At 42.9% G+C, this 144,179-nt stretch overlaps 1 protein-coding gene across 1 annotated transcript; it reads left to right on the top strand.

Annotated features, from left to right (window-relative positions):
* Positions 1-48,008: 48,008 nt before the first annotated feature.
* LOC143348782 (uncharacterized) lies at positions 48,009-129,245 on the top strand. Its single transcript, XM_076779378.1, has 3 exons — positions 48,009-48,414; positions 122,495-123,579; positions 129,192-129,245. Exons 1-3 carry the CDS (start codon positions 48,009-48,011, stop codon positions 129,243-129,245), a joined length of 1,545 nt encoding a protein of 514 aa, XP_076635493.1.
* The last annotated feature ends 14,934 nt before the right edge of the window (positions 129,246-144,179 follow it).

Genomic DNA, 144,179 nt, shown 5'->3' with positions numbered 1-144,179 from the left:
GTTTTCTGGTTTGGATCACGTAGTAATGTGGTTCCACACTGCAACAGAGAGGTAAACCTGGGTACAATCTATATTTTAGAGGGTAACACCGGTTAGGTTTGGCTTAGGTCTGGTATTTGCCATCATCTGGCTCAAGCTTTCGCATTTTTCGCATACTTTTTGGCCAGATACTTAGCGTTTTCTGGGTTGGAACACGTAGTAATGCGCACCACACCCAAACAGTGAGAGAAACCTGGATTCAATCTATATATTAGGGGGTAACACCGGTTAGGTCAGGGTTAGGTCTGGTATTTGCCATCACCTGGCCAATGCTTTCGCATTTTTCGCATACTTGATGGCCAGATCCTGGGCGTTTTCTGGTTTGGATTACGGAGTAGTGTGGTACCGCACTGAAACTGTGAGTTAAACCTGGAGTCAATCCATATTTTGGAGGATAACACCGGTTAGGTTAGGGTTAGGTCTGGCATTTGCCATCATCTGGCTTATACTTTCGCATTTTTCGCATACCTGTTGGCCAGATCGTGAGCGTTTTCTGGGTTGGATCAGGTAGTAGTGTGGTACCACACTGCAACAGTGAGTTAAACCTGGATTCAATCTATATTTTAGAGGATAACACCGGTTAGGTCAGGGTTAGGTCTGGTATTTGCCATCATCTGGCTCATACTTTCGCTTTTTTCGCATACTTGTTGGCCAGATCCTGGGCGTTTTCTGGGTTGAATCATGTAGTAGTGTGGTACCGCACTGCAAGAGTGAGTTAAACCTGGATTCAATCTATATTTTAGAGGATAACATCGGTTTGGTCAGGGTTAGGTCTGGTATTTGCCATCATCTGGCTTATACTTTCGCATTTTTCGCATACTTGTTGGCCAGAACCTGGGCGTTTTCTGGGTTGGATCTGGTAGTAGTGTGGTACCACACTGCAACAGTGAGTTAAACCTGGGTACAATCTATATTTTAGAGGGTAACACCGGTTAGGTTTGGCTTAGGTCTGGTATTTGCCATCATCTGGCTCATGCTTTCGCATTATTCGCATACTTTTTGGCCAGAACCTGGGCGTTTTCTGGTTTGCATCACGCAGTAATGTTGTACCACACTGAAACAGTGAGTTTATCTTAGATTCAATCTATATTTTAGAGGATAACACCGGCTTGGTCAGGGTTAGGTCTGGTATTGGCCATCATCTGGCTCATACTTTCGCATTTTTCACCTACTTGTTGGCCAGATACTGGGCGTTTTCTGGGTTGGAACACGTAGTAATGCGCACCACACCCAAACAGTGAGTTAAACCTGGATTCAATCTATATTTTAGAGGATAGCACCGGTTAGGTCAGGGTTAGGTCTGGTCTTTGCCACCATCTGGCTCATACTTTCGCATTTTTCACCTACTTCTTGGCCAGATACTGGGCGTTTTCAGGGTTGGAACACGTAGTAATGCGCACCACACCCAAACAGTCAGTTAAACCTGGATTCAATCTATATTTTGGAGGATAACACCGGCTAGGTCAGGGTTAGGTCTGGTATTTGCCATCATCTGGCTCATAGTTTCGCATTATTCGCATACTTATTGGCCAGATCCTGGGCGTTTTCTGGGTTGGGGTCACGTAGTAATGTGGAACCACACTGCTACAGTGAGTTAAACCTGGATTCAATCTATATTTTAGAGGATAACACCGGTTAGGTCAGGGTTAGGTCTGGTATTTGCCATCATCTGGCTCATACTTTCGCATTTTTCGCATACTTGTAGGCCAGATCCTGGGCGTTTTCTGGGTTGGATCAGGTAGTAGTGTGGTACCGCACTGCAACAGTGAGTTAAACCTGGGTTCAGTCTATACTTTAGAGGATAACACCGGTTAGGTCAGGGTTAGGTCTGGTATTTGCCATCATCTGGCTCATGCTTTGGCATTTTTCGCATAGTTGATGGCCAGGTCCTGGGCATTTTCTGGTTTGGAACACGTAGTAATATGGTACCACACTGAAACAGTGAGTTAATCCTGGATTCAATCTATATTTTAGAGGATAACATCGGTTTGGTCAGGGTTAGGTCTGGTATTTGCCATCATCTGGCTTATACTTTCGCATTTTTCGCATACTTGTTGGCCAGATCCTGGGAGTTTTCTGGTTTGGATCACGGAGTATTGTGGTACCGCACAGAAACTGTCAGTTAAACCTGGATTCCATCTATATTTTACAGGATAACACCGGTTAGGTCAGGGTTAGGTCTGGTATTTGCCACCATCTGGCTCATACTTTCGCGTTTTTCGCATACTTGTTGGCCAGATCGTGGGCGTTTTCTGGTTTGGATCACGCAGTAATGTGGTACCGCACTGAAACTGTGAGTTAAACCTGGATTCAATCCATATTTTGGAGGATAACACCGGTTAGGTTAGGGTTAGGTCTGGTATTTGCCTTCACCTGGCCAATGCTTTCGCATTTTTCGCATACTTGATGGCCAGATCCTGGGCGTTTTCTGGTTTGGATCACGGAGTAGTGTGGTACCGCACTGAAACTGTGAGTTAAACCTGGATTCAATCCATATTTTGGAGGATAACACCGGTTAGGTTAGGGTTGGGACGGGTATTTGCCATCATCTGGCTTATACTTTCGCATTTTTCGCATACCAGTTGGCCAGATCGTGAGCGTTTTCTGGGTTGGATCAGGTAGTAGTGTGGTACCACACTGCAACAGTGAGTTAAACCTGGATTCAATCTATATTTTAGAGGATAACACCGGTTAGGTCAGGGTTAGGTCTGGTATTTGCCATCATCTGGCTCATACTTTCGCATTTTTCGCATACTTGTTGGCCAGATCCTGGGCGTTTTCTGGGTTGAATCATGTAGTAGTGTGGTACCGCACTGCAAGAGTGAGATAAACCTGGATTCAATCTATATTTTAGAGGATAACACCGGTTCGGTCAGGGTTAGGTCTGGTATTTGCCATCATCTGGCTCATACTTTCGCATTTTTCGCATACTTGTTGCCCAGATCCTGGGCGTTTTCTGGGTTGGATCACGGAGTAGTGTGGTACCGCACTGAAACTGTGAGTTAAACCTGGATTCAATCCATATTCTAGAGGATAACACCGGTTAGGTCAGGGTTAGGTCTGGTATTTGCCATCACCTGGCTCATACTTTCGCATTATTCGCATACTTATTTGCCAGATCCTGGGCGTTTTCTGGTTTGGATCACGCAGTAATGTGGTACCACACTGCAACAGTGAGTTAAACCTGGATTCAATCTATATTTTAGGTGATAACACCGGTTAGGTCAGGGTTATGTCTGGTATTTGCCATCATCTGGCTCATACTTTCGCATTTTTCGCATACTTGTTGGCCAGATCCTGGGCGTTTTCTGGTTTGGATCACGGAGTAGTGTGGTACCGCACTGAAACTGTGAGTTAAACCTGGATTCAATCCATATTCTAGAGGATAACACCGGTTAGGTCAGGGTTAGGTCTGGTATTTGCCATCACCTGGCTCATACTTTCGCATTTTTTGCATACTTGTTGGCCAGATCGTGAGCGTTTTCTGGGTTGGATCAGGTAGTAGTGTGGTACCACACTGCAACAGTGAGTTAAACCTGGATTCGATCTATATATTAGGGGGTAACACCGGTTAGGTTTGGGTTAGGTCTGGTATTTGCCATCATCTGGCTCATGCTTTCGCATTATTCGCATACTTATTTGCCAGATCCTGGGCGTTTTCTGGTTTGGATCACGTAGTAATGTGGTTCCACACTGCAACAGAGTGGTAAACCTGGGTACAATCTATATTTTAGAGGGTAACACCGGTTAGGTTTGGCTTAGGTCTGGTATTTGCCATCATCTGGCTCATGCTTTCGCATTATTCGCATACTTTTTGGCCAGAGCCTGGGCGTTTTCTGGTTTGCATCACGCAGTAATGTGGTACCACACTGCAACAGTGAGTTAAACCTGGATTCAATCTATATTTTAGGTGATAACACCGGTTAGGTCAGGGTTAGGTCTGGTATTTGCCATCATCTGGCTCATACTTTCGCATTTTTCGCATACTTGTTGGCCAGATCCTGGGCGTTTTCTGGTTTGGGTCGCGTAGTAGTGTGGTACCACACTGCAACAGTGAGTTAAACCTCGATTCAATCTATATTTTAGATGATAACACCGGTTAGGTCAGGGTTATGTCTGGTATTTGCCATCATCTGGCTCATACTTTCGCATTTTTCGCATACTTGTTGGCCAGATCCTGGGCGTTTTCTGGTTTGGATCACGGAGTAGTGTGGTACCGCACTGAAACTGTGAGTTAAACCTGGATTCAATCCATATTCTAGAGGATAACACCGGTTAGGTCAGGGTTAGGTCTGGTATTTGCCATCACCTGGCTCATACTTTCGCATTTTTTGCATACTTGTTGGCCAGATCCTGGGCGTTTTCTGGGTTGCATCAGGTAGTAGTGTGGTACCGCACTGCAATAGTGAGTTAAACCTGGATTCAATCTATACTTTAGAGGATAACACCGGTTAGGTCAGGGTTAGGTCTGGTATTTGGCATCATCTGGCTCATGCTTTGGCATTTTTCGCATACTTGACGGGCAGATCCTGGGCGTTTCCTGGTTTGGATCACGTAGTAATGTGGTCCCACACTGCAACAGTGAGTTAAACCAGGATTCAATCTATATTTTAAAGGATAACAGCGGTTATGTCAGGGTCAGGTCTGGTATTTGCCATAATCCGGCTTATATTTTCGCATTTTTCGCATACTTGTTGGCCAGATCCTGAGCGTTTTCTGGTTTGGATCACGTAGTAATGTGGTTCCACACTGCAACAGAGAGGTAAACCTGGATACAATCTATATTTTAGAGGGTAACACCGGTTAGGTTTGGCTTAGGTCTGGTATTTGCCATCATCTGGCTCAAGCTTTCGCATTTTTCGCATACTTTTTGGCCAGAACCTGGGCGTTTTCTGGTTTGCATCACGCAGTAATGTTGTACCACACTGAAACAGTGAGTTTATCTTAGATTCAATCCATATTTTGGAGGATAACACCGGTTAGGTTAGGGTTAGGTCTGGCATTTGCCATCATCTGGCTTATACTTTCGCATTTTTCGCATACCTGTTGGCCAGATCGTGAGCGTTTTCTGGGTTGGATCACGTAGTAATGTGGTACCACACTGAAACAGTGAGCTAATCCTGGATTCGATCTTAGCTCACTGTTTCAGTGTGGTACCACTGGATTCGATCTATATATTAGAGGGCAACACCGGTTACGTTTGGGTTAGGTCTGGTATTTGCCATCATCCGGCTCATACTTTCGCATTATTCGCATACTTATTTGCCAGATCCTGGGCGTTTTCTTGTTTGGATCACGTAGTAATGTGGTTCCACACTGCAACAGAGTGGTAAACCTGGGTACAATCTATATTTTAGAGGGTAACACCGGTTAGGTTTGGCTTAGGTCTGGTATTTGCCATCATCTGGCTCATGCTTTCGCATTATTCGCATACTTTTTGGCCAGAACCTGGGCGTTTTCTGGTTTGCATCACGCAGTAATGTTGTACCACACTGAAACAGTGAGTTTATCTTAGATTCAATCTATATTTTAGAGGATAACACCTGTTAGGTCAGGGTTAGGTCTGGTATTTGCCATCATCTGGCTCATACTTTCGGATTTTTCGCATACTTGTTGCCCAGATCCTGGGCGTTTTCTGGGTTCGATCAGGTAGTAGTGTGGTACCGCACTGAAACAGTGAAGTAATCCTGGATTCGATCTATATATTAGGCGGTAACACCGGTTAAGTTTGGGTTTGGTCTGGTATTTGCCATGATCTGGCTCATACTTTCGCATTTTTCGCATACTTGTCGGCCAGATCCTGGGCGTTTTCTGGGTTGGGGTCACGTAGTAATGTGGTACCACACTGCAGCAGTGAGTTAAACCTGGATTCAATCTATATTTTAGAGGATAACTCCGGTTAGGTCAGGGTTAGGTCTTGTATTTGCCATCATCTGGCTCATACTTTCGCATTTTTCGCATACTTGTTGGCCAGATCCTGGGCGTTTTCTGGGTTGGGGTCACGTAGTAATGTGGTACCACACTGCAACAGTGAGTTAAACCTGGATTCAATCTATATTTTAGAGGATAACACCGGTTAGGTCAGGGTTAGGTCTGGTATTTGCCATCATCTGGCTCATACTTTCGCATTTTTCGCATACTTGTTGGCCAGATCCTGGGCGTTTTCTGGGTTGGATCAGGTAGTAGTTTGGTACCGCACTGCAACAGTGAGTTAAGCCTGGATTCAATCTATATTTTAGAGGATAACACCGGTTGGGTCAGGGTTAGGTCTGGTATTTGCCATCATCTGGCTCATACTTTCGCATTTTTCGCATACTTGTTGCCCAGATCCTGGGCGTTTTCTTGGTTGGATCAGGTAGTAGTGTGGTACCGCAGTGAAACAGTGAAGTAATCCTGGATTCAATCTATATTTTAGAGGATAACACCGGTTAGGTCAGGGTTAGGTCTGGTATTTGCCATCATCTGGCTCATAGTTTCGCATTATTCGCATACTTATTGGCCAGATCCTGGGCGTTTTCTGGTTTGCATCACGCAGTAATGTGGTACCACACTGAAACAGTGAGTTTATCTTAGATTCAATGTATATTTTAGAGGATAACACCGGTTAGGTCAGGGTTAGGTCTGGTATTTGCCATCATCTGGCTCATACTTCCGCATTTTTCGCATACTTGTTGGCCAGATCCTGGGCGTCTTCTGGGTTGGATCAGGTAGTAGTATGGTACCGCATTGCAACAGTGAGTTAAACCCGGATTCAATCTATATCATAGAGGATAACACCGGGTAGGTCAGGGTTAGGTCTGGTATTTGCCATCATCTGGCTCATACTTTCGCATTTTTCGCATACTTGTTGGCCAGATCCTGGGCGTTTTCTGGGTTCGATCAGGTAGTAGTGTGGTTCCGCACTGAAACAGTGAAGTAATCCTGGATTCGATCTATATATTAGGCGGTAACACCGGTTAAGTTTGGGTTAGGTCTGGTATTTGCCATGATCTGGCTCATACTTCCGCATTTTTCGCATACTTGTCGGCCAGATCCTGGGCGTTTTCTGGGTTGGGGTCACGTAGTAATGTGGTACCACACTGCAGCAGTGAGTTAAACCTGGATTCAATCTATATTATAGAGGATAACTCCGGTTAGGTCAGGGTTAGGTCTGGTATTTGCCATCATCTGGCTCATACTTCCGCATTTTTCGCATACTTGTCGGCCAGATCCTGGGCGTTTTCTGGGTTGGATCAGGTAGTAGTTTGGTACCGCACTGCAACAGTGAGCTAAGCCTGGATTCAATCTATATTTTAGAGGATAACACCAGTTGGGTCAGGGTTAGGTCTGGTATTTGCCATCATCTGGCTCATACTTTCGCATTTTTCGCATACTTGTTGGCCAGATCCTGGGCGTTTTCTGGGTTGGGGTCACGTAGTAATGTGGTACCACACTGCAGCAGTGAGTTAAACCTGGATTCAATCTATATTTTAGAGGATAACACCGGTTAGGTCAGTGTTAGGTCTGGTATTTGCCATCATCTGGCTCATACTTTCGCATTTTTCGCATACTTGTTGGCCAGATCCTGGGCGTTTTCTGGGTTCCATCAGGTAGTAGTGTGGTACCGCACTGATACAGTGAAGTAATCCTGGATTCGATCTATATATTAGGCGGTAACACCGGTTAAGTTTGGGTTAGGTCTGGTATTTGCCATGATCTGGCTCATACTTTCGCATTATTCGCATACTTATTTGCCAGACCCTGGGATTTTTCTGGGTTGGGGTCACGTAGTAATGTGGTACCACACTGCAACAGTGAGTTAAACCTGGATTCAATCTATATTTTAGCGGATGACACCGGTTAAGTTTGGGTTAGGTCTGGTATTTGCCATCATCTGGCTCATAGTTTCGCATTATTGGCATACTTATTGACCAGATCCTGGACGTTTTCTGGTTTGGAACACGTAGTAATGTGGTTCCACGCTGCAACAGTGAGTTAAACCTGGATACAATCTATATTTTAGAGGATAACATCGGTTAGGTCCGGGTTAGGTCTGGTATTTGCCATCATCTGGCTCATACTTTCGCATATTTCGCATACTTTTTGGCCAGATCCTGGGCGTTTACTGGTTTGGATCACGTAGTAATGTGGTTCCACACTGCACCAGTGAGTTAAACCCGGATACAATCTATATTTTAGAGGATAACACTGTCTAGGTCAGGGTTAGGTCTGGTATTTGCCATCATCTGGCTCATACTTTCGCATTTTTCGCATACTTGTTGGCCAGATCCTGGGCGTTTTCTGGGTTGGGGTCACGTAGTAATGTGGTACCACACTGCAACAGTGAGTTAAACCTGGATTCAATCTATATTTTAGAGGATAACACCGGTTAGGTCAGGGTTAGGTCTGGTATTTGCCATCATCTGGCTCATACTTTCGCATTTTTCGCATACTTGTTGGCCAGATCCTGGGCGTTTTCTGGGTTGGATCAGGTAGTAGTTTGGTACCGCACTGCAACAGTGAGTTAAGCCTGGATTCAATCTATATTTTAGAGGATAACACCAGTTGGGTCAGGGTTAGGTCTGGTATTTGCCATCATCTGGCTCATACTTTCGCATTTTTCGCATACTTGTTGGCCAGATCCTGGGCGTTTTCTGGTTTGGATCACGTAGTAATGTGGTACCACACTGAAACTGTGAGTTAATCCTATATTCGATCTATATATTAGAGGGTAACACAGGTTAGGTCAGGGTTAGGTCTGGTATTTGTCATCATCCGGCTCACTCTTTCGCATTTTTCACCTACTTGTAGGCCAGATCCAGCGCGTTTTCTGGTTTGGATCACGTAGTAATGTGGTACCACACTGAAACATTGAGTTAATCCTGGATTCGATCTATATATTAGAGGGTAACACCGGGTGTAGGTTTGGGTTAGATATGGTATTTGCCATCATCTGGCTCATACTTTCGCATTTTTCGCATACATATTGGCCAGATCCTGGGCGTCTTCTGGTTTGGATAACGTAGTAATATGGTACCACACTGAAACAGTGAGTTAATCCTGGATTCAATCTATATTTGAGAGGATAACAGCGGTGAGGTCAGGGTTAGGTCTGGTATTTGCCATCATCTGGCTCATGCTTTCGCATTTGTCGCATACTTGTTGGCCAGATACTGGGCGTTTTCTGGGTTGGATCACGTAGTAATGTGGTACCACACTGAAACTGTGAGTTAATCCTGTATTCGATCTATATATTACAGGGTAACACCGGTTAGGTCAGGGTTAGGTCTGGTATTTGGCATCATCCGACTCATACTTTCGCATTTTTCACCTACTTGTTGGCCAGATCCAGCGCGTTTTCTGGTTTGGATCACGTAGTAATGTGGCACCACACACAAACTGTGAGTTAAACCTGGATTCATTCTATATTTTAGAGGATAACACCGGTTATGCCAGGGTTAGGTCTGGTATTTGCCATCATCCGGCTCATACTTTCGCATTTTTCGCATACTTGTTGGCCAGATCCTGGGCGTTTTCCGGTTTGGATCACGCAGTAATGTAGAACCAGTCTGAAACAGTGAGCTAAACCTGGATACAATCTATATTTTGGAGGATAACACCGGCTAGGTCAGGGTTAGGTCTGGTATTTGCCATCATCCGGCTCATACTTTCGCATTTTTCGCATACTTGTTGGCCAGATCCTGGGCGTTTTCTGGTTTGGATCACGCAGTAATGTAGAACCACACTGAAACAGTGAGCTAAACCTGGATACAATCTATATTTTGGAGGATAACACCGGCTAGGTCAGGGTTAGGTCTGGTATTTGCCACCATCTGGCTCATACTTTCGCATTTTTCACCTACTTGTTGGCCAGATACTGGGCGTTTTCTGGGTTAGATTACGTAGTAATGTGGTACCACACTCAAACAGTGAGTTAAACCTGGATTCAATCTATATTTTAGAGGATAACACCGGTTAGGTCAGTGTTAGGTCTGGTAATTGCCATCGCCTGCCTCATACTTTCACATTTTTCGCACACTTGTTGGCCAGATCCAGGGCGTTTTCTGGTTTGGATGTCGTTGTAATGTGGTACCACACTGAAACAGTGAGTTAATCCTGGATTCAATCTATATTTGAGAGGATAACAGCGGTGAGGTCAGGGTTAGGTCTGGTATTTGCCATCATCCGGCTCATACTTTCGCATATTTCGCACACTTGTTGGCCAGATCCTGGGCGTTTTCTGGTTTGGATCACGTAGTAATGTGGTACCACACTGAAACGGGGTGTTAATGCTGGATGCGAACGATATATTAGAGGGTAACACCGGTTCGGTTTGGGTTATGTCTGGTATTTGCCATCATCTGGCTCATGCTTTCGCATTTTTCGCATACTTGTTAGCAGGATCCTGGGCGTTTTCTGGTTTGGATCACGTAGTAATGTGGTATCACACTGATACAGTGAGTTAATCTTGGACTCAATCTATATTTTAGAGGATAATACCGGTTAGGTCAGGGTTAGGTCTGGTATTTGCCATCATCAGGCTCATACTTTCGCATTTTCCGCATACTTGTTGGCCAGATCCTGGGCGTTTTCTGGATTGTATCACGTGGTAATGTAGAACCACCCTGAAACAGTGAGTTAAACCTGGATTCAATCTATATTTTAGAAGATAACACCGGTTAGGTCAGGGTTAGGTCTCGTATTTGCCATTATCTCTCTCATGCTTACGCATTTTTCACCTACTGGTTGGCCAGATCCTGGGCGTCTTCTGGTTAGGATCACGTAGTAATATGGTACCACACTGAAACAGTGAGTTAATCCTGTATTCGATCTATATATTAGAGGATAGCACCGGTTAGATCAGGGTTAGGTCTGGTATTAGCCATCATCTGCCTCATGCTTTCGCATTCTTCACCTACTTGTTGGCCATATCCTGGGCGTTTGCTGGGTCGGATCACGTAGTAATGTGGCACCACTCTCAAACAGTGAGCTAAACCTGGATTCAATCTATATTTTAGAGGATAACACCGGTTAGGTTTGGGCTAGGTCTGGTATTTGCCACCCCCTGCCTCATACTTTCGCATTTTTCGCATACTTGTTGGCCTGATCCAGGGCGTTTTCTGGTTTGGATCACGTAGTAATCTGGTACCACACTGAAACAGTGAGTTAATCCTGGATTCGATCTATATATTAGAGGGTAACACCGGTTAGTTTTGGGTTAGGTCTGGTATTTGCCATCATCTAGCTCATACTTTCGCATTTTTCGCATACTTGTTGGCCAGATCTAGGGCGTCTTCTGGTTTGGAACACGTAGTAATGTGGTACCACACTGAAACTGTGACTTAATCCTGTATTCGATCTATATATTAGAGGATAGCACCGGTTAGATCAGGGTTAGGTCTGGTATTAGCCATCATCTGCCTCATGCTTTCGCATTCTTCACCTACTTGTTGGCCATATCCTGGGCGTTTGCTGGGTCGGATCACGTAGTAATGTGGCACCACTCTCAAACAGTGAGCTAAACCTGGATTCAATCTATATTTTAGAGGATAACACCGGTTAGGTTTGGGTTAGGTCTGGTATTTGCCACCCCCTGCCTCATACTTTCGCATTTTTCGCATACTTGTTGGCCTGATCCAGGGCGTTTTCTGGTTTGGATCACGTAGTAATCTGGTACCACACTGAAACAGTGAGTTAATCCTGGATTCGATCTATATATTAGAGGGTAACACCGGTTAGTTTTGGGTTAGGTCTGGTATTTGCCATCATCTAGCTCATACTTTCGCATTTTTCGCATACTTGTTGGCCAGATCTAGGGCGTCTTCTGGTTTGGAACACGTAGTAATGTGGTACCACACTGAAACTGTGACTTAATCCTGTATTCGATCTATATATTACAGGGTAACACCGGTTAGGTCAGGGTTAGGTCTGGTATTTGTCATCATCCGGCTCATTCTTTCGCATTTTTCACCTACTTGTTGGCCAGATCCAGCGCGTTTTCTGGTTTGGATCACGTAGTAATGTGGCACCACACACAAACTGTGAGTTAAACCTGGATTCATTCTATATTTTAGAGGATAACACCGGTTATGCCAGGGTTAGGTCTGGTATTTGCCATCATCCGGCTCATACTTTCGCATTTTTCGCATACTTGTTAGCCAGATCCTGGGCGTTTTCCGGTTTGGATCACGCAGTAATGTAGAACCAGTCTGAAACAGTGAGCTAAACCTGGATACAATCTATATTTTGGAGGATAACACCGGCTAGGTCAGGGTTAGGTGTGGTATTTGCCATCATCCGGCTCATACTTTCGCATTTTTCGCATACTTGTTGGCCAGATCCTGGGCGTTTTCTGGTTTGGATCACGCAGTAATGTAGAACCACACTGAAACAGTGAGCTAAACCTGGATACAATCTATATTTTGGAGGATAACACCGGCTAGGTCAGGGTTAGGTCTGGTATTTGCCATCATCTGGCTCATACTTTCGCATTTTTCACCTACTTGTTGGCCAGATCCTGGGAGTTTTCTGGGTCGTATCACGTAGTAATGTGGCACCACACTCAAACAGTGAGCTAAACCTGGATTCAATTTATATTTTAGAGGATAACACCGGTTAGGTCAGGGTTAGGTCTGGTATTTGCCACCCCCTGCCTCATACTTTCGCATTTTTCGCATACTTGTTGGCCTGATTCAGGGCGTTTTCTGGTTTGGATCACGTAGTAATGTGGTACCACACTGAAACAGTGAGTTAATCCTGGATTCGATCTATATATTAGAGGGTAACAGCGGTGAGGTCAGGGTTAGGTCTGGTATTTGTCATCATCCGGCTAATTCTTTCGCATTTTTCGCATACTTGTTGGCCAGATCCTGGGCGTTTTCTGGGTTGGATCAGGTAGTAGCGTGGTACGGCACTGAAACGGTGAAGTAATCCTGGATTCGATCTATATATTAGAGTGTAACACCGGTTAGGTTTGGGTTAGGTCTGGTATTTGCCATCATCTGGCTCATGCTTTCGCAGTTTTCGCATACTTGTTAGCCAGATCCTGGCCTTTTCTGGTTTGGATCACGTAGTAATGTGGTACCACACTGAAACAGCGAGTTAATCCTGGATTCAATCTATATTTTAGAGGATAACAGCGGTGAGGTCAGGGTTGGGTCTGGTATTTGCCACCGCCTGCCTCATACTTTCGCATTTTTCGCATACTTGTTGGCCAGATCCAGGGCGTTTTCTGGGTTGGATCACGCAGTAATGTAGAACCACTCTGAAACAGTGAGCTAAACCTGGATACAATCTATATTTTGGAGGATAACACCGGTTTGGTCAGGGTTAGGTCTGGTATTTGCCATCATCCGGCTCATACTTTTGCATTTTTCGCATACTTGTTGGCCAGATCGTGGGCATTTTCTGGTTTGGATCACGTAGTAATGTGGCACCACACTCAAACAGTGAGTTAAACCTGGAATCAATCTATATTTTAGAGGATAACACCGGTTAGGTCAGTGTTAGGTCTGGTATTTGCCATCGCCTGCCTCATACTTTCGCATTTTTCGCATACTTGTTGGCCAGATCCAGGGCGTTTTCTGGTTTGGATCACGTGGTAATGTGGTACCGCACTGAAACAGTGAAGTAATCCTATGTTCGATCTATATATTAGAGGGTAACACCGGTTAGGTTTGGGTTAGGTCTGGTATTTGCCATCATCCGGCTCATACTTTCGCATTTTTGGCATACTTGTTGACCAGATCCTGGGCGTTTTCTGGGTTGGATCACGCAGTAATGTAGAACCACTCTGAAACAGTGAGCTAAACCTGGATACAATCTATATTTTGGAGGATAACACCGGTTTGGTCAGGGTTAGGTCTGGTATTTGCCATCATCTGGCTCATGCTTTCGCATTTGTCGCATACTTGTTGGGCAGATCCAGGGCGTTTTCTGGTTTGGATCACGTGGTAATGTGGTACCGCACTGAAACAGTGAAGTAATCCTATGTTCGATCTATATATTAGAGGGTAACACCGGTTATGTCAGGGTTAGGTCTGATATTTGCCATAATCCGGCTCATACTTTCGCATTTTTCGCATACTTGTTGGCCAGATCCTGGGCGTTTTCTGGTTTGGATCACGCAGTAATGTAGAACCACTCTGAAACAGTGAGCTAAACCTGGATAGAATCTATGTTTTGGAGGATAACACCGGTTTGGTCAGGGTTAGGTCTGATATTTGCCATAATCCGGCTCATACTTTCGCATTTTTCGCATACTTGTTGGCCAGATCCTGGGCGTCTTCTGGTTTGGATCAGGTAGTAATGTGGTACCACACTGAAACAGTGAGTTAATCCTGGATTCGATCTATATATTAGAGGGTAACACCAGTTAGGTTTGGGTTAGGTCTGGTATTTGCCACCGCCTGTCTCATACTTTCGCATTTTTCGCATACTTGTTGGCCAGATCCAGGGCGTTTTCTGGTTTGGATCACGTAGTAATGTGGTACCACACTGAAACTGTGAGTTAGTCCAGTATTCGATCTATATATTAGATTGTAACACCGGTTAGGTCAGTGTTAGTTCTGGTATTAGCCATCATCCGGCTCATACTTTCGCATTTGTCGCATACTTGTTGGCCAGATCCTGGGCGTTTTCTGGGTTGGATCACGCAGTAATGTAGAACCACTCTGAAACAGTGAGCTAAACCTGGATAGAATCTATGTTTTGGAGGATAACACCGGTTTGGTCAGGGTTAGGTCTGATATTTGCCATAATCCGGCTCATACTTTCGCATTTTTCGCATACTTGTTGGCCAGATCCTGGGCGTCTTCTGGTTTGGATCAGGTAGTAATGTGGTACCACACTGAAACAGTGAGTTAATCCTGGATTCGATCTATATATTAGAGGGTAACACCAGTTAGGTTTGGGTTAGGTCTGGTATTTGCCACCGCCTGTCTCATACTTTCGCATTTTTCGCATACTTGTTGGCCAGATCCAGGGCGTTTTCTGGTTTGGATCACGTAGTAATGTGGTACCACACTGAAACAGTGAGTTAAACCTGGAATCAATATATATTTTAGAGGATAACACCGGTTAGGTCAGTGTTAGGTCTGGTATTTGCCATCGCCTGCCTCATACTTTCGCATTTTTCGCATACTTGATGGCCAGATCCAGGGCGTTTTCTGGTTTGGATCACGTAGTAATGTGGTACCACACTGAAAGAGTGAGTTAATCCTGGATTCGATCTATATATTAGACGGTAACACCGGTTAGGTTTGGGTTAGGTCTGGTATTTGCCATCATCTGGCACATACTTCCGCATTTTTCGCATACTTGTTGGCCAGATCCTGGGCGTTTTCTGGGTTGGATCAGGTAGTAGCGTGGTACGGCACTGAAACAGTGAAGTAATCCTGGATTCGATCTATATATTAGAGGGTAACACCGGTTAGGTTTGGGTTAGTTCTGGTATTTGCCATCATCCGGCTCATACTTTCGCATTTGTCGCATACTTGTTGGCCAGATCCTGGGCGTTTTCTGGTTTGGATCACGTAGTAATGTGGTACCACGCTGAAACAGTGAGTTAATCCTGGATTCAATCTATATTTTAGAGGATAACAGCGGTGAGGTCAGGGTTAGGTCTGGTATTTGCCATCATCCAGCTCATACTTTCGCATTTTTCGCATACTTGTTGGCCAGATCCAGGGCGTTTTCAGGTTTGGATCTCGTATTAATGTGGTACCACACTGAAACAGCGAGTTAATCCTGGATTCGATCTATATATTAGAAGGTAACACCGGTTAGGTCAGGGTTAGGTCTGGTATTTGCCATCATCCGGCTCATACTTTCGCATATTTCGCATACTCGGTCGCCAGATCCTGGGCGTCTTCTGGTTTGGATCACGTAGTAATCTGGTACCACACTGAAACAGTGAGTTAATCCTGGATTCGATCTATATATTAGAGGGTAACACCGGTTAGGTTTGGGTTAGGTCTGGTATTTGCAATCATCTGGCTCATGCTTTCGCATTTGTCGCATACTTGTTGGCCAGATCCTGGGCGTCTTCTGGTTTGGATCACGTAGTAATGTGGTACCACACTGAAACTGAGAGTTAATCCTGTATTCGATCTATATATTAGAGGGTAACACCGGTTAGGTCAGGGTTAGGTCTGGTATTTGCCATCATCCGGCTCATACTTTCGCATTTGTCGCATACTTGTTGGCCAGATCCAGGGCGTTTTCTGGTTTGGATCACGTAGTAATGTGGTACCACACTGAAACTGAGAGTTAATCCTGTATTCGATCTATATATTAGAGGGTAACACCGGTTAGGTCAGGGTTAGGTCTGGTATTTGCCATCATCCGGCTCATACTTTCGCATTTGTCGCATACTTGTTGGCCAGATCCTGGGCGTCTTCTGCTTTGGATCAGGTAGTAATGTGATACCACACTGAAACAGTGAGTTAATCCTTGATTCGATCGATATATTAGAGGATAACACCGGTTATGTCAGGGTTAGGTCTGATATTTGCCATAATCCGGCTCATACTTTCGCATTTTTCGCATACTTGTTGGCCAGATCCTGGGCGTTTTCTGGGTTGGATCACGCAGTAATGTAGAACCACTCTGAAACAGTGAGCTAAACCTGGATACAATCTATATTTTGGAGGATAACACCGGTTTGGTCAGGGTTAGGTCTGATATTTGCCATAATCCGGCTCATACTTTCGCATTTTTCGCATATTTGTTGGCCAGATCCTGGGCGTCTTCTGGTTTGGATCAGGTAGTAATGTGGAACCACACTGAAACAGTGAGTTAATCTTGGATTCGATCTATATATTAGAGGGTAACACCAGTTAGGTTTGGGTTAGGTCTGGTATTTGCCACCGCCTGTCTCATACTTTCGCATTTTTCGCATACTTGTTGGCCAGATCCAGGGCGTTTTCTGGTTTGGATCACGTAGTAATGTGGCACCACACTCAAACAGTGAGTTAAACCTGGAATCAATCTATATTTTAGAGGATAACACCGGTTAGGTCAGTGTTAGGTCTGGTATTTGCCATCGCCTGCCTCATACTTTCGCATTTTTCGCATACTTGTTGGCCAGATCCAGGTCGTTTTCTGGTTTGGATCACGTGGTAATGTGGTACCGCACTGAAACAGTGAAGTAATCCTATGTTCGATCTATATATTAGAGGGTAACACCGGTTAGGTTTGGGTTAGTTCTGGTATTTGCCATCATCTGGCTCATGCTTTCGCATTTGTCGCATACTTGTTGGCCAGATCCTGGGCGTCTTCTGGTTTGGATCAGGTAGTAATGTGGTACCACACTGAAACAGTGAGTTAATCCTGGATTCGATCTATATATTAGAGGGTAACACCGGTTAGGTTTGGGTTAGGTCTGGTATTTACCACCGCCTGCCTCATACTTTCGCATTTGTCGCATACTTGTTGGCCAGATCCAGGGCGTTTTCTGGTTTGGATCACGTAGTAATGTGGTACCACACCGAAAGTGTGAGTTAATCCTGGATTCGATCTATATATTAGAGGGTAACACCGGTTAGGTTTGGGTTAGGTCTGGTATTTGCCATCATCTGGCTCATACTTTCGCATTTTTCGCATACTTGTTGGCCAGATCCTGGGCGTTTTCTGGGTTGGATCAGGTAGTAGCGTGGTACGGCACTGAAACAGTGAAGTAATCCTGGATTCGATCTATATATTAGAGGGTAACACCGGTTAGGTTTGGGTTAGTTCTGGTATTTGCCATCATCTGGCTCATGCTTTCGCATTTGTCGCATACTTGTTGGCCAGATCCTGGGCGTTTTCTGGTTTGGATCACGTAGTAATGTGGTACCACGCTGAAACAGTGAGTTAATCCTGGATTCAATCTATATTTTAGAGGATAACAGCGGTGAGGTCAGGGTTAGGTCTGGTATTTGCCATCATCCAGCTCATACTTTCGCATTTTTCGCATACTTGTTGGCCAGATCCAGGGCGATTTCAGGTTTGGATCACGTATTAATGTGGTACCACACTGAACCAGCGAGTTAATCCTGGATTCGATCTATATATTAGAAGGTAACACCGGTTAGGTCAGGGTTAGGTCTGGTATTTGCCATCATTCGGCTCATACTTTCGCATGTTTCGCATACTCGGTCGCCAGATCCTGGGCGTCTTCTGGTTTGGATCACGTAGTAATCTGGTACCACACTGAAACAGTGAGTTAATCCTGGATTCGATCTATATATTAGAGGGTAACACCGGTTAGGTTTGGGTTAGGTCTGGTATTTGCCATCATCTGGCTCATGCTTTCGCATTTGTCGCATACTTGTTGGCCAGATCCTGGGCGTCTTCTGCTTTGGATCAGGTAGTAATGTGATACCACACTGAAACAGTGAGTTAATCCTGGATTCGATCTATATATTAGAGGGTAACACCGGTTAGGTTAGGGTTAGGTCTGGTATTTGCCATCATCTGGCTCATACTTTCGCATTTTTCGCATCCTTGTTGGCCAGATCCAGGGCGTTTTCTGGTTTGGATCACGTGGTAATGTGGCCCCACACTCCAACAGTGAGTTAATCCTGGATTCAATCTATATTTTAGAGGGTAACACCGGTTAGGTTTGGGTTAGGTCTGGTATTTGCCATCATCTGGCTCATGCTTTCGCATTTGTCGCATACTTGTTGGCCAGATCCTGGGCGTCTTCTGGTTTGGATCAGGTAGTAATGTGGCCCCACACTCCAAAAGTGAGTTAATCCTGGATTCAATCTATATTTTAGAGGGTAACACCGGTTAGGTTTGGGTTAGGGCTGGTATTTGCCATCATCTGGCTCATGCTTTCGCATTTGTCGCATACTTGTTGGCCAGATACTGGGCGTTTTCTGGTTTGGATCACGTAGTAATGTGGTACCACACTGAAACTGTGAGTTAATCCAGTATTCGATGTATATATTAGAGGGTAACACCGGTTAGGTTTGGGTTAGGTCTGGTATTTGCCATCATCTGGCTCATACTTTCGCATTTTTCGCATTCTTGTTGGCCAGATCCAAGGCATTTTCTGGTTTGGATCACGTGGTAATGTGGTACCGCACTGAAACAGTGAAGTAATCGTAGATTCGATCTATATATTAGAGGGTAACACCGGTTAGGTTTGGGTTAGGGCTGGTATTTGCCATCATCTGGCTCATGCTTTCGCATTTGTCGCATACTTGTTGGCCAGATACTGGGCGTTTTCTGGTTTGGATCACGTAGTAATGTGGTACCACACTGAAACTGTGAGCTAAACCTGGATTCAATCTATATATTAGAAGAATAACAACAGTTAGGTCAGCGTTAGGTCTGGTATTTGCCATCAACTGGCTCATACTTTCGCATTTTTCGCATATTTGTTGGCCAGATCCTGGGCGCTTTCTGGTTTGGATCACGTAGTAATGCCGCACCACTCTGAAACAGTGAGTTAAACCCGGATTCAATCTATATTTTAGAGGATAACACCGGTTAGGTCAGGGTTAGGTCTGGTTTGCCATCATCTGGCTCATACTTTCGCATTTTTCTCCTACCTGTTGGCCAGATCCTGGGCGTTTTCTGGGTCGGATCACGTAGTAATGTAGCACCACACTCAAACAATGAGTTACACCTGGATTCAATCTATACTTTAGAGGATAACACCGGTTATGTCAGGGTTAGGTCTGATATTTGCCATAATCCGGCTCATACTTTCGCATTTTTCGCATACTTGTTGGCCAGATCCTGGGCGTTTTCTGGTTTGGATCACGTAGTAATGTGGTACCACACTGAAACTGTGAGTTAATCCAGTATTCGATGTATATATTAGAGGGTAACACCGGTTAGGTTTGGGTTAGGTCTGGTATTTGCCATCATCTGGCTCATACTTTCGCATTTTTCGCATACTTGTTGGCCAGATACTGGGCGTTTTCTGGGTTGGATCACGTGGTAATGTGGTACCGCACGGAATCAGTGAGTTTATCCTGGATTCAATCTATATTTTAGAGGATAACACCGGTTTGGTCAGGGTTAGGTCTGGTATTTGCCATCATCCGGCTCATACTTTTGCATTTTTCGCATACTTGTTGGCCAGATCCTGGGCGTTTTCTGGTTTGGATCACGTAGTAATGTGGTACCACACTGAAACAGTGAGTTAATCCTGGATTCAATCTATATTTTAGAGGATAACAGCGGTGAGGTCAGGGTTAGGTCTGGTATTTGCCACCGCCTGCATCATACTTTGGCATGTTTCGCATACTTGTAGACCAGATCCAGGGCGTCTTCTGGTTTGGATCACGTAGTAATGTGGTACCACACTGAAACTGTGAGTTAATCCAGTATTCGATGTATATATTAGAGGGTAACACCGGTTAGGTTTGGGTTAGGTCTGGTATTTGCCATCATCTGGCTCATGCTTTCGCATTTGTCGCATACTTGTTTGCCAGATCCTGGGCATCTTCTGGTTTGGATCAGGTAGTAATGTGGTACCACACTGAAACAGTGAGTTAATCCTGGATTCGATGTGTATATTAGAGGGTAACACCGGTTAGGTCAGGGTTAGGTCCGGTATTTGCCATCATCTGGCTCATACTTTCGCATTTTTCACCTACTTGTTGGCCAGATACTGGGCGTTTTCTGGTTTGGATCACATAGCAATGTGGTATCACACTTAAACTGTGAGTTAAACCTGGATTCAATCTATATTTTAGAGGATAACAGCGGTGAGGTCAGGGTTTGGTCTGGTAATTGCCACCGCCTGCCTCATGCGTACGCATTTTTCGCATACTTGTTGGCCAGATCCTGGGCGTTTTCTGGGTTGGATCACGCAGTAATGTAGAACCACTCTTAAACTGTGAGCTAAACCTGGATACAATCTATATTTTGGAGGATAACACCGGTTTGGTCAGGGTTAGGTCTGGTATTTGCCATCATCTGGCCCATACTTTCGCCATTTTCGCATACTTGTTGGCCAGATCCTGGGCGTTTTCTGGGTTGGATCACGTGGTAATGTGGTACCGCACGGAATCAGTGAGTTTATCCTGGATTCGATCTATATATTAGAGGGTAACACCGGTTAGGTTTGCGTTAGGTCTGGTATTTGCCATCATCTGGCCCATACTTTCGCCATTTTCGCATACTTGTTGGCCAGATCCTGGGCGTTTTCTGGTTTGGATCACATAGCAATGTGGTATCACACTTAAACTGTGAGTTAAACCTGGATTCATTCTAAATTTTAGAGGATAACACCGGTTAGGTCTGGGTTAGGTCAGGTATTTGACATCATCCGACTCATACTTTCGCATTTTTGGCATACTTATTGGCCAGATACTGGGCGTCCTCTGGTTTGGAGCACGTAGTAATACCACACTGAAACAGTGTGTAAAACCTGGATTCATTCTATATTTTAGAGGATAACACCGGTTATGCCAGGGTTAGGTCTGGTATTTGCCATCATCCGGCTCATACTTTCGCATTTTTCGCATACTTGTTAGCCAGATCCTGGGCGTTTTCCGGTTTGGATCACGCAGTAATGTAGAACCAGTCTGAAACAGTGAGCTAAACCTGGATACAATCTATATTTTGGAGGATAACACCGGCTAGGTCAGGGTTAGGTGTGGTATTTGCCATCATCCGGCTCATACTTTCGCATTTTTCGCATACTTGTTGGCCAGATCCTGGGCGTTTTCTGGTTTGGATCACGCAGTAATGTAGAACCACACTGAAACAGTGAGCTAAACCTGGATACAATCTATATTTTGGAGGATAACACCGGCTAGGTCAGGGTTAGGTCTGGTATTTGCCATCATCTGGCTCATACTTTCGCATTTTTCACCTACTTGTTGGCCAGATCCTGCGAGTTTTCTGGGTCGTATCACGTAGTAATGTGGCACCACACTCAAACAGTGAGCTAAACCTGGATTCAATCTATATTTTAGAGGATAACACCGGTTAGGTCAGGGTTAGGTCTGGTATTTGCCATCATCCGGCACATACTTTCGCATTTTTCGCATACTTGTTGGCCAGATCCAGGGCGTTTTCTGGTTTGGATCACGTAGTAATGTGGTACCACACAGACACATGAGTTAAACCTGGATTCAATCTATACTTTGGAGGGTAACACCGGTTAGGTCAGGGTTAGGTCTGGTATTTGCCATCATCTGTCTCATACTTTCGCATTTTTCACCCTACTTGTTGGCCAGATCCTGGGAGTTTTCTGGGTCGTATCACGTAGTTATGTGGCACCACACTCAAACAGTGAGCTAAACCTGGATTCAATCTATATTTTAGAGGATAACACCGGTTAGGTCAGGGTTAGGTCTGGTATTTGCCACCCCCTGCCTCATACTTTCGCATTTTTCGCATACTTGTTGGCCTGATCCAGGGCGTTTTCTGGTTTGGATCACGTAGTAATGTGGTACCACACTCAAACAGTGAGCTAAACCTGGATTCAATCTATATTTTAGAGGATAACACCGGTTAGGTCAGGGTTAGGTCTGGTATTTGCCACCCCCTGCCTCATACTTTCGCATTTTTCGCATACTTGTTGGCCTGATCCAGGGCGTTTTCTGGTTTGGATCACGTAGTAATGTGGTACCACACTGAAACAGTGAGTTAATCCTGGATTCGATCTATATATTAGAGGGTAACACCGGTTATGTTTGGGTTAGGTCTGGTATTTGCCATCGTCTGCCTCATACTTTCGCATTTTTCGCATACTTGTTGGCCAGATCTAGGGCGTCTTCTGGTTTGGAACACGTAGTAATGTGGTACCACACTGAAACAGTGAGTTAATCCTGGATTCGATCTATATATTAGAGGGTAACAACGGTTATGTTTGGGTTAGGTCTGGTATTTGCCATCATCTGGCTCATACTTTCGCGTTTTTCGCATACTTGTTGGCCAGATCCAGGGCGTCTTCTGGTTTGGATCAGGTAGTAATGTGGTACCACACTGAAACAGTGAGTTAATCCTGGATTCGATCTATATATTAGAGGGTAACACCGGTTAGGTTAGGGTTAGGTCTGGTATTTGCCACCTCCTGCCTCATACTTTCGCATTTTTCGCATACTTGTTGGCCAGATCCAGGGCGTTTTCTGGTTTGGATCACGTAGTAATGTGGTACCACACAGACACATGAGTTAAACCTGGATTCAATCTATACTTTGGAGGGTAACACCGGTTAGGTCAGGGTTAGGTCTGGTATTTGCCATCATCTGTCTCATACTTTCGCATTTTTCACCCTACTTGTTGGCCAGATCCTGGGAGTTTTCTGGGTCGTATCACGTAGTAATGTGGCACCACACTCAAACAGTGAGCTAAACCTGGATTCAATCTATATTTTAGAGGATAACACCGGTTAGGTCAGGGTTAGGTCTGGTATTTGCCATCATCTGGCGCATGCTTTCGCATTTGTCGCATACTTGTTGGCCAGATCCTGGGCGTCTTCTGGTTTGGATCAGGTAGTAATGTGGTACCACACTGAAACAGTGAGTTAATCCTGGATTCGATCTATATATTAGAGGGTAACACCGGTTAGGTTAGGGTTAGGTCTGGTATTTGCCACCTCCTGCCTCATACTTTCGCATTTTTCGCATACTTGTTGGCCAGATCCAGGGCGTTTTCTGGTTTGGATCACGTAGTAATGTGGTACCACACTGAAACTGAGAGTTAATCCTGTATTCGATCTATATATTAGAGGGTAACACCGGTTAGGTCAGGGTTAGGTCTGGTATTTGTCATCATCCGGCTAATTCTTTCGCATTTTTCGCATACTTGTTGGCCAGATCCTGGGCGTTTTCTGGGTTGGATCAGGTAGTAGCGTGGTACGGCACTGAAACAGTGAAGTAATCCTGGATTCGATCTATATATTAGAGGGTAACACCGGTTAGGTTTGGGTTAGGTCTGGTATTTGCCATCATCTGGCTCATGCTTTCGCAGTTTTCGCATACTTGTTAGCCAGATCCTGGCCTTTTCTGGTTTGGATCACGTAGTAATTTGGTACCACACTGAAACAGCGAGTTAATCCTGGATTCAATCTATATTTTAGAGGATAACAGCGGTGAGGTCAGGGTTGGGTCTGGTATTTGCCACCGCCTGCCTCATACTTTCGCATTTTTCGCATACTTGTTGGCCAGATACAGGGCGTTTTCTGGGTTGGATCACGCAGTAATGTAGAACCACTCTGAAACAGTGAGCTAAACCTGGATACAATCTATATTTTGGAGGATAACACCGGTTTGGTCAGGGTTAGGTCTGGTATTTGCCATCATCCGGCTCATACTTTCGCATTTTTCGCATACTTGTTGGCCAGATCCAGGGCGTTTTCTGGGTTGGATCACGTAGTAATGTGGTACCACACTGAAACAGCGAGTTAATCCTGGATTCAATCTATATTTTAGAGGATAACAGCGGTGAGGTCAGGGTGGGTCTGGTATTTGCCACCGCCTGCCTCATACTTTCGCATTTTTCGCATACTTGTTGGCCAGATCCAGGGCGTTTTCTGGTTTGGATCACGTAGTAATGTGGTACCACACTGAAACTGTGAGTTAGTCCACAATTCGATCTATATATTAGAGGGTAACACCGGTTAGGTCAGGGTTAGTTCTGGTATTTGGCATCATCCGGCTCATACTTTCGCATTTGTCGCATACTTGTTGGCCAGATCCTGGGCGTTTTCTGGTTTGGATCACGTAGTAGAGTGGTACCACGCTGAAACAGTGAGTTAATCCTGGATTCAATCTGTATTTTAGAGGAAAACACCGGTTAGGTTAGGGTTAGGTCTGGTATTTGCCATCATCTGGCTCATACTTTCGCATTTTTCGCATTCTTGTTGGCCAGATCCAAGGCATTTTCTGGTTTGGATCACGTGGTAATGTGGTACGGCACTGAAACAGTGAAGTAATCGTAGATTCGATCTATATATTAGAGGGTAACACCGGTTAGGTTTGGGTTAGGGCTGGTATTTGCCATCATCTGGCTCATGCTTTCGCATTTGTCGCATACTTGTTGGCCAGATCCTGGGCGTCTTCTGCTTTGGATCAGGTAGTAATGTGATACCACACTGAAACAGTGAGTTAATCCTGGATTCGATCTATATATTAGAGGGTAACACCGGTTAGGTCAGGGTTGGGTCTGGTATTTGCCACCGCCTGCCTCATACTTTCGCATTTTTCGCATACTTGTTGGCCAGATACAGGGCGTTTTCTGGGTTGGATCACGCAGTAATGTAGAACCACTCTGAAACAGTGAGCTAAACCTGGATACAATCTATATTTTGGAGGATAACACCGGTTTGGTCAGGGTTAGGTCTGGTATTTGCCATCATCCGGCTCATACTTTCGCATTTTTGGCATACTTGTTGACCAGATCCTGGGCGTTTTCTGGGTTGGATCACGCAGTAATGTAGAACCACTCTGAAACAGTGAGCTAAACCTGGATACAATCTATATTTTGGAGGATAACACCGGTTTGGTCAGGGTTAGGTCTGGTATTTGCCATCATCCGGCTCATACTTTCGCATTTTTCGCATACTTGTTGGCCAGATCCAGGGCGTTTTCTGGGTTGGATCACGTAGTAATGTGGTACCACACTGAAACAGCGAGTTAATCCTGGATTCAATCTATATTTTAGAGGATAACAGCGGTGAGGTCAGGGTGGGTCTGGTATTTGCCACCGCCTGCCTCATACTTTCGCATTTTTCGCATACTTGTTGGCCAGATCCAGGGCGTTTTCTGGTTTGGATCACGTAGTAATGTGGTACCACACTGAAACTGTGAGTTAGTCCACAATTCGATCTATATATTAGAGGGTAACACCGGTTAGGTCAGGGTTAGTTCTGGTATTTGGCATCATCCGGCTCATACTTTCGCATTTGTCGCATACTTGTTGGCCAGATCCTGGGCGTTTTCTGGTTTGGATCACGTAGTAATGTGGTACCACGCTGAAACAGTGAGTTAATCCTGGATTCAATCTGTATTTTAGAGGAAAACACCGGTTAGGTTAGGGTTAGGTCTGGTATTTGCCATCATCTGGCTCATACTTTCGCATTTTTCGCATTCTTGTTGGCCAGATCCAAGGCATTTTCTGGTTTGGATCACGTGGTAATGTGGTACGGCACTGAAACAGTGAAGTAATCGTAGATTCGATCTATATATTAGAGGGTAACACCGGTTAGGTTTGGGTTAGGGCTGGTATTTGCCATCATCTGGCTCATGCTTTCGCATTTGTCGCATACTTGTTGGCCAGATCCTGGGCGTCTTCTGCTTTGGATCAGGTAGTAATGTGATACCACACTGAAACAGTGAGTTAATCCTGGATTCGATCTATATATTAGAGGGTAACACCGGTTAGGTTAGGGTTAGGTCTGGTATTTGCCATCATCTGGCTCATACTTTCGCATTTTTCGCATCCTTGTTGGCCAGATCCAGGGCGTTTTCTGGTTTGGATCACGTAGTAATGTGGTACCACACTGAAACTGTGAGTTAGTCCACAATTCGATCTATATATTAGAGGGTAACACCGGTTAGGTCAGGGTTAGGTCTGATATTTGCCATAATCCGGCTCATACTTTCGCATTTTTCGCATACTTGTTGGCCAGATCCTGGGCATTTTCTGGTTTGGATCACGTAGTAATGTGGCACCACACTCAAACAGTGAAGTCATCCTATGTTCGATCTATATATTAGAGGGTAACACCGGTTAGGTTTGGGTTAGGTCTGGTATTTGCCATCATCTGGCTCATGCTTTCGCATTTGTCGCATACTTGTTGGCCAGATCCTGGGCGTCTTCTGGTTTGGATCAGGTAGTAATGTGGTACCACACTGAAACAGTGAGTTAATCCTGGATCCGATCTATATATTAGAGGGTAACACCGGTTAGGTTTGGGTTAGGTCTGGTATTTGCCACCGCCTGCCTCATGCTTTCGCATTTTTCGCATACTTGTTGGGCAGGTCCAGGGCGTTTTCTGGTTTGGATCACGTAGTACTGTGGTACCACGCTGAAACAGTGAGTTAATGCTGGATTCAATCTATATTTTAGAGGATAACAGCGATGAGGTCAGGGTTAGGTCTGGTATTTGCTACCGCCTGCCTCATACTTTCGCATTTTTCGCATACTTGTTGGCCAGATCCAGGGCGTTTTCTGGTTTGGATCACGTAGTAATGTGGTACCACGCTGAAACAGTGAGTTAATCCTCGATTCAATCTATATTTTAGAGGATAACAGCGGTGAGGTCAGGGTTAGGTCTGTAATTTGCCATCATCCAGCTCATACTTTCGCATTTTTCGCATACTTGTTGGCCAGATCCAGGGCGTTTTCTGGTTTGGATCACGTAGTAATGCGGTACCACACTGAAACAGCGAGTTAATCCTGGATTCGATCTATATATTAGAAGGTAACACCGGTTAGGTCAGGGTTAGGTCTGGTATTTGCCATCATCCGGCTCATACTTTCGCATTTTTCGCATACTTGTTGGCCAGATCCAGGGCGCTTTCTGGTTTGCATCACGTAGTAATGTGGTACCACGCTGAAACAGTGAGTTAATCCAGTATTCGATCTATATATTAGAGGGTAACACCGGTTAGGTCAGGGTTAGTTCTGGTATTTGCCATCATCCGGCTCATACTTTCGCATTTGTCGCATACTTGTTGGCCAGATCCTGGGCGTTTTCGGGTTTGGATCACGTAGTAATGTGGTACCACACTGAAACAGTGAGTTAATCCTGGATTCCATCTATATTTTAGAGGATAACAGCGGTGAGGTCAGGGTTTGGTCTGGTAATTGCCACCGCCTGCCTCATGCGTACGCATTTTTCGCCTACTTGTTGGCCAGATCCTGGGCGTTTTCTGGGTTGGATCACGCAGTAATGTAGAACCACTCTGAAACAGTGAGCTAAACCTGGATACAATCTATATTTTGGAGGATAACGCCGGTTTGGTCAGGGTTAGGTCTGGTATTTGCCATCATCTGGCTCATGCTTTCGCATTTTTCGCATACTTGTTGGCCAGATCCTGGGCGTCTTCTGGTTTGGATCAGGTAGTAATGTGGTACCACGCTGAAACAGTGAGTTAATCCAGTATTCGATCTATATATTAGAGGGTAACACCGGTTAGGTCAGGGTTAGTTCTGGTATTTGCCATCATCCGGCTCATACTTTCGCATTTGTCGCATACTTGTTGGCCAGATCCTGGGCGTCTTCTGGTTTGGATCAGGTAGTAATGTGGCCCCACACTCCAAAAGTGAGTTAATCCTGGATTCAATCTATATTTTAGAGGGTAACACCGGTTAGGTTTGGGTTAGGTCTGGTATTTGCCATCATCCGGCTCATACTTTTGCATTTTTCGCATACTTGTTGGCCAGATCCAGGGCGTTTTCTGGTTTGGATCACGTGGTAATGTGGTACCGCACTGAAACAGTGAAGTAATCCTATGTTCGATGTATATATTAGAGGGTAACACCGGTTAGGTTTGGGTTAGGTCTGGTATTTGCCATCATCTGGCTCATACTTTCGCATTTTTCACCTACTTGTTGGCCAGATACTGGGTGTTTTCTGGGTTGGATCACGTGGTAATGTGGTACCGCACGGAAACAGTGAGTTTATCCTGGATTCGATCTATATATTAGAGGGTAACACCGGTTAGGTTTGCGTTAGGTCTGGTATTTGCCATCATCTGGCCCATACTTTCGCCATTTTCGCATACTTGTTGGCCAGATCCTGGGCGTTTTCTGGTTTGGATCACATAGCAATGTGGTATCACACTTAAACAGTGAGTTAAACCTGGATTCATTCTAAATTTTAGAGGATAACACCGGTTAGGTCAGGGTTAGGTCTGGTATTTGCCATCCCCTGCCTCATACTTGCTCATTTTTCGCATACTTGTTGGCCAGATCCAGGGCGTTTTCTGGTTTGGATCACGTAGTAATGTGGTACCACACTGAAACAGTGAGTTAATCCTGGAGTCCATCTATATATTAGAGGGTAACACCGGTTATGTTTGAGTTAGGTCTGGTATTTGCCATCATCTGGCTCATACTTTCGCATTTTTCACCTACTTGTTGGCCAGATACTGGGCGTTTTCTGGGTTGAATCACGTGGTAATGTGGTACCGCACGGAAACAGTGAAGTAATCCTGGATTCGATCTGTATATTAGAGGGTAGCACCGGTTAGGTTTGGGTTAGGTCTGGTATTTGCCATCATCTGGCTCATACTTCCGCATTTCTCGCATACTTGTTGGCCAGATCCTGGGCGTTTTCTGGTTTGGATCACGCAGTAATGTGGTACCACACTGCCACATGTGTTTAACCCGGATTCAATCTATATTTTAGAGGATATCACCGGTTAGGTTAGGGTTAGGTCTGGTATTTGCCATCATCTGGCTCATACTTTCGCATTTTTCACCTACTTGTTGGCCAGACACTGGGCGTTTTCTGGGTTAGATTACGTAGTAATGTGGTACCACATTCAAACAGTGAGTTAAACCTGGATTCAATCTATATTTTAGAGGATAACACCGGTTAGGTCAGGGTTAGATACGGTATTTGCCATCGTCTGCCTCATACTTTCGCATTTTTCGCATACTTGTTGGCCAGATCCAGGGCGTTTTCTGGATTGGATCACGTAGTAATGTGGTACCACACTGAAACAGTGAGTTAATCCTGGATTCGATCTATATATTAGAGGGTAACACCGGTTAGGTTTGGGTTAGGTCTGGTATTTGCCATCATCTGGCTCATACTTTCGCATTTTTCGCATACTTGTTGGCCAGATACTGGGCGTTTTCTGGGTAAGATTACGTAGTAATGTGGTACCACACTCAAACAGTGAGTTAAACCTGGATTCATTCTAAATTTTAGAGGATAACACCGGTTAGGTCAGGCTTAGGTCTGGTATTTGCCATCATCCGGCTCATACTTTCGCATTTTTCGCATACTTGTTGGCCAGATCCAGGGCGTTTTCTGGTTTGGATCACATAGTGATGTGGTACCACACTGAAACAGCGAGTTAATCCTGGATTCGATCTCTTTATTAGAAGGTAACACCGGTTAGGTCAGGGTTAGGTCTGGTATTTGCCATCATCCGGCTCATACTTTCGCATATTTCGCATACTCGGTGGCCAGATCCATGGCGTTTTCTGGTTTGGATCGCGTAGTAATGCGGTACCACACTGAAACAGCGAGTTAATCCTGGATTCAATCTATATTTTGGAGGATAACGGCGGTGAGGTCAGGGTTGGGTCTGGTATTTGCCATCGCCTGCCTCATACTTTCGCATTTTTCGCATACTTGTTGGTCAGATCCATGGCGTTTTCTGGTTTGGATCACGTAGTAAAGTGGTACCACACTGAAACTGTGAGCGACTCCTGTATTCGATCTATATATTAGAGGGTAACACCGGTTAGGTCATGGTTAGGTCTGGTATTTGCCATCATCTGGCTCATACTTTCGCATTTTTCACCTACTTGTTGGCCAGATACTGGGCGTTTTCTGGGTTGGATCACGTGGTAATGTGGTACCGCACGGAAACAGTGAGTTAATCCTGGATTCGATCTATATATTAGAGGGTAACACCGGTTAGGATTGCGTTAGATCTGGTATTTGCCATCATCCGACTCATACTTTCGCATTTTTCGCATACTTATTGGCCAGATACTGCCCGTCCTCTGGTTTGGAACACGTAGTAATACCACACTGAAACAGTGTGTAAAACCTGGATTCAATCTATATTTAAGAGGATAACACCGGTTAGGTCAGGGTTAGGTCAGGTATTTGACATCATCCGACTCATACTTTCGCATTTTTGGCATACTTATTGGCCAGATACTGCCCGTCCTCTGGTTTGGAACACGTAGTAATACCACACTGAAACAGTGTGTAAAACCTGGATTCAATCTATATTTTAGAGGATAACACCGGTTAGGTTAGGGTTAGGTCTGATATTTGCCATCCCCTGCCTCATACTTGCTCATTTTTCGCATACTTGTTTGCCAGATCCAGGGCGTTTTCTGGTTTGGATCACGTAGTAATGTGGTACCACACTGAAACAGTGAGTTAATCCTGGAGTCGATCTATATATTAGAGGGTAACACCGGTTATGTTTGAGTTAGGTCTGGTATTTGCCATCATCTGGCTCATACTTCCGCATTTCTCGCATACTTGTTGGCCAGATCCTGGGCGTTTTCTGGTTTGGATCACGCAGTAATGTGGTACCACACTGCCACATGTGTTTAACCCGGATTCAATCTATATTTTAGAGGATATCACCGGTTAGGTTAGGGTTAGGTCTGGTATTTGCCATCATCTGGCTCATACTTTCGCATTTTTCACCTACTTGTTGGCCAGACACTGGGCGTTTTCTGGGTTAGATTACGTAGTAATGTGGTACCACATTCAAACAGTGAGTTAAACCTGGATTCAATCTATATTTTAGAGGATAACACCGGTTAGGTCAGGGTTAGATACGGTATTTGCCATCGTCTGCCTCATACTTTCGCATTTTTCGCATACTTGTTGGCCAGATCCAGGGCGTTTTCTGGATTGGATCACGTAGTAATGTGGTACCACACTGAAACAGTGAGTTAATCCTGGATTCGATCTATATATTAGAGGGTAACACCGGTTAGGTTTGGGTTAGGTCTGGTATTTGCCATCATCTGGCTCATACTTTCGCATTTTTCGCATACTTGTTGGCCAGATACTGGGCGTTTTCTGGGTTAGATTACGTAGTAATGTGGTACCACACTCAAACAGTGAGTTAAACCTGGATTCAATCTATATTTTAGAGGATAACACCGATTAGGTCAGGGTTAGATACGGTATTTGCCATCGTCTGCCTCATATTTTCGCATTTTTCGCATACTTGTTGGCCAGATCCTGGGCGTTTTCTGGTTTGGATCACGTAGTAATGTGGTTCCACACTGCAACAGTGAGTTAAACCTGGATTCAATCTATATTTAAGAGGATAACACCGGTTAGGTCAGGGTTAGGTCTGGTATTTGCCATCATCCGGCTCATACTTTCGCATTTTTCGCATACTTGTTGGCCAGATCCTGGGCGTTTTCTGGTTTGGATCACGCAGTAATGTAGAACCACTCTGAAACAGTGAGCTAAACCTGGATACAATCTATATTTTGGAGGTTAACAACGGTTAGGTCAGGGTTAGGTATGGTATTTGCCATCATCCGGCTCATACTTTTGCATTTTTCGCATACTTGTTGGCCAGATCCAGGGCGTTTTCTGGTTCGGATCACGCAGTAATGTTGGTACCACACTGCTACATGAGTTTAACCTGGATTCAATCTATATTTTAGAGGATAACACCGGTTCGGTTAGGGTTAGTTCTGGTATTTGCCATCATCTGGCTCATACTTTCGCATTTTTCACCTACTTGTTGGCCAGATACTGGGCGTTTTCTGGGTTAGATAACGTAGTAATGTGGTACCACACTCAAACAGCGAGTTAAACCTGGATTCAATCTATATTTTAGAGGATAACACCGGTTAGGTCAGTGTTAGGTCTGGTATTTGCCATCGCCTGCCTCATACTTTCGCATTTTTCGCATACTTGTTGGCCAGATCCTGGGCGTTTTCTGGTTTGGATCACGTAGTAATGTGGTTCCACACTGCAACAGTGAGTTAAACCTGGATTCAATCTATATTTTAGAGGATAACACCGGTTAGGTCAGGGTTAGGTCTGGTTTTTGCCATCATCCGGCTCATACTTCCGCATTTCTCGCATACTTGTTGGCCAGATCCTGGGCGTTTTCTGGTTTGGATCACGCAGTAATGTGGTACCACACTCCAACAGTGAGTTAAACCTGGATTCAATCTATATTTTAGAGGATAACACCGGTTATGTCAGGGTTAGGCCTGGTATTTGCCATCATCCGGCTCATACTTTCGCATTTTTCGCATACTTGTTGGCCAGATCCTGGGCGTTTTCTGGTTTGGATCACGCAGTAATGTAGAACCACTCTGAAACAGTGAGCTAAACCTGGATTCAATCTATATTTTAGAGGATAACACCGGTTAGGTCAGGGTTAGATATGGTATTTGCCATCGTCTGCCTCATACTTTCGCATTTTTCGCATACTTGTTGGCCAGATCCAGGGCGTTTTCTGGATTGGATCACGTAGTAATGTGGTACCACACTGAAACAGTGAGTTAATCCTGGATTCGATCTATATATTAGAGGGTAACACCGGTTAGGTTTGGGTTAGCTCTGGTATTTGCCTTCATCTGGCTCATACTTTCGCATTTTTCGCATACTTGTTGGCCAGATCCAGGGCGTTTTCTGGTTTGGATCACGTAGTAATGTGGTACCACACAGCCACATGAGTTAAACCTGGATTCAATCTATATTTTAGAGGATAACACCGGTTAGGTCAGGGTTAGGTCTGGTATTAGCCATCGTCTGCCCCATACTTTCGCATTTTTCACCTACTTGTTGGCCAGATCCTGGGCGTTTTCTGGGTCGGATCACGTAATAATGTGGCACCACACTCAAACAGTGAGTAAAACCTGGATTCAATCTATATTTTAAAGGATAACACCGGTTAGGTCAGGGTTAGGTCTGGTATTTGCCATCCCCAGCCTTATACTTTCTCATTTTTCGCATACTTGTTGGCCAGATCCAAGGCGTTTTCTGGTTTGGGTCACGTAGTAATGTGGTACCACACTGAAACAGTGAGTTAATCCTGGATTCGATCTATATATTAGAGGGTAACACCGGTTATGTTTGAGTTAGGTCTGGTATTTGCCATCATCTGGCTCATACTTTCGCTTTTTTCGCATACTTGTTGGCCAGATACTGGGCGTTTTCTGGTTTGGGTCACGTAGTAATGTGGTACCACACTGAAACAGCGAGTTAATCCTGGATTCGATCTATATATTAGAGGGTAACACCGGTTAGGTTAGGGTTAGGTCTGGTATTTGCCATCATCTGGCTCATACTTTCGCATTTTTCACCTACTTGTTGGCCAGATCCTGGGCGTTCTCTGGTTTGGATCACGTAGTAATGTAGAACCTCTCTGAAACTGTGAGTTAAACCTGATGGCAATCTATATTTTAGAGGATAACACCGGTTAGGTCAGGGTAAGGTCTGGTATTTGCCATCATCTGGCTCATACTTTCGCTTTTTTCGCATACTTGTTGGCCAGATACTGGGCGTTTTCTGGTATGGGTCACGTAGTAATGTGGTACCACACTGAAACAGTGAGTTAATCCTGGATTCGATCTATATATTAGAGGGTAACACCGGTTATGTTTGAGTTAGGTCTGGTATTTGCCATCATCTGGCTCATACTTTCGCTTTTTTCGCATACTTGTTGGCCAGATCCTGGGCGTTTTCTGGTTTGGATCACGTAGTAATGTGGTTCCACACTGCAACAGTGAGTTAAACCTGGATTCAATCTATATTTTAGAGGATAACACCGGTTAGGTCAGGGTTAGGTCTGGTTTTTGCCATCATCCGGCTCATACTTTCGCTTTTTTCGCATACTTGTTGGCCAGATCCTGGGCGTTTTCTGGTTTGGATCACGTAGTAATGTGGTTCCACACTGCAACAGTGAGTTAAACCTGGATTCAATCTATATTTTAGAGGATAACACCGGTTAGGTCAGGGTTAGGTCTGGTTTTTGCCATCATCCGGCTCATACTTTCGCATTTTTCGCATACTTGTTGGCCAGATCCTGGGCGTTTTCTGGTTTGGATCACGCAGTAATGTAGAACCACTCTGAAACAGTGAGTTAATCCTGGATTCGATCTATATATTAGAGGGTAACACCGGTTATGTTTGAGTTAGGTCTGGTATTTGCCATCATCTGGCTCATACTTTCGCTTTTTTCGCATACTTGTTGGCCAGATACTGGGCGTTTTCTGGATTGGATCACGTAGTAATGTGGTACCACACTGAAACAGTGAGTTAATCCTGGATTCGATCTATATATTAGAGGGTAACACCGGTTAGGTTTGGGTTAGCTCTGGTATTTGCCTTCATCTGGCTCATACTTTCGCATTTTTCGCATACTTGTTGGCCAGATCCTGGGCGTTTTCTGGTTTGGATCACGTAGTAATGTGGTTCCACACTGCAACAGTGAGTTAAACCTGGATTCAATCTATATTTTAGAGGATAACACCGGTTAGGTCAGGGTTAGGTCTGGTTTTTGCCATCATCCGGCTCATACTTTCGCATTTTTCGCATACTTGTTGGCCAGATCCTGGGCGTTTTCTGGTTTGGATCACGCAGTAATGTAGAACCACTCTGAAACAGTGAGTTAATCCTGGATTCGATCTATATATTAGAGGGTAACACCGGTTATGTTTGAGTTAGGTCTGGTATTTGCCATCATCTGGCTCATACTTTCGCTTTTTTCGCATACTTGTTGGCCAGATCCTGGGCGTTTTCTGGTTTGGATCACGTAGTAATATGGTACCACACTGCAACAGTGTGTAAAACCTGGATTCAATCTATGTTTTAGAGGATAACACCGGTTAGGTCAGGGTTAGGTCTGGTATTTGCCATCATCTGGCTCATACTTTCGCATTTTTCACCTACTTGTTGGCAAGATACTGGGCGTTTTCTGGGTTAGATTACGTAGTAATGTGGTACCACACTCAAACAGTGAGTTAAACCTGGATTCAATCTATATTTTAGAGGATAACACCGTTTAGGTCAGTGTTAGGTCTGGTATTTGCCTTCGCCTGCCTCATACTTTCGCATTTTTCGCATACTTGTTTGTCAGATCCTGGGCGTTTTCTGGTTTGGATCACGTAGTAATGTGGAACCACAATGCCACATGAGTTAAACCTGGATTCAATCTATATTTTAGAGGATAACACCGGTTAGGTCAGGGTTAGGTCTGGTATTTGCCATCATCCGGCTCATTCTTTCGCATATTTCGCATACTTGGTGGCCAGATCCTGGGCGTTTTCTGGTTTGGATCACGCAGTAATGTGGTACCACACTGCCACATGTGTTTAACCCGGATTCAATCTATATTTTAGAGGATATCACCGGTTAGGTTAGGGTTAGGTCTGGTATTTGCCATCATCTGGCTCATACTTTCGCATTTTTCACCTACTTGTTGGCCAGATCCTGGGCGTTTTCTGGTTTGGATCACATAGAAATGTGGTATCACACTTAAACAGTGAGTTAAACCTGGATTCAATCTATATTTTAGAGGATAACACCGGTTAGGTCAGGGTTAGATACGGTATTTGCCATCGTCTGCCTCATACTTTCGCATTTTTCGCATACTTGTTGGCCAGATCCAGGGCGTTTTCTGGATTGGATCACGTAGTAATGTGGTACCACACTGAAACAGTGAGTTAATCCTGGATTCGATCTATATATTAGAGGGTAACACCGGTTAGGTTTGGGTTAGGTCTGGTATTTGCCATCATCTGGCTCATACTTTCGCATTTTTCGCATACTTGTTGGCCAGATACTGGGCGTTTTCTGGGTTAGATTACGTAGTAATGTGGTACCACACTCAAACAGTGAGTTAAACCTGGATTCATTCTAAATTTTAGAGGATAACACCGGTTAGGTCAGGGTTAGGTCTGGTATTTGCCATCCCCTGCCTCATACTTTCTCATTTTTCGCATACTTGTTGGCCAGATCCAGGGCGTTTTCTGGTTTGGATCACGTAGTAATGTGGTACCACACTGAAACAGTGAGTTAATCCTGGATTCGATCTATATATTAGAGGGTAACACCGGTTATGTTTGAGTTAGGTCTGGTATTTGCCATCATCTGGCTCATACTTTCGCATTTTTCGCATACTTGTTGGCCAGATCCAGGGCGTTTCCTGGTTTGGATCACGTAGTAATGTGGTACCACACAGCCACATGAGTTAAACCTGGATTCAATCTATATTTTTGAGGATAACACCGGTTAGGTCAGGGTTGGGTCTGGTATTTGCCATCATCTGGCTCATACTTTCGCATTTTTCACCTACTTGTTGGCCAGATACTGGGCGTTTTCTGGGTTGGATCACGTGGTAATGTGGTACCGCACGGAAACAGTGAAGTAATCCTGGATTCGATCTGTATATTAGAGGGTAGCACCGGTTAGGTTTGGGTTAGGTCTGGTATTTGCCATCATCTGACTCATATTTTCGCATTTTTCGCATACTTGTTGGCCAGACCCAGGGCGTTTTCTGGGTTGGATCACGTAGTAATGTGGCCCCACACTCCAACAGTGAGTTAAACCTGGATTCAATCTATATATTAGAGGGTAACACCGGTTATGTTTGAGTTAGGTCTGGTATTTGCCATCATCTGGCTCATACTTTCGCTTTTTTCGCATACTTGTTGGCCAGATACTGGGCGTTTTCTGGTTTGGATCACGTAGTAATGTAGAACCACTCTGAAACTGTGAGTTAAACCTGAAGTCAATCTATATTTTAGAGGAGAACACCGGTTAGGTCAGGGTTAGGTCTGGTATTTGCCATCATCTGCCTCATGCTTTCGCATTTTTCACCTACTTGTTGGCCAGATCCTGGGCGTTTTCTGGGTGGGATAACGTGGTAATGTGGTACCACACTGAAACAGTAAGTTAATCCTCGATTCAATCTATATTTTAGAGGATAACAGCGGTGAGATCTGGGTTGGGTCTGGTATTTGCCATCGCCTGCCTCACACTTTCGCTTTTTTCGCATACTTGTTGGCCAGATCCAGGGCGTTTTCTGGTTTGGATCACGTAGTAATGTGGTACCACACAGCCACATGAGTTAAACCTGGATTCATTCTATATTTTAGAGGATAACACCGGTTAGGTCAGGGTTAGGTCTGGTATTTGCCATCATCTGGCGCATAATTTCGCAACTTTCGCATACTTGTTGGCCAGATCCAGGGCGTTTTCTGGTTTGGATCACGTAGTAATGTGGTACCACACAGCCACACGAGTTAAACCTGGATTCATTCTATATTTTAGAGGATAACACCGGTTAGGTCAGGGTTAGGTCTGGTATTTGCCATCATCTGGCTCATACTATCGCAATTTTCGCATACTTGTTGGCCAGATCCAGGGCGTTTTCTGGATTGGATCACGTAGTACTGTGGTACCACACTGAAACAGTGAGTTAATCCTGGATTCGATATATATATTAGAGGGTAACACCGGTTAGGTTTGTGTTAGGTCTGGTATTTGCCATCATCTGGCGCATAATTTCGCAACTTTCGCATACTTGTTGGCCAGATCCTGGGCGTTTTCTGGTTTGGATCACGTAGTGATGTAGAACCACTCTGAAACAGTGTGCTAAGCATAGAATCAATCTATATTTTAGAGGATAACACCGGTTAGGTCAGGGTTAGGTCTGGTGTTTGCCATCGTCCGCCTCATACTTTCGCACTTTTCGCATACTTGTTGGCCAGATCCTGGGCGTTTTCTGGGTTGGATCAGGTAGTAGTGTGGTAACCCACTAAAACAGTGAAGTAATCCTGGATTCGATCTATATATTAGAGGGTAACACCGGTTAGGTTTGGGTTAGGTCTGGTATTTGCCATCATCTGGCTCATGCTTCCGCATTTTTCGCATACTTGTTGGCCAGATCCTGGGCGTTTTCTAGGTTGGATCAGGTAGTAGTGTGGTACCGCACTGAAACAGTGAAGTAATCCTGGATTGGATCTATATATTAGAGGGTAACACCGTTTAGGTTAGGGTTAGATGTGGAATTTGCCATCATCTGGCTCATGCTTCCGCATTTTTCGCATACTTGGTGGCCAGATCCAGGGCATTTTCTGGTTTGGATCACGCAGTAATGTGGTACCACACTGAAGCAGTGAGTTTATCTTGCATTCAATCTATATTTTGGAGGATGACACCGGTTAGGTCAGGGTTAGGTCTGGTATTTGCCATCATCTGGCTCATACTTTCGCATTTTTCGCATACTTATTGGCCAGATCCTGGGCGTTTTGTGGTTTGGATCACACACTAATGTGGTATCACACTGAAACAGTGAGTTAATCTTGGATTCAATCTATATTTTAGAGGATAACACCGGTTAGGTCAGGGTTAGGTCTGGTATTAGCCATCATCTGGCCCATACTTTCGCATTTTTCGCATACTTGTTGGCTAGATACTGGGCGTTTTCTGGTTCGGATTACGTAGTAATGTAGAACCACTCTGATACAGTGAGGTAAACCTGGATTCAGTCTATATTTTGGAGGATAACACCGGTTAGGTCAGGGTTAGGTCTGGTATTTGCCATCATCTGGCTCATACTTTCGCATTTTTCGCATACTTGTTGGCCAGATCCTGGGCGTCTTCTGGTTTGGATCACGCAGTAATATAGAGCCACCCTAAAACAGTGAGTTAAACCTGGATTCAATCTATATTTTAGAGGATAACACTGGTTAGGTCAGGGTTAGGTCTGGTATTTGCCATCGTCTGCCTCATACTTTCGCATTTTTCGCATACTTGTTGGCCAGATCCTGGGCTGTTTTCTGGTTTGGGTCACGTGGTAATGTGGTGCCACACTGCAACAGTGAGTTAAACCTGTATTCAATCTATATTTTAGAGGGTAACACCGGTTAGGTTTGGGTTAGGTCTGGTATTTGCCATCATCCGGCTCATACTTTCGCGTTTTTCGCATACTGGTTGGCCAGATCCAGGGCGTTTTCTGGTTTGGATCACGTAGTCATGTGGTACCACACTGAAACAGTGAGTTAATCCTGGATTCGATCTAATTTTAGAGGATAACACCGGTTAGGCCAGGGTTAGGTCTGGTATTTGCCATCATCTGGCTCATACTTTCGCATTTTTCGCATACTTTTTGGCCAGATCCTGGGCCTTTTCTGGGTTGGATCACGTAGTAGTGTGATGCCACACTGAAACAGTGAATTAATCCTCTATTCGATCTATATATTAGAGAGTAACACCGGTTAGGTTTGGGTTAGTTCTGCTATTTGCTATTACCTGGCCCATACTTTGTCATATTTCGTATAAATGTTGGCCAGATCCTGGGCTTTTTCTGGTTTGGATCACGTAGTAATGTGGTACCGCACTGAAACAGTGAGTTAATCCTGGATTCGATCTATGTATTAGAGGGTAACACCGGTTAGGTTTGGGTTAGGTCTGGTGTTTGCCATCATCTGTGCTCATACTTTTTTTTTTTTTTTTTTTTTTTTTTTGTCGTGGGGAAAATCTTCGAAAGACTCCCTCCCACCTCCTTGGGGAGAGGTGGGAGGGGTGTGTGGGATTCCCCGCGCCCGTACAACGACAGGCGCGGGACCTACCCACTAAAAACCCCACGGTGACCCTTCGGCACGCTTTGGGAGGATACCGGGAATCGCTCGAAGCATTCTTCCGGTATCCTCCCCGTGCCCGCGCTTTCGCGCCCATCCCCCGGGGGGACAATCGGTCCCCCCAGTAGACACACTGCCTCATAGCGGCGGGACGGGGCCACTCCATCCCGCCGCTATCCGTCCTGGGGCCGCGTTTAGTGGCGGCTGCGAGCCCCAACTCGCAACCGCCCGCGACCCCGTTTCCAGCCCTCGGCGGCCGGGCGTTCATGGCCGCACCAGACCGCCGAGGGTGCCTCCCCTTGCGTCGGACCGGTAGGGGGAGGCACTCCTACGCCCAACCGGTCCGACCCGGCGCCGCCTGGCGGGAGGAGGGTCCCCTCAGGACCCCCCTCCCAGCCTAGGTCATCCGCCACGCCGAGGCAGCCGTCCGCGACGCCTCGCGACCGGGCGACGACCTCGGGCCACCGCACGAGCGCGAGCTTCAGCGCGCCGCTGAAGCTCGCGCTCCCTCCCCGCGGCCTCCTTCTGCAACATTACGTTCTCGCAGAAGGAGGCCACGGCCCTCCACTTCTCCTCGCTGCCGAGCATGGCGCGCACCACGCCCGGCAGCGAGACATCCCGCCCGACGACGCCGACCAGGACACGGCGCTCCCCCTCCCACGCGGGGCATACCTCCAGGGTATGATCCGCCGTGTCCTGCTCAGCGTCGCAGTGGCAGCAACGCGCCGTCGGCTCCTTCCCTATCCGGCACAGGTATCTTCCGAAGCTACCATGCCCGGAAAATACCTGTGCCAACCGGTAGGTGAGGCTGCCATGGCCTCTGTCCAGCCACTCCTTCAGGAGTGGCCGAACAGCGCCGACAGTCCGGTGCCCCGCGGTTGGCAGAGCCAGCCGCTCCTGCCACGCGAGCAACACGGACTGCCGGGCCTGGCGCTTCAAATCGCCCCAAGCAGGTTCCTGCCCGCCCGGGACCGCCCCCACCCCCGCGCGACGGTCGACGCGGTGCCGGTACATCACCGCGTGCGACCGCGCGAGCAGGTCCATGGGCGGCATCCCCGCTAGAACCGTCGCCGCCTCATGTGACATGGTCCGATACCCGCGGACGACCCTGAGCGCCATGCGCCTCTGCACCCGACGCAGCATAGTCATGCTGCGCCGGGAGGCAGCCAGGTCATCCGCCCAGACGGGGGCCCCGTATAGGGCCACCGACTGGACCATTGCCACATAGAGGCGACGAACTCGGCCCGCCGGGCCCCCCAAGTTGGGCAGAATCCGGCCCAGAGCCGCAACCATCCTTTCCAACCGGGGGACCAGGCAGCGGAAATGCTCCTCGAAACGCCAGTGGCTATCGAGGATCAGCCCCAGATACCTGATCTGGGGCTCCACCTCGATGTCAGCCCCACCCACCCGGATCAGAGGGGGTGACGGATCCTGCCGAGGTGAATGAAACGCAATCACCTCCGTCTTATGGACCGCCACCGTCATCCCCATCCCCCTGATCCGGTCGACGACGCGTTGCGACCCCTCCTCCGCGCGACGCATGGCCGTCCCCCAGTGCGCCCCGACGGCCAGCACCAGTGTGTCATCCGCATAACACACCGTGCTGACGCCGTCGGGGAGGCCGGCCCGCAACACCGAGTCGTACGCGATGTTCCACAGGAGTGGCCCGAGGACCGACCCCTGCGGAACACCGCAGTACACCTCCCTCCGCATATCACCATCCCGGCCCGGATACTCGATCCACCTGCCGCGGAGATAATCCCCGACGACCGCCCTGAGACAAGGGGGGACTCGATGATATTCGAGTCCCCTCCTTATCTCTTCCCAGGGGAGGGCGTTAAAGGCATTGGCAATATCCAAGGATATTGCCAATGCCACCCCTCCCCGGGAAACGGCCGCCTCCGAGAAGGCCCTCACACGACCTATCGCGTCGATAGTCGATCGGCCCCCCCGGAAACCGAACTGGCAGTCGGCCAGACCGGGATCACCCCGCGACAGGTGCTCGACGAGGCGGGCAGCAATCACACGCTCGAAGAGCTTGCCCACCTCGTCGAGGAGACAAATGGGCCGGTATGCGGAGGGAGACTCCGCGGGCCGACCCTCCTTCCGGAGGAGGACCATCCTCGCCACCTTCCAACTGGGGGGGAATCGCCCGTCCCTCAGGCAGCGGTCGAACAACCGCCTGAGGTCGGCCCCAAGGACGCCCTGGGTCAAGACCCAAACCCGGCCGGGCACACCATCCGGACCCGGGGCCGTGTTACGAACCCCGAGCCGTCTGATGGCCGCTGCCAGCTCCTCCTGCGTGACCCCCAGCTCGGCCGTCCACTCCACTGGGACAGCCGCCGCCGCCGGAGGACGCGGTCCCCTCTCCCCAATTGGGAAGAGTGTATTGACCACGTCCTCCAGCAGCCGGGGGTCAAGACCCTCGGTGACGGGGGGCGCCCACGGGCGGAGCTTATTCAGCACCACCTTATATGGGCGCCCCCATGGATCGTCATCAAGGGTCTGGAGGAGCTCCTTCCATGCCTGGGTCTTGGCCCGTTTGATGGCGACCTGCAGAGCAACCCGCGCCACGCGGTATGCTCCATACAGGTCATCAGCTGCCCTCGCTCGCGCCACGCCGTCGCCTGTACGTTGACGACGGCGCGCGCGGGTGTACTGGCGTCGGGCGCGGACAGTCGCGACTCGCAACTCCGCGATCGCGTCCGACCACCAGTACACCGCCCGGCGAGGAGAAGCCCGCCCGACCCGAGGCATCGCCGCGTCGCAAATACCCGCGACCAATGCTCCGAGCCGGGCGACCTCCTCCTCTATGCTCGGCAACTCGGCCGCTCCCTGCGGCCAAGTTGCAGCGAGGGCAGCTGCCATCAGGGCGTCCTTGTCCAGGCGCCGAAGCGCCCAGCGGCGTGGTGGGGTGCCACGCAGGCGGCCGTGTCGGGATGCACTCGCGGCGGCAGAGACCTCCATCCGGATGTACCGGTGATCGGAGAGTGTCTCTGCCCCCGCGACCACGTGCCAACCCGACACCATGCGCACGGCGTTGGGGGTCGCGAATCCAACATCCACGATGGACCCCCCATATCGCCGCACGCATGTGTGCTCCGACCCCCGGTTCAATACCCGGAGGTCGAGCCCCGCCGCCCAATCGCCCAGGATCCCGCCGCGAACGGAGGCCCTGGGGGATCCCCAAGCCACCGACTTGGCATTAAAATCCCCCAGGACCAGCACCGGCCGGGCCGCGTAGCGCTGCACGCATGCCGCGACCTCGGCCAAGTACAGCTCGAACGCAGCGTGACCGCTACGGGGCGAAATGTAGCACCCCACCACAGCGACTCCCCCCCGTGTCCACGGCGACGAATCCCCGACCGCGCTCGAACAAGGAGAACGGTGGGGACCCGTCGCCCGCTCCCCATACCGTCGCCACCAAGCCGTCCGCGTCGCCCACCCAATGAGGGTGATCAGGGACGCGGTACGGCTCGGCGGCGACCGCCAGGCCAACCCCCCACTCCGCGAGGACTTGGGACATCAAGTCCTGTGCCGCGCGGCAGTGGTTGAGGTTGGCCTGGAGGAGGAGGCGGAGCGACATTAATTAATGGCCGCGCCAGCCTCCTCCCGGCCGTCCGTCCCCGTAGCACCGTCCACCTCCATGGAGGACGATGCCCCCGCCCTCGGCACCGGAGCCGGTGCAGCCCGCCTCTTCCTCTCCTTCCGGGAGGGGGGGAGCACTTCTTGCTCCCCACCCTGTGATCGGCTGGCCTCCCCATGTCCGCACACAGCGGACAGTGGGGGGCCGCCGAGCACTGGCTCGCACGGTGCTCTTTGGCACCGCAGCGGTAACACTGACCGCTGCGGTCCACCGGTGAGGTGCACCACTGCCTCACGTGCCCCAATTCGAGGCAGCGGTGACACTGGACCCACCCCACCAACACCCTCCCGGATTCCGCCACCTTACGGGCGGCGGAGAGGGGGCACCGAGCCCACACCGACCCGAGGCCGGAGGGCGACCTGCGGATCTCTCCGATCCGCAGGTCCTCCACAGGACAGTCCCCCGCCCTCGCAAGGGCACGGGACACATCCTGTGCGCTGACCGAGTCGTCCAGCCCACAAACGCGCATCTCCGTGCGCTTCGTGGGCCAGGCGACCCGGACACCTCGCTCGCCCAGCTGCTCCCGGAGCCTCTGGGCGAGACGATCCGCCTTCGCGCCGCCTTCTGCACCGGGGATCTCCAGCAAGAGACCCCCGGTCACGGCCCTCTTCGCCCTCACGGAGGCGATGCCCAGCTCTTCCAGGGAGATATTCTCCCTGGCGAGCCGCATCGCCTCCGCGAGGGTCAGGTCGCCCCCCTGCGCAACGGTCAGCGTCACCGCTGCCGTTTTTGGGGGACGACCTGGTCGTGCCTTCCCGACCTTCGCGGCCTTTACCTTGGCCGCTGGCGGCGGAGGCGGAGGCTGCGGTTGCGAGGCCTTCCTCGACGCCCGCTTCGCCTTCCGCCCCACCACCTCACTCCACGCCACCCCCCCTTGGGAGGGTGCCGTGGAGGACGCGACCACCGCGACCACGGGTACACCGCCCCCCTTGGGGGTCGCGACCCGGGGCCCTGGTGCCGCAACGCTGGGCGGAGCCTTCACTCCGCCCTTCTTTGCCTTCCCCGACTGTACAGGAACAGGTCGGGGAGGCACCGCCTTCCTGCTGACCGCTCTTCCGGCGAGGAGCTCCTCCCGGAAGGCGGCCAGCTTGCCATCAATCATGTCCCCAATCCTCCTCAGAAGATCGTCTTCTGAGGAGGACGGGGACTTCTTCACGGGCGGAGTGCGGGTGGAGGGGCCCGCGGTGCCCCGCACCACTGCCGCCGCACTCCGCTTATTTACCTCCGCCGAGGGACGCGGCGGTGGAGGAGGAGGGAGGATGGGAGGGAGGGCCGCGCTGTTCCACAGCGCCTCTGCCCTCCTCCTCCCCTGTCGCTCCTCCTCCAACAGGAGCTGCAGACGGGCGTTCCGCCCTCTGAGCTCCCGCGCCTGCCTCCCTCATTTCCTCCGCCGCGGCCTTCAGGGCCTCCGCGCCACCGCTTTTTTGCCCCTTAAAGGCGCAGGCAGCGGCGACTTTCTCCACCCGCCTCAGGGACGAGGAGATCCTCTCCGATATCTCCTCGGTCACCTCGTCCCTGAGGCAACTCAGCCTCACCGACGGGCTCATCGCCCCGCCCACCTCGACGACGGCCTGCCCCGTCCTCTTCCTCTTAGAGCCTATGAGGCTCCTGGTGGAGGAGAAGGACGAGACTGACGCAGTCTCGTCGTCCTCCTCCACCTTCCACGAAGCCGGGCCAGGCGCTGGAGGCGGCGCGAGCGCCGTCACTCCAGTCCCAACACCGCCTTCGTCCTCCCCCTCTGACTTACCCCGTCCCATCCCCGTTTTAATATTGAACTCCATAACATTCCCACGAGCAGGTCGGAAGAAAAGGTCCGCCCGGGCAGAGCCGCCTTACCCGGGTAAGCCTATATATTCCGGGGGTTCGGCAGGTTCCCCGGAGGTGGTCGCTTGGGATTGGGCCTTCTCCCCCAACCATGCATCCCATCGCCGCGCACCATAGCTTAGGATTGGAGGGCGATTTTATAGAGTCGCCATACTCGTGGCCCAGGCGGTTAAGCCAAGACCCCCGTTCCTCCTGCCGTCACGTACCATTCACAAAACCAATAGGGAATTGTGAATGGGTCGTTGTGACGACCAACAGGAGGCTTACGGTGTGTGTATGACTCGGGTACCCCGGGTTCGTTAAGCCCGTACTGCAGCTGAAAGGCTGGCAGCCCCTGAGGGAATCTGTGCTCATACTTTCGCATTTTTCGCATACTTGTTGGCCAGATCCAGGGCGTTTTCTGGTTTGGATCACGTAGTAATGTGGTACCACACTGCCACATGAGTTAAACCTGGATTCAATCTATATTTTAGAGGATAACACCGGTTAGGTCAGGGTTAGGTCTGGTATTTGCCTCCCTCAGGGGCTGTGTCCGGCCAGGTGTCCGGCGCAGTACGGGGCGTAGCGACCCCGAGGTACCTGATGCTAATCACACCGTAAGCCTCCTGTTGGTCGTCGCAACGACCCATTCGCAACTCCATTTTTGGTTTTGTGAATGGTACGTGACGGCAGGAGGACCGGGGGCCTTGGCTTAACTGCCTGGGCCGCGAGTATGGTGACTCTATAAAATCGCCCTCTAATCCTAAGTTATGGTGCGCGGCGATGGGATGCATGGTTGGGAGAGGAGGCCCAATCCCTAGCGACCACCTCCGGGGGCACCTGCCGAACCCCCGGAGTATTAGGCTTCCCCAGGTATGGCGGCTCTGCCTGGGGTGACCTTCTTTCCGACCCTACTCGTGGGATGACTAATGGATCCAAACAATAAAACCAAAATGGGGGGTATGGGGAATGAAGGTGGGAGGAAAAAGGGAGGTAGCGCGGGATCGCGAATCGCGGCCGCTGCTGCCTCACAGCGTGAGGAGAGTGGTGTGAAGTCTCGTGTAGCGGCTTCGACGAGGAGGAAGCGCCAGGCTGACCCGGTAGAGGCGGGTATTGTCTCACCCTGCTACTCGGCCGAATCGTCAGAGGAGTGGCACGCGGTGGCCGGGAAGCGAAAAAAGAAGTGGAGGGACGTCTTGGGGGAGAAGCTCCGCGCCCAGATGAAGAGAAAGGAGGAGGAGGCGCTCCATACGGAGATCCTCGACGAGACGGAGAAGGTCCTCGAGGTGGCCGAGAAGTCTGCTAATCTTAAAGGAACCGCGGTGAGGGACTTGAAGTTCGCGGCAGAATTTATCCGGGTGGCAGCGACCGAGCTACAGACGCGTCATTCGGTCGTCTCCACCCAAAAGTCACAAGAGCTGAAGCTGGAAGTGGAGCTGCAGGAGGCGCGACGGGAACTGGCGGCTCTGAAGGGTCAGGGTGGAGATGAACCCCCGCCACCCTTGGAAATGCAGAGAACATCGGCCGCGCCCGTTTTAACGGATGGCATCGCGGAAGACACCCCAATTCCGGATTCGGATCCTTATCCCGAAACCTCCCCGCCCATAGCAGGCGATGCAGGCGAGGTTGTGGGAGTGCTGGCGGAGAAGCGAGGGGAGATTGCAGCCCCTACCTTGTCTGTTGTGTCTGCCTCCTCGGCAGACGTGGAAGCCCTGGTGAGGGGCGTGGAAGCGGTGATAGAGGGGCGATTTCGGGCGCTGCGGGAGGAGATTATTCTCTCCCTTGCACGCCCGGCCGTCCCTTCTTCAGCTCCTAGGGCGCGGCCACGGGACACTAGATCGGCAGCTATGCCCCGACTCGAGTATCGGGCGCCGACGTCGCCCCAGATGATAACGAGGGGTGGAACCGCTGCCAACAGGAGGACGAGGAAGAGGAGGGAGCAGAGGGCCAGGCAGAGACTAAGACTGGCCGCCCTCTGTCCTACCTCTTCCTCGTCCAAACCCCCGGAATCTGGAGCGGCTACGAGCACCTGTAAAGGTCTGGAAACCCGCCCCCATCATCGACGCCTCACCCAACCAACTACCAATCCTTCGTCACTACCACCATCCACACCCATGGTTCCGGGAAAGAGGGCGGTTGGACATACGTGGGCTGACACGGTGAGGCGTGACGGGCCAAGCATCATCCCGTCCAGGCCGCCGTAACTGCCGCCCAGGTCCGCCCAACGACCACCCAGGCCTCCTCCTCTTTAGTGCAGTTGGGCGGAAAAGGCCCCCATCCCCAAACTAGGGGGGCAACTAGATCGACCCCGATGGCCAGCCGTCCGCCAAAAACGGCGGCGGTGGCCATCGATGCGGTGGAGGGCTCGGCTGCCGTCTTGGCCGAGGCAATGTCGAGGGCGCGGGCGAACATCAAGCTCGCGGATCTCGGCATCGCTGAGGTCAAGACGAAGCGGGCTATTACGGGGGGACTCTTGCTCGAGATTCCCGGGCCCGAGGGGGAGGCCAAGGCAGACGCCTTGGCCGCCAAGCTGAAGGAGACCCTAACCGGGATGGCGGTTAGGGTGGCCCGCCCAACCAAGCGGGCCGAGCTGAGGGTGAGTGGCTTGGACGACGCCGCCACTCCAGCAGAGGTCCGCTTTGCCATAGCGGCCCTGGGAGAGTGCCCAGAGGAGGGGGTCCAAGTGGGCGATATTCGTAGGACCCTCAGGACCCTGGGTACCGTGTGGGTTAGGTGCTCCTTAACAGCCGCCATTAAAATTGCGGCGGCTAGAAAAGTCAAGGTGGGTTGGACCTCCGCGAAAGTGGACGTCCTTCCGCTGCGCCCTATGCAGTGCTACCGCTGTCTCGAGACAGGCCATGTCAGGCAGCGGTGCACAGCTTCTGTGGATCGGAGTGACCGCTGCTACAAGTGCGGTTCCTCCGGCCACCGCGCCAGACAGTGTGGCGCGGCGTCTCCGGTGTGTCCATTATGTGTGGACATACCGGGGAGACCCACAAGGCACCGGTTGGGGGGGCCGGGTTGTGCCCCCCCCTCCTAGGCAGGGCCGCCGAGCACGGGCCAAGGAGGTAGTAAAGGGACCGAAGGCAGCCGTTCACGCTCTCCCGTTGGGAAAGGTCAGTAATGCCTCTTCCACTACGACGAGCAAGGAGGCAGAACAGGGGGCTATGGCCTCTCCATCGATGGAGGTAGATCAAGTCGACGGGGGGGATGGGCCCCTCCTGACATCAGAGTCGAAGGGGGAGTGTGAGCACCCCTCCCCAACTAAGAGTAAAGGCCTGGAGGAGGCCGTGAAGTCCTGAAATTCACGCTGCTTCTTCAAGCCAATTTGGCGAGGGCTCGCAGGGCACAGGACATGTTTGTCCACGCCCTGCGGGCCCAAAGGGTAGGCCTGGCCATCGCCGCCGAGCCGTACATGGTTCCCGACCAGCCCAATTGGGTTGGGAGCCTGTGCGGACTGGTAGCGATGGTCTGGGCGTGGCCGCCAGACTCCCCTCCCGTTACCATCCTGCATCGGGGGAGGGGGTTTCTGGCGGTCCAATGGGGGACAATCGCGGTGGTGGGCTGCTACGTGTCGCCCAACTGCGACCTCGCCACATATGCGGCATACCTGGACGGGGTGGGCGGTTGTATCAGGAGATGCCTACCCCGCCCGGTACTGGTCCTGGGGGATTTCAATGCTCATGCAGCTGCATGGAGCAACCCCAGGACCAACCGCCGTGGCGAAGCGCTGTTGGGGTGGGCGGCTGAGCACGACCTCCGGCTGGTGAACCAGGGCTCCGAAGCCACTTTCGTAGGGCCGCAGGGAACGTCCGTCATCGATTTGACGTGGGCAACCCCTGCGGCCCTGCGACTCGTGTCGGGGTGGCGAGTGGCTGTAGAGGTGGCCACACTTAGTGACCACCTCTACATCACCATGTCGGTGAGGGCCACCCCGGCACGAAGGGAGCCCCTGAGACGGAGGCGTGCGGCGGATGCCGGGGCCCAACCGCGATGGTCCCTCAAGAGGGTGAGTTGGGAGATGGCAGAGGCAGCCGCAACGGTGGCAGCCTGGTCCCATCCAGAGGATGGACCCGTCGAGGACGTCGAGCGAGAGGCCGAGTGGTTCCGGGGCGCGTTCAAGGAGGTGTGCGATGCCTCCATGCCCCGGACCAGGCCTCCCAGAGGACAGGGCGCGGCGTATTGGTGGTCGCCGCACATCGAGCAGTGCAACGCTCGGTGTGCGCGCGCCCGCCGTAGATACACCCGCGCCCGACGGTCACGTCGTCGACGCCCGGCCGCGGAGCAGATGGCGCTCATATACGAGGAGTTCGCCAGGGAGCGGCGAACCCTCCAGCGCGCTATCCGAGATGCCAAGGCACAGGCATGGAAGGGCCTCCTCGGGGAGCTGAACAGAGATCCGTGGGGGCGCCCGTATAAGTTTGTAATGGACAAGCTTCGTCCATGGGCGCCCCCGCTGACAGAGACTCTCGACCTCCAGTTTTTAAAGGAGGTGGTATCAACCCTGTTCCCGGGGTCTAACCGGGACGGGGTACCACCTTCTCGAGAACCCTGGGACCCTACCATCTGGTCCCAGGAACTGGAGGTCACCCCCGAGGAGATAGGCCGGGCAGTTCGTCGGATGAGGTCTCGGAGAGTTGCTCCGGGTCCCGACGGCGTGCCCGGCCAGGTGTTGGCCTGTGCCCTTGGCGTCTTGAGCCCGCAGTTCGGGAGGCTGCTGAGCGGTTGCCTCCGCCGAGGGGTATTCCCCTCCCGCTGGAAGGCGGCGCGGCTGGTCCTTCTCCAGAAGGCGGGAAGGCCCGCAGGTACGCCCTCCGCGTACCGGCCGGTGTGTTTGTTGGATGAGGCGGGCAAGCTCTTTGAACGCATAGTGGCTGCCCGCCTCTCCAACCACCTGTCCACAGTAGGACCCGACTTGGCCCCCTGCCAATTCGGCTTTAGAGAGGGACGGTCCACGCTCGATGCCATAGAGCTGGTCCGCTCCCTCTCTCAGGGGGCCACCTCCCAGGGTAGGGTGGTTCTGGCGATATCAATAGATATCGTCAATGCATTTAACACCCTGCCCTGGGAGGCGATTATGGGGGCGCTAGATTTTCATCGTGTGCCCCCATACCTGAGGAGGATAGTCGGGTCCTACCTAAGCGACAGGTGGATCAGTTGCACCGGCCGGGATGGAGTATGCATGCGGAGGGGAGTCGTACACGGTATTCCGCAGGGGTCGGTTCTAGGACCCCTGCTATGGAACATCGGCTATGACTCGGTACTGCGGGTTCCGCTGCCCGCTGACGTAGCGCTGGCGTGTTATGCCGATGACACGCTGGTGCTCGTCAGCGGGTCAGACTGGAGAGGGACTGCGCGCGCCGCGGAGGTGGCGGTGGCCACCGTCGTGGCCGAAATTCGCAGGCTGGGTCTAGAGGTGGCGCCCCAGAAATCGGGGGTCATGTTCTTTCAGAGACTTGGCCCCCGAGGGGTGCCACCGACCGGCCTGCGGATCCGAGTTGAGACAGCCTACGTCGAGGTGAAGGCCCATATGAAATACCTGGGCCTGATCCTCGACAGCCGGTGGCGCTTCGTAGAGCATTTCGACCGCTTGGCCCCCCGCGTGGAGAAGGCGGCTGCCGCGTTAGGCCGCCTTCTTCCGAATATCGGGGGGCCTGATGTTGGAGTCCGCCGCCTCTATGTGGAGGTGGTGCGTTCAATTGCCCTCTACGGGGCCCCTATTTGGGCCCCGCAACTGGATGCCAGCCGGCGCAGCACGGAGATGCTGCGCCGCGTCAACCGTCGGCTGGCAATCCGGGTAGTAAGAGGGTATCGCACCATCTCCCACGAGGCGGCGACTACCCTGGCGTGTCTCCCGCCCCTGGAGCTCCTAGCCTGGAGAAACCAATTGGTTTTCCGGCATTCCAGGGAGCTTCAGGAGGCTGGGAGGCCGCCAGAGGAGAGGAGGCAAGCGGTCGAAGGGACGAGGCGCCATGCCCAACGGACCGTTTTGTTTATGTGGTTCCACCAACTAATTCAGGCTGGTGGAGCCACACAACGGTCCGTTGGTGCAGTCCTGCCACATTGGCAAGAGTGGCAGGACAAACCGGATAGGCTGTCCTACAGGATGACACAGGTGCTCACCGGGCATGGTTGCTTTGGTGAGTACCTGTGTCGAATCGGGAAGGAGGCGACGGCGGTGTGCCACCACTGTGGGGAACCTCAGGACACGGCGCAGCACACGCTGGCAGCCTGCCCAGCGTGGGCAGATGAGCGCCGTGTCCTGCTGCAGGAAGTTGGGAGGAACCTCTCGCTGGCCACAGTAGTTGGCAAGATGGTGGCCAGCGAGAAGACATGGCAAGTGGTGGCCTCCTTCTGCGAGGTAGTTATGTCACAGAAGGAGGCCGCCGAGCGGGCGCGCGAGCAGGCCGCGCATCGCGCTCGAAGAGGGAGGGCTCCCAGAGGAGCCAGGGCGAGGCGACCTTCGCCTCCTGGCCCACTCCAATAGCTCCTGAAGGGGTAGGTGGCCAGTCAAATTTCAACTCCGGCCACCACGTCGATGGCCGGGGGATGGACGGGCCGCCGGTGTGGGCTGCAGGTGCTCGGCGATAGGGACCCGAGCACCGAAGGCAGCTCCGGTGCCGCGGGCGTCGGGTGACCCGGCGTCTGCGGCGGAGAAATCAGGGGGGGAGGGACACGTTGTCAATCCCCCCGGGATGAGCCTCGATAGGCAAGGCGCGGCGGGGGACTCTGTGATGTCTCACTAGAGTTCCCGGTCCCACGCCGCAGCGCCCGAGGACGGTCACCGTGGGGTTTTAGCCGGTAGGAGTCCGGCACTACTCTGAGGCCCTCCCCTACTTATGGGCTTCGGGGTGTCCATGAGGATTTCCCCACGTACAAAAAAAAAAAAAAAAAAAAGGTCTGGTATTTGCCATCATCCGGCTCATACTTTCGCATTTTTCGCATACTGGTTGGCCAGATCCAGGGCGTTTTCTGGTTTGGATCACGTAGTCATGTGGCACCACACTGCAGCCGTGAGTTAAACCTGGATTCAATCTATATTTTAGAGGATAACACCGGTTAGGTCAGGGTTAGGTCTGGTATTTTCCATCATCTGGCTCATACTTTCGCATTTTTCGCATACTTCTTGGCCAGATCCTGGGCGTTTTCTGGGTTGGATGACGTAGTAGTGTGATGCCACACTGAAACAGTCAATTAATCCTGGATTCAATCTATATTTTAGAGGATAACAGCGGTTAGGTCAGGGTTAGGTCTGGTATTTGCCATCATCTGGCTCATACATTTGCATTTTTCGCATACTTGTTGGCCAGATCCAGGGCGTTTTCTGGTTTGGGTCACGTAGTAATGTGGTACCAAACTGCAACTGTGAGTTAAACCTAGATTCAATCTATATTTTAGAGGAGAACACCGGTTAGGTCAGGGTTAGGTCTGGTATTTGCCATCATTAGGCTCATACTTTCGCATTTTTCGCATACTTGTTGGCCAGATCCTGGGCGTTTTCTGGTCTGGGTCAGGTAGTAGTGTGGTACCGCACTGAAAGAGTGAAGTAATCCTGGATTCAATCTGTATTTTAGAGGATAACACCGGTTAGGTCAGGGTTAGGTCTGGTATTTTCCATCATCTGGCTCATACTTTCGCATTTTTCGCATACTTCTTGGCCAGATCCTGGGCGTTTTCTGGGTTGGATGACGTAGTAGTGTGATGCCACACTGAAACAGTCAATTAATCCTGGATTCAATCTATATTTTAGAGGATAACACCGGTTAGGTCAGGGTTAGGTCTGGAATTTGCCATCATCTGGCTCATACTTTCGCATTTTTCGCATATTTTTTGGCCAGATCCTGGGCGTTTTCTGGGTTGAATCACGTAGTAATGTGGTAGCACACTCAAACATTGAGTTAAACCTGGATTCAATCTATATTTTAGAGGATAACACCGGTTAGGTCAGGGTTAGGTCTGGAATTTGCCATCATCAGGCTCATACTTTCGCATTTTTCGCATACTTGTTGGCCAGCTCCAGGGCGTTTTCTGGTTTGGGTCACGTAGTAATGTGGTACCAAACTGCAACTGTGAGTTAAACCTGGATTCAATCTATATTTTAGTGGATACCACCGGTTAGGTCAGGGTTAGGTCTGGTATTTGCCATAATCCGGCTCATACTTTCGCATTTTTCGCATACTTGTTGGCCAGATCCTGGGCGTTTTCTGGGTTGGATCAGGTAGTAGTGTGGTACCGCACTGAAAGAGTGAAGTAATCCTGGATTCGATCTATATATTAGAGGGTAACACCGGTTAGGTTTGGGTTAGGTCTGGAATTTGCCATCATCTGGCTCATACTTTCGCATTTTTCGCATACTTTTTGGCCAGATCCTGGGTGTTTTCTGGTTTGGGTCACGTAGTAATGTGGTGCCACTTTCAAACAGTGAGTTAATCCTGGATACAATCTATATTTTACAGGATAACAGCGGTTAGGTCAGGGTTAGGTCTGGTATTTGCCATCGTCTGCCTCATACTTTCGCATTTCTCGCATACCTGTTGGCCCGATCCTGGGCGTTTTCTGGTTTGCATCACGTAGTAATGTGGTACCACACTAAAACAGTGAATTAAACCTGGATTCGCTCTATATTTTAGAGGATAACACCGGTTAGGTCAGTGTTAGGTCTGGTATTTGCCATCATCTGGCACATACTTTCGCATTTGTCACATACTTGTTTGACAGATCCTGGGCTTTTTCTGGTTTGGATAACGTAGTATTGCGGTACCACACAGAGACAGTGGGTTAAACCTGGATACAATCTATATTTTAGAGGATAACACCGGCTATGTCTGGGTTAGGTCTCGTATTTGCCATTATCTGGCTCATACTTTCCCATTTTTCGCATACTTCTTGGCCAGATCCTGGGGTTTTCTGGGTTGGATCACGTAGTAATGTGGTACCACACTGAAGCAGTGAGTTAAACCTGGATTCGACCTATACTTTAGAGGATAACACCGGTTAGGTCAGGGTTAGGTCAGGTATTTGCCATCGTCTGGCTCATACTTTCGCATTTTTCGCATACTTGTTGGCCCGATCCTGGGCGTTTTCTGGTTTGCATCACGTAGTAATGTGGTTCCACACTGAAACAGTGAGTTAAACCTGGATTCCACCTATACTTTAGAGGATAACAACGGTTAGGATTGGGTTAGGTCAGGTATTTGCCATCGTCTGGCTCATACTTTCGCATTTCTCGCATACCTGTTGGCCCGATCCTGGGCGTTTTCTGGTTTGGATCACGTAGTAATGTGGTACCACACTGAAACAGTGAGTTAAAACTGGATTCCATTTATATTTTAGAGGATAACACGGGTTAGGTCAGGGTTAGGTCAGGTATTTGCCATTATCTGGCTCATACTTTCGCATTCTTCGCATACTTGTTGGCCAGATTCTGGGCGTTTTCTGGGTTGGATCACGTAGTAATGTGGTACCAGACCGAAACAGGCAATTAAACCTGGTTCCGATTAATACTATAGAGGATAGCGGCGGTTAGGAGTAGGTGAGTAAGGGTAGTTCTGGACAGGGGGCTCCGAGGGGGGTGCGGGGGAGGGGGGGGGGAGATGGGGGTGAGGGGGCAGTGCGTCGGAGTGGGGGGGGGGGGGTGCGGGGGAGGGGGATGAGGGTGAGGGTGGTGGGGGAGGTGGCCTGTGCGCCGGGGGCCCGTGGTGGGTCCGTCGGGGGGGGGGGGGTTAACCTGGAGTGAGTTAAACCTGGATTCAATCTATATTTTAGAGGATAACACCGGTTAGGTCAGGGTTAGGTCTGGTATTTGCCATCATCTGGCTCATACGTTCGCATTTTCCCATACTTTTTGACAAGATCCTGGGCTTTTTCCTGGTTTCGATCACGTAGGAATGTGGTACCTCACTGAAAAAGGCAACTAAACCTGGTTACGATTAATACTAGTAGGTGAGTAAGGGGAGTTCTGGACAGGGGGCTCCGAGGGGGGGTGCGGGTGAGGGGGTGATGAGGGTGAGGGGGGGGGGCCTGTGCGCCGGAGTGGCGGGCCCGTGGTGGGTCCGTCGGGGGGCAGTCGGAGTGGGAGGTCGGTAACTATTACCGACAGTCGATAATTGGTATCTACGGTCGGTAATTAGTATCTATGGTTGGTAATTAGTATTTATGGTCGGTAATTGGTATCAACGATCGATAATTGACCTTAACGGCTGGTAATTAGCAGAGGCTAGAAAATGAAAGAGGGTAATTACCTGGTATCGATAAAAAGGGAAGGGGGGATAAAAGAGATGCATCTGGTAAAAAGAAGTGGTAATTATCAAAGGTAATTTGCAGAGGTCGATAATGAGGAGGTGGGGAAAGAAATTAGACGTCTTTTGACTATTTCGAAATTTTATTCCACAAAAATTAGATACTGTTTTTATTTTTAATTATTAATAGCATCATATAAAATGTTATCCAGCGCATATGCCAACAGCTCGCAATCTACAGGCGAATTTTTATCGTAATATTCACGAAGGATTTTGTCTGCATCACGTTTACGCATAATACTATTGCGTTTTAAAATATTTGTAAATTCTTGGTATTTCTCACCAACATAGTGCGCATTTTGGCATAGCCACGAATATGCATGCTCGATGCACTGTTCCAGTTCGAATAAAAACAATAGAGTTGTCGGTTTCATATGCATGCAAGCATCATGCAATTTCACTTGTACAATGTTCATATCACGCATTGCAACAACCGTAAGCACCAAATCACAAATTGATAACGATGTTGGAGAAGGAGCTGATAGCACATGTTGTTTGATGTCCTCGCGTTTCTAAATAAACACCATCCATGTTGAGTAAGACAGCAACAATTTATTTCCTCGAGTATCGCCAAGTATAATTTCCACGGCGGATACAGGTCCTACACCGATTGCAATATCCAAATACTTGTATGCTGTGGACGTGAGGGCAAACCTCCTTCCCAGTATATGAGGCGTTGGATGCTGTTTCTTGCTACTGTTACATGTAGAAAAGTAAATAAAGAATAAAAGGTAAGTAATGACAATAAGTAATAACAATAAGAAAAAATGGATAAGAAAAAAATTGTGGTAATAATACTTACTCGTTACTTGTGCATGCTGTATCGCAAGGAATGCAATAATTCATTTTTTCAGAAAAAATTTGAACGTAGAATTCAATAGATAATGTTTCACGACGATACTATCAAACGAGTGTGAATATTGTGCAGCACTTAAATGCAACGTTGCATCATATGTATCAGGGAAGCGGGTGGCGCGTAGTGGGGGAAGGAATTTTTTATATCACGTGTTCTTCTTCTGTGAAAAGTGCAACTTTTTCTTGAACATGTCTAAACATGCAACTTCTGCAAAGCGTATAACATTACACACGAATTGTGCGAGCTATTGGGGTCCTAATCATTTTACGTACACGCTATTCATATTCTTATTTTATGTCGCATGTTCTTCTTTTGCGAAGAGCGCAACGTTTTTTTTTTTTGCAAGATGTTTTAGATTACACTGAACACGTGCAAAAACGCAACTTCTGCAAACGTATACATTGCATTCGCAGGCAAAGAATTCTGTAACATATATATATGGAGACCCTTACCATGGGAAAGAAATTAGATACCATGTTTTGATGATTTAAAAATATGATATATTTATTAAAGCAATGAATAATTATGTTACAAAACATTACTTTTATGGATCCACGAATTGTGCGAGTTATCGAGCCCCAACCGTTGTTCCCCTTCTTACGCAATACTTTTTCAACTAGATACACGTCGGAATTTGCAACGCGTTGCAACTCGTGTTCGTAGAATCCTCCAGCAATTGGTTTTTCATAAATATCTTTCAGCAGATACGTTGCAGGATTAGTTTTCTGTACCTCGGCGATTGTAAATATTTCAGTGGTCCAATTCGGTGTGTAACTTTTTTCAAAAATTGTCTTGAATTTGCTCACGCGTACTGCATCTCCCACTTTGAATCGTGCAGGAGCGGCAATTTTTATATGATTATACGCCGTTGTTAAGAGCTTAGCAGCGTTTGTTGGTGTAACATCAATTGGTCGCATAGCGATAGTTGGATGCTTTCGCGCGTTGTAATTTGATATGAGATGCTGCAGCGAATCAATCCATTTATAATTTCCATTAAGCGTAAACAGTTTCCACATATCGTTTTTGAGTGTACGATTGAACCGCTCGACGACAGACGCCTTCATCACCGAATACGTTGAATAATGATTTATTGTGTATTTTGACAAAAGTTTTTGCATATTTGCGTTGTAAAATTCCTTTCCTTTGTCGGTCTGCAAATTTTTCGGGTACCTCCCACTGTCTCGGATTATCTTCCCGATCGCTGTAGAAACTTCATTTCCATTCTTGGTTTTGAGGGGTATAGCCCACGCATGCTTACTCAGCACATCGATAACAGTGAGTATGTAATGGAAGCCTCTGTTATATCGCGTGTAAGGTCGCATCTCGACCACGTCCGCTTGCCATAGGTCGTCGTATCCATGTACTATGACGCGTCTTCGAGGAAAATGTCTTCTCGCTGGAGCATGCAATTCTTCCACAAGACATCGTTTCTCGATACTGGAGGTTTTCTTCTCGGCCATGTGTGACTCGCCACTAACGCGAAGACCTAACGCACACGTCTTATCAATCAATGTTCAACGTCTCAACACCCCAACGTCCCAACATCCAGCTATTGATGCATTTGATTTCGGAATTCGATAATATCCCTCTCCAAGTGATTCAGTTGATCTTTCAAATTCTGAACGTAATCTTGAAACATGATCATCTTCTTGTCGAATTCATCTTGTCGATTTTTTATAAATGTCATGTTTTCTTGCAAGTATAGTTTGTTGATAGCGTCACCATCCTCTACAGGTGGTGCTACTCGACGAATCTTGCGCGCCTTTGCATCATAATCGGCACCGACAATACATAGAGCGTTGTTGCGCACATAATTTCTCACTACTCCATTCCAGCGATAGTATGATTCCATTGTTCCAAACGATGACCCAAACTTGTTGATTGGCATTTTGATAATGATTGATTCTATCGTCAAAGTGCAGCTTAATTTATAATGAGCTCTGCCTCGCGCAGTTCCTCGATAATCGATAACATCTCATTATCGTGAGCATTGTGACCAGCTTGACGCGAAGCCTCGAGCAATCGAAGCCGATCTACGAGTTCGTTAGGATCATTCCAATGAACGTATTCAATCTTGTTGCTGGTTAATCTCATCGAGCTTGGTACACCCTTTCCAACTTTTCTATCTTTCAATAAAGGCTTGATTACATAGTTATACTTGTATCCTTTGTTGCCTAATGTTTTACCATACGAATCATGCTTGTACTTGTGTGCACTCGTTGTCAGTAGTATGTCCCTATATTTGCATTCATCAGCCTCAGTATAAATGTCGTTATCTGGAATTTTCTTAAATATCAATTCATAAAGACCGGGTGTACCAGAATATCGTATGCCATCGATAATTATGTTATCAGCATTGTCCACATCAACATGTTTATTACCGAGCATCGGTCCATCATTACCGAGATAAACACCATACACATGATCCATACCAACCTCTATGTCTCCACGTAATACAGGCGCGATGTATTTTTGACTCAGCGGACCTAGGTGATTCCGCAACGTTTTTTCACCTTCCGACGTTTGCAACCGACTTGGAACAGATGTTGAGAAACTGCTTTTTGGGCTTTCAAAAGTATCTTCGTTTCCTAAGCTTTTTGTTGCCGGTGTTGTTTTAATCGGTATAGAGGTCATCGTATTCATACCAGGTAAACTGCTTAATCTTGCTGAGGTTTTTATTGTTGGTACTATCTTAATCGGTGTAGAGGCCGGTGTAGAAATCATGGGATTCATATCGAGTAAACTGCTTAATCTTGGTTTTTTTATTTTTACTGGTTTCGAAAGATTTAGCCAGTAATTTGATTGTGTTTTATCCAATTCTTTGATATTCGGAGTGGCTAATGGTTCGCTTCCGATATCTGTATTATTGTATAGATCATAATTTTTTGTCGCGTTATCAACAATTGCTTTCGACGGTTCAGTAACAGGCTTAAAGTGTTTTTCCAGCGCAATCTCTTCCTCAATTTTACCAGTTTTCAATTCACGATACTTTTTGCGAATCAAATCACTCGTTTCGTTATCCTCTCACAATCTTCAATATTGTTGCTCATGTTGGAACACTGCTTTGTCAACGTATCGGAAATAACTGAACATGTTATGATATTGCAAAGTCATTAAATCCCTTTCTATAGCGACCATTCCATAATGCGCTGTCTTTATCAATCACTACAAATCCATATTTTTCTTGCCAACAAGCGGTACACAATTTGCAGAAATTCTCAAATGACATGTCAGTGTTAACATGATCGTTGTATACATGTTTTAGATTTGTACCATCTTGTTTGAACATGATCAGCAGGTTCGCGTTGTCGCGTATCAGATGCTTCGGTATCTTTGCATATGTCTGACAAAGATAGAAACAGTCAACGTCCGAGTGCCTACCCATTGCAAAGTATTCTCTTACCACGTTTTGCTTATCACATGCCACATCATCAAAGATAAAAATGGAATTCGGAAGTGCATCGCTCGGCGGAACGACATCGCTGTTATTCGAAAATGTAAAATAACCAATTTCGTCTATCGATGAGAATATATTTTCTAGATATCGATATTTCGGTTGGTGCAACGATTTCGAGTACACGTATACGTTTTCGAAACGAACACCGTGCGGACTTTCTAACAAACTAATCAACACGTTCGTTTTGCCGCAATTCGATGGACCGCAGATGATACCACGTATAGAGGCCGGCAGCATATTTCCATGTTTGCGTAACTCTTTCTCAGACTGTATCTTTTTGTCTAGATTAGTCACTTTGATCATAGGCGATTGGCGTATAAACTGCATATTTTATCAGCATTATACAAATGAAGATACTTTCGAAAGAGTGCTGGTCTATTTATAGCGATGCATAGAGCTGAAACGATCAGTATTCAAATATAACCTGTCGAGTCAGCAGAACACACATTGACTGTCTACCACCACCATCGATAAACAACTGTGACGAATGTCAGCAAAAATTGGGAAAGGCCTATTAAATCGCGTTATAAACACACTTCCGAACTTTTGAATTACATATTCCAGGTTATCAGTTTTGTGGCCCCGGAACACATTTAGAGAAACGTTTGGCGCGAGGCGATCAAGGTATCAATCCGCTGGATGCTGCATGTCGCGAGCATGATATAGCGTATTCACAAAATAACGATCTCGTAAAACGACACGCAGCTGACAACATCCTAGCAGCAAAAGCACGAGAACGCATTACCGCGAGAGATTCCAGTCTCGGGGAAAAGGCTGCTGCTACAACCGTTTGGGCGGCTATGAAGGCCAAAACAAAATTCGGCATGGGTTTGAAAAAGAAAAAAAAGAGTGCTGTGAAGAAGCGAATACTTCCAACGGCGAAACGTGGCGGTATCCTACCGATTTTACCATTATTGGGGGTTCTTGGCTCATTGGTCGGAGGGGCGGCAGGAGTCGCGAAGGTTGTGAACGATAAGAAGGCAATGCATCGCCAGCTAGAAGAAATGAAACGTCATAATCTCGCCATGGAAGGTCGCGGACTTTATCTCGCGCCATACAAACGCGGCCGAGGAGTCTCAAAGAGGAAACAAAAAAGGTCAAAATTAAAATGCCTGAAGGCGTAACCACAAACATACAACTGCAGCAACTGGCAAAACGTATGCGTATTCCATATTTCAGAGGTATTTTTATGCGCAATACTTTACCAACAGATGGGGTACGCAGGAATGAGAGCGGGATCGTAAATTTGGATACTGTTGAGGGACCAGGTACTCATTGGGTGGCATACGCAAAACGGGGAACATGCGCCATATATTTTGATAGTTTTGGCAATCTTCAACCACCGAGGGAACTGATACAATATTTGAAGAATAGTGTAATCGAGTATAATCACATGCCTTATCAGCGCTATAATCAAAGCAACTGTGGACAGCTGTGTTTACAGTTTCTGCTGACAGTTGACAATCAATTTAAGGATAATCATTGTACGCTTTAACTCCAGTATCCGTTGGAACATGTCGCTGACGTTAACGCTCACCGGGCAAAGTAGTATTCTCGCAGTAAGCTATTTTCCAGCCATCGATTTGAGCAATGGTGATTACGAACTCGGGTCTTATGGACTTTGAAACATATTACACAATACCGAATGTAAATTTGTCAAATAATAAATTTTACTATGATAATGATGATAAGGAAATCATTATTCCCGAGGGATCTTATGAGCTGGACGACATTCACATGTATTTGCAACGATCGCTTTCATGGGATAACGAAGGGAACCCGCTTAGAGCTAACAACAATACGATGAAGAGCGAAATTAGGTGTAATTATAGCATAAATTTTACCAAACCCAATACTATTGGCTCGTTACTGGGCTTTTCAACGAATCGGGTGCTACAACCACGAAAATGGCACGAATCGGATACATCAATCAATATAATGAATGTAAATATCATTACAGCAATAACAAGTGTGCGCACACGATACATGAGTTTTCGCCTACCGTTCCACCAGGATATAAGATATCGGAAAGACCAACACAGATCATTTACCTTCCGATTACTGCACGAAGCATTTCGGATTTGACGATTCGCGTTGTGAATCAAGACGATCAGTTGCTCGATTTTCGAGGGGAACAGATCACCGTTCGATTGCATGTGCGGAGACAGCGACTGTAGTAGGAGATGCTTGTGCTGAACGAAGGGGAGCAAGTGAAACAGACGACGCATGAAAATAAAGAGAAGACAATTCAATCGCTTGCACACCACACTGTATCGAATATTGACTGTCTAAAACCATCAGGCGAGAGGACAATTCGATCACCCACAAAACTTACTGCATCGAATGTTGAATTTCTGAAATCGTTGGGTTTTGTTGTACGAAATGACTAATATCTTAAACATTGGAAGCGAACCGATCTTTGATGATCGCATTGTCAAGATTGAGACTCACACGTACAACCCATACGCCAACACAACGATGAGATACGAATACCTATACAACAGCAGGATTTATACACGCTACCATGTGAGAGCTTTCTATACGTTGAAGGAAGATTCATAGTAAAGAAGCCAAACAATGAGTTGGATGCATTCCTCGGAAATAATTGTGTTGCGTTTATGTTTGATGAAATTCGATATGAACTCAATGGTGTGGAGATCGATCGTAACAGAAACGTTGGGATAACAAGTACCATCAAAACATTTGTGTCCTCAACATATGACAAATCGTTAATTTTACGGAATGCTGGATGGGCCGCACAATCAAACATACCGACAGGTTACTTTAACTTTTGTGTACCGCTCGATATGCTGTTGGGATTTTGCGAAGATTACAGGCGTATAATAGTCAACGCTCGACATGAACTCATTCTTATACGCGCTCGCAATGATAACAACTGCATCATTGTAAATTCCGCGCTGGAGCCGGAGATCGAATTACTAAAGATACAGTGGCGAATGCCGCGCATTATACTGAATGATACGAATAAACTATCGATGTTGCGGGTTATGGAAAGCGGACAATACGTAAGCATGAGTTTTCGTTCGTGGGACCTGTACGAGTACCCATTATTGCAAAGTACAACAAAACATTCGTGGGCTGTTAAAACTGCAACTCAGCTGGAGAAGCCGCGATACGTAATTTTTGCGCTGCAGACTGGTCGGAAGAACAACATGTCTAAAGATGCAAGCAATTTCGATGAATGTAACTTGACCAATGTGAAACTGTATCTAAACTCTGACTTTTATCCATATGATGACTTGAATCTTGATTTTGATAAAAACAGATATGCTATTCTTTTTGATATGTATGCACGTTTTCGTAAAGCTTATTATGGATACGACTGTTACGAAACGCTTTGCAACAGGGAGAACTTTTCGTTGTATGGACCGTTTGTAGTCATCGATTGTTCGAGACAGAACGAATCAATCAAGAGCGCTACCATAGATGTGCGAATAGAATTTGATTGTAAAGAAAACGTGCCAGCAAATACTACCGCCTATTGTCTTATTTTACATGATCGTGTTGTCGAATACTGTCCCCTGTCCAACGTTGTGCGCAAGATTACATAAACTGTAACATCAGCAATGTTTGTAACATATACAGGGTGGGGCAGTAACAATTAGCACCTCAGATATCTTCGAAACTATAAGTTGCACAGAAATATTTGCTAAAGTAAATTGCACAGTACGAAGGGCGCTATTGGGTGGCGATAATAGTTTTTTTGCAGGTGGAGGTACTTCGGACATTTCAAGGTCACATCCATTTTTTCAAATGGATCGGTATGTTTTTGCTTCCGTATCACGATAGAGGATCTTAAAACGAGTTCAACGACCTATTACACAAGGTCATTGAAGGTCATAGAAAGTAGAGAAAGGCGATAATACTTACGGTTTTGGTAGTAAATGAAACATACGTATTGTCAACAGTAGAGGAATGCGTAATGCTTACCGTTTACTTCACTGAGAATAAACACTGCTTGAAGGACACTTTAATAGTTTGCAGAGTAAGATAAACATCATAAGATTAGTATCGATAAATCGGTCAATCCGGCACGATGTATCCGTTTCAAGAGCAGGTTGGATATGCTTCTTATTTATGGCGAATGCCAACAAAATTCTGTAAGGGCTACAAACTTGTATGCTGAACGATATCCACATCGGTCTCAGCCTTCGCGTCAAACATTTAAAAATGTGTATGATAAACTTAGGCAAACCGGTAGTTTAAGTGTTCGTAAAAGTGAACGCCGGAAACGAGTAATTAACGAAGAAATGGAAATCGGTGTGCTCGCTAGTGTGTTTAGAAATTCTCATATTAGTTCGCGACAAATTGAACGCGAATCTGGCATTAGTAGGAGGAGCGTACTTCGCATTTTGCACCGTCACAAATTTCATCCGTATCACGTTAGTCTTCACCAAGAATTGCACGGGAACGACTTCATGAATCGCGTTGAGTTTTGACGATGGGCTATACGTCAGATTCAAAACAATCAGCTTTTTTTTAATACCGTCTTATTTACCGATGAAGCAACATTCACAAATCACGGGAATGTTAATTTGCATAACGTGCATTTTGGGCAGCGGAAAATCCACATTGGCTCCGACAGGTTGAACATGAAAAACAATGGTCTGTGAATGTATGGTGCGGTATCATCGGTGATAAAATTATTGGACCTTATTTCATCAATGGAAATTTGAATGGCCACGTCTATGCTAATTTTCTTAAGGATACATTGGGTCTTTTGCTAGAAGAGTTACCTTTGTTTACACGACAAACCATGTGGTATCAACATGATGAATGCCCAGCACATTATTCATCGATTGCGCGAAGGGAACTCGATGAAAAATTTCGAATCCAATATCGTGGCCAGCTCGTTCACCAGACATAACACCTTTAGATTTCTTTCTGTGGGGAACACTGAAAGAGAAAGTGTACAAAGAAGTACCAACTACATCTCACGCTGTAAGACTTGCAAGTGAATCAATCGTAAAAAGAATCCAACGGTGCATTGACAGTGATGGTCATCATCATTTCGAACACCTACTATAAACATGTTTCATTTACTACCAAAACCGTAAGTATTATCGCCTTTCTCTACTTTCTATGACCTTCAATGACCTTGTGTAATAGGTCGTTGAACTCGTTTTAAGATCCTCTATCGTGATACGGAAGCAAAAACATACCGATCCATTTGAAAAAATGGATGTGACCTTGAAATGTCCAAAGTACCTACACCTGCAAAAAAACTATTATCGCCACCCAATAGCGCCCTTACTTTAGCAAATATTTCTGTGCAACTTATAGTTTCGAAGATATCTGAGGTGCTAATTGTTACTGCCCCACCCTGTATATTAGAGGGTAACACCGGTTAGGTTTGGGTTAGGTCTGGTATTTGCCATGATCTGGCTCATGCTTTCGCATTTTTCGCATACTTGTTGGCCAGATCCTGGGCGTTTTCTGGTTTGGATCACATAGTAATGTGGTATCACACTGAAACAGTGAGTTAATCTTGGATTCAATCTATATTTTAGAGGATAACACCGGTTAGGTCAGGGTTAGGTCTCGTATTTTCCATCATCTGGCTCATACATTTGCATTTTTTCCGTACTTTTTGACAAGATCCTGGGCGTTTTCAGGTTTGGATCATATAGTAATATGGTACCACACTGAAACAGTGAGTTAAACCTGGATTCGATCTATATTTTAGAGGATAACACCGGTTAGGTCGGGGTTAGGTGTGTTATTTGCCATCATCTGGCTCATACTTTCACATTTTTGGCATACTTGATTGCAAGATTCTGGGCTTTTTCTGGTTCGGATCACGTAGTAATGTGGTACCACACTGCAACAGTGAGTTAAACCTGGATTCAATCTGTATTTCAGAGAATAACACCGGTTAGGTCAGGGTTAGGTCTGGTATTTGCCATCATCTGGCTCATACGTTCGCATTTTCCCATACTTTTTGACAAGATCCTGGGCTTTTTCCTGGTTTCGATCACGTAGGAATGTGGTACCTCACCGAAAAAGGCAACTAAACCTGGTTACGATTAATACTAGTAGGTGAGTAAGGGGAGTTCTGGACAGGGGTCTCCGAGGGGGGGTGCGGGTGAGGGGGGGCCTGTGCGCCGGAGTGGCGGGCCCGTGGTGGGTCCGTCGGGGGGCAGTCGGAGTGGGAGGTCGGTAACTATTACCGACAGTCGATAATTGGTATCTACGGTCGGTAATTAGTATCTATGGTTGGTAATTAGTATTTATGGTCGGTAATTGGTATCAACGATCGATAATTGACCTTAACGGCTGGTAATTAGCAGAGGTTAGAAAATGAAAGAGGGTAATTACCTGGTATCGATAAAAAGGGAAGGGGGGATAAAAGAGATGCATCTGGTAAAAAGAAGTGGTAATTATCAAAGGTAATTTGCAGAGGTCGATAATGAGGAGGTGGGGAAAGAAATTAGACGTCTTTTGACTATTTCGAAATTTTATTCCACAAAAATTAGATACTGTTTTTATTTTTAATTATTAATAGCATCATATAAAATGTTATCCAGCGCATATGCCAACAGCTCGCAATCTACAGGCGAATTTTTATCGTAATATTCACGAAGGATTTTGTCTGCATCACGTTTACGCATAATACTATTGCGTTTTAAAATATTTGTAAATTCTTGGTATTTCTCACCAACATAGTGCGCATTTTGGCATAGCCACGAATATGCATGCTCGATGCACTGTTCCAGTTCGAATAAAAACAATAGAGTTGTCGGTTTCATATGCATGCAAGCATCATGCAATTTCACTTGTACAATGTTCATATCACGCATTGCAACAACCGTAAGCACCAAATCACAAATTGATAACGATGTTGGAGAAGGAGCTGATAGCACATGTTGTTTGATGTCCTCGCGTTTCTAAATAAACACCATCCATGTTGAGTAAGACAGCAACAATTTATTTCCTCGAGTATCGCCAAGTATAACTTCCACGGCGGATACAGGTCCTACACCGATTGCAATATCCAAATACTTGTATGCTGTGGACGTGAGGGCAAACCTCCTTCCCAGTATATGAGGCGTTGGATGCTGTTTCTTGCTACTGTTACATGTAGAAAAGTAAATAAAGAATAAAAGGTTAAAATAATGACAATAAGTAATAACAATAAGAAAAAATGGATAAGAAAAAAATTGTGGTAATAATACTTACTCGTTACTTGTGCATGCTGTATCGCAAGGAATGCAATAATTCATTTTTTCAGAAAAAATTTGAACGTAGAATTCAATAGATAATGTTTCACGACGATACTATCAAACGAGTGTGAATATTGTGCAGCACTTAAATGCAACGTTGCATCATATGTATCAGGGAAGCGGGTGGCGCGTAGTGGGGGAAGGAAATTTTTATATCACGTGTTCTTCTTCTGTGAAAAGTGCAACTTTTTCTTGAACATGTCTAAACATGCAACTTCTGCAAAGCGTATAACATTACACACGAATTGTGCGAGCTATTGGGGTCCTAATCATTTTACGTACACGCTATTCATATTCTTATTTTATGTCGCATGTTCTTCTTTTGCGAAGAGCGCAACGTTTCTTTTTTTTGCAAGATGTTTTAGATTACACTGAACACGTGCAAAAACGCAACTTCTGCAAACGTATACATTGCATTCACAGGCAAAGAATTCTGTAACATATATATATGGAGACCCTTACCATGGGAAAGAAATTAGATACCATGTTTTGATGATTTAAAAATATGATATATTTATTAAAGCAATGAATAATTATGTTACAAAACATTACTTTTATGGATCCACGAATTGTGCGAGTTATCGAGCCCCAACCGTTGTTCCCCTTCTTACGCAATACTTTTTCAACTAGATACACGTCGGAATTTGCAACGCGTTGCAACTCGTGTTCGTAGAATCCTCCAGCAATTGGTTTTTCATAAATATCTTTCAGCAGATACGTTGCAGGATTAGTTTTCTGTACCTCGGCGATTGTAAATATTTCAGTGGTCCAATTCGGTGTGTAACTTTTTTCAAAAATTGTCTTGAATTTGCTCACGCGTACTGCATCTCCCACTTTGAATCGTGCGGGAGCGGCAATTTTTATATGATTATACGCCGTTGTTAAGAGCTTAGCAGCGTTTGTTGGTGTAACATCAATTGGTCGCATAGCGATAGTTGGATGCTTTCGCGCGTTGTAATTTGATATGAGATGCTGCAGCGAATCAATCCATTTATAATTTCCATTAAGCGTAAACAGTTTCCACATATCGTTTTTGAGTGTACGATTGAACCGCTCGACGACAGACGCCTTCATCACCGAATACGTTGAATAATGATTTATTGTGTATTTTGACAAAAGTTTTTGCATATTTGCGTTGTAAAATTCCTTTCCTTTGTCGGTCTGCAAATTTTTCGGGTACCTCCCACTGTCTCGGATTATCTTCCCGATCGCTGTAGAAACTTCATTTCCATTCTTGGTTTTGAGGGGTATAGCCCACGCATGCTTACTCAGCACATCGATAACAGTGAGTATGTAATGGAAGCCTCTGTTATATCGCGTGTAAGGTCGCATCTCGACCACGTCCGCTTGCCATAGGTCGTCGTATCCATGTACTATGACGCGTCTTCGAGGAAAATGTCTTCTCGCTGGAGCATGCAATTCTTCCACAAGACATCGTTTCTCGATACTGGAGGTTTTCTTCTCGGCCATGTGTGACTCGCCACTAACGCGAAGACCTAACGCACACGTCTTATCAATCAATGTTCAACGTCTCAACACCCCAACGTCCCAACATCCAGCTATTGATGCATTTGATTTCGGAATTCGATAATATCCCTCTCCAAGTGATTCAGTTGATCTTTCAAATTCTGAACGTAATCTTGAAACATGATCATCTTCTTGTCGAATTCATCTTGTCGATTTTTTATAAATGTCATGTTTTCTTGCAAGTATAGTTTGTTGATAGCGTCACCATCCTCTACAGGTGGTGCTACTCGACGAATCTTGCGCGCCTTTGCATCATAATCGGCACCGACAATACATAGAGCGTTGTTGCGCACATAATTTCTCACTACTCCATTCCAGCGATAGTATGATTCCATTGTTCCAAACGATGACCCAAACTTGTTGATTGGCATTTTGATAATGATTGATTCTATCGTCAAAGTGCAGCTTAATTTATAATGAGCTCTGCCTCGCGCAGTTCCTCGATAATCGATAACATCTCATTATCGTGAGCATTGTGACCAGCTTGACGCGAAGCCTCGAGCAATCGAAGCCGATCTACGAGTTCGTTAGGATCATTCCAATGAACGTATTCAATCTTGTTGCTGGTTAATCTCATCGAGCTTGGTACACCCTTTCCAACTTTTCTATCTTTCAATAAAGGCTTGATTACATAGTTATACTTGTATCCTTTGTTGCCTAATGTTTTACCATACGAATCATGCTTGTACTTGTGTGCACTCGTTGTCAGTAGTATGTCCCTATATTTGCATTCATCAGCCTCAGTATAAATGTCGTTATCTGGAATTTTCTTAAATATCAATTCATAAAAACCGGGTGTACCAGAATATCGTATGCCATCGATAATTATGTTATCAGCATTGTCCACATCAACATGTTTATTACCGAGCATCGGTCCATCATTACCGAGATAAACACCATACACATGATCCATACCAACCTCTATGTCTCCACGTAATACAGGCGCGATGTATTTTTGACTCAGCGGACCTAGGTGATTCCGCAACGTTTTTTCACCTTCCGACGTTTGCAACCGACTTCGAACAGATGTTGAGAAACTGCTTTTTCGGCTTTCAAAAACATCTTCGTTTGCTAAGCTTTTTGTTGCTGGTGTTGTTTTAATCGGTATAGAGGTCATCGTATTCATACCAGGTAAACTGCTTAATCTTGCTGAGGTTTTTATTGTTGGTACTATCTTAATCGGTGTAGAGGCCGGTGTAGAAATCATGGGATTCATATCGAGTAAACTGCTTAATCTTGGTTTTTTTTATTTTTAGTGGTTTCGAAAGATTTAGCCAGTAATTTGATTGTGTTTTATCCAATTCTTTGATATTCGGAGTGGCTAATGGTTCGCTTCCGATATCTGTATTATTGTATAGATCATAATTTTTTGTCGCGTTATCAACAATTGCTTTCAACGGTTCAGTAACAGGCTTAAAGTGTTTTTCCAGCGCAATCTCTTCCTCAATTTTACCAGTTTTCAATTCACGATACTTTTTGCGAATCAAATCACTCGTTTCGTTATCCTCTCACAATCTTCAATATTGTTGCTCATGTTGGAACACTGCTTTGTCAACGTATCGAAAATAATTGAACATGTTATGATATTGCAAAGTCATTAAATCCCTTTCTATAGCGACCATTCCATAATGCGCTGTCTTTATCAATCACTAGAAATCCATATTTTTCTTGCCAACAAGCGGTACACAATTTGCAGAAATTCTCAAATGACATGTCAGTGTTAACATGATCGTTGTATACATGTTTTAGATTTGTACCATCTTGTTTGAACATGATCAGCAGGTTCGCGTTGTCGCGTATCAGATGCTTCGGTATCTTTGCATATGTCTGACAAAGATAGAAACAGTCAACGTCCGAGTGCCTACCCATTGCAAAGTATTCTCTTACCACGTTTTGCTTATCACATGCCACATCATCAAAGATAAAAATGGAATTCGGAAGTGCATCGCTCGGCGGAACGACATCGCTGTTATTCGAAAATGTAAAATAACCAATTTCGTCTATCGATGAGAATATATTTTCTAGATATCGATATTTCGGTTGGTGCAACGATTTCGAGTACACGTATACGTTTTCGAAACGAACACCGTGCGGACTTTCTAACAAACTAATCAACACGTTCGTTTTGCCGCAATTCGATGGACCGCAGATGATACCACGTATAGAGGCCGGCAGCATATTTCCATGTTTGCGTAACTCTTTCTCAGACTGTATCTTTTTGTCTAGATTAGTCACTTTGATCATAGGCGATTGGCGTATAAACTGCATATTTTATCAGCATTATACAAATGAAGATACTTTCGAAAGAGTGCTGGTCTATTTATAGCGATGCATAGAGCTGAAACGATCAGTATTCAAATATAACCTGTCGAGTCAGCAGAACACACATTGACTGTCTACCACCACCATCGATAAACAACTGTGACGAATGTCAGCAAAAATTGGGAAAGGCCTATTAAATCGCGTTATAAACACACTTCCGAACTTTTGAATTACATATTCCAGGTTATCAGTTTTGTGGCCCCGGAACACATTTAGAGAAACGTTTGGCGCGAGGCGATCAAGGTATCAATCCGCTGGATGCTGCATGTCGCGAGCATGATATAGCGTATTCACAAAATAACGATCTCGTAAAACGACACGCAGCTGACAACATCCTAGCAGCAAAAGCACGAGAACGCATTACCGCGAGAGATTCCAGTCTCGGGGAAAAGGCTGCTGCTACAACCGTTTGGGCGGCTATGAAGGCCAAAACAAAATTCGGCATGGGTTTGAAAAAGAAAAAAAAGAGTGCTGTGAAGAAGCGAATACTTCCAACGGCGAAACGTGGCGGTATCCTACCGATTTTACCATTATTGGGGGTTCTTGGCTCATTGGTCGGAGGGGCGGCAGGAGTCGCAAAGGCTGTGAACGATAAGAAGGCAATGCATCGCCAGCTAGAAGAAATGAAACGCCATAATCTCGCCATGGAAGGTCGCGGACTTTATCTCGCGCCATACAAACGCGGGCGAGGAGTCTCAAAGAGGAAACAAAAAGGTCAAAATTAAAATGCCTGAAGGCGTAACCACAAACATACAACTGCAGCAACTGGCAAAACGTATGCGTATTCCATATTTCAGAGGTATTTTTATGCGCAATACTTTACCAACAGATGGGGTACGCAGGAATGAGAGCGGGATCGTAAATTTGGATACTGTTGAGGGACCAGGTACTCATTGGGTGGCATACGCAAAACGGGGAACATGCGCCATATATTTTGATAGTTTTGGCAATCTTCAACCACCGAGGGAACTGATACAATATTTGAAGAATAGTGTAATCGAGTATAATCACATGCCTTATCAGCGCTATAATCAAAGCAACTGTGGACAGCTGTGTTTACAGTTTCTGCTGACAGTTGACAATCAATTTAAGGATAATCATTGTACGCTTTAACTCCAGTATCCGTTGGAACATGTCGCTGACGCTAACGCTCACCGGGCAAAGTAGTATTCTCGCAGTAAGCTATTTTCCAGCCATCGATTTGAGCAATGGTGATTACGAACTCGGTCTTATGGACTTTGAAACATATTACACAATACCGAATGTAAATTTGTCAAATAATAAATTTTACTATGATAATGATGATAAGGAAATCATTATTCCCGAGGGATCTTATGAGCTGGACGACATTCACATGTATTTGCAACGATCGCTTTCATGGGATAACGAAGGGAACCCGCTTAGAGCTAACAACAATACGATGAAGAGCGAAATTAGGTGTAATTATAGCATAAATTTTACCAAACCCAATACTATTGGCTCGTTACTGGGCTTTTCAACCAATCGGGTGCTACAACCACGAAAATGGCACGAATCGGATACATCAATCAATATAATGAATGTAAATATCATTACAGCAATAACAAGTGTGCGCACACGATACATGAGTTCTCGCCTACGGTTCCACCAGGATATAAGATATCGGAAAGACCAACACAGATCATTTACCTTCCGATTACTGCACGAAGCATTTCGGATTTGACGATTCGCGTTGTGAATCAAGACGATCAATTGCTCGATTTTCGAGGGGAACAGATCACCGTTCGATTGCATGTGCGGAGACAGCGACTGTAGTAGGAGATGCTTGTGCTGAACGAAGGGGAGCAAGTGAAACAGACGACGCATGAAAATAAAGAGAAGACAATTCAATCGCTTGCACACCACACTGTATCGAATATTGACTGTCTAAAACCATCAGGCGAGAGGACAATTCGATCACCCACAAAACTTACTGCATCGAATGTTGAATTTCTGAAATCGTTGGGTTTTGTTGTACGAAATGACTAATATCTTAAACATTGGAAGCGAACCGATCTTTGATGATCGCATTGTCAAGATTGAGACTCACACGTACAACCCATACGCCAACACAACGATGAGATACGAATACCTATACAACAGCAGGATTTATACACGCTACCATGTGAGAGCTTTCTATACGTTGAAGGAAGATTCATAGTAAAGAAGCCAAACAATGAGTTGGATGCATTCCTCGGAAATAATTGTGTTGCGTTTATGTTTGATGAAATTCGATATGAACTCAATGGTGTGGAGATCGATCGTAACAGAAACGTTGGGATAACAAGTACCATCAAAACATTTGTGTCCTCAACATATGACAAATCGTTAATTTTACGGAATGCTGGATGGGCCGCACAATCAAACATACCGACAGGTTACTTTAACTTTTGTGTACCGCTCGATATGCTGTTGGGATTTTGCGAAGATTACAGGCGTATAATAGTCAACGCTCGACATGAACTCATTCTTATACGCGCTCGCAATGATAACAACTGCATCATTGTAAATTCCGCGCTGGAGCCGGAGATCGAATTACTAAAGATACAGTGGCGAATGCCGCGCATTATACTGAATGATACGAATAAACTATCGATGTTGCGGGTTATGGAAAGCGGACAATACGTAAGCATGAGTTTTCGTTCGTGGGACCTGTACGAGTACCCATTATTGCAAAGTACAACAAAACATTCGTGGGCTGTTAAAACTGCAACTCAGCTGGAGAAGCCGCGATACGTAATTTTTGCGCTGCAGACTGGTCGGAAGAACAACATGTCTAAAGATGCAAGCAATTTCGATGAATGTAACTTGACCAATGTGAAACTGTATCTAAACTCTGACTTTTATCCATATGATGACTTGAATCTTGATTTTGATAAAAACAGATATGCTATTCTTTTTGATATGTATGCACGTTTTCGTAAAGCTTATTATGGATACGACTGTTACGAAACGCTTTGCAACAGGGAGAACTTTTCGTTGTATGGACCGTTTGTAGTCATCGATTGTTCGAGACAGAACGAATCAATCAAGAGCGCTACCATAGATGTGCGAATAGAATTTGATTGTAAAGAAAACGTGCCAGCAAATACTACCGCCTATTGTCTTATTTTACATGATCGTGTTGTCGAATACTGTCCCCTGTCCAACGTTGTGCGCAAGATTACATAAACTGTAACATCAGCAATGTTTGTAACATATACAGGGTGGGGCAGTAACAATTAGCACCTCAGATATCTTCGAAACTATAAGTTGCACAGAAATATTTGCTAAAGTAAATTGCACAGTACGAAGGGCGCTATTGGGTGGCGATAATAGTTTTTTTGCAGGTGGAGGTACTTCGGACATTTCAAGGTCACATCCATTTTTTCAAATGGATCGGTATGTTTTTGCTTCCGTATCACGATAGAGGATCTTAAAACGAGTTCAACGACCTATTACACAAGGTCATTGAAGGTCATAGAAAGTAGAGAAAGGCGATAATACTTACGGTTTTGGTAGTAAATGAAACATACGTATTGTCAACAGTAGAGGAATGCGTAATGCTTACCGTTTACTTCACTGAGAATAAACACTGCTTGAAGGACACTTTAATAGTTTGCAGAGTAAGATAAACATCATAAGATTAGTATCGATAAATCGGTCAATCCGGCACGATGTATCCGTTTCAAGAGCAGGTTGGATATGCTTCTTATTTATGGCGAATGCCAACAAAATTCTGTAAGGGCTACAAACTTGTATGCTGAACGATATCCACATCGGTCTCAGCCTTCGCGTCAAACATTTAAAAATGTGTATGATAAACTTAGGCAAACCGGTAGTTTAAGTGTTCGTAAAAGTGAACGCCGGAAACGAGTAATTAACGAAGAAATGGAAATCGGTGTGCTCGCTAGTGTGTTTAGAAATTCTCATATTAGTTCGCGACAAATTGAACGCGAATCTGGCATTAGTAGGAGGAGCGTACTTCGCATTTTGCACCGTCACAAATTTCATCCGTATCACGTTAGTCTTCACCAAGAATTGCACGGGAACGACTTCATGAATCGCGTTGAGTTTTGACGATGGGCTATACGTCAGATTCAAAACAATCAGCTTTTTTTTAATACCGTCTTATTTACCGATGAAGCAACATTCACAAATCACGGGAATGTTAATTTGCATAACGTGCATTTTGGGCAGCGGAAAATCCACATTGGCTCCGACAGGTTGAACATGAAAAACAATGGTCTGTGAATGTATGGTGCGGTATCATCGGTGATAAAATTATTGGACCTTATTTCATCAATGGAAATTTGAATGGCCACGTCTATGCTAATTTTCTTAAGGATACATTGGGTCTTTTGCTAGAAGAGTTACCTTTGTTTACACGACAAACCATGTGGTATCAACATGATGAATGCCCAGCACATTATTCATCGATTGCGCGAAGGGAACTCGATGAAAAATTTCGAATCCAATATCGTGGCCAGCTCGTTCACCAGACATAACACCTTTAGATTTCTTTCTGTGGGGAACACTGAAAGAGAAAGTGTACAAAGAAGTACCAACTACATCTCACGCTGTAAGACTTGCAAGTGAATCAATCGTAAAAAGAATCCAACGGTGCATTGACAGTGATGGTCATCATCATTTCGAACACCTACTATAAACATGTTTCATTTACTACCAAAACCGTAAGTATTATCGCCTTTCTCTACTTTCTATGACCTTCAATGACCTTGTGTAATAGGTCGTTGAACTCGTTTTAAGATCCTCTATCGTGATACGGAAGCAAAAACATACCGATCCATTTGAAAAAATGGATGTGACCTTGAAATGTCCAAAGTACCTACACCTGCAAAAAAACTATTATCGCCACCCAATAGCGCCCTTACTTTAGCAAATATTTCTGTGCAACTTATAGTTTCGAAGATATCTGAGGTGCTAATTGTTACTGCCCCACCCTGTATATTAGAGGGTAACACCGGTTAGGTTTGGGTTAGGTCTGGTATTTGCCATGATCTGGCTCATGCTTTCGCATTTTTCGCATACTTGTTGGCCAGATCCTGGGCGTTTTCTGGTTTGGATCACATAGTAATGTGGTATCACACTGAAACAGTGAGTTAATCTTGGATTCAATCTATATTTTAGAGGATAACACCGGTTAGGTCAGGGTTAGGTCTCGTATTTTCCATCATCTGGCTCATACATTTGCATTTTTTCCGTACTTTTTGACAAGATCCTGGGCGTTTTCAGGTTTGGATCATATAGTAATATGGTACCACACTGAAACAGTGAGTTAAACCTGGATTCGATCTATATTTTAGAGGATAACACCGGTTAGGTCGGGGTTAGGTGTGTTATTTGCCATCATCTGGCTCATACTTTCACATTTTTGGCATACTTGATTGCAAGATTCTGGGCTTTTTCTGGTTCGGATCACGTAGTAATGTGGTACCACACTGCAACAGTGAGTTAAACCTGGATTCAATCTGTATTTCAGAGAATAACACCGGTTAGGTCAGGGTTAGGTCTGGTATTTGCCATCATCTGGCTCATACGTTCGCATTTTCCCATACTTTTTGACAAGATCCTGGGCTTTTTCCTGGTTTCGATCACGTAGGAATGTGGTACCTCACCGAAAAAGGCAACTAAACCTGGTTACGATTAATACTAGTAGGTGAGTAAGGGGAGTTCTGGACAGGGGTCTCCGAGGGGGGGTGCGGGTGAGGGGGGGCCTGTGCGCCGGAGTGGCGGGCCCGTGGTGGGTCCGTCGGGGGGCAGTCGGAGTGGGAGGTCGGTAACTATTACCGACAGTCGATAATTGGTATCTACGGTCGGTAATTAGTATCTATGGTTGGTAATTAGTATTTATGGTCGGTAATTGGTATCAACGATCGATAATTGACCTTAACGGCTGGTAATTAGCAGAGGTTAGAAAATGAAAGAGGGTAATTACCTGGTATCGATAAAAAGGGAAGGGGGGATAAAAGAGATGCATCTGGTAAAAAGAAGTGGTAATTATCAAAGGTAATTTGCAGAGGTCGATAATGAGGAGGTGGGGAAAGAAATTAGACGTCTTTTGACTATTTCGAAATTTTATTCCACAAAAATTAGATACTGTTTTTATTTTTAATTATTAATAGCATCATATAAAATGTTATCCAGCGCATATGCCAACAGCTCGCAATCTACAGGCGAATTTTTATCGTAATATTCACGAAGGATTTTGTCTGCATCACGTTTACGCATAATACTATTGCGTTTTAAAATATTTGTAAATTCTTGGTATTTCTCACCAACATAGTGCGCATTTTGGCATAGCCACGAATATGCATGCTCGATGCACTGTTCCAGTTCGAATAAAAACAATAGAGTTGTCGGTTTCATATGCATGCAAGCATCATGCAATTTCACTTGTACAATGTTCATATCACGCATTGCAACAACCGTAAGCACCAAATCACAAATTGATAACGATGTTGGAGAAGGAGCTGATAGCACATGTTGTTTGATGTCCTCGCGTTTCTAAATAAACACCATCCATGTTGAGTAAGACAGCAACAATTTATTTCCTCGAGTATCGCCAAGTATAACTTCCACGGCGGATACAGGTCCTACACCGATTGCAATATCCAAATACTTGTATGCTGTGGACGTGAGGGCAAACCTCCTTCCCAGTATATGAGGCGTTGGATGCTGTTTCTTGCTACTGTTACATGTAGAAAAGTAAATAAAGAATAAAAGGTTAAAATAATGACAATAAGTAATAACAATAAGAAAAAATGGATAAGAAAAAAATTGTGGTAATAATACTTACTCGTTACTTGTGCATGCTGTATCGCAAGGAATGCAATAATTCATTTTTTCAGAAAAAATTTGAACGTAGAATTCAATAGATAATGTTTCACGACGATACTATCAAACGAGTGTGAATATTGTGCAGCACTTAAATGCAACGTTGCATCATATGTATCAGGGAAGCGGGTGGCGCGTAGTGGGGGAAGGAAATTTTTATATCACGTGTTCTTCTTCTGTGAAAAGTGCAACTTTTTCTTGAACATGTCTAAACATGCAACTTCTGCAAAGCGTATAACATTACACACGAATTGTGCGAGCTATTGGGGTCCTAATCATTTTACGTACACGCTATTCATATTCTTATTTTATGTCGCATGTTCTTCTTTTGCGAAGAGCGCAACGTTTCTTTTTTTTGCAAGATGTTTTAGATTACACTGAACACGTGCAAAAACGCAACTTCTGCAAACGTATACATTGCATTCACAGGCAAAGAATTCTGTAACATATATATATGGAGACCCTTACCATGGGAAAGAAATTAGATACCATGTTTTGATGATTTAAAAATATGATATATTTATTAAAGCAATGAATAATTATGTTACAAAACATTACTTTTATGGATCCACGAATTGTGCGAGTTATCGAGCCCCAACCGTTGTTCCCCTTCTTACGCAATACTTTTTCAACTAGATACACGTCGGAATTTGCAACGCGTTGCAACTCGTGTTCGTAGAATCCTCCAGCAATTGGTTTTTCATAAATATCTTTCAGCAGATACGTTGCAGGATTAGTTTTCTGTACCTCGGCGATTGTAAATATTTCAGTGGTCCAATTCGGTGTGTAACTTTTTTCAAAAATTGTCTTGAATTTGCTCACGCGTACTGCATCTCCCACTTTGAATCGTGCGGGAGCGGCAATTTTTATATGATTATACGCCGTTGTTAAGAGCTTAGCAGCGTTTGTTGGTGTAACATCAATTGGTCGCATAGCGATAGTTGGATGCTTTCGCGCGTTGTAATTTGATATGAGATGCTGCAGCGAATCAATCCATTTATAATTTCCATTAAGCGTAAACAGTTTCCACATATCGTTTTTGAGTGTACGATTGAACCGCTCGACGACAGACGCCTTCATCACCGAATACGTTGAATAATGATTTATTGTGTATTTTGACAAAAGTTTTTGCATATTTGCGTTGTAAAATTCCTTTCCTTTGTCGGTCTGCAAATTTTTCGGGTACCTCCCACTGTCTCGGATTATCTTCCCGATCGCTGTAGAAACTTCATTTCCATTCTTGGTTTTGAGGGGTATAGCCCACGCATGCTTACTCAGCACATCGATAACAGTGAGTATGTAATGGAAGCCTCTGTTATATCGCGTGTAAGGTCGCATCTCGACCACGTCCGCTTGCCATAGGTCGTCGTATCCATGTACTATGACGCGTCTTCGAGGAAAATGTCTTCTCGCTGGAGCATGCAATTCTTCCACAAGACATCGTTTCTCGATACTGGAGGTTTTCTTCTCGGCCATGTGTGACTCGCCACTAACGCGAAGACCTAACGCACACGTCTTATCAATCAATGTTCAACGTCTCAACACCCCAACGTCCCAACATCCAGCTATTGATGCATTTGATTTCGGAATTCGATAATATCCCTCTCCAAGTGATTCAGTTGATCTTTCAAATTCTGAACGTAATCTTGAAACATGATCATCTTCTTGTCGAATTCATCTTGTCGATTTTTTATAAATGTCATGTTTTCTTGCAAGTATAGTTTGTTGATAGCGTCACCATCCTCTACAGGTGGTGCTACTCGACGAATCTTGCGCGCCTTTGCATCATAATCGGCACCGACAATACATAGAGCGTTGTTGCGCACATAATTTCTCACTACTCCATTCCAGCGATAGTATGATTCCATTGTTCCAAACGATGACCCAAACTTGTTGATTGGCATTTTGATAATGATTGATTCTATCGTCAAAGTGCAGCTTAATTTATAATGAGCTCTGCCTCGCGCAGTTCCTCGATAATCGATAACATCTCATTATCGTGAGCATTGTGACCAGCTTGACGCGAAGCCTCGAGCAATCGAAGCCGATCTACGAGTTCGTTAGGATCATTCCAATGAACGTATTCAATCTTGTTGCTGGTTAATCTCATCGAGCTTGGTACACCCTTTCCAACTTTTCTATCTTTCAATAAAGGCTTGATTACATAGTTATACTTGTATCCTTTGTTGCCTAATGTTTTACCATACGAATCATGCTTGTACTTGTGTGCACTCGTTGTCAGTAGTATGTCCCTATATTTGCATTCATCAGCCTCAGTATAAATGTCGTTATCTGGAATTTTCTTAAATATCAATTCATAAAAACCGGGTGTACCAGAATATCGTATGCCATCGATAATTATGTTATCAGCATTGTCCACATCAACATGTTTATTACCGAGCATCGGTCCATCATTACCGAGATAAACACCATACACATGATCCATACCAACCTCTATGTCTCCACGTAATACAGGCGCGATGTATTTTTGACTCAGCGGACCTAGGTGATTCCGCAACGTTTTTTCACCTTCCGACGTTTGCAACCGACTTCGAACAGATGTTGAGAAACTGCTTTTTCGGCTTTCAAAAACATCTTCGTTTGCTAAGCTTTTTGTTGCTGGTGTTGTTTTAATCGGTATAGAGGTCATCGTATTCATACCAGGTAAACTGCTTAATCTTGCTGAGGTTTTTATTGTTGGTACTATCTTAATCGGTGTAGAGGCCGGTGTAGAAATCATGGGATTCATATCGAGTAAACTGCTTAATCTTGGTTTTTTTTATTTTTAGTGGTTTCGAAAGATTTAGCCAGTAATTTGATTGTGTTTTATCCAATTCTTTGATATTCGGAGTGGCTAATGGTTCGCTTCCGATATCTGTATTATTGTATAGATCATAATTTTTTGTCGCGTTATCAACAATTGCTTTCAACGGTTCAGTAACAGGCTTAAAGTGTTTTTCCAGCGCAATCTCTTCCTCAATTTTACCAGTTTTCAATTCACGATACTTTTTGCGAATCAAATCACTCGTTTCGTTATCCTCTCACAATCTTCAATATTGTTGCTCATGTTGGAACACTGCTTTGTCAACGTATCGAAAATAATTGAACATGTTATGATATTGCAAAGTCATTAAATCCCTTTCTATAGCGACCATTCCATAATGCGCTGTCTTTATCAATCACTAGAAATCCATATTTTTCTTGCCAACAAGCGGTACACAATTTGCAGAAATTCTCAAATGACATGTCAGTGTTAACATGATCGTTGTATACATGTTTTAGATTTGTACCATCTTGTTTGAACATGATCAGCAGGTTCGCGTTGTCGCGTATCAGATGCTTCGGTATCTTTGCATATGTCTGACAAAGATAGAAACAGTCAACGTCCGAGTGCCTACCCATTGCAAAGTATTCTCTTACCACGTTTTGCTTATCACATGCCACATCATCAAAGATAAAAATGGAATTCGGAAGTGCATCGCTCGGCGGAACGACATCGCTGTTATTCGAAAATGTAAAATAACCAATTTCGTCTATCGATGAGAATATATTTTCTAGATATCGATATTTCGGTTGGTGCAACGATTTCGAGTACACGTATACGTTTTCGAAACGAACACCGTGCGGACTTTCTAACAAACTAATCAACACGTTCGTTTTGCCGCAATTCGATGGACCGCAGATGATACCACGTATAGAGGCCGGCAGCATATTTCCATGTTTGCGTAACTCTTTCTCAGACTGTATCTTTTTGTCTAGATTAGTCACTTTGATCATAGGCGATTGGCGTATAAACTGCATATTTTATCAGCATTATACAAATGAAGATACTTTCGAAAGAGTGCTGGTCTATTTATAGCGATGCATAGAGCTGAAACGATCAGTATTCAAATATAACCTGTCGAGTCAGCAGAACACACATTGACTGTCTACCACCACCATCGATAAACAACTGTGACGAATGTCAGCAAAAATTGGGAAAGGCCTATTAAATCGCGTTATAAACACACTTCCGAACTTTTGAATTACATATTCCAGGTTATCAGTTTTGTGGCCCCGGAACACATTTAGAGAAACGTTTGGCGCGAGGCGATCAAGGTATCAATCCGCTGGATGCTGCATGTCGCGAGCATGATATAGCGTATTCACAAAATAACGATCTCGTAAAACGACACGCAGCTGACAACATCCTAGCAGCAAAAGCACGAGAACGCATTACCGCGAGAGATTCCAGTCTCGGGGAAAAGGCTGCTGCTACAACCGTTTGGGCGGCTATGAAGGCCAAAACAAAATTCGGCATGGGTTTGAAAAAGAAAAAAAAGAGTGCTGTGAAGAAGCGAATACTTCCAACGGCGAAACGTGGCGGTATCCTACCGATTTTACCATTATTGGGGGTTCTTGGCTCATTGGTCGGAGGGGCGGCAGGAGTCGCAAAGGCTGTGAACGATAAGAAGGCAATGCATCGCCAGCTAGAAGAAATGAAACGCCATAATCTCGCCATGGAAGGTCGCGGACTTTATCTCGCGCCATACAAACGCGGGCGAGGAGTCTCAAAGAGGAAACAAAAAGGTCAAAATTAAAATGCCTGAAGGCGTAACCACAAACATACAACTGCAGCAACTGGCAAAACGTATGCGTATTCCATATTTCAGAGGTATTTTTATGCGCAATACTTTACCAACAGATGGGGTACGCAGGAATGAGAGCGGGATCGTAAATTTGGATACTGTTGAGGGACCAGGTACTCATTGGGTGGCATACGCAAAACGGGGAACATGCGCCATATATTTTGATAGTTTTGGCAATCTTCAACCACCGAGGGAACTGATACAATATTTGAAGAATAGTGTAATCGAGTATAATCACATGCCTTATCAGCGCTATAATCAAAGCAACTGTGGACAGCTGTGTTTACAGTTTCTGCTGACAGTTGACAATCAATTTAAGGATAATCATTGTACGCTTTAACTCCAGTATCCGTTGGAACATGTCGCTGACGCTAACGCTCACCGGGCAAAGTAGTATTCTCGCAGTAAGCTATTTTCCAGCCATCGATTTGAGCAATGGTGATTACGAACTCGGTCTTATGGACTTTGAAACATATTACACAATACCGAATGTAAATTTGTCAAATAATAAATTTTACTATGATAATGATGATAAGGAAATCATTATTCCCGAGGGATCTTATGAGCTGGACGACATTCACATGTATTTGCAACGATCGCTTTCATGGGATAACGAAGGGAACCCGCTTAGAGCTAACAACAATACGATGAAGAGCGAAATTAGGTGTAATTATAGCATAAATTTTACCAAACCCAATACTATTGGCTCGTTACTGGGCTTTTCAACCAATCGGGTGCTACAACCACGAAAATGGCACGAATCGGATACATCAATCAATATAATGAATGTAAATATCATTACAGCAATAACAAGTGTGCGCACACGATACATGAGTTCTCGCCTACGGTTCCACCAGGATATAAGATATCGGAAAGACCAACACAGATCATTTACCTTCCGATTACTGCACGAAGCATTTCGGATTTGACGATTCGCGTTGTGAATCAAGACGATCAATTGCTCGATTTTCGAGGGGAACAGATCACCGTTCGATTGCATGTGCGGAGACAGCGACTGTAGTAGGAGATGCTTGTGCTGAACGAAGGGGAGCAAGTGAAACAGACGACGCATGAAAATAAAGAGAAGACAATTCAATCGCTTGCACACCACACTGTATCGAATATTGACTGTCTAAAACCATCAGGCGAGAGGACAATTCGATCACCCACAAAACTTACTGCATCGAATGTTGAATTTCTGAAATCGTTGGGTTTTGTTGTACGAAATGACTAATATCTTAAACATTGGAAGCGAACCGATCTTTGATGATCGCATTGTCAAGATTGAGACTCACACGTACAACCCATACGCCAACACAACGATGAGATACGAATACCTATACAACAGCAGGATTTATACACGCTACCATGTGAGAGCTTTCTATACGTTGAAGGAAGATTCATAGTAAAGAAGCCAAACAATGAGTTGGATGCATTCCTCGGAAATAATTGTGTTGCGTTTATGTTTGATGAAATTCGATATGAACTCAATGGTGTGGAGATCGATCGTAACAGAAACGTTGGGATAACAAGTACCATCAAAACATTTGTGTCCTCAACATATGACAAATCGTTAATTTTACGGAATGCTGGATGGGCCGCACAATCAAACATACCGACAGGTTACTTTAACTTTTGTGTACCGCTCGATATGCTGTTGGGATTTTGCGAAGATTACAGGCGTATAATAGTCAACGCTCGACATGAACTCATTCTTATACGCGCTCGCAATGATAACAACTGCATCATTGTAAATTCCGCGCTGGAGCCGGAGATCGAATTACTAAAGATACAGTGGCGAATGCCGCGCATTATACTGAATGATACGAATAAACTATCGATGTTGCGGGTTATGGAAAGCGGACAATACGTAAGCATGAGTTTTCGTTCGTGGGACCTGTACGAGTACCCATTATTGCAAAGTACAACAAAACATTCGTGGGCTGTTAAAACTGCAACTCAGCTGGAGAAGCCGCGATACGTAATTTTTGCGCTGCAGACTGGTCGGAAGAACAACATGTCTAAAGATGCAAGCAATTTCGATGAATGTAACTTGACCAATGTGAAACTGTATCTAAACTCTGACTTTTATCCATATGATGACTTGAATCTTGATTTTGATAAAAACAGATATGCTATTCTTTTTGATATGTATGCACGTTTTCGTAAAGCTTATTATGGATACGACTGTTACGAAACGCTTTGCAACAGGGAGAACTTTTCGTTGTATGGACCGTTTGTAGTCATCGATTGTTCGAGACAGAACGAATCAATCAAGAGCGCTACCATAGATGTGCGAATAGAATTTGATTGTAAAGAAAACGTGCCAGCAAATACTACCGCCTATTGTCTTATTTTACATGATCGTGTTGTCGAATACTGTCCCCTGTCCAACGTTGTGCGCAAGATTACATAAACTGTAACATCAGCAATGTTTGTAACATATACAGGGTGGGGCAGTAACAATTAGCACCTCAGATATCTTCGAAACTATAAGTTGCACAGAAATATTTGCTAAAGTAAATTGCACAGTACGAAGGGCGCTATTGGGTGGCGATAATAGTTTTTTTGCAGGTGGAGGTACTTCGGACATTTCAAGGTCACATCCATTTTTTCAAATGGATCGGTATGTTTTTGCTTCCGTATCACGATAGAGGATCTTAAAACGAGTTCAACGACCTATTACACAAGGTCATTGAAGGTCATAGAAAGTAGAGAAAGGCGATAATACTTACGGTTTTGGTAGTAAATGAAACATACGTATTGTCAACAGTAGAGGAATGCGTAATGCTTACCGTTTACTTCACTGAGAATAAACACTGCTTGAAGGACACTTTAATAGTTTGCAGAGTAAGATAAACATCATAAGATTAGTATCGATAAATCGGTCAATCCGGCACGATGTATCCGTTTCAAGAGCAGGTTGGATATGCTTCTTATTTATGGCGAATGCCAACAAAATTCTGTAAGGGCTACAAACTTGTATGCTGAACGATATCCACATCGGTCTCAGCCTTCGCGTCAAACATTTAAAAATGTGTATGATAAACTTAGGCAAACCGGTAGTTTAAGTGTTCGTAAAAGTGAACGCCGGAAACGAGTAATTAACGAAGAAATGGAAATCGGTGTGCTCGCTAGTGTGTTTAGAAATTCTCATATTAGTTCGCGACAAATTGAACGCGAATCTGGCATTAGTAGGAGGAGCGTACTTCGCATTTTGCACCGTCACAAATTTCATCCGTATCACGTTAGTCTTCACCAAGAATTGCACGGGAACGACTTCATGAATCGCGTTGAGTTTTGACGATGGGCTATACGTCAGATTCAAAACAATCAGCTTTTTTTTAATACCGTCTTATTTACCGATGAAGCAACATTCACAAATCACGGGAATGTTAATTTGCATAACGTGCATTTTGGGCAGCGGAAAATCCACATTGGCTCCGACAGGTTGAACATGAAAAACAATGGTCTGTGAATGTATGGTGCGGTATCATCGGTGATCAAATTATTGGACCTTATTTCATCAATGGAAATTTGAATGGCCACGTCTATGCTAATTTTCTTAAGGATACATTGGGTCTTTTGCTAGAAGAGTTACCTTTGTTTACACGACAAACCATGTGGTATCAACATGATGAATGCCCAGCACATTATTCATCGATTGCGCGAAGGGAACTCGATGAAAAATTTCGAATCCAATATCGTGGCCAGCTCGTTCACCAGACATAACACCTTTAGATTTCTTTCTGTGGGGAACACTGAAAGAGAAAGTGTACAAAGAAGTACCAACTACATCTCACGCTGTAAGACTTGCAAGTGAATCAATCGTAAAAAGAATCCAACGGTGCATTGACAGTGATGGTCATCATCATTTCGAACACCTACTATAAACATGTTTCATTTACTACCAAAACCGTAAGTATTATCGCCTTTCTCTACTTTCTATGACCTTCAATGACCTTGTGTAATAGGTCGTTGAACTCGTTTTAAGATCCTCTATCGTGATACGGAAGCAAAAACATACCGATCCATTTGAAAAAATGGATGTGACCTTGAAATGTCCAAAGTACCTACACCTGCAAAAAAACTATTATCGCCACCCAATAGCGCCCTTACTTTAGCAAATATTTCTGTGCAACTTATAGTTTCGAAGATATCTGAGGTGCTAATTGTTACTGCCCCACCCTGTATATTAGAGGGTAACACCGGTTAGGTTTGGGTTAGGTCTGGTATTTGCCATGATCTGGCTCATGCTTTCGCATTTTTCGCATACTTGTTGGCCAGATCCTGGGCGTTTTCTGGTTTGGATCACATAGTAATGTGGTATCACACTGAAACAGTGAGTTAATCTTGGATTCAATCTATATTTTAGAGGATAACACCGGTTAGGTCAGGGTTAGGTCTCGTATTTTCCATCATCTGGCTCATACATTTGCATTTTTTCCGTACTTTTTGACAAGATCCTGGGCGTTTTCAGGTTTGGATCATATAGTAATATGGTACCACACTGAAACAGTGAGTTAAACCTGGATTCGATCTATATTTTAGAGGATAACACCGGTTAGGTCGGGGTTAGGTGTGTTATTTGCCATCATCTGGCTCATACTTTCACATTTTTGGCATACTTGATTGCAAGATTCTGGGCTTTTTCTGGTTCGGATCACGTAGTAATGTGGTACCACACTGCAACAGTGAGTTAAACCTGGATTCAATCTGTATTTCAGAGAATAACACCGGTTAGGTCAGGGTTAGGTCTGGTATTTGCCATCATCTGGCTCATACGTTCGCATTTTCCCATACTTTTTGACAAGATCCTGGGCTTTTTCCTGGTTTCGATCACGTAGGAATGTGGTACCTCACCGAAAAAGGCAACTAAACCTGGTTACGATTAATACTAGTAGGTGAGTAAGGGGAGTTCTGGACAGGGGTCTCCGAGGGGGGGTGCGGGTGAGGGGGGGCCTGTGCGCCGGAGTGGCGGGCCCGTGGTGGGTCCGTCGGGGGGCAGTCGGAGTGGGAGGTCGGTAACTATTACCGACAGTCGATAATTGGTATCTACGGTCGGTAATTAGTATCTATGGTTGGTAATTAGTATTTATGGTCGGTAATTGGTATCAACGATCGATAATTGACCTTAACGGCTGGTAATTAGCAGAGGTTAGAAAATGAAAGAGGGTAATTACCTGGTATCGATAAAAAGGGAAGGGGGGATAAAAGAGATGCATCTGGTAAAAAGAAGTGGTAATTATCAAAGGTAATTTGCAGAGGTCGATAATGAGGAGGTGGGGAAAGAAATTAGACGTCTTTTGACTATTTCGAAATTTTATTCCACAAAAATTAGATACTGTTTTTATTTTTAATTATTAATAGCATCATATAAAATGTTATCCAGCGCATATGCCAACAGCTCGCAATCTACAGGCGAATTTTTATCGTAATATTCACGAAGGATTTTGTCTGCATCACGTTTACGCATAATACTATTGCGTTTTAAAATATTTGTAAATTCTTGGTATTTCTCACCAACATAGTGCGCATTTTGGCATAGCCACGAATATGCATGCTCGATGCACTGTTCCAGTTCGAATAAAAACAATAGAGTTGTCGGTTTCATATGCATGCAAGCATCATGCAATTTCACTTGTACAATGTTCATATCACGCATTGCAACAACCGTAAGCACCAAATCACAAATTGATAACGATGTTGGAGAAGGAGCTGATAGCACATGTTGTTTGATGTCCTCGCGTTTCTAAATAAACACCATCCATGTTGAGTAAGACAGCAACAATTTATTTCCTCGAGTATCGCCAAGTATAACTTCCACGGCGGATACAGGTCCTACACCGATTGCAATATCCAAATACTTGTATGCTGTGGACGTGAGGGCAAACCTCCTTCCCAGTATATGAGGCGTTGGATGCTGTTTCTTGCTACTGTTACATGTAGAAAAGTAAATAAAGAATAAAAGGTTAAAATAATGACAATAAGTAATAACAATAAGAAAAAATGGATAAGAAAAAAATTGTGGTAATAATACTTACTCGTTACTTGTGCATGCTGTATCGCAAGGAATGCAATAATTCATTTTTTCAGAAAAAATTTGAACGTAGAATTCAATAGATAATGTTTCACGACGATACTATCAAACGAGTGTGAATATTGTGCAGCACTTAAATGCAACGTTGCATCATATGTATCAGGGAAGCGGGTGGCGCGTAGTGGGGGAAGGAAATTTTTATATCACGTGTTCTTCTTCTGTGAAAAGTGCAACTTTTTCTTGAACATGTCTAAACATGCAACTTCTGCAAAGCGTATAACATTACACACGAATTGTGCGAGCTATTGGGGTCCTAATCATTTTACGTACACGCTATTCATATTCTTATTTTATGTCGCATGTTCTTCTTTTGCGAAGAGCGCAACGTTTCTTTTTTTTGCAAGATGTTTTAGATTACACTGAACACGTGCAAAAACGCAACTTCTGCAAACGTATACATTGCATTCACAGGCAAAGAATTCTGTAACATATATATATGGAGACCCTTACCATGGGAAAGAAATTAGATACCATGTTTTGATGATTTAAAAATATGATATATTTATTAAAGCAATGAATAATTATGTTACAAAACATTACTTTTATGGATCCACGAATTGTGCGAGTTATCGAGCCCCAACCGTTGTTCCCCTTCTTACGCAATACTTTTTCAACTAGATACACGTCGGAATTTGCAACGCGTTGCAACTCGTGTTCGTAGAATCCTCCAGCAATTGGTTTTTCATAAATATCTTTCAGCAGATACGTTGCAGGATTAGTTTTCTGTACCTCGGCGATTGTAAATATTTCAGTGGTCCAATTCGGTGTGTAACTTTTTTCAAAAATTGTCTTGAATTTGCTCACGCGTACTGCATCTCCCACTTTGAATCGTGCGGGAGCGGCAATTTTTATATGATTATACGCCGTTGTTAAGAGCTTAGCAGCGTTTGTTGGTGTAACATCAATTGGTCGCATAGCGATAGTTGGATGCTTTCGCGCGTTGTAATTTGATATGAGATGCTGCAGCGAATCAATCCATTTATAATTTCCATTAAGCGTAAACAGTTTCCACATATCGTTTTTGAGTGTACGATTGAACCGCTCGACGACAGACGCCTTCATCACCGAATACGTTGAATAATGATTTATTGTGTATTTTGACAAAAGTTTTTGCATATTTGCGTTGTAAAATTCCTTTCCTTTGTCGGTCTGCAAATTTTTCGGGTACCTCCCACTGTCTCGGATTATCTTCCCGATCGCTGTAGAAACTTCATTTCCATTCTTGGTTTTGAGGGGTATAGCCCACGCATGCTTACTCAGCACATCGATAACAGTGAGTATGTAATGGAAGCCTCTGTTATATCGCGTGTAAGGTCGCATCTCGACCACGTCCGCTTGCCATAGGTCGTCGTATCCATGTACTATGACGCGTCTTCGAGGAAAATGTCTTCTCGCTGGAGCATGCAATTCTTCCACAAGACATCGTTTCTCGATACTGGAGGTTTTCTTCTCGGCCATGTGTGACTCGCCACTAACGCGAAGACCTAACGCACACGTCTTATCAATCAATGTTCAACGTCTCAACACCCCAACGTCCCAACATCCAGCTATTGATGCATTTGATTTCGGAATTCGATAATATCCCTCTCCAAGTGATTCAGTTGATCTTTCAAATTCTGAACGTAATCTTGAAACATGATCATCTTCTTGTCGATTTTTTATAAATGTCATGTTTTCTTGCAAGTATAGTTTGTTGATAGCGTCACCATCCTCTACAGGTGGTGCTACTCGACGAATCTTGCGCGCCTTTGCATCATAATCGGCACCGACAATACATAGAGCGTTGTTGCGCACATAATTTCTCACTACTCCATTCCAGCGATAGTATGATTCCATTGTTCCAAACGATGACCCAAACTTGTTGATTGGCATTTTGATAATGATTGATTCTATCGTCAAAGTGCAGCTTAATTTATAATGAGCTCTGCCTCGCGCAGTTCCTCGATAATCGATAACATCTCATTATCGTGAGCATTGTGACCAGCTTGACGCGAAGCCTCGAGCAATCGAAGCCGATCTACGAGTTCGTTAGGATCATTCCAATGAACGTATTCAATCTTGTTGCTGGTTAATCTCATCGAGCTTGGTACACCCTTTCCAACTTTTCTATCTTTCAATAAAGGCTTGATTACATAGTTATACTTGTATCCTTTGTTGCCTAATGTTTTACCATACGAATCATGCTTGTACTTGTGTGCACTCGTTGTCAGTAGTATGTCCCTATATTTGCATTCATCAGCCTCAGTATAAATGTCGTTATCTGGAATTTTCTTAAATATCAATTCATAAAGACCGGGTGTACCAGAATATCGTATGCCATCGATAATTATGTTATCAGCATTGTCCACATCAACATGTTTATTACCGAGCATCGGTCCATCATTACCGAGATAAACACCATACACATGATCCATACCAACCTCTATGTCTCCACGTAATACAGGCGCGATGTATTTTTGACTCAGCGGACCTAGGTGATTCCGCAACGTTTTTTCACCTTCCGACGTTTGCAACCGACTTGGAACAGATGTTGAGAAACTGCTTTTTGGGCTTTCAAAAGTATCTTCGTTTCCTAAGCTTTTTGTTGCCGGTGTTGTTTTAATCGGTATAGAGGTCATCGTATTCATACCAGGTAAACTGCTTAATCTTGCTGAGGTTTTTATTGTTGGTACTATCTTAATCGGTGTAGAGGCCGGTGTAGAAATCATGGGATTCATATCGAGTAAACTGCTTAATCTTGGTTTTTTTATTTTTACTGGTTTCGAAAGATTTAGCCAGTAATTTGATTGTGTTTTATCCAATTCTTTGATATTCGGAGTGGCTAATGGTTCGCTTCCGATATCTGTATTATTGTATAGATCATAATTTTTTGTCGCGTTATCAACAATTGCTTTCAACGGTTCAGTAACAGGCTTAAAGTGTTTTTCCAGCGCAATCTCTTCCTCAATTTTACCAGTTTTCAATTCACGATACTTTTTGCGAATCAAATCACTCGTTTCGTTATCCTCTCACAATCTTCAATATTGTTGCTCATGTTGGAACACTGCTTTGTCAACGTATCGGAAATAACTGAACATGTTATGATATTGCAAAGTCATTAAATCCCTTTCTATAGCGACCATTCCATAATGCGCTGTCTTTATCAATCACTAGAAATCCATATTTTTCTTGCCAACAAGCGGTACACAATTTGCAGAAATTCACAAATGACATGTCAGTGTTAACATGATCGTTGTATACATGTTTTAGATTTGTACCATCTTGTTTGAACATGATCAGCAGGTTCGCGTTGTCGCGTATCAGATGCTTCGGTATCTTTGCATATGTCTGACAAAGATAGAAACAGTCAACGTCCGAGTGCCTACCCATTGCAAAGTATTCTCTTACCACGTTTTGCTTATCACATGCCACATCATCAAAGATAAAAATGGAATTCGGAAGTGCATCGCTCGGCGGAACGACATCGCTGTTATTCGAAAATGTAAAATAACCAATTTCGTCTATCGATGAGAATATATTTTCTAGATATCGATATTTCGGTTGGTGCAACGATTTCGAGTACACGTATACGTTTTCGAAACGAACACCGTGCGGACTTTCTAACAAACTAATCAACACGTTCGTTTTGCCGCAATTCGATGGACCGCAGATGATACCACGTATAGAGGCCGGCAGCATATTTCCATGTTTGCGTAACTCTTTCTCAGACTGTATCTTTTTGTCTAGATTAGTCACTTTGATCATAGGCGATTGGCGTATAAACTGCATATTTTATCAGCATTATACAAATGAAGATACTTTCGAAAGAGTGCTGGTCTATTTATAGCGATGCATAGAGCTGAAACGATCAGTATTCAAATATAACCTGTCGAGTCAGCAGAACACACATTGACTGTCTACCACCACCATCGATAAACAACTGTGACGAATGTCAGCAAAAATTGGGAAAGGCCTATTAAATCGCGTTATAAACACACTTCCGAACTTTTGAATTACATATTCCAGGTTATCAGTTTTGTGGCCCCGGAACACATTTAGAGAAACGTTTGGCGCGAGGCGATCAAGGTATCAATCCGCTGGATGCTGCATGTCGCGAGCATGATATAGCGTATTCACAAAATAACGATCTCGTAAAACGACACGCAGCTGACAACATCCTAGCAGCAAAAGCACGAGAACGCATTACCGCGAGAGATTCCAGTCTCGGGGAAAAGGCTGCTGCTACAACCGTTTGGGCGGCTATGAAGGCCAAAACAAAATTCGGCATGGGTTTGAAAAAGAAAAAAAAGAGTGCTGTGAAGAAGCGAATACTTCCAACGGCGAAACGTGGCGGTATCCTACCGATTTTACCATTATTGGGGGTTCTTGGCTCATTGGTCGGAGGGGCGGCAGGAGTCGCGAAGGTTGTGAACGATAAGAAGGCAATGCATCGCCAGCTAGAAGAAATGAAACGTCATAATCTCGCCATGGAAGGTCGCGGACTTTATCTCGCGCCATACAAACGCGGGCGAGGAGTCTCAAAGAGGAAACAAAAAAGGTCAAAATTAAAATGCCTGAAGGCGTAACCACAAACATACAACTGCAGCAACTGGCAAAACGTATGCGTATTCCATATTTCAGAGGTATTTTTATGCGCAATACTTTACCAACAGATGGGGTACGCAGGAATGAGAGCGGGATCGTAAATTTGGATACTGTTGAGGGACCAGGTACTCATTGGGTGGCATACGCAAAACGGGGAACATGCGCCATATATTTTGATAGTTTTGGCAATCTTCAACCACCGAGGGAACTGATACAATATTTGAAGAATAGTGTAATCGAGTATAATCACATGCCTTATCAGCGCTATAATCAAAGCAACTGTGGACAGCTGTGTTTACAGTTTCTGCTGACAGTTGACAATCAATTTAAGGATAATCATTGTACGCTTTAACTCCAGTATCCGTTGGAACATGTCGCTGACGTTAACGCTCACCGGGCAAAGTAGTATTCTCGCAGTAAGCTATTTTCCAGCCATCGATTTGAGCAATGGTGATTACGAACTCGGGTCTTATGGACTTTGAAACATATTACACAATACCGAATGTAAATTTGTCAAATAATAAATTTTACTATGATAATGATGATAAGGAAATCATTATTCCCGAGGGATCTTATGAGCTGGACGACATTCACATGTATTTGCAACGATCGCTTTAATGGGATAACGAAGGGAACCCGCCCTTGATGCTTAGAGCTAACAACAATACGATGAAGAGCGAAATTAGGTGTAATTATAGCATAAATTTTACCAAACCCAATACTATTGGCTCGTTACTGGGCTTTTCAACGAATCGGGTGCTACAACCACGAAAATGGCACGAATCGGATACATCAATCAATATAATGAATGTAAATATCATTACAGCAATAACAAGTGTGCGCACACGATACATGAGTTTTCGCCTACCGTTCCACCAGGATATAAGATATCGGAAAGACCAACACAGATCATTTACCTTCCGATTACTGCACGAAGCATTTCGGATTTGACGATTCGCGTTGTGAATCAAGACGATCAGTTGCTCGATTTTCGAGGGGAACAGATCACCGTTCGATTGCATGTGCGGAGACAGCGACTGTAGTAGGAGATGCTTGTGCTGAACGAAGGGGAGCAAGTGAAACAGACGACGCATGAAAATAAAGAGAAGACAATTCAATCGCTTGCACACCACACTGTATCGAATATTGACTGTCTAAAACCATCAGGCGAGAGGACAATTCGATCACCCACAAAACTTACTGCATCGAATGTTGAATTTCTGAAATCGTTGGGTTTTGTTGTACGAAATGACTAATATCTTAAACATTGGAAGCGAACCGATCTTTGATGATCGCATTGTCAAGATTGAGACTCACACGTACAACCCATACGCCAACACAACGATGAGATACGAATACCTATACAACAGCAGGATTTATACACGCTACCATGTGAGAGCTTTCTATACGTTGAAGGAAGATTCATAGTAAAGAAGCCAAACAATGAGTTGGATGCATTCCTCGGAAATAATTGTGTTGCGTTTATGTTTGATGAAATTCGATATGAACTCAATGGTGTGGAGATCGATCGTAACAGAAACGTTGGGATAACAAGTACCATCAAAACATTTGTGTCCTCAACATATGACAAATCGTTAATTTTACGGAATGCTGGATGGGCCGCACAATCAAACATACCGACAGGTTACTTCAACTTTTGTGTACCGCTCAATATGCTGTTGGGGTTTTGCGAAGATTACAGGCGTATAGTAGTCAACGCTCGACATGAACTCATTCTTATACGCGCTCGCAATGATAACAACTGCATCATTGTAAATTCCGCGCTGGAGCCGGAGATCGAATTACTAAAGATACAGTGGCGAATGCCGCGCATTATACTGAATGATACGAATAAACTATCGATGTTGCGGGTTATGGAAAGCGGACAATACGTAAGCATGAGTTTTCGTTCGTGGGACCTGTACGAGTACCCATTATTGCAAAGTACAACAAAACATTCGTGGGCTGTTAAAACTGCAACTCAGCTGGAGAAGCCGCGATACGTAATTTTTGCGCTGCAGACTGGTCGGAAGAACAACATGTCTAAAGATGCAAGCAATTTCGATGAATGTAACTTGACCAATGTGAAACTGTATCTAAACTCTGACTTTTATCCATATGATGACTTGAATCTTGATTTTGATAAAAACAGATATGCTATTCTTTTTTATATGTATGCACGTTTTCGTAAAGCTTATTATGGATACGACTGTTACGAAACGCTTTGCAACAGGGAGAACTTTTCGTTGTATGGACCGTTTGTAGTCATCGATTGTTCGAGACAGAACGAATCAATCAAGAGCGCTACCATAGATGTGCGAATAGAATTTGATTGTAAAGAAAACGTGCCAGCAAATACTACCGCCTATTGTCTTATTTTACATGATCGTGTTGTCGAATACTGTCCCCTGTCCAATGTTGTGCGCAAGATTACATAAACTGTAACATCAGCAATGTTTGTAACATATACAGGGTGGGGCAGTAACTATTAGCACCTCGGATATCTTGGAAACTATAAGTTTGACAGAAATGTTTGCTAAAGTAAATTGCACAGTACGAAGGGCGCTATTGGGTGGCGATAATAGTTTTTTTGCAGGTGGAGGTACTTCGGACATTTCAAGGTCACATCCATTTTTTTAAATGGATCGGTATGTTTTTGCTTCCGTATCACGATAGAGGATCTTAAAACGAGTTCAACGACCTATTACACAAGGTCATCGAAGGTCATAGAAAGTAGAGAAAGGCGATAATACTTACGGTTTTGGTAGTAAATGAAACATACGTATTGTCAACAGTAGAGGAATGCGTAATGCTTACCGTTTACTTCACTGAGAATAAACACTGCTTGAAGGACACTTTAATAGTTTGCAGAGTAAGATAAACATCATAAGATTAGTATCGATAAATCGGTCAATCCGGCACGATGTATCCGTTTCAAGAGCAGGTTGGATATGCTTCTTATTTATGGCGAATGCCAACAAAATTCTGTAAGGGCTACAAACTTGTATGCTGAACGATATCCACATCGGTCTCAGCCTTCGCGTCAAACATTTAAAAATGTGTATGATAAACTTAGGCAAACAGGTAGTTTAAGTGTTCGCAAAAGTGAACGCCGGAAACGAGTAATTAACGAAGAAATGGAAATCGGTCTGCTCGCTAGTGTGTTTAGAAATTCTCATATTAGTTCGCGACAAATTGAACGCGAATCTGGCATTAGTAGGAGGAGCGTACTTCGCATTTTGCGCCGTCACAAATTTCATCCGTATCACGTTAGTCTTCACCAAGAATTGCACGGGAACGACTTCATGAATCGCGTTGAGTTTTGACGATGGGCTATACGTCAGATTCAAAACAATCAGCTTTTTTTTAATACCGTCTTATTTACCGATGAAGCAACATTCACAAATCACGGGAATGTTAATTTGCACAACATGCATTTTGGGCAGCGGAAAATCCACATTGGCTCCGACAGGTTGAACATGAAAAACAATGGTCTGTGAATGTATGGTGCGGTATCATCGGTGATAAAATTATTGGACCTTATTTCATCAATGGAAATTTGAATGGCCACGTCTATGCTAATTTTATTAAGGATACATTGGGTCTTTTGCTAGAAGAGTTACCTTTGTTTACACGACAAACCATGTGGTATCAACATGATGAATGCCCAGCACATTATTCATCGATTGCGCGAAGGGAACTCGATGAAAAATTTCGAATCCAATATCGTGGCCAGCTCGTTCACCAGACATAACACCTTTAGATTTCTTTCTGTGGGGAACACTGAAAGAGAAAGTGTACAAAGAAGTACCAACTACATCTCACGATATGCAACAGCGAATTATTGCAGCCTGTGCGTCAATAAGTTCTGACGCTGTAAGACTTGCAAGTGAATCAATCGTAAAAAGAATCCAACGGTGCATTGACAGTGATGGTCATCATCATTTCGAACACCTACTATAAACATGTTTCATTTACTACCAAAACCGTAAGTATTATCGCCTTTCTCTACTTTCTATGACCTTCAATGACCTTGTGTAATAGGTCGTTGAACTCGTTTTAAGATCCTCTATCGTGATACGGAAGCAAAAACATACCGATCCATTTGAAAAAATGGATGTGACCTTGAAATGTCCAAAGTACCTCCACCTGCAAAAAAACTATTATCGCCACCCAATAGCGCCCTTACTTTAGCAAATATTTCTGTGCAACTTATAGTTTCGAAGATATCTGAGGTGCTAATAGTTACTGCCCCACCCTGTATATTAGAGGGTAACACCGGTTAGGTTTGGGTTAGGTCTGGTATTTGCCATGATCTGGCTCATGCTTTCGCATTTTTCGCATACTTGTTGGCCAGATCCTGGGCGTTTTCTGGTTTGGATCACATAGTAATGTGGTATCACACTGAAACAGTGAGTTAATCTTGGATTCAATCTATATTTTAGAGGATAACACCGGTTAGGTCAGGGTTAGGTCTCGTATTTTCCATCATCTGGCTCATACATTTGCATTTTTTCCGTACTTTTTGACAAGATCCTGGGCGTTTTCAGGTTTGGATCATATAGTAATATGGTACCACACTGAAACAGTGAGTTAAACCTGGATTCGATCTATATTTTAGAGGATAACACCGGTTAGGTCGGGGTTAGGTGTGTTATTTGCCATCATCTGGCTCATACTTTCACATTTTTGGCATACTTGATTGCAAGATTCTGGGCTTTTTCTGGTTCGGATCACGTAGTAATGTGGTACCACACTGCAACAGTGAGTTAAACCTGGATTCAATCTATATTTTAGAGGATAACACCGGTTAGGTCAGTGTTAAGTCTGGTATTTGCCATCATCCGGCTCATACTTTCCCATTTTTCCCATACCCCTTTTCCAGATCCTGGGCCTTTTCTGGTTTGGATCACGTAGTAATGTGGTACCACACTGCAACAGTGAGTTAAACCTGGATTCAATCTGTATTTCAGAGAATAACACCGGTTAGGTCAGGGTTAGGTCTGGTATTTGCCATCATCTGGCTCATACGTTCGCATTTTCCCATACTTTTTGACAAGATCCTGGGCTTTTTCCTGGTTTCGATCACGTAGGAATGTGGTACCTCACCGAAAAAGGCAACTAAACCTGGTTACGATTAATACTAGTAGGTGAGTAAGGGGAGTTCTGAACAGGGGGCTCCGAGGGGGGGTGCGGGTGAGGGGGTGATGAGGGTGAGGGGGGGGGGGCCTGTGCGCCGGAGTGGCGGGCCCGTGGTGGGTCCGTCGGGGGGCAGTCGGAGTGGGAGGTCGGTAACTATTACCGACAGTCGATAATTGGTATCTACGGTCGGTAATTAGTATCTATGGTTGGTAATTAGTATTTATGGTCGGTAATTGGTATCAACGATCGATAATTGACCTTAACGGCTGGTAATTAGCAGAGGCTAGAAAATGAAAGAGGGTAATTACCTGGTATCGATAAAAAGGGAAGGGGGGATAAAAGAGATGCATCTGGTAAAAAGAAGTGGTAATTATCAAAGGTAATTTGCAGAGGTCGATAATGAGGAGGTGGGGAAAGAAATTAGACGTCTTTTGATTATTTCGAAATTTTATTCCACAAAAATTAGATACTGTTTTTATTTTTAATTATTAATAGCATCATATAAAATGTTATCCAGCGCATATGCCAACAGCTCGCAATCTACAGGCGAATTTTTATCGTAATATTCACGAAGGATTTTGTCTGCATCACGTTTACGCATAATACTATTGCGTTTTAAAATATTTGTAAATTCTTGGTATTTCTCACCAACATAGTGCGCATTTTGGCATAGCCACGAATATGCATGCTCGATGCACTGTTCCAGTTCGAATAAAAACAATAGAGTTGTCGGTTTCATATGCATGCAAGCATCATGCAATTTCACTTGTACAATGTTCATATCACGCATTGCAACAACCGTAAGCACCAAATCACAAATTGATAACGATGTTGGAGAAGGAGCTGATAGCACATGTTGTTTGATGTCCTCGCGTTTCTAAATAAACACCATCCATGTTGAGTAAGACAGCAACAATTTATTTCCTCGAGTATCGCCAAGTATAATTTCCACGGCGGATACAGGTCCTACACCGATTGCAATATCCAAATACTTGTATGCTGTGGACGTGAGGGCAAACCTCCTTCCCAGTATATGAGGCGTTGGATGCTGTTTCTTGCTACTGTTACATGTAGAAAAGTAAATAAAGAATAAAAGGTTAAAATAATGACAATAAGTAATAACAATAAGAAAAAATGGATAAGAAAAAAATTGTGGTAATAATACTTACTCGTTACTTGTGCATGCTGTATCGCAAGGAATGCAATAATTCATTTTTTCAGAAAAAATTTGAACGTAGAATTCAATAGATAATGTTTCACGACGATACTATCAAACGAGTGTGAATATTGTGCAGCACTTAAATGCAACGTTGCATCATATGTATCAGGGAAGCGGGTGGCGCGTAGTGGGGGAAGGAATTTTTTATATCACGTGTTCTTCTTCTGTGAAAAGTGCAACTTTTTCTTGAACATGTCTAAACATGCAACTTCTGCAAAGCGTATAACATTACACACGAATTGTGCGAGCTATTGGGGTCCTAATCATTTTACGTACACGCTATTCATATTCTTATTTTATGTCGCATGTTCTTCTTTTGCGAAGAGCGCAACGTTTTTTCTTTTTTTTTTTTGCAAGATGTTTTAGATTACACTGAACACGTGCAAAAACGCAACTTCTGCAAACGTATACATTGCATTCACAGGCAAAGAATTCTGTAACATATATATATGGAGACCCTTACCATGGGAAAGAAATTAGATACCATGTTTTGATGATTTAAAAATATGATATATTTATTAAAGCAATGAATAATTATGTTACAAAACATTACTTTTATGGATCCACGAATTGTGCGAGTTATTGAGCCCCAACCGTTGTTCCCCTTCTTACGCAATACTTTTTCAACTAGATACACGTCGGAATTTGCAACGCGTTGCAACTCGTGTTCGTAGAATCCTCCAGCAATTGGTTTTTCATAAATATCTTTCAGCAGATACGTTGCAGGATTAGTTTTCTGTACCTCGGCGATTGTAAATATTTCAGTGGTCCAATTCGGTGTGTAACTTTTTTCAAAAATTGTCTTGAATTTGCTCACGCGTACTGCATCTCCCACTTTGAATCGTGCAGGAGCGGCAATTTTTATATGATTATACGCCGTTGTTAAGAGCTTAGCAGCGTTTGTTGGTGTAACATCAATTGGTCGCATAGCGATAGTTGGATGCTTTCGCGCGTTGTAATTTGATATGAGATGCTGCAGCGAATCAATCCATTTATAATTTCCATTAAGCGTAAACAGTTTCCACATATCGTTTTTGAGTGTACGATTGAACCGCTCGACGACAGACGCCTTCATCACCGAATACGTTGAATAATGATTTATTGTGTATTTTGACAAAAGTTTTTGCATATTTGCGTTGTAAAATTCCTTTCCTTTGTCGGTCTGGAAATTTTTCGGGTACCTCCCACTGTCTCGGATTATCTTCCCGATCGCTGTAGAAACTTCATTTCCATTCTTGGTTTTGAGGGGTATAGCCCACGCATGCTTACTCAGCACATCGATAACAGTGAGTATGTAATGGAAGCCTCTGTTATATCGCGTGTAAGGTCGCATCTCGACCACGTCCGCTTGCCATAGGTCGTCGTATCCATGTACTATGACGCGTCTTCGAGGAAAATGTCTTCTCGCTGGAGCATGCAATTCTTCCACAAGACATCGTTTCTCGATACTGGAGGTTTTCTTCTCGGCCATGTGTGACTCGCCACTAACGCGAAGACCTAACGCACACGTCTTATCAATCAATGTTCAACGTCTCAACACCCCAACGTCCCAACATCCAGCTATTGATGCATTTGATTTCGGAATTCGATAATATCCCTCTCCAAGTGATTCAGTTGATCTTTCAAATTCTGAACGTAATCTTGAAACATGATCATCTTCTTGTCGATTTTTTATAAATGTCATGTTTTCTTGCAAGTATAGTTTGTTGATAGCGTCACCATCCTCTACAGGTGGTGCTACTCGACGAATCTTGCGCGCCTTTGCATCATAATCGGCACCGACAATACATAGGGCGTTGTTGCGCACATAATTTCTCACTACTCCATTCCAGCGATAGTATGATTCCATTGTTCCAAACGATGACCCAAACTTGTTGATTGGCATTTTGATAATGATTGATTCTATCGTCAAAGTGCAGCTTAATTTATAATGAGCTCTGCCTCGCGCAGTTCCTCGATAATCGATAACATCTCATTATCGTGAGCATTGTGACCAGCTTGACGCGAAGCCTCGAGCAATCGAAGCCGATCTACGAGTTCGTTAGGATCATTCCAATGAACGTATTCAATCTTGTTGCTGGTTAATCTCATCGAGCTTGGTACACCCTTTCCAACTTTTCTATCTTTCAATAAAGGCTTGATTACATAGTTATACTTGTATCCTTTGTTGCCTAATGTTTTACCATACGAATCATGCTTGTACTTGTGTGCACTCGTTGTCAGTAGTATGTCCCTATATTTGCATTCATCAGCCTCAGTATAAATGTCGTTATCTGGAATTTTCTTAAATATCAATTCATAAAGACCGGGTGTACCAGAATATCGTATGCCATCGATAATTATGTTATCAGCATTGTCCACATCAACATGTTTATTACCGAGCATCGGTCCATCATTACCGAGATAAACACCATACACATGATCCATACCAACCTCTATGTCTCCACGTAATACAGGCGCGATGTATTTTTGACTCAGCGGACCTAGGTGATTCCGCAACGTTTTTTCACCTTCCGACGTTTGCAACCGACTTGGAACAGATGTTGAGAAACTGCTTTTTGGGCTTTCAAAAGTATCTTCGTTTCCTAAGCTTTTTGTTGCCGGTGTTGTTTTAATCGGTATAGAGGTCATCGTATTCATACCAGGTAAACTGCTTAATCTTGCTGAGGTTTTTATTGTTGGTACTATCTTAATCGGTGTAGAGGCCGGTGTAGAAATCATGGGATTCATATCGAGTAAACTGCTTAATCTTGGTTTTTTTATTTTTACTGGTTTCGAAAGATTTAGCCAGTAATTTGATTGTGTTTTATCCAATTCTTTGATATTCGGAGTGGCTAATGGTTCGCTTCCGATATCTGTATTATTGTATAGATCATAATTTTTTGTCGCGTTATCAACAATTGCTTTCAACGGTTCAGTAACAGGCTTAAAGTGTTTTTCCAGCGCAATCTCTTCCTCAATTTTACCAGTTTTCAATTCACGATACTTTTTGCGAATCAAATCACTCGTTTCGTTATCCTCTCACAATCTTCAATATTGTTGCTCATGTTGGAACACTGCTTTGTCAACGTATCGGAAATAACTGAACATGTTATGATATTGCAAAGTCATTAAATCCCTTTCTATAGCGACCATTCCATAATGCGCTGTCTTTATCAATCACTAGAAATCCATATTTTTCTTGCCAACAAGCGGTACACAATTTGCAGAAATTCACAAATGACATGTCAGTGTTAACATGATCGTTGTATACATGTTTTAGATTTGTACCATCTTGTTTGAACATGATCAGCAGGTTCGCGTTGTCGCGTATCAGATGCTTCGGTATCTTTGCATATGTCTGACAAAGATAGAAACAGTCAACGTCCGAGTGCCTACCCATTGCAAAGTATTCTCTTACCACGTTTTGCTTATCACATGCCACATCATCAAAGATAAAAATGGAATTCGGAAGTGCATCGCTCGGCGGAACGACATCGCTGTTATTCGAAAATGTAAAATAACCAATTTCGTCTATCGATGAGAATATATTTTCTAGATATCGATATTTCGGTTGGTGCAACGATTTCGAGTACACGTATACGTTTTCGAAACGAACACCGTGCGGACTTTCTAACAAACTAATCAACACGTTCGTTTTGCCGCAATTCGATGGACCGCAGATGATACCACGTATAGAGGCCGGCAGCATATTTCCATGTTTGCGTAACTCTTTCTCAGACTGTATCTTTTTGTCTAGATTAGTCACTTTGATCATAGGCGATTGGCGTATAAACTGCATATTTTATCAGCATTATACAAATGAAGATACTTTCGAAAGAGTGCTGGTCTATTTATAGCGATGCATAGAGCTGAAACGATCAGTATTCAAATATAACCTGTCGAGTCAGCAGAACACACATTGACTGTCTACCACCACCATCGATAAACAACTGTGACGAATGTCAGCAAAAATTGGGAAAGGCCTATTAAATCGCGTTATAAACACACTTCCGAACTTTTGAATTACATATTCCAGGTTATCAGTTTTGTGGCCCCGGAACACATTTAGAGAAACGTTTGGCGCGAGGCGATCAAGGTATCAATCCGCTGGATGCTGCATGTCGCGAGCATGATATAGCGTATTCACAAAATAACGATCTCGTAAAACGACACGCAGCTGACAACATCCTAGCAGCAAAAGCACGAGAACGCATTACCGCGAGAGATTCCAGTCTCGGGGAAAAGGCTGCTGCTACAACCGTTTGGGCGGCTATGAAGGCCAAAACAAAATTCGGCATGGGTTTGAAAAAGAAAAAAAAGAGTGCTGTGAAGAAGCGAATACTTCCAACGGCGAAACGTGGCGGTATCCTACCGATTTTACCATTATTGGGGGTTCTTGGCTCATTGGTCGGAGGGGCGGCAGGAGTCGCGAAGGTTGTGAACGATAAGAAGGCAATGCATCGCCAGCTAGAAGAAATGAAACGTCATAATCTCGCCATGGAAGGTCGCGGACTTTATCTCGCGCCATACAAACGCGGGCGAGGAGTCTCAAAGAGGAAACAAAAAAGGTCAAAATTAAAATGCCTGAAGGCGTAACCACAAACATACAACTGCAGCAACTGGCAAAACGTATGCGTATTCCATATTTCAGAGGTATTTTTATGCGCAATACTTTACCAACAGATGGGGTACGCAGGAATGAGAGCGGGATCGTAAATTTGGATACTGTTGAGGGACCAGGTACTCATTGGGTGGCATACGCAAAACGGGGAACATGCGCCATATATTTTGATAGTTTTGGCAATCTTCAACCACCGAGGGAACTGATACAATATTTGAAGAATAGTGTAATCGAGTATAATCACATGCCTTATCAGCGCTATAATCAAAGCAACTGTGGACAGCTGTGTTTACAGTTTCTGCTGACAGTTGACAATCAATTTAAGGATAATCATTGTACGCTTTAACTCCAGTATCCGTTGGAACATGTCGCTGACGTTAACGCTCACCGGGCAAAGTAGTATTCTCGCAGTAAGCTATTTTCCAGCCATCGATTTGAGCAATGGTGATTACGAACTCGGGTCTTATGGACTTTGAAACATATTACACAATACCGAATGTAAATTTGTCAAATAATAAATTTTACTATGATAATGATGATAAGGAAATCATTATTCCCGAGGGATCTTATGAGCTGGACGACATTCACATGTATTTGCAACGATCGCTTTAATGGGATAACGAAGGGAACCCGCCCTTGATGCTTAGAGCTAACAACAATACGATGAAGAGCGAAATTAGGTGTAATTATAGCATAAATTTTACCAAACCCAATACTATTGGCTCGTTACTGGGCTTTTCAACGAATCGGGTGCTACAACCACGAAAATGGCACGAATCGGATACATCAATCAATATAATGAATGTAAATATCATTACAGCAATAACAAGTGTGCGCACACGATACATGAGTTTTCGCCTACCGTTCCACCAGGATATAAGATATCGGAAAGACCAACACAGATCATTTACCTTCCGATTACTGCACGAAGCATTTCGGATTTGACGATTCGCGTTGTGAATCAAGACGATCAGTTGCTCGATTTTCGAGGGGAACAGATCACCGTTCGATTGCATGTGCGGAGACAGCGACTGTAGTAGGAGATGCTTGTGCTGAACGAAGGGGAGCAAGTGAAACAGACGACGCATGAAAATAAAGAGAAGACAATTCAATCGCTTGCACACCACACTGTATCGAATATTGACTGTCTAAAACCATCAGGCGAGAGGACAATTCGATCACCCACAAAACTTACTGCATCGAATGTTGAATTTCTGAAATCGTTGGGTTTTGTTGTACGAAATGACTAATATCTTAAACATTGGAAGCGAACCGATCTTTGATGATCGCATTGTCAAGATTGAGACTCACACGTACAACCCATACGCCAACACAACGATGAGATACGAATACCTATACAACAGCAGGATTTATACACGCTACCATGTGAGAGCTTTCTATACGTTGAAGGAAGATTCATAGTAAAGAAGCCAAACAATGAGTTGGATGCATTCCTCGGAAATAATTGTGTTGCGTTTATGTTTGATGAAATTCGATATGAACTCAATGGTGTGGAGATCGATCGTAACAGAAACGTTGGGATAACAAGTACCATCAAAACATTTGTGTCCTCAACATATGACAAATCGTTAATTTTACGGAATGCTGGATGGGCCGCACAATCAAACATACCGACAGGTTACTTCAACTTTTGTGTACCGCTCAATATGCTGTTGGGGTTTTGCGAAGATTACAGGCGTATAGTAGTCAACGCTCGACATGAACTCATTCTTATACGCGCTCGCAATGATAACAACTGCATCATTGTAAATTCCGCGCTGGAGCCGGAGATCGAATTACTAAAGATACAGTGGCGAATGCCGCGCATTATACTGAATGATACGAATAAACTATCGATGTTGCGGGTTATGGAAAGCGGACAATACGTAAGCATGAGTTTTCGTTCGTGGGACCTGTACGAGTACCCATTATTGCAAAGTACAACAAAACATTCGTGGGCTGTTAAAACTGCAACTCAGCTGGAGAAGCCGCGATACGTAATTTTTGCGCTGCAGACTGGTCGGAAGAACAACATGTCTAAAGATGCAAGCAATTTCGATGAATGTAACTTGACCAATGTGAAACTGTATCTAAACTCTGACTTTTATCCATATGATGACTTGAATCTTGATTTTGATAAAAACAGATATGCTATTCTTTTTTATATGTATGCACGTTTTCGTAAAGCTTATTATGGATACGACTGTTACGAAACGCTTTGCAACAGGGAGAACTTTTCGTTGTATGGACCGTTTGTAGTCATCGATTGTTCGAGACAGAACGAATCAATCAAGAGCGCTACCATAGATGTGCGAATAGAATTTGATTGTAAAGAAAACGTGCCAGCAAATACTACCGCCTATTGTCTTATTTTACATGATCGTGTTGTCGAATACTGTCCCCTGTCCAATGTTGTGCGCAAGATTACATAAACTGTAACATCAGCAATGTTTGTAACATATACAGGGTGGGGCAGTAACTATTAGCACCTCGGATATCTTGGAAACTATAAGTTTGACAGAAATGTTTGCTAAAGTAAATTGCACAGTACGAAGGGCGCTATTGGGTGGCGATAATAGTTTTTTTGCAGGTGGAGGTACTTCGGACATTTCAAGGTCACATCCATTTTTTTAAATGGATCGGTATGTTTTTGCTTCCGTATCACGATAGAGGATCTTAAAACGAGTTCAACGACCTATTACACAAGGTCATCGAAGGTCATAGAAAGTAGAGAAAGGCGATAATACTTACGGTTTTGGTAGTAAATGAAACATACGTATTGTCAACAGTAGAGGAATGCGTAATGCTTACCGTTTACTTCACTGAGAATAAACACTGCTTGAAGGACACTTTAATAGTTTGCAGAGTAAGATAAACATCATAAGATTAGTATCGATAAATCGGTCAATCCGGCACGATGTATCCGTTTCAAGAGCAGGTTGGATATGCTTCTTATTTATGGCGAATGCCAACAAAATTCTGTAAGGGCTACAAACTTGTATGCTGAACGATATCCACATCGGTCTCAGCCTTCGCGTCAAACATTTAAAAATGTGTATGATAAACTTAGGCAAACAGGTAGTTTAAGTGTTCGCAAAAGTGAACGCCGGAAACGAGTAATTAACGAAGAAATGGAAATCGGTCTGCTCGCTAGTGTGTTTAGAAATTCTCATATTAGTTCGCGACAAATTGAACGCGAATCTGGCATTAGTAGGAGGAGCGTACTTCGCATTTTGCGCCGTCACAAATTTCATCCGTATCACGTTAGTCTTCACCAAGAATTGCACGGGAACGACTTCATGAATCGCGTTGAGTTTTGACGATGGGCTATACGTCAGATTCAAAACAATCAGCTTTTTTTTAATACCGTCTTATTTACCGATGAAGCAACATTCACAAATCACGGGAATGTTAATTTGCACAACATGCATTTTGGGCAGCGGAAAATCCACATTGGCTCCGACAGGTTGAACATGAAAAACAATGGTCTGTGAATGTATGGTGCGGTATCATCGGTGATAAAATTATTGGACCTTATTTCATCAATGGAAATTTGAATGGCCACGTCTATGCTAATTTTATTAAGGATACATTGGGTCTTTTGCTAGAAGAGTTACCTTTGTTTACACGACAAACCATGTGGTATCAACATGATGAATGCCCAGCACATTATTCATCGATTGCGCGAAGGGAACTCGATGAAAAATTTCGAATCCAATATCGTGGCCAGCTCGTTCACCAGACATAACACCTTTAGATTTCTTTCTGTGGGGAACACTGAAAGAGAAAGTGTACAAAGAAGTACCAACTACATCTCACGATATGCAACAGCGAATTATTGCAGCCTGTGCGTCAATAAGTTCTGACGCTGTAAGACTTGCAAGTGAATCAATCGTAAAAAGAATCCAACGGTGCATTGACAGTGATGGTCATCATCATTTCGAACACCTACTATAAACATGTTTCATTTACTACCAAAACCGTAAGTATTATCGCCTTTCTCTACTTTCTATGACCTTCAATGACCTTGTGTAATAGGTCGTTGAACTCGTTTTAAGATCCTCTATCGTGATACGGAAGCAAAAACATACCGATCCATTTGAAAAAATGGATGTGACCTTGAAATGTCCAAAGTACCTCCACCTGCAAAAAAACTATTATCGCCACCCAATAGCGCCCTTACTTTAGCAAATATTTCTGTGCAACTTATAGTTTCGAAGATATCTGAGGTGCTAATAGTTACTGCCCCACCCTGTATATTAGAGGGTAACACCGGTTAGGTTTGGGTTAGGTCTGGTATTTGCCATGATCTGGCTCATGCTTTCGCATTTTTCGCATACTTGTTGGCCAGATCCTGGGCGTTTTCTGGTTTGGATCACATAGTAATGTGGTATCACACTGAAACAGTGAGTTAATCTTGGATTCAATCTATATTTTAGAGGATAACACCGGTTAGGTCAGGGTTAGGTCTCGTATTTTCCATCATCTGGCTCATACATTTGCATTTTTTCCGTACTTTTTGACAAGATCCTGGGCGTTTTCAGGTTTGGATCATATAGTAATATGGTACCACACTGAAACAGTGAGTTAAACCTGGATTCGATCTATATTTTAGAGGATAACACCGGTTAGGTCGGGGTTAGGTGTGTTATTTGCCATCATCTGGCTCATACTTTCACATTTTTGGCATACTTGATTGCAAGATTCTGGGCTTTTTCTGGTTCGGATCACGTAGTAATGTGGTACCACACTGCAACAGTGAGTTAAACCTGGATTCAATCTATATTTTAGAGGATAACACCGGTTAGGTCAGTGTTAAGTCTGGTATTTGCCATCATCCGGCTCATACTTTCCCATTTTTCCCATACCCCTTTTCCAGATCCTGGGCCTTTTCTGGTTTGGATCACGTAGTAATGTGGTACCACACTGCAACAGTGAGTTAAACCTGGATTCAATCTGTATTTCAGAGAATAACACCGGTTAGGTCAGGGTTAGGTCTGGTATTTGCCATCATCTGGCTCATACGTTCGCATTTTCCCATACTTTTTGACAAGATCCTGGGCTTTTTCCTGGTTTCGATCACGTAGGAATGTGGTACCTCACCGAAAAAGGCAACTAAACCTGGTTACGATTAATACTAGTAGGTGAGTAAGGGGAGTTCTGAACAGGGGGCTCCGAGGGGGGGTGCGGGTGAGGGGGTGATGAGGGTGAGGGGGGGGGGGCCTGTGCGCCGGAGTGGCGGGCCCGTGGTGGGTCCGTCGGGGGGCAGTCGGAGTGGGAGGTCGGTAACTATTACCGACAGTCGATAATTGGTATCTACGGTCGGTAATTAGTATCTATGGTTGGTAATTAGTATTTATGGTCGGTAATTGGTATCAACGATCGATAATTGACCTTAACGGCTGGTAATTAGCAGAGGCTAGAAAATGAAAGAGGGTAATTACCTGGTATCGATAAAAAGGGAAGGGGGGATAAAAGAGATGCATCTGGTAAAAAGAAGTGGTAATTATCAAAGGTAATTTGCAGAGGTCGATAATGAGGAGGTGGGGAAAGAAATTAGACGTCTTTTGATTATTTCGAAATTTTATTCCACAAAAATTAGATACTGTTTTTATTTTTAATTATTAATAGCATCATATAAAATGTTATCCAGCGCATATGCCAACAGCTCGCAATCTACAGGCGAATTTTTATCGTAATATTCACGAAGGATTTTGTCTGCATCACGTTTACGCATAATACTATTGCGTTTTAAAATATTTGTAAATTCTTGGTATTTCTCACCAACATAGTGCGCATTTTGGCATAGCCACGAATATGCATGCTCGATGCACTGTTCCAGTTCGAATAAAAACAATAGAGTTGTCGGTTTCATATGCATGCAAGCATCATGCAATTTCACTTGTACAATGTTCATATCACGCATTGCAACAACCGTAAGCACCAAATCACAAATTGATAACGATGTTGGAGAAGGAGCTGATAGCACATGTTGTTTGATGTCCTCGCGTTTCTAAATAAACACCATCCATGTTGAGTAAGACAGCAACAATTTATTTCCTCGAGTATCGCCAAGTATAATTTCCACGGCGGATACAGGTCCTACACCGATTGCAATATCCAAATACTTGTATGCTGTGGACGTGAGGGCAAACCTCCTTCCCAGTATATGAGGCGTTGGATGCTGTTTCTTGCTACTGTTACATGTAGAAAAGTAAATAAAGAATAAAAGGTTAAAATAATGACAATAAGTAATAACAATAAGAAAAAATGGATAAGAAAAAAATTGTGGTAATAATACTTACTCGTTACTTGTGCATGCTGTATCGCAAGGAATGCAATAATTCATTTTTTCAGAAAAAATTTGAACGTAGAATTCAATAGATAATGTTTCACGACGATACTATCAAACGAGTGTGAATATTGTGCAGCACTTAAATGCAACGTTGCATCATATGTATCAGGGAAGCGGGTGGCGCGTAGTGGGGGAAGGAATTTTTTATATCACGTGTTCTTCTTCTGTGAAAAGTGCAACTTTTTCTTGAACATGTCTAAACATGCAACTTCTGCAAAGCGTATAACATTACACACGAATTGTGCGAGCTATTGGGGTCCTAATCATTTTACGTACACGCTATTCATATTCTTATTTTATGTCGCATGTTCTTCTTTTGCGAAGAGCGCAACGTTTTTTCTTTTTTTTTTTTGCAAGATGTTTTAGATTACACTGAACACGTGCAAAAACGCAACTTCTGCAAACGTATACATTGCATTCACAGGCAAAGAATTCTGTAACATATATATATGGAGACCCTTACCATGGGAAAGAAATTAGATACCATGTTTTGATGATTTAAAAATATGATATATTTATTAAAGCAATGAATAATTATGTTACAAAACATTACTTTTATGGATCCACGAATTGTGCGAGTTATTGAGCCCCAACCGTTGTTCCCCTTCTTACGCAATACTTTTTCAACTAGATACACGTCGGAATTTGCAACGCGTTGCAACTCGTGTTCGTAGAATCCTCCAGCAATTGGTTTTTCATAAATATCTTTCAGCAGATACGTTGCAGGATTAGTTTTCTGTACCTCGGCGATTGTAAATATTTCAGTGGTCCAATTCGGTGTGTAACTTTTTTCAAAAATTGTCTTGAATTTGCTCACGCGTACTGCATCTCCCACTTTGAATCGTGCAGGAGCGGCAATTTTTATATGATTATACGCCGTTGTTAAGAGCTTAGCAGCGTTTGTTGGTGTAACATCAATTGGTCGCATAGCGATAGTTGGATGCTTTCGCGCGTTGTAATTTGATATGAGATGCTGCAGCGAATCAATCCATTTATAATTTCCATTAAGCGTAAACAGTTTCCACATATCGTTTTTGAGTGTACGATTGAACCGCTCGACGACAGACGCCTTCATCACCGAATACGTTGAATAATGATTTATTGTGTATTTTGACAAAAGTTTTTGCATATTTGCGTTGTAAAATTCCTTTCCTTTGTCGGTCTGGAAATTTTTCGGGTACCTCCCACTGTCTCGGATTATCTTCCCGATCGCTGTAGAAACTTCATTTCCATTCTTGGTTTTGAGGGGTATAGCCCACGCATGCTTACTCAGCACATCGATAACAGTGAGTATGTAATGGAAGCCTCTGTTATATCGCGTGTAAGGTCGCATCTCGACCACGTCCGCTTGCCATAGGTCGTCGTATCCATGTACTATGACGCGTCTTCGAGGAAAATGTCTTCTCGCTGGAGCATGCAATTCTTCCACAAGACATCGTTTCTCGATACTGGAGGTTTTCTTCTCGGCCATGTGTGACTCGCCACTAACGCGAAGACCTAACGCACACGTCTTATCAATCAATGTTCAACGTCTCAACACCCCAACGTCCCAACATCCAGCTATTGATGCATTTGATTTCGGAATTCGATAATATCCCTCTCCAAGTGATTCAGTTGATCTTTCAAATTCTGAACGTAATCTTGAAACATGATCATCTTCTTGTCGATTTTTTATAAATGTCATGTTTTCTTGCAAGTATAGTTTGTTGATAGCGTCACCATCCTCTACAGGTGGTGCTACTCGACGAATCTTGCGCGCCTTTGCATCATAATCGGCACCGACAATACATAGGGCGTTGTTGCGCACATAATTTCTCACTACTCCATTCCAGCGATAGTATGATTCCATTGTTCCAAACGATGACCCAAACTTGTTGATTGGCATTTTGATAATGATTGATTCTATCGTCAAAGTGCAGCTTAATTTATAATGAGCTCTGCCTCGCGCAGTTCCTCGATAATCGATAACATCTCATTATCGTGAGCATTGTGACCAGCTTGACGCGAAGCCTCGAGCAATCGAAGCCGATCTACGAGTTCGTTAGGATCATTCCAATGAACGTATTCAATCTTGTTGCTGGTTAATCTCATCGAGCTTGGTACACCCTTTCCAACTTTTCTATCTTTCAATAAAGGCTTGATTACATAGTTATACTTGTATCCTTTGTTGCCTAATGTTTTACCATACGAATCATGCTTGTACTTGTGTGCACTCGTTGTCAGTAGTATGTCCCTATATTTGCATTCATCAGCCTCAGTATAAATGTCGTTATCTGGAATTTTCTTAAATATCAATTCATAAAGACCGGGTGTACCAGAATATCGTATGCCATCGATAATTATGTTATCAGCATTGTCCACATCAACATGTTTATTACCGAGCATCGGTCCATCATTACCGAGATAAACACCATACACATGATCCATACCAACCTCTATGTCTCCACGTAATACAGGCGCGATGTATTTTTGACTCAGCGGACCTAGGTGATTCCGCAACGTTTCTTCACCTTCCGACGTTTGCAACCGACTTGGAACAGATGTTGAGAAACTGCTTTTTGGGCTTTCAAAAGTATCTTCGTTTCCTAAGCTTTTTGTTGCCGGTGTTGTTTTAATCGGTATAGAGGTCATCGTATTCATACCAGGTAAACTGCTTAATCTTGCTGAGGTTTTTATTGTTGGTACTATCTTAATCGGTGTAGAGGCCGGTGTAGAAATCATGGGATTCATATCGAGTAAACTGCTTAATCTTGGTTTTTTTATTTTTACTGGTTTCGAAAGATTTAGCCAGTAATTTGATTGTGTTTTATCCAATTCTTTGATATTCGGAGTGGCTAATGGTTCGCTTCCGATATCTGTATTATTGTATAGATCATAATTTTTTGTCGCGTTATCAACAATTGCTTTCAACGGTTCAGTAACAGGCTTAAAGTGTTTTTCCAGCGCAATCTCTTCCTCAATTTTACCAGTTTTCAATTCACGATACTTTTTGCGAATCAAATCACTCGTTTCGTTATCCTCTCACAATCTTCAATATTGTTGCTCATGTTGGAACACTGCTTTGTCAACGTATCGGAAATAACTGAACATGTTATGATATTGCAAAGTCATTAAATCCCTTTCTATAGCGACCATTCCATAATGCGCTGTCTTTATCAATCACTAGAAATCCATATTTTTCTTGCCAACAAGCGGTACACAATTTGCAGAAATTCTCAAATGACATGTCAGTGTTAACATGATCGTTGTATACATGTTTTAGATTTGTACCATCTTGTTTGAACATGATCAGCAGGTTCGCGTTGTCGCGTATCAGATGCTTCGGTATCTTTGCATATGTCTGACAAAGATAGAAACAGTCAACGTCCGAGTGCCTACCCATTGCAAAGTATTCTCTTACCACGTTTTGCTTATCACATGCCACATCATCAAAGATAAAAATGGAATTCGGAAGTGCATCGCTCGGCGGAACGACATCGCTGTTATTCGAAAATGTAAAATAACCAATTTCGTCTATCGATGAGAATATATTTTCTAGATATCGATATTTCGGTTGGTGCAACGATTTCGAGTACACGTATACGTTTTCGAAACGAACACCGTGCGGACTTTCTAACAAACTAATCAACACGTTCGTTTTGCCGCAATTCGATGGACCGCAGATGATACCACGTATAGAGGCCGGCAGCATATTTCCATGTTTGCGTAACTCTTTCTCAGACTGTATCTTTTTGTCTAGATTAGTCACTTTGATCATAGGCGATTGGCGTATAAACTGCATATTTTATCAGCATTATACAAATGAAGATACTTTCGAAAGAGTGCTGGTCTATTTATAGCGATGCATAGAGCTGAAACGATCAGTATTCAAATATAACCTGTCGAGTCAGCAGAACACACATTGACTGTCTACCACCACCATCGATAAACAACTGTGACGAATGTCAGCAAAAATTGGGAAAGGCCTATTAAATCGCGTTATAAACACACTTCCGAACTTTTGAATTACATATTCCAGGTTATCAGTTTTGTGGCCCCGGAACACATTTAGAGAAACGTTTGGCGCGAGGCGATCAAGGTATCAATCCGCTGGATGCTGCATGTCGCGAGCATGATATAGCGTATTCACAAAATAACGATCTCGTAAAACGACACGCAGCTGACAACATCCTAGCAGCAAAAGCACGAGAACGCATTACCGCGAGAGATTCCAGTCTCGGGGAAAAGGCTGCTGCTACAACCGTTTGGGCGGCTATGAAGGCCAAAACAAAATTCGGCGAAACGTGGCGGTATCCTACCGATTTTACCATTATTGGGGGTTCTTGGCTCATTGGTCGGAGGGGCGGCAGGAGTCGCGAAGGTTGTGAACGATAAGAAGGCAATGCATCGCCAGCTAGAAGAAATGAAACGTCATAATCTCGCCATGGAAGGTCGCGGACTTTATCTCGCGCCATACAAACGCGGCCGAGGAGTCTCAAAGAGGAAAAAAAAAGGTCAAAATTAAAATGCCTGAAGGCGTAACCACAAACATACAACTGCAGCAACTGGCAAAACGTATGCGTATTCCATATTTCAGAGGTATTTTTATGCGCAATACTTTACCAACAGATGGGGTACGCAGGAATGAGAGCGGGATCGTAAATTTGGATACTGTTGAGGGACCAGGTACTCACTGGGTGGCATACGCAAAACGGGGAACATGCGCCATATATTTTGATAGTTTTGGCAATCTTCAACCACCGAGGGAACTGATACAATATTTGAAGAATAGTGTAATCGAGTATAATCACATGCCTTATCAGCGCTATAATCAAAGCAACTGTGGACAGCTGTGTTTACAGTTTCTGCTGACAGTTGACAATCAATTTAAGGATAATCATTGTACGCTTTAACTCCAGTATCCGTTGGAACATGTCGCTGACGTTAACGCTCACCGGGCAAAGTAGTATTCTCGCAGTAAGCTATTTTCCAGCCATCGATTTGAGCAATGGTGATTACGAACTCGGGTCTTATGGACTTTGAAACATATTACACAATACCGAATGTAAATTTGTCAAATAATAAATTTTACTATGATAATGATGATAAGGAAATCATTATTCCCGAGGGATCTTATGAGCTGGACGACATTCACATGTATTTGCAACGATCGCTTTCATGGGATAACGAAGGGAACCCGCTTAGAGCTAACAACAATACGATGAAGAGCGAAATTAGGTGTAATTATAGCATAAATTTTACCAAACCCAATACTATTGGCTCGTTACTGGGCTTTTCAACGAATCGGGTGCTACAACCACGAAAATGGCACGAATCGGATACATCAATCAATATAATGAATGTAAATATCATTACAGCAATAACAAGTGTGCGCACACGATACATGAGTTTTCGCCTACCGTTCCACCAGGATATAAGATATCGGAAAGACCAACACAGATCATTTACCTTCCGATTACTGCACGAAGCATTTCGGATTTGACGATTCGCGTTGTGAATCAAGACGATCAGTTGCTCGATTTTCGAGGGGAACAGATCACCGTTCGATTGCATGTGCGGAGACAGCGACTGTAGTAGGAGATGCTTGTGCTGAACGAAGGGGAGCAAGTGAAACAGACGACGCATGAAAATAAAGAGAAGACAATTCAATCGCTTGCACACCACACTGTATCGAATATTGACTGTCTAAAACCATCAGGCGAGAGGACAATTCGATCACCCACAAAACTTACTGCATCGAATGTTGAATTTCTGAAATCGTTGGGTTTTGTTGTACGAAATGACTAATATCTTAAACATTGGAAGCGAACCGATCTTTGATGATCGCATTGTCAAGATTGAGACTCACACGTACAACCCATACGCCAACACAACGATGAGATACGAATACCTATACAACAGCAGGATTTATACACGCTACCATGTGAGAGCTTTCTATACGTTGAAGGAAGATTCATAGTAAAGAAGCCAAACAATGAGTTGGATGCATTCCTCGGAAATAATTGTGTTGCGTTTATGTTTGATGAAATTCGATATGAACTCAATGGTGTGGAGATCGATCGTAACAGAAACGTTGGGATAACAAGTACCATCAAAACATTTGTGTCCTCAACATATGACAAATCGTTAATTTTACGGAATGCTGGATGGGCCGCACAATCAAACATACCGACAGGTTACTTCAACTTTTGTGTACCGCTCGATATGCTGTTGGGATTTTGCGAAGATTACAGGCGTATAATAGTCAACGCTCGACATGAACTCATTCTTATACGCGCTCGCAATGATAACAACTGCATCATTGTAAATTCCGCGCTGGAGCCGGAGATCGAATTACTAAAGATACAGTGGCGAATGCCGCGCATTATACTGAATGATACGAATAAACTATCGATGTTGCGGGTTATGGAAAGCGGACAATACGTAAGCATGAGTTTTCGTTCGTGGGACCTGTACGAGTACCCATTATTGCAAAGTACAACAAAACATTCGTGGGCTGTTAAAACTGCAACTCAGCTGGAGAAGCCGCGATACGTAATTTTTGCGCTGCAGACTGGTCGGAAGAACAACATGTCTAAAGATGCAAGCAATTTCGATGAATGTAACTTGACCAATGTGAAACTGTATCTAAACTCTGACTTTTATCCATATGATGACTTGAATCTTGATTTTGATAAAAACAGATATGCTATTCTTTTTTATATGTATGCACGTTTTCGTAAAGCTTATTATGGATACGACTGTTACGAAACGCTTTGCAACAGGGAGAACTTTTCGTTGTATGGACCGTTTGTAGTCATCGATTGTTCGAGACAGAACGAATCAATCAAGAGCGCTACCATAGATGTGCGAATAGAATTTGATTGTAAAGAAAACGTGCCAGCAAATACTACCGCCTATTGTCTTATTTTACATGATCGTGTTGTCGAATACTGTCCCCTGTCCAATGTTGTGCGCAAGATTACATAAACTGTAACATCAGCAATGTTTGTAACATATACAGGGTGGGGCAGTAACTATTAGCACCTCGGATATCTTGGAAACTATAAGTTTGACAGAAATGTTTGCTAAAGTAAATTGCACAGTACGAAGGGCGCTATTGGGTGGCGATAATAGTTTTTTTGCAGGTGGAGGTACTTCGGACATTTCAAGGTCACATCCATTTTTTTAAATGGATCGGTATGTTTTTGCTTCCGTATCACGATAGAGGATCTTAAAACGAGTTCAACGACCTATTACACAAGGTCATCGAAGGTCATAGAAAGTAGAGAAAGGCGATAATACTTACGGTTTTGGTAGTAAATGAAACATACGTATTGTCAACAGTAGAGGAATGCGTAATGCTTACCGTTTACTTCACTGAGAATAAACACTGCTTGAAGGACACTTTAATAGTTTGCAGAGTAAGATAAACATCATAAGATTGGTATCGATAAATCGGTCAATCCGGCACGATGTATCCGTTTCAAGAGCAGGTTGATATGCTTCTTATTTATGGCGAATGCCAACAAAATTCTGTAAGGGCTACAAACTTGTATGCTGAACGATATCCACATCGGTCTCAGCCTTCGCGTCAAACATTTAAAAATGTGTATGATAAACTTAGGCAAACCGGTAGTTTAAGTGTTCGTAAAAGTGAACGCCGGAAACGAGTAATTAACGAAGAAATGGAAATCGGTCTGCTCGCTAGTGTGTTTAGAAATTCTCATATTAGTTCGCGACAAATTGAACGCGAATCTGGCATTAGTAGGAGGAGCGTACTTCGCATTTTGCACCGTCACAAATTTCATCCGTATCACGTTAGTCTTCACCAAGAATTGCACGGGAACGACTTCATGAATCGCGTTGAGTTTTGACGATGGGCTATACGTCAGATTCAAAACAATCAGCTTTTTTTTAATACCGTCTTATTTACCGATGAAGCAACATTCACAAATCCCGGGAATGTTAATTTGCATAACGTGCATTTTGGGCAGCGGAAAATCCACATTGGCTCCGACAGGTTGAACATGAAAAACAATGGTCTGTGAATGTATAGTGTGGTATCATCGGTGATAAAATTATTGGACCTTATTTCATCAATGGAAATTTGAATGGCCACGTCTATGCTAATTTTCTTAAGGATACATTGGGTCTTTTGCTAGAAGAGTTACCTTTGTTTACACGACAAACCATGTGGTATCAACATGATGAATGCCCAGCACATTATTCATCGATTGCGCGAAGGGAACTCGATGAAAAATTTCGAATCCAATATCGTGGCCAGCTCGTTCACCAGACATAACACCTTTAGATTTCTTTCTGTGGGGAACACTGAAAGAGAAAGTGTACAAAGAAGTACCAACTACATCTCACGATATGCAACAGCGAATTATTGCAGCCTGTGCGTCAATAAGTTCTGACGCTGTAAGACTTGCAAGTGAATCAATCGTAAAAAGAATCCAACGGTGCATTGACAGTGATGGTCATCATCATTTCGAACACCTACTATAAACATGTTTCATTTACTACCAAAACCGTAAGTATTATCGCCTTTCTCTACTTTCTATGACCTTCAATGACCTTGTGTAATAGGTCGTTGAACTCGTTTTAAGATCCTCTATCGTGATACGGAAGCAAAAACATACCGATCCATTTGAAAAAATGGATGTGACCTTGAAATGTCCAAAGTACCTCCACCTGCAAAAAAACTATTATCGCCACCCAATAGCGCCCTTACTTTAGCAAATATTTCTGTGCAACTTATAGTTTCGAAGATATCTGAGGTGCTAATTGTTACTGCCCCACCCTGTATATTAGAGGGTAACACCGGTTAGGTTTGGGTTAGGTCTGGTATTTGCCATGATCTGGCTCATGCTTTCGCATTTTTCGCATACTTGTTGGCCAGATCCTGGGCGTTTTCTGGTTTGGATCACATAGTAATGTGGTATCACACTGAAACAGTGAGTTAATCTTGGATTCAATCTATATTTTAGAGGATAACACCGGTTAGGTCAGGGTTAGGTCTCGTATTTTCCATCATCTGGCTCATACATTTGCATTTTTTCCGTACTTTTTGACAAGATCCTGGGCGTTTTCAGGTTTGGATCATATAGTAATATGGTACCACACTGAAACAGTGAGTTAAACCTGGATTCGATCTATATTTTAGAGGATAACACCGGTTAGGTCGGGGTTAGGTGTGTTATTTGCCATCATCTGGCTCATACTTTCACATTTTTGGCATACTTGATTGCAAGATTCTGGGCTTTTTCTGGTTCGGATCACGTAGTAATGTGGTACCACACTGCAACAGTGAGTTAAACCTGGATTCAATCTGTATTTCAGAGAATAACACCGGTTAGGTCAGGGTTAGGTCTGGTATTTGCCATCATCTGGCTCATACGTTCGCATTTTCCCATACTTTTTGACAAGATCCTGGGCTTTTTCCTGGTTTCGATCACGTAGGAATGTGGTACCTCACCGAAAAAGGCAACTAAACCTGGTTACGATTAATACTAGTAGGTGAGTAAGGGGAGTTCTGGACAGGGGGCTCCGAGGGGGGGTGCGGGTGAGGGGGAGATGAGGGTGAGGGGGGGGGGCCTGTGCGCCGGAGTGGCGGGCCCGTGGTGGGTCCGTCGGGGGGCAGTCGGAGTGGGAGGTCGGTAACTATTACCGACAGTCGATAATTGGTATCTACGGTCGGTAATTAGTATCTATGGTTGGTAATTAGTATTTATGGTCGGTAATTGGTATCAACGATCGATAATTGACCTTAACGGCTGGTAATTAGCAGAGGTTAGAAAATGAAAGAGGGTAATTACCTGGTATCGATAAAAAGGGAAGGGGGGATAAAAGAGATGCATCTGGTAAAAAGAAGTGGTAATTATCAAAGGTAATTTGCAGAGGTCGATAATGAGGAGGTGGGGAAAGAAATTAGACGTCTTTTGACTATTTCGAAATTTTATTCCACAAAAATTAGATACTGTTTTTATTTTTAATTATTAATAGCATCATATAAAATGTTATCCAGCGCATATGCCAACAGCTCGCAATCTACAGGCGAATTTTTATCGTAATATTCACGAAGGATTTTGTCTGCATCACGTTTACGCATAATACTATTGCGTTTTAAAATATTTGTAAATTCTTGGTATTTCTCACCAACATAGTGCGCATTTTGGCATAGCCACGAATATGCATGCTCGATGCACTGTTCCAGTTCGAATAAAAACAATAGAGTTGTCGGTTTCATATGCATGCAAGCATCATGCAATTTCACTTGTACAATGTTCATATCACGCATTGCAACAACCGTAAGCACCAAATCACAAATTGATAACGATGTTGGAGAAGGAGCTGATAGCACATGTTGTTTGATGTCCTCGCGTTTCTAAATAAACACCATCCATGTTGAGTAAGACAGCAACAATTTATTTCCTCGAGTATCGCCAAGTATAATTTCCACGGCGGATACAGGTCCTACACCGATTGCAATATCCAAATACTTGTATGCTGTGGATGTGAGGGCAAACCTCCTTCCCAGTATATGAGGCGTTGGATGCTGTTTCTTGCTACTGTTACATGTAGAAAAGTAAATAAAGAATAAAAGGTTAAAATAATGACAATAAGTAATAACAATAAGAAAAAATGGATAAGAAAAAAATTGTGGTAATAATACTTACTCGTTACTTGTGCATGCTGTATCGCAAGGAATGCAATAATTCATTTTTTCAGAAAAAATTTGAACGTAGAATTCAATAGATAATGTTTCACGACGATACTATCAAACGAGTGTGAATATTGTGCAGCACTTAAATGCAACGTTGCATCATATGTATCAGGGAAGCGGGTGGCGCGTAGTGGGGGAAGGAATTTTTTATATCACGTGTTCTTCTTCTGTGAAAAGTGCAACTTTTTCTTGAACATGTCTAAACATGCAACTTCTGCAAAGCGTATAACATTACACACAAATTGTGCGAGCTATTGGGGTCCTAATCATTTTACGTACACGCTATTCATATTCTTATTTTATGTCGCATGTTCTTCTTTTGCGAAGAGCGCAACGTTTTTTTTTTCTTTTTTTTTGCAAGACGTTTTAGATTACACTGAACACGTGCAAAAACGCAACTTCTGCAAACGTATACATTGCATTCACAGGCAAAGAATTCTGTAACATATATATATGGAGACCCTTACCATGGGAAAGAAATTAGATACCATGTTTTGATGATTTAAAAATATGATATATTTATTAAAGCAATGAATAATTATGTTACAAAACATTACTTTTGTGGATCCACGAATTGTGCGAGTTATTGAGCCCCAACCATTTTACGTACACGTTGTTCTCCCTTTTTACTATTTTATGTTACATGTTCTTCTGCGAGAAGCGCAACGTTTTTTTTGCAAAGTGTTTTAGATTATACTGAACATGTGCAAAAACGTATACAATGCATTTGTGGACGAACACATGCAAAAAAAAAACACAACCTCTGCAAAACGTATAACAGCGCATTCGCGGACACAGATTTCTGTAATATATCGCGAGCATTACCGAAAGCATCATCGGGAACAGTGATTTTTTGTAATATATTGTATGCATCACTATACACATTAACACAAAAGACGACAGTATGGATCATCAAGAGCAGGAGCTGTACGAGCAAGCCGCTCAATTAAGGTCGATGGAAGAATACAATTTATGGGAACATCGATTTGGCGATTATCTCGATTCGTTGGAGGAACGAAGCCGAATCAAGAGACTGCGACTCTCAATCGGTGAAAAACAATCATTGATTGCTCGTATCGCTAGATTAGAAAGTCTAAAATATTCGACACGTAATCGATTTGTACATGCGGGTGCTGGACATAGTGCAAGACTCAGATGGCATGAAATTGATACGGCTTTCGTTAACCGTATATTGACCGGTGCAGTGATAAATTCTAACCACATAGAACCTCGCAATTTTCTCGAAGATGCGAGGGATATTGTAGTCGATCATGTGCGAAACATTGTGCTGAAACATGATAGTGTAAAAATAAATACTATACTTAACGGTGAATTTGTGGCTGGTAACAAATGTGCAAACAAAAGTGTTAACACGAAAAATTGTGAACTTTTTCGCTTGTCTGACCTACGCGAATGGTATGATTTACGTGTCATCGAACCCATTCTAGCATCCTTAGACGAGTTTCAGGAACGCGATAGTGGGTGGGCGCTGTCGCGTATACTGAATTTAATTGTTAATGTAAATAAATATATGCCGATGTATGCAGGATGTGCCATACAATTACCGCGAGAGGTACGACTAAAGAAAGCAGTAATCAATGTATGCTCGACGGACAATGCATGTTTTGCGTGGTCGGTGGTGGCCGCTCTGTATCCAGCCGAAAGTCACGTATCTCTCGCATCGTCATATCCTCATTATACAACAGTGTTGAATATCCAGGATATTGAATTTCCAATGACATTGAACCAAATTAAAAAGTTTGAACATATCAACAACATCTCCATCAATGTCTATACCATTGAGAATAAGAAGGTGTTACCAATACGAGTCACTGATAAGAAGATGGAAAGACATGTCAATTTGTTGTATTTCGAAGGAGCAAACGACGTGGGACATTTCACATGGATTAAGAACTTATCTCGCCTCGTATGCACACAATTGAGTAAACATAATGGCAGGAAATACTTTTGTGATAGATATGTATATAATAAATCTTTTAAATATTTTATGTTAGATAAAAATTATGTCTGTTATTGCAGATGCTTACACTACTTTAGTTCGAATGAGAAGCTGGAAGCTCACACCATGGATTGTGAGAAGATGAACGATTGCGCAATCATATTGCCAAATGATGATTGCAGTAAGTGGCTCAGCTTCAGCAACTACAACAGGAAAGAGCGTGTTCCGTTTATCGTGTATGCCGATCTGGAATGCATCCTGGAGAAAACGGATACTGATCGAGAAGCGTCAAGATCGAGTATTTAGAGTGGGATATTATGTGCGGTGCTCGTACGACGACTCGTTATCTACGTTTCAATGTTGTCGCGATCCTGATTGCGTATCATGGTTTGTGAGACAACTTCAAGATTTGTCACATCGTGTAAAGTCCATCTTATCGACCAATGTACCCATGGAAAATTTATCAGCTGAACAATTACGAAATTTTAATACGGCAACACACTGCCATATATGCGAAACACCGTTTACGCGAGATGATATGCGGGTACGCGATCATTGCCACTTAACCGGTCGGTACAGAGGTCCTGCACATTCAAATCACAATCTAAATTATAAAGACGCATTTGTCATCCCTATAGTCTTTCACAATTTATCCAGTTATGATTCACATTTTATTATCAAGGAGATAGCCACAGCATTTGAGGGTGATGTCACTGTATTGCCGATAACAAAAGAGAAGTACATTTCATTTACAAAATACGTTGAAAACGCGAATGAAGAATCAAACTTGCGCAAGCGCATAAAATTGCAATTCATCGATTCATTTAAATTTTTAAATACAAGTCTCGAGAAATTGGTATCTTTTCTTAGTAAAGATAAACTCGAAATTACACGGTCCGAGTTTCAAAAATTATCTGCGGAAGATTTTGATTTATTGACGCGAAAAGGGGTGTTTCCATACGAGTACATTGACTGTATTGAAAAGTTGGACCAATCATGTTTACGATCACGCAATTCATTTTACAGTTCCTTAACTGGCGATACAGTATCCGAAAATGACTACGCACACGCTGTCAACGTGTGGAAGCGGTTCTCCATTGAAACGCTCGGCGAGTACAGCGATTTGTATCTGAAGACGGATGTCTTGCTGTTGGCTGATATTTTTGAAAATTTTCGCAATAGTTGCATCGCAAGTTATGGACTCGACCCCGCACACTATAATACTTTGCCTGGTTTTACGTGGGATGCCATGCTGAAGCATACACGTATCAATTTCGAACTTCTTACCGATATCGACATGGTCCTATTTATCGAACGTGGTATACGTGGTGGTTTGAGTCAATGTTCCAACAGACGCGCGCGAGCCAACAACAAGTACATGCAGTCGCACGATCCATCGCAACCGTCGTCATATTTAATGTATTTCGATGTAAATAATTTGTACGGCTGGGCAATGTGTCAACCATTACCATACACCAATTTTCAGTGGGCCAACAACAAAGATGTAGATGTAATGACCGTAGCGTTAGACTCATCGACGGGGTATATTTTGGAAGTCGACCTGGAGTATCCGCAACATCTGCATGATTCGCACACTGACCTACCGTTCTGCCCAACACATGATAAACCGCCTGGCAAGCGCCAGGAGAAGCTCCTCGCGACTCTATACGATAAGAAGCGTTACGTAATACACTATCGCAATCTGCAGCAATGTATACGTCACGGCCTTCGCGTAACTGAAGTTCACCGCGTATTACAGTTTTCCGAATCCCCATGGCTTCGCGATTACATTGAACTAAATACAAAGTTCAGAACTCTTGCTACAAACGATTTTGAGAAAAATTTATATAAGTTAATGAATAATGCAGTGTTTGGTAAAACCATGGAGAATGTGCGCAATCATGTAGATGTAAAATTAGTAACGAAATGGGGAGGGAGATACGGTGCAGAGGCACTGATCGCTAAGCCCAATTTCCACAGTCGCAGCATATTTTCGGAAAACCTAGTTGCGATCGAACTGCATAAATTGTTCGTAAAATTTAACAAACCAATCTATGTGGGCATGTGTATACTAGATATATCTAAGATTTGCTTGTATGAATTCTATCACGATTACATGTTACCCACACAGGAATAAATGTAAAATTATGTACACCGATACAGACAGTCTAATCTGCCACATCGAGTGTGACGATATTTATGAACTTATGATACGCGATATTACCCGCTTTGACACGAGCGATTATCCCACAGATAATCGATATGGTATTCCGCTTGCTAATAAGAAGGTACCAGGTTTAATGAAAGATGAAAATAATGGTGCGATTATGACGGAATTTGTTGGATTGAGAGCGAAAATGTATGCCATACAAGTCGATGGTAAGAAAGATACGAAAAAGGTGAAAGGTGTCAAGAGTAATGCTGTAGCGCGAACTATAACATTTGATGATTATGTGCAATGTTTGATGGGTGAGGTTGAAAAGATTTGTCACCAATCGTGTATAAGAACCATGTTGCATGAAGCGTACACGGTATCAGAAACAAAAATTGCTTTGAGTCCATACGATGACGAACGATATATTGTACCATATTCAACCAAGACGCTGCCATGGGGGCATTATAAAATGCCGCTTTAGACATACCAGTATACATATGTGTTTAAAGATTTGCATAATGCCGAGCGATTATTCTCGGCCGCAATTACCGTTAATCCTGTTAACGTACAATTCGAAGGAGATTATCTCTAATAGGATTTGTATAGCAAGCAGTGATAGAAAAACGCGTGTATTACTAGTTTTTCTGGCATCGGTAACGGCTCATTACCTTCGATTCGGGTGTGCCAACGATGTTGATGACGTCAGTATCGTGAGAGAGTAGCGCGCAAATAATTAGACAAAGATAGACTGCCGAAATTTGGACAGCGCCGCGGAACGGCTAATTGGAGCAACGCGGCGACGTTTTCGGCTGTCAATCGACACAGTCCAACAACGACTTCTGCGAGAGACACTTCGGCTCCCGATCGCGTCTGACCAGAATTCGAACACGACTTGAGAAATAAATTCTTAAATTATTGGATTGCTTTTTCAAAAATAAAAGGTGCTACGAGCAGATGTTCAGTCTGGTGCTGGTCCTCGAATTGACCTCGCACAGCTGAGAATTCAAAAGCTCGGATAAAAGAGTGGGAATTATTTCACTTTTTGCTTGCTAAACGAATCGGGTTCCGATTCGTGCAAAGGCATCTCGAAGTTTCGCTCGGGAAATTCCCAGACAAGCTTCCGATTAAATATTGTTCAGTTTGGAGGAATCGAGAATACACCGATAAGGTGCTCGACCTCCCTGGTAACTACAAGGTCGTTTCGAGCGTATAAACGTTTGAGACACAAAGAAGTGGACGAATACCGTTCAAACTTCTTTGGGATTGCTATACGGCTTAGGAGACACCGAAGGGAAGAACCTACGTGGCGAACCTCCAGGTGGGCTCACTGGGGTCAGGTCAACGTCCACCTTGGACGTGTGACATTCGGTCTTTGCCTCCTTATCTCTACAGACCCCGCCGGTGTAACGTTTAGAGGAGCACCAGTGCGGAGAGGTAACGGAGTCGTGGGTCAGGCTCCCACGTAGTTCAAAATACCGCTTCGAATCACATCGAGTGGTGCATTCGTGCAGTGAACAACGTGCTGTCGGTAGGGATGTGCAGCCCGTCTCATGAGAAAATCGAGCGGGTTCGAGCGGGTTCGAGCAGGCTCCCGAGACATTCGAACTCTCGGGCGGCTCGACCAATCGACTTTACGCTACAGTTGGACTGTTTGTTGGGTATTTGATAGTAATAAGAACATAAAAGCATATGAATATGTTTTTTAACATATATGTATTAATATTTTATTTGAAGTTTTCATGTAACAAGCATAGTCATCGTAAATTTACTTGCAACAATCGCACTCGTGTTTGCATTACTACGTTTCCGGCAGTAGAAAATAAGCGTTCGCTTTTTACTTGTGTTGCTGGTACAGCAAGACAATCTTTAGCTGCTCGTGACAGTATTGGAAATCGTGTTTGATTTGATTTCCAGCAGTCTATAATATTTGTTTTCCGCGGTACTACATTTTCGGCCAAGTATGTCTGTATTTCTCTATTTTTACGCGTTGTAAACGTTTCTGTTCCTTCTTCTGTGTTGGCCAGCGTCTTGTCAAAAAAGTGAAATAATTTTTAGTTTCTTACACCTAATCAATAAATTATAATACAATGATGAATTTTGAAATTGATGAAATTAAAAAATAAAAAGAATAAGAATACATATGTTTAACTTTACGAACGTACAGCTTTTACTGGTGCTTGGAATGTTGCCCTGTTCTTTGTTGTTATCGTTCGTTTCATTGTAAATTGTGGAAATTCTTTTATTAAATTGTTCTTGTATTATATGTTTTTTCTGTCGATTGCAACAAGTGGTCTTTAAAACGTGGGTCTAGTAGCATCCTGTGATAGTATGTCCAATTACTTTGAATAATTGGTTGAAAACGTTGCTGCAAGTAAAATATTATATTTTTCATTTAATATAATTTCTTATGTTTATTTTTTAATATTGTTTTATTGTAGTTTTCCGATAAATAATTAAAATTACCTTCAATGCGTTTTGAACGCTGTTGGAAATATTTGTAATTAATGCGTTTTCTGCCGATTTTTCTTTTAATATATGCATTAATGGAAAATACATGGGGAAGTAGTGGGATATGGTAGGATACGGGCTACGGGATAAGGGCTTCCATGAAATTCCACTCTTCTATACTTGAATTATCTGGCATGTATTCTTCAGATAATATTTCAACGATTCGACGATTTTTGTAACACAATAAGTCTTTTGAACATGGCATATGTCGAATTCCACCGTGTATCTACTACCTGAATTAATTCTAATGGTGGTTGTTTATCGTCCAAGGTTTTCTGTACATTCAGAAATTGTTCTCTAGCAGTGGTCGATTTTGCAAAAAAGCTAACTATGGATCGGCATTTTTTCCGGAGGTCTTTGTATTCTTTACAATTTTTCATGGGAAATTTTATTACTAATTGTAAACAATGCTGGAAAGAGGGAATCCTCGTCCACTTTTCGTATGTATTTATTGCTTTTGCCATGTCGCGACCATTATCGGTAGTAAAAAATGCAGGTTTTTCTATGTCGATATTCCATGTTTGCAGTGAATTTAATATGGTGCTTTGTGTGTATTTGTGAGTATGCTTTTCCGATACATGTTCTAAATCTAGTATATAGTGTTTTAACTGAAATTCCGGTTTATAATTATGTAGTGTACTATTAACGACATGTAACTTTGCACAGCTCGCGACGTCCAGCCGTCCGTCGTAAATGCAAATATAGTGTTGCCTGTTATTGAGATAATATGAATTAAACAACATGTCATATAAAAAAACAAAGAATAATTAGAAAAGAAAGTATTACTAAAATATTAAGTCGAATCGATACCTGTGGATATTTCCTTTTTGACGTGTACTCTCAGATCCTCGTACATTTTTGGGATAATTTTTCGGAAAAACGTGGTCCGTGAAGGAATTTTATATCTCGGTTCTGCAATATTTATTAATGTTCGGAATCCATCGTCATCAACGATACTATACGGTTGCAGATCTCGTGTCATCATGCGTGCAATGCCATGCGTCAACTGTTGCGCTCTAGTTGAATTTTCGTCCAAATACGACGTAGTTTTTTCTTTGTTGGGATCGGCTTCGGTTGATGTTGACGTCGATCTCGAATGAATTATTATACTATGCATTGTTCTTACATGCCGTAGAAGAGAACATATGTTGCTGTGTTTCATTTCCTATTCTTTATTACAAATATTGCACTGGGCTGTGGCAGAATTTAATTTCTGAAAATGGTTCGAAACGTCGCTTATAAAACGATTAGATTACACAGAACTTTCACTGATACGAGATTTAGAAGACGCAGTAATCATATTTTCCTCATCACAGCTCATAATTGTAATTTTAAAATAGAATAATATAGTAATAAATAATATAATACAAGTATAAGAGATTAATATAACGGAATATATAAATAAGAAAAAATTAAAATAATAAAATAAAATAATGGAATAAAACGATAATGAATAAAAATAAAATACTAGAATAGAGCTGAGGAAATATAAAAAAATTTCATGTTGCTTGGACTACGATTGACTAAAGACTGAAGATTGAGCTTGAACCATGCATCGTCGATTCGTCAAGCCAAAGCTAGATAATCTAAACCTAAACATTTCCCGACTGTTTATAGTAGAGAAAGCGAGAAAACTCAGAATGTGATTCACTTTCTTTACTTAAAAATTCCTTGCACCGCGGAGCACAGTCCCTTCTTTAGGTGTCGTAACGTTCGTTAACGTACGTTCGTAAACTTACACATATGTAGTCTTATTCTTTTTATTTTTTAATTTCATCAATTTCAAAATTCATCATTGTATTATAATTTATTGATTAGGTGTAAGAAACTAAAAATTATTTCACTTTTTTGACAAGACGCTGGCCAACACAGAAGAAGGAACAGAAACGTTTACAACGCGTGAAAATAGAGAAATACAGACATACTTGGCCGAAAATGTAGTACAAGAAAATTTCATATTCATAATAACTTTCCATTAATCAAAACTAATAAAATTCTAAATTGAAATGTTGCATAATATAAAAATACTTTTTAATTTATTCAAATGCAATTTATTAAATATCTCAAAAGAAGAAATATATGACTTACAATTAGACCACTTTCATAATTATGGGAACGTATAATATGCTATTTAGAAAGATAGCATTCTTAAGTTGGAAATTATTTCATAACTTTAAAGATTGTGAAATAGTAACCAAGAAGGAGAAAGCAAGGCTTTAGAGTCACCAATTTAGTTTAAATTTTGCAGAATGGTAGATTTTACTCCCTTGTTGCTGAAAATATACATTATGCTTAAAAAGAAAAGAAAATATATATTATTTGCCATTCCTTAAATTCAATTCTGTTCAGGATTATTACTATGTAATGATTTAGTGTAGCGACAAATAATAGTCTTTACGCTTTGCTTTTACATATCTTTTTTATATATAAAAAATAATATCGTATAATTTTTTACATATAAAAATACATAATGGAATTTAAATAAATTTGAAATTAAATGTCTTTACTTGCTGAAAACTTGTAAAAATTTAATTTGTCGTAAGAAAACATAAAAAAATAAATTATGGTTAAAGAGAAAAAGCTAGAGAAACGATCATTTATATAAATATTTATTGCAATTATAGCAAAGTTAGAATGGATTCACAATCTTCAACTTTACAATTAGTTAATATTTCCGGTACGAGTAATTGTCAGTTTAATAAAAAATTTAATGGAAAGTAACTATTAAAGGATGCTATATGCTAATGTAATTATTTGAAAATTTATGTAATCCACCATTAGTTCGTTATTTTTTAAATACTTTAAAGAAAAGTTGATCTCCATTTACGAGCATCAGATCTTGTGCTATGAACTTGTAAGGTATTTTAACTGTGTTTTCCTGAAAAAGTTATATTTTCTGCTATTGAAATCATTCTCAGAGAAGTTTTATACATGTAACGAAAGAATGTTATTCATGAAGTTTGACGAGCTTCAAATATGTTCAAATATGGACAATATTTAGTACAACTTTTTCCTATACATTCAACAAATGAACGGCTTTAGTTTCCAAGATATTTTCAAAAAACTTTCGCTATCATTACACTGAATTCAATCACCTACTATACGTATAGGAAAATGTTGTCCAAAATATCTTTGTAACATATTTCAGGCTCATGAAAATCCACGAGGGAGTGGTCCTTCAATAGGTTGACCAAAAGAACGATTAGTTATAAAAAATTTATTTACTAATTTTATCCATCAGTCTGAAATATGTGCAGAATATACGTAGTAAAACATTAAAGCGTACTATAAACGCTGTTGAAGGAAGGTCCATCGACAAAACTACAAAAAAAGCAGATAAAACGTTCAAGATGTCATTTGTGTTTAATACAGAGACGTGTTTGCTAAAATTTGCCAAAAGTGTAATAAAAATATATGCAAAAAATATTGAAAAATAATTTATAGTGACTGTTTAAAATGAAAAAGCATTTCACACTCTGTGTTTGACAATAGTCGTAAAGTAATCTCACCTACTTGAAATCTCAAATTTTTAATATCTTCGTGTATTTCGAAACTTATTACACTATAAAACAATTGGTAGTTTAAGAATCTGTTGCATGGTAAGTGGAAGAGAAAGATCACTTTGCGAATTCACCTTAGAAGCTGCAGCAGCCCCATGTGCCCAACAACTAAACTAAGATTGAGAGTCCACTCAAGGGTTAAATGATCTTTGTTTAAAGATTTGCATAATGCCGAGCGATTGTCCTCGGCCGCGATCTTATTCACCGATGAAGCAACATTCACAAATCACGGGAATGTTAATTTGCATAACGTGCATTTATGGCCAGCGGAAAATCCACATTGGCTGCGACAGGTTGAACATCAAAAACAATGCTCTGTGAATGTATGGTGCGGTATCATAGGTGATCAAATTATTGGACCTTATTTTATCAATGGAAATTTCAATGGCAACGTCTATGCTAATTTTATTAAGGATACATTGGGTCTTTTGCTAGAAGAGTTACCTTTATTTATCAACATGATGGATGCCCAGCACATTATTCATCGATTGCGCAAAGGGAACTCGATGAAAAATTTCGAATCCAATATCGTGGCCAGCTCGTTCACCAGACATAACACCTTTAGATTTCTTTCTGTGGGGAACACTGAAAGAGAACGTGTACAAACAAGTACCAACTACATCTCACGATATGCAACAGCGAATTATTGCAGCCTGTGCATCAATAAGTTCTGACGCTGTAAGACTTGCAAGTCAATCGATCGTAAAAAGAATCCAACGGTGCATTGACAGTGATGGTCATCATTTCGAACACCTACTATAAACATGTTTCATTTACTACCAAAACCATAAGTATTATCGCCTTTCTCTACTTTCTATGACCTTCGATGACCTTGTGTAATAGGTCGTTGAACTCGTTTTAAGATCCTCTATCGTGATACGGAAGCAAAAACATACCGATCCATTTCAAAAAATGGATGTCCACCATTTTTTGTCCAAAGTACCTCCAGCTGCAAAAAAACTATTATCGCCAGCCAATAGCGCCCTTCGTACTGTGCAATTTACTTTAGCAAACATTTCTGTGAAACTTATAGTTTCCAAGATATCCGAGGTGCTAATAGTTACTGCCCCACCCTGTATATTCTGTTTTTATGTATGTATAACAATAGCTGCTGCCACGACGCGACGCCGCGTTCCGTTTAATTAATTTTCATCAGGCCAACTTTAATGTCCGTATTTTTAAAACTTGGGCCGTAAAGGGACAAACAGGACTATATGCACATTTCTTTCAGATTTTTAAATATTTCCCCGCTATAAAAAAATGACATTTCTTGTAAGCAATTGCAAAATAGTGAAAAAATTTTTATTCGGTACTCCCATGGATCTACTACAAGTACCTAAGGTCTCATTTTTAGAACTTTCTTACTTTAGCAGCTATTATTTATTGAAAAAAGTGACCTCTATATTTCAAACAAATGTAAAACCAACAATTTTTTAAATTTTTTTAAATCTTTCGAGATACGTTCATACACCACTAAAGACTACAACATATTCAAATCAGAACAAAATCCGACATGGTACTCCAAAAGGTGTCCGACTTTGCATGAAATAACCCATTTGAAAACACCTGATCCTACGCAAAATTATATTAGAACGCGTATTCAACGAGCAAGTTATATAAATTCAAGATTTTTGGACTATTTTATACCCGGAGAAAATATATGCGTCGACGAATCCGTAGTAAAATTTAAAGGAAAAATAAGTTTTATTACATACAGGGTGTTCGGCCACCCCTGGGAAAAATTTTAATGCAGGATTCTAGAGGCGAAAATAAGGCAAAAATGAAAAATACCAATTTGTTGATGAAGGCTTCGTTAAACAGTTATTAATGTTTAAAGTTTCGATCGTACTGAATTTTTTTCTCCAAGTTTTTCATTTTTAGTAATTTTGTTTGATGCCCAACAGAAAAGTTGTCTAATACTTTTCTGTAGATACATATGAGCTCTACTTCAGAAAAAAGTTTCATTCAAATATATTCGCAATTGTAAGAGTTCTGGCTGTTTGAAAATTGGACCATTTTTATGGGGTTTTTCCCATTTTGCGAGGTCAAGGATCAACTTTTCTTATATTTTTCCAATTTCTATATATTCTTCACTAAAATACGCATTGATTGCTTTTTTAAATATTAAAATCGTTCAATCCGTTCAAAAGTTATGACATTTTCAAATTTTCGAGTGACATTTCTGGCCTGAAATTAGATTTTCAGTAAGGAATTTTTTTCTCGAAAATGCGTAGGATTTCATGGCTATGTCTATTCATAAAAAATGATTGTAATTAACCCCTACAGCCAAAAATAATTTTTCGAGAACGATTTGAAATTTTTGAATTTTCTCGAAAAATTTCAAACCATCTCGAATTTTTTTCTAAGAAATAAGTAGGATTTCAGCGATATGACTCTTCACCAAAAATGATTGTTATTGATTCCCACAACGGAGAATAATTTTTCCAGAACGTTTTCAATGTTTTCAATTTTTTGTCAAAAAAATTTCACTTTCTCGAATTTTTTTCTCCAAAGTGGGTAGGAATTTGAGGGTATAGCTATTCATTAAAAATTATTAGAATTAACCCCTGCAACCGAAAATAATTTTTTTACAACGATTTGGAACTTTTCAATTTCGCCGAAAAATTTAGGAACTTACTCCCCTGTTGATTTTCCTTAAAAATTCGTTTTTTATTTTTAATAATTTCGCTTGACGTCCTATAGAAAAGTTGTTTAATACTTTTTTCTATGTACCTGTGAGCTCTACTTCAGAAAAAAGTTTCATTCAAATATATTTGCTATTGTAGGAGTTATGCCTGTTTGAAAATTCGACCATTTTTATGGGGTTTTTCTAACATTACGGGGTTAAGGAATAACTTTTTCAATATTGTTAGAATTTCTACATATTCTACACTAAAATACGCACTGTTTGCATTTTGGAAAAGTAAAATCCTCCAATTCGTTCAGAAGTTATTTCCATGAAATTTCAGGGAAGCATTTCTAACATCACATTAGATTTTCGGTAAAGAATTTTTTTCACGAAACAGCGTAGGATTTTGGGGGTGTGTCTAATGACCAAAAATGATTGTAACTGACCCTCGCAATTGAAAATAATTTTTTCAGAACGATTTGAAATTTGTTTTTTCTTCGATTTCGAAAATTTGGGCACCTACCCCCTGTCGATTTTTCTTAAAAATTCCTTTTTCATTTTTAGTAATTTTGTTTGACGCCCTACAAAAAAGTTGTCTAATACTTTTCTGTAGATACATATGAGCTCTACTTCAGAAAAAAGTTTCATTGAAATATATTCACAATTGTAGGAGTTATGGCTGTTTGAAAATTGGACCATTTTTATGGGGTTTTTCTTCATTTTGCAAGGTCAGGGACCAACTTTTCGAATATTTTTGCGATTTGTACATATTCCCCACCAAAATACGCGTAGTTTGCTTTTTTTAAACATTAAAATCGTCCAATCCGTTCCGAAATTATAACGTTTTAAAGATTCGCATGAAAATTCGGGCAGACATTTCTGGCCAGAAATTAGATTTTCGGTAAGGAATTTTTCTCTCGGAAATGCGTAGGATTTCGGGGGTATGTGTAATGACCAAAAATGATTGCAATCGACTCTTGCTACCGAAAATAATTTTTTTAAAACGATTTGAAAAATTTTTTTTTCTGCCAAAAAGTTTCAACACTTGCCCGATTTTTTTTCTCGAAAGTGAGTAGGATTTCAGGGATATGTCTATTCACCAAAAATGCTTATAATTGACCCCTGCAACGAAAAATAATTTTTCCAGAACGATTTGAAATTTTTGAATTTAATTGTTAATAACTTTTAAACGGAGCGTCCATCAATAAATTGATATTCTTGATTTTCGTCTTATTTTGGCCTCTAGAATCCCCCATTAAAATTTTTCCCACAGGTGGTCAAACACCCTGTAATGTATACGATTTCATTTAAGTTTTTCTTGTCTAGAGAAGATAAAGAAAAAGTTTATTTAATTTTTCTTACATAAAATTGAATTCTTCCCAAGATTTATATGAAACACTTAAAAGATCTTTTATAAATTACGCCTATGTATCGGAACAACTATGAAACAAGAAATATAATCATTATTATCCATGGGCTGATTATAGTCAAAGACTAATCGGACTTTGAAATGAGAACATAAAACTCAAATGTAAAGTTCCATTTAAATTCATTCAGCCATTTATACTCAATCGTATTAATAATATACACATGTACACTCATACATGGGAATAATAGAAAAAAAATTTCTTTTTTTTCAATAATTAAAATATGATCAGGGGGTCTTGAAACGTGTATTTCCGTAAAATAAATTTTACAAAATTTTTTTTCCATTATGGGTACTTTGCTTATGTGCGCCTACATAGGTCGGAAAACAAAAATGCCTGGGCAGTCGAAAACCACGGCTCGAGATTCCAAATCGTGTGCCGTAGACGGGAGGTCGGATTTCAGTTGTTAAGAGCGAGAAGGCAAATGTGAGCCTTTCTCTCTCTCCTCTGACGAGGCGGTCCGAAATTACTTCGGGCAGCTTCGGAATAATCGAGAAAGAGGGCATGCGTTAGTTTGTCTTTGTCGATTTTCCGAAACTCCACGAGCTCACGTACGCGTGATCTGGCATGTGTGAGTATCGCACCGGGTGCTGAATCTGGCATCTATGGCTGTCAATCGACACAGTCCAACAACGACTTCTGCGAGAGACACATCGGCTCCCGATCGCGTCCGACCAGAATTCGAACACGACTTGAGAAATAAATTCTTAAGTAATTGGATTGCTTTTTCCAAAAATAAAAGGTGCTACCAGCAGATGTTCAGTCTGGTGCTGGTCCTCGAATTGACCTCGCACAGCTGAGAATTCAAAAGCTCGGATAAAAGAGTGGGAATTATTTCACTTTTTGCTTGCTAAACGAATCGGGTTCCGATTCGTGCAAAGGCATCTCGAAGTTTCGCTCGGGAAATTCCCAGACAAGCTTCCGATTAAATATTGTTCAGTTTGGAGGAATCGAGAATACACCGATAAGGTGCTCGACCTCCCTGGTAACTACAAGGTCGTTTCGAGCGTATAAACGTTTGAGACACAAAGAAGTGGACGAATACCGTTCAAACTTCTTTGGGATTGCTATACGACTTAGGAGACACCGAAGGGAAGAACCTACGTGGTGAACCTCCAGGTGGGCTCACTGGTGTCAGGTCAACGTCCACCTTGGACGTGTGACATTCGGTCTTTGCCTCCTTATCTCTACAGACCCCGCCGGTGTAACGTTTAGAGGAGCACCAGTGCGGAGAGGTAACGGAGTCGTGGGTCAGGCCCCCACGTAGTTCAAAATACCGCTTCGAATCACATCGAGTGGTGCATTCGTGCAGTGAACAACGTGCTGTCGGTAGGGATGTGCAGCCCGTCTCATGAGAAAATCGAGCGGGTTCGAGCGGGTTCGAGCAGGCTCCCGAGACATTCGAACTCTCGGGCGGCTCGACCAATCGACTTTACGCTACAGTTGGACTGTTTGTTGGGTATTTGATAGTAATAAGAACATAAAAGCATATGAATATGTATTTTAACATATATGTATTAATATTTTGTTTGAAGTTTTCATGTAACAAGCATAGTCCTCGTAAATTTACTTGCAGCAATCGCACTCGTGTTTGCATTACTACGTTTCCGGCAGTAGAAAATAAGCGTTCGCGTTTTACTTGTGTTGCTGGTACAGCAAGACAATCTTTAGCTGCTCGTGACAGTATTGGAAATCGTGTTTGATTTGATTTCCAGCAGTCTATAATATTTGTTTTCCGCGGTACTACATTTTCGGCCAAGTATGTCTGTATTTCTCTATTTTTACGCGTTGTAAACGTTTCTGTTCCTTCTTCTGTGTTGTCCAGCGTCTTATCAAAAAAGTGAAATAATTTTTAGTTTCTTACACCTAATCAATAAATTATAATACAATGATAAATTGTGAAATTGATGAAATTAAAAAATAAAAAGAATAAGAATACATATGTTTAACTTTACGAACGTACAGCTTTTACTGGTGCTTGGAATGTTGCCCTGTTCTTTGTTGTTATCGTTCGTTTCATTGTAAATTGTGGAAATTCTTTTATTAAATTGTTCTTGTATTATATGTTTTTTCTGTCGATTGTAACAAGTGGTCTTTAAAACGTGGGTCTAGTAGCATCCTGTGATAGTATATCCAATTACTTTGAATAATTGGTTGAAAACGTTGCTGCAAGTAAAATATTATATTTTTCATTTAATATAATTTCTTATGTTTATTTTTTAATATTGTTTTATTGTAGTTTTCCGATAAATAATTAAAATTACCTTCAATGCGTTTTGAACGCTGTTGGAAATATTTGTAATTAATGCGTCTTCTGCCGATTTTTCTTTTAATATATGCATTAATGAAAAATACATGGGGAAGTAGTGGGATATGGTAGGATACGGGCTACGGGATAAGGGCTTCCATGAAATTCCACTCTTCTATACTTGAATTATCTGGCATGTATTCTTCAGATAATATTTCAACGATTCGACGATTTTTGTAACACAATAAATCTTTTCAACATGGCATATGTCGAATTCCACCGTGTATCTACTACCTGAATTAATTCTAACGGTGGTTGTTTATCGTCCAAGGTTTTCTGTACATTCAGAAATTGTTCTCTAGCAGTGGTCGATTTTGCAAAAAAGCTAACTATGGATCGGCATTTTTTCCGGAGGTCTTTGTATTCTTTACAATTTTTCATGGGAAATTTTATTACTAATTGTAAACAATGCTGGAAAGAGGGAATCCTCGTCCACTTTTCGTATGTATTTATTGCTTTTGCCATGTCGCGACCATTATCGGTAGTAAAAAATGCAGGTTTTTCTATGTCGATATTCCATGTTTGCAGTGAATTTAATATGGTGCTTTGTGTGTATTTGTGAGTATGCTTTTCCGATACATGTTCTAAATCTAGTATATAGTGTTTTAACTGAAATTCCGGTTTATAATTATGTAGTGTACTATTAACGACATGTAACTTTGCACAGCTCGCGACGTCCAGCCGTCCGTCGTAAATGCAAATATAGTGTTGCCTGTTATTGAGATAGTATGAATTAAACAACATGTCATATAAAAAAACAAAGAATAATTAGAAAACAAAGTATTACTGAAATATTAAGTCGAATCGATACCTGTGGATATTTCCTTTTTGACATGTACTTTCAGATCCTCGTACATTTTTCGGATAATTTTTCGGGAAAACGTGGTCCGTGAAGGAATTTTATATCTCGGTTCTGCAATATTTATTAATGTTCGGAATCCATCGTCATCAACAATACTACTATACGGTTGCAGATCTCGTGTCATCATGCGTGCAATGCCATGCGTCAACTGTTGCGCTCTAGTTGAATTTTCGTCCAAATACGACGTAGTCTTTTCTTTGTTGGGATCGGCTTCGGTTGATGTTGACGTCGATCTCGAATGAATTATTGTACTATGCATTGTTCTTACATGCCGTAGAAGAGAACATATGTTGCTGTGTTTCATTTTCTATTCTTTATTACAAATATTGCACTGGGCTGTGGCAGAATTTAATTTCTGAAAATGGTTCGAAACGTCGCTTATAAAACGATTAGATTACACAGAACTTTCACTGATACGAGATTTAGAAGACGCAGTAATCATATTTTCCTTATCACAGCTCATAATTGTAATTTTAAAATAGAATAATATAGTAATAAATAATATAATACAAGTATAACAGATTAATATAACGGAATATATAAATAAGAAAAAATTAAAATAATAAAATAAAATAATGGAATAAAACGATAATGAATAAAAATAAAATACTAGAATAGAGCTGAGGAAATATAAAAAAATTTCATGTTGCTTGGACTACGATTGACTAAAGACTGAAGATTGAGCTTGAACCATGCATCGTCGATTCGTCAAGCCAAAGCTAGATAATCTAAACCTAAACATTTCCCGACTGTTTATAGTAGAGAAAGCGAGAAAACTCAGAATGTGATTCACTTCGCTGCAAGATTTCTTTACTTAAAAATTCGTTGCACCGCGGAGCACAGTCCCTTCTTTAGGTGTCGTAACGTTCGTTAACGTACGTTCGTAAACTTACACATATGTATTCTTTTTCTTTTTATTTTTTAATTTCATCAATTTCAAAATTCATCATTGTATTATAATTTATTGATTAGGTGTAAGAAACTAAAAATTATTTCACTTTTTTGACAAGACGCTGGCCAACACAGAAGAAGGAACAGAAACGTTTACAACGCGTAAAAATAGAGAAATACAGACATACTTGGCCGAAAATGTAGTACAAGAAAATTTCATATTCATAATAACTTTCCATTAATCAAAACTAATAAAATTCTAAATTAAAATGTTGCATAATATAAAAATACTTTTTAATTTATTCAAATGCAATTTATTAAATATCTCAAAAGAAGAAATATATGACTTACAATTAGACTACTTTCATAATTATGGCAACATATAATATGCTATTTAGAAAGATAGCATTCTTAAGTTGGAAATTATTTCATAACTTTAAAGATTGTGAAATAGTAACCAAGAAGGAGAAAGCAAGGCTTTAGAGTCACCAATTTAGTTTAAATTTTCCAGAATGGTAGATTTTACTCCCCTGTTGCTGAAAATATACATTATGCTTAAAAAGAAAAGAAAATATATATTATTTGCCATTCCTTAAATTCAATTCTGTTCAGGATTATTACTATGTAATGATTTAGTGTAGCGACAAATAATAGTCTTTACGCTTTGCTTTTACATATCTTTTTTATATATAAAAAATAATATCGTATAATTTTTTACATATAAAAATACATAATGGAATTTAAATAAATTTGAAATTAAATGTCTTTACTTGCTGAAAACTTGTAAAAATTTAATTTGTCGTAAGAAAACATAAAAAAATAAATTATGGTTAAAGAGAAAAAGCTAGAGAAACGATCATTTATATAAATATTTATTGCAATTATAGCAAAGTTAGAATGGATTCACAATCTTCAACTTTACAATTAGTTAATATTTCCGGTACGAGTAATTGTCAGTTTAATAAAAAATTTAATGGAAAGTAACTATTAAACGATGCTATATGCTAATGTAATTATTTGAAAATTTATGTAATCCACCATTAGTTCGTTATTTTTTAAATACTTTAAAGAAAAGTTGATCTCCATTTACGAGCATCAGATCTTGTGCTATGAACTTGTAAGGTATTTTAACTGTGTTTTCCTGAAAAAGTTATATTTTCTGCTATTGAAATCATTCTCGGAGAAGTTTTATACATGTAACGAAAGAATGTTATTCATGAAGTTTGACGAGCTTCAAATATGTTCAAATATGGACAATATTTAGTACAACTTTTTCCTATACATATAACAAATGAACGGCTTTAGTTTCCAAGATATTTTCAAAAAACTTTCGCTATCATTACACTGAATTCAATCACCTACTATACGTATAGGAAAATGTTGTCCAAAATATCTTTCTAACATATTTCAGGCTCATGAAAATCCACGAGGGAGTGGTCCTTCAATAGGTTGACCAAAAGAACGATTAGTTATAAAAAATTTATTTACTAATTTTATCCATCAGTCTGAAATATGTGCAGAATATACGTAGTAAAACATTAAAGCGTACTATAAACGCTGTTGAAGGAAGGTCCATCGACAAAACTACAAAAAAAGCAGATAAAACGTTCAAGATGTCATTTGTGTTTAATACAGAGACGTGTTTGCTAAAATTTGCCAAAAGTGTAATAAAAATATATGCAAAAAATATTGAAAAATAATTTATAGTGACTGTTTAAAATGAAAAAGCATTTCACACTCTGTGTTTGACAATAGTCGTAAAGTAATCTCACCTACTTGAAATCTCAAATTTTTAATATCTTCGTGTATTTCGAAACTTATTACACTATAAAACAATTGGTAGTTTAAGAATCTGTTGCATGGTAAGTGGAAGAGAAAGATCACTTTGCGAATTCACCTTAGAAGCTGCAGCAGCCCCATGTGCCCAACAACTAAACTAAGATTGAGAGCCCACTCAAGGGTTAAATGATCTTTGTTTAAAGATTTGCATAATGCCGAGCGATTGTCCTCGGCCGCGATCTTATTTACCGATGAAGCAACATTCACAAATCACGGGAATGTTAATTTGCATAACGTGCATTTATGGCCAGCGGAAAATCCACATTGGCTGCGACAGGTTGAACATCAAAAACAATGCTCTGTGAATGTATGGTGCGGTATCATAGGTGATCAAATTATTGGACCTTATTTTATCAATGGAAATTTCAATGGCAACGTCTATGCTAATTTTATTAAGGATACATTGGGTCTTTTGCTCGAAGAGTTACCTTTATTTATCAACATGATGGATGCCCAGCACATTATTCATCGATTGCGCAAAGGGAACTCGATGAAAAATTTCGAATCCAATATCGTGGCCAGCTCGTTCACCAGACATAACACCTTTAGATTTCTTTCTGTGGGGAACACTGAAAGAGAACGTGTACAAACAAGTACCAACTACATCTCACGATATGCAACAGCGAATTATTGCAGCCTGTGCGTCAATAAGTTCTGACGCTGTAAGACTTGCAAGTGAATCAATCGTAAAAAGAATCCAACGGTGCATTGACAGTGATGGTCATCACTTCGAACACCTACTATAAACATGTTTCATTTACTACCAAAACCATAAGTATTATCGCCTTTCTCTACTTTCTATGACCTTCGATGACCTTGTGTAATAGGTCGTTGAACTCGTTTTAAGATCCTCTATCGTGACACGGAAGCAAAAACATACCGATCCATTTCAAAAAATGGATGTCCACCATTTTTTGTCCAAAGTACCTCCAGCTGCAAAAAAACTATTATCGCCAGCCAATAGCGCCCTTCGTACTGTGCAATTTACTTTAGCAAACATTTCTGTGAAACTTATAGTTTCCAAGATATCCGAGGTGCTAATAGTTACTGCCCCACCCTGTATATTCTGTTTTTATGTATGTATAACAATAGCTGCTGCCACGACGCGACGCCGCGTTCCGTTTAATTAATTTTCATCAGGCCAACTTTAATGTCCGTATTTTTAAAACTTGGGCCGTAAAGGGACAAACAGGACTATATGCACATTTCTTTCAGATTTTTAAATATTTCCCCGCTATAAAAAAATGACATTTCTTGTAAGCAATTGCAAAATAGTGAAAAAATTTTTATTCGGTACTCCCATGGATCTACTACAAGTACCTAAAGTCTCATTTTTAGAACTTTCTTACTTTAGCAGCTATTATTTATTGAAAAAAGTGACCTCTATATTTCAAACAAATGTAAAACCAACAATTTTTTAAATTTTTTAAAATCTTTCGAGATACGTTCATACATCACTAAAGACTACAACATATTCAAATCAGAACAAAATCCGACATGGTACTCCAAAAGGTGGCCGACTTTGCATGAAATAACCCATTTGAAAACACCTGATCCTACGCAAAATTATATTAGAACGCGTATTCGACGAGCAAGTTATATAAATTCAAGATTTTTGGACTATTTTATACCTGGAGAAAATATATGCGTCGACGAATCCGTAGTAAAATTTAAAGGAAAAATAAGTTTTATTACATACAGGGTGTTCGGCCACCCCTGGGAAAAATTTTAATGCAGGATTCTAGAGGCGAAAATAAGGCAAAAATGAAAAATACCAATTTGTTGATGAAGGCTTCGTTAAACAGTTATTAATGTTTAAAGTTTCGATCGTACTGAATTTTATTCTCCAAGTTTTTCATTTTTAGTAATTTTGTTTGATGCCCAACAGAAAAGTTGTCTAATACTTTTCTGTAGATACATATGAGCTCTACTTCAGAAAAAAGTTTCATTCAAATATATTCACAATTGTAAGAGTTCTGGCTGTTTGAAAATTGGACCATTTTTATGGGGTTTTTCCCATTTTGCGAGGTCAAGGATCAACTTTTCTTATATTTTTCCAATTTCTATATATTCTTCACTAAAATACGCATTGATTGCTTTTTTAAATATTAAAATCGTTCAATCCGTTCAAAAGTTATGACGTTTTCAAATTTTCGAGTGACATTTCTGGCCTGAAATTAGATTTTCAGTAAGGAATTTTTTTCTCGAAAATGCGTAGGATTTCATGGCTATGTCTATTCATAAAAAATGATTGTAATTAACCCCTACAGCCAAAAATAATTTTTCGAGAACGATTTGAAATTTTTCAATTTTCTCGAAAAATTTCAAACCATCTCGAATTTTTTTCTAAGAAATAAGTAGGATTTCAGCGATATGACTCTTCACCAAAAATGATTGTTATTGATTCCCACAACGGAAAAGAATTTTTCCAGAACGTTTTGA

This window comes from Colletes latitarsis, chromosome 12 (genome assembly GCF_051014445.1).
Source record: "Colletes latitarsis isolate SP2378_abdomen chromosome 12, iyColLati1, whole genome shotgun sequence".
Taxonomy (NCBI): domain Eukaryota; kingdom Metazoa; phylum Arthropoda; class Insecta; order Hymenoptera; family Colletidae; genus Colletes; species Colletes latitarsis.
Note: the sequence above shows the minus strand (reverse complement) of the source record. Positions and strands in the feature narration are given on the sequence as shown.

Coding starts and splice junctions, on each gene's coding strand:
- LOC143348782 (XM_076779378.1), top strand. CDS start 48,009: ATGGCCAGCCGTCCGCCAAAAACGGCGGCGGTGGCCATCGATGCGGTG. Junction 48,415..122,494: donor TAGGACCCTCAGGACCCTGG/GTACCGTGTGGG, acceptor TTAACACAAAAG/ACGACAGTATGGATCATCAA. Junction 123,580..129,191: donor AATACTTTTGTGATAGATAT/GTATATAATAAA, acceptor ATACGGTTGCAG/ATCTCGTGTCATCATGCGTG.